This window comes from Coregonus clupeaformis, chromosome 21, assembly GCF_020615455.1.
Source record: "Coregonus clupeaformis isolate EN_2021a chromosome 21, ASM2061545v1, whole genome shotgun sequence".
NCBI classification, from domain to species: Eukaryota; Metazoa; Chordata; class Actinopteri; order Salmoniformes; family Salmonidae; genus Coregonus; species Coregonus clupeaformis.
In genome coordinates this window covers 3,725,191-3,869,369 of record NC_059212.1, presented here as the reverse complement: position 1 = coordinate 3,869,369, position 144,179 = coordinate 3,725,191, and the positions used below count along the sequence as shown (strand labels likewise).

At 44.6% G+C, this 144,179-nt stretch overlaps 5 protein-coding genes across 6 annotated transcripts in view; 3 read left to right on the top strand and 2 right to left on the bottom strand.

Annotated features, from left to right (window-relative positions):
* The window catches only part of ephx2 (epoxide hydrolase 2, cytoplasmic), a 35,335-nt gene extending 24,318 nt beyond the window's left edge, over nucleotides 1–11,017 (bottom strand). Inside the window, exons 1-7 of the mRNA XM_041847281.2 lie at nucleotides 10,520–11,017; nucleotides 5,482–5,560; nucleotides 4,394–4,553; nucleotides 3,999–4,189; nucleotides 2,843–2,965; nucleotides 2,584–2,655; nucleotides 260–355 (exon numbers count right to left, since the gene is read on the bottom strand). Coding sequence (XP_041703215.2) covers nucleotides 260–355; nucleotides 2,584–2,655; nucleotides 2,843–2,965; nucleotides 3,999–4,189; nucleotides 4,394–4,553; nucleotides 5,482–5,560; nucleotides 10,520–10,623 — 825 coding nt within the window. The 5' untranslated portion in view covers nucleotides 10,624–11,017. The remainder of the gene's footprint in view (nucleotides 1–259; nucleotides 356–2,583; nucleotides 2,656–2,842; nucleotides 2,966–3,998; nucleotides 4,190–4,393; nucleotides 4,554–5,481; nucleotides 5,561–10,519) is intronic.
* Nucleotides 11,018–46,210: 35,193 nt separating this feature from the next.
* Nucleotides 46,211–61,026, top strand: chrna2a (cholinergic receptor, nicotinic, alpha 2a (neuronal)). The gene is made up of 8 exons (XM_045206110.1): nucleotides 46,211–46,283; nucleotides 47,608–47,723; nucleotides 48,374–48,490; nucleotides 50,834–50,943; nucleotides 58,071–58,290; nucleotides 58,573–59,155; nucleotides 59,450–59,532; nucleotides 60,846–61,026. Exons 1-8 carry the CDS (start codon nucleotides 46,211–46,213, stop codon nucleotides 60,969–60,971), a joined length of 1,428 nt encoding a protein of 475 aa, XP_045062045.1. The 3' UTR covers nucleotides 60,972–61,026.
* Nucleotides 61,027–64,632: 3,606 nt separating this feature from the next.
* On the bottom strand, nucleotides 64,633–113,862 carry ptk2ba (protein tyrosine kinase 2 beta, a). Of its 2 annotated transcripts, XM_041847282.2 has the most exons (30): nucleotides 113,644–113,862; nucleotides 108,501–108,776; nucleotides 100,632–100,810; nucleotides 100,066–100,153; nucleotides 99,593–99,672; nucleotides 98,930–98,992; nucleotides 98,738–98,792; nucleotides 98,384–98,524; nucleotides 98,216–98,290; nucleotides 97,513–97,614; nucleotides 97,158–97,275; nucleotides 91,981–92,020; nucleotides 90,024–90,073; nucleotides 89,761–89,805; nucleotides 89,501–89,598; nucleotides 89,214–89,295; nucleotides 88,257–88,357; nucleotides 87,915–88,030; nucleotides 86,273–86,373; nucleotides 84,299–84,388; nucleotides 83,540–83,744; nucleotides 73,939–74,041; nucleotides 70,305–70,361; nucleotides 69,494–69,598; nucleotides 68,969–69,094; nucleotides 68,504–68,542; nucleotides 68,197–68,265; nucleotides 67,626–67,760; nucleotides 66,180–66,260; nucleotides 64,633–65,231 (listed from the first exon to the last, which is right to left on the bottom strand). In XM_041847282.2, the coding sequence occupies exons 2-30, from the start codon at nucleotides 108,696–108,698 to the stop codon at nucleotides 65,025–65,027; spliced, it is 2,949 nt and encodes a 982-aa protein (XP_041703216.1). In that variant the 5' UTR covers nucleotides 108,699–108,776; nucleotides 113,644–113,862; the 3' UTR covers nucleotides 64,633–65,024. The 2 variants fall into 2 exon arrangements, with proteins under 2 accessions (XP_041703216.1, XP_041703217.1); XM_041847283.2 differs by lacking the exon at nucleotides 69,494–69,598 and having other exon boundaries at nucleotides 113,644–113,861.
* Nucleotides 113,863–127,778: 13,916 nt separating this feature from the next.
* Nucleotides 127,779–135,478, top strand: LOC121538747 (vicilin-like seed storage protein At2g18540). The gene is made up of 2 exons (XM_041846905.2): nucleotides 127,779–128,272; nucleotides 135,132–135,478. Exons 1-2 carry the CDS (start codon nucleotides 127,889–127,891, stop codon nucleotides 135,267–135,269), a joined length of 522 nt encoding a protein of 173 aa, XP_041702839.2. The 5' UTR covers nucleotides 127,779–127,888; the 3' UTR covers nucleotides 135,270–135,478.
* A 6,628-nt stretch (nucleotides 135,479–142,106) lies between these two features.
* The window catches only part of LOC121539723 (solute carrier family 22 member 13), a 22,529-nt gene continuing 20,456 nt past the window's right edge, over nucleotides 142,107–144,179 (top strand). The window contains exon 1 of the mRNA XM_041848437.2: nucleotides 142,107–142,630. Coding sequence (XP_041704371.1) covers nucleotides 142,340–142,630 — 291 coding nt within the window. The 5' untranslated portion in view covers nucleotides 142,107–142,339. The remainder of the gene's footprint in view (nucleotides 142,631–144,179) is intronic.

The window sequence follows — 144,179 nt, the reverse complement described above, 5'->3', positions numbered from 1 at the left end:
TTGTCTATTTCCCTTTTGTTTATGATCTATTTAATTTGCTTTGGCAACGTAAACATATGTTTCCCATGCCAATAAAGCCCCTTAAATTGAAATTGAGAGAGAGAGAGAGAGAGAGAGAGAGAGAGAGAGAGAGAGAGAGAGAGAGAGAGAGAGAGAGAGAGAGAGAGAGAGAGAGAGAGAGAGAGAGAGAGAGAGAGAGAGAGAGAGAGAGAGAGAGACAGAGAGAGGGAGTGTGTGTGAGTAGTATGTGTGTGTTTACCTGATATCTCCAGGAATACCAGCTCTCAGGGAAGCCATGACACAGCATGACTGGAGGCCCCGCCCCCATCTCCACAAAGTGCAGCTTTACACCGGGCTAGAGACGGAGACGGAGACGGAGACGGAGACGGAGACGGAGACGGAGAGGAGAGGAGAGGAGAGGAGAGGAGAGGAGAGGAGAGGAGAGGAGAGGAGAGGAGAGGAGAGGAGAGGAGAGGAGAGAGAATTTACAAAAACAGAGCAAACTAGAATGCTATTTGGCCCTAAACAGAGAGTACACAGTGGCATAATACCTGACTACTGTGACTGACCCAAACTTAAGGAAAGCTTTGACTATGTACAGACTCAGTGAGCACAGCCTTGCTATTGAGAAAGGCCACCGAAGGCAGACCTGGCTCTCAAGAGAAGACAGACTATGTGCACACTGCCCACAAAATGAGGTGGAAACTGAGCTGCACTTCCTAACTTCCTGTCAAATGTACAGTGGGGAAAAAAAGTATTTAGTCAGCCACCAATTGTGCAAGTTCTCCCACTTAAAAAGATGAGAGAGGCCTGTAATTTTCATCATAGGTACACGTCAACTATGACAGACAAATTGAGAAAAGAAAATCCAGAAAATCACATTGTAGGATTTTTAATGAATTTATTTGCAAATTATGGTGGAAAATAAGTATTTGGTCACCTACAAACAAGCAAGATTTCTGGCTCTCACAGACCTGTAACTTCTTCTTTAAGAGGCTCCTCTGTCCTCCACTCGTTACCTGTATTAATGGCACCTGTTTGAACTTGTTATCAGTATAAAAGACACCTGTCCACAACCTCAAACAGTCACACTCCAAACTCCACTATAGCCAAGACCAAAGAGCTGTCAAAGGACACCAGAAACAAAATTGTAGACCTGCACCAGGCTGGGAAGACTGAATCTGCAATAGGTAAGCAGCTTGGTTTGAAGAAATCAACTGTGGGAGCAATTATTAGGAAATGGAAGACATACAAGACCACTGATAATCTCCCTCGATCTGGGGCTCCACGCAAGATCTCACCCCGTGGGGTCAAAATGATCACAAGAACGGTGAGCAAAAATCCCAGAACCACACGGGGGGACCTAGTGAATGACCTGCAGAGAGCTGGGACCAAAGTAACAAAGCCTACCATCAGTAACACACTACGCCGCCAGGGACTCAAATCCTGCAGTGCTAGACGTGTCCCCCTGCTTAAGCCAGTACATGTCCAGGCCCGTCTGAAGTTTGCTAGAGTGCATCCAGAAGAGGATTGGGAGAATGTCATATGGTCAGATGAAACCAAAATATAACTTTTTGGTAAAAACTCAACTCGTCGTGTTTGGAGGACAAAGAATGCTGAGTTGCATCCAAAGAACAACATACCTACTGTGAAGCATGGGAGTGAAAACATTATACTTTGGGGCTGTTTTTCTGCAAAGGGACCAGGACGACTGATCCGTGTAAAGGAAAGAATGAATGGGGCCATGTATCGTGAGATTTTGAGTGAAAACCTCCTTCCATCAGCAAGGGCATTGAAGATGAAACGTGGCTGGGTCTTTCAGCATGACAATGATCCCAAACACACCGCCCGGGCAATGAAGGAGTGGCTTCGTAAGAAGCATTTCAAGGTCCTGGAGTCTCCAGATCTCAACCCCATAGAAAATCTTTGGAGGGAGTTGAAAGTCCGTGTTGCCCAGCGACAGCCCCAAAACATCACTGCTCTAGAGGAGATCTGCATGGAGGAATGGGCCAAAATACCAGCAACAGTGTGTGAAAACCTTGTGAAGACTTACAGAAAACGTTTGACCTGTGTCATTGCCAACTAAGGGGTATATAACAAAGTATTGAGAAACTTTTGTTATTGACCAAATACTTATTTTCCACCATAATTTGCAAATAAATTCATTAAAAATCCTACAATGTGATTTTCTGGATTTTTTTTCCTCATTTTGTCTGTCATAGTTGACGTGTCCCTATGATGAAAATTACAGGCCTCTCTCATCTTTTTAAGTGGGAGAACTTGCACAATTGGTGGCTGACTAAATACTTTTTTTCCCCACTGTATGACCACATTAGAGACACATACTTCCCTCAGATTACACAGAGAGAGACAGAGAGACAGAGAGACAGAGAGAGAGAGAGAGAGACAAGAGAGAGAGAGAGAGAGAGAGAGAGAGAGAGAGAGAGAGAGAGAGGGAGAGAGAGAGAGGGTTGAACATGGTTGAACAAGCTTCAAAACCACTGTGTAATCATGTACACACTTTATTCTACATACAGCATTGTCTGCACTGTGTGTGTGTGTGTGTGGGGGGGGGGTTGTCACCTTGATGGTGACATATCCATGAGAAACTTCTTCTGGGTTGCAAGAGGCTGGGTAGCTTTCCCCTGTTACCACCTGGAACACACACATACTAAATCAAAACAGGAGATTGGAATACTGCAGCTAGCGATTGTATCGGCGAGTCGGTGACAATAAATATGGCAGCTGATTACTGCAAATCTGCAAAATAATTGTCACCTACTCAAAGACATTGTCACGGACAATAGAAGCTCCAACATGTTGGTGTGTGTGTGTGTGTTACCTGTACTCCAGTGAAGGTCTCTACTTGTTTCAGAGCTTCAGGCAGGTTCTTCACCAGAACAGCTGTCATACCTACTGCCTCTGCTGCTCCCACCCCCTCCTCATCATCAGCCAACCACAGAGCCTGAAGTATAGACTGACAGGTCAGTTGTCCACTTACAACAAGAGAGAAAATAGGAGAGGAGAGGAGAGGAGAGGAGAGGAGAGGAGAGGAGAGGAGAGGAGAGGAGAGGAGAGGAGAGGAGAGGAGAGGAGAGGAGAGAGAAGAGAGAAGAGAGAAGAGAGAAGAGAGAGAGAAGAGAGAAGAGAGAAGAGAGAAGAGAGAAGAGAGAAGAGAGAAGAGAGAGAGAGAAAGAGAGAAGAGAGAATAGAAATAGAAATAGAAATAGAGAACAGAGAACAGAGCATCAGAGGGAAGGGAGAGAGAGGAGGAGGAAGATAATGTTTCTAAGAACTACCAAAGAAGTCTGAACTATGACACATAACTTTCTGTTGTTAATTAAAATCAAATGTATTGGTCACATACACATGGTTAGCAGATGTTATTGCGAGTGTAGCGAAACGCTTGTGCTTCTAGTTCTGACAGCGCAGCAATATCTAGCAAGTAATAGCTAACAGTTCCACAACAAATACCTAATACACACAAATTGAAGTAAAGGAATGGAATAGGAATATATAAATATATGGATGAGCAATGTCATTGTCAGAGACAATAGCTGAGAGCGACTCTACACAGGAAGGTCAGATTTGGTTTCTAGGGCCGTGTGCAGACAGAGCTTTGTGAAGGGATGGGTGTGGGTGGTTTTAGGAATGTAACAACATCTACAACTTAGATGATTTCATGTTTTCCATGGAAGCTCCAAGCAGTGACTCCAAGACATTGATATCAGTTGTTGTTGCTAACATGATCAAAGATAATAAGATAATGTATGTGCACACATTTAATTTGACTCTTTAATAAAGTTATAATATGTGCTATGATCTGCAGAACAGCCTTTATAGACAGACAGGTCACCTCTACCTCATGTTCCTTCCATGGAAATTCTTGCATCACCTTGTATGACAAGTGACAAGTGATGACAAGTCAGATTGTGTGTGTGTGTGTGTGTGTCTGTGTGTGTGTGTGTGTGTGTGCATTCGTCCCAGTGTGTGTGAACCTGTTTAGGAGTTACTCCCAGCTGTGTGAGAGCGGAGGTGAACAGGTCGGTCTCTGGGACCCTGAGGCCGGTACGACAGGACTGTAGCACCACATCAAAATGGCCGCCCAGCAGAGAGAGGAGCCGGCCAGAGCTATCTCCACACCCACTGTCATCCACCCACTGGTTGGCCAACACACCTGTCAATAACCCTGACAGGAAACACAAGGAGGCACGATATGGAATGTGACCTTAGAATGTACAAGGTGGACTCTGTGTTTCAGATGTGTGTGTTTGTTTGTGTGTGTGTGTGTTACCTTGTCTGCAGTGTTTCAGATGTGTGTGTTTGTGTGTGTGTGTTACCTTTGTCTGCGGTGTTTCAGATGTGTGTGTGTGTGTGTGTGTGTGTGTGTTACCTTGTCTGCGGAGCGTTGCTACGGTCTGCAGAATGTGTGTGTTGATCGTGGCCGAGTCTCTGACTTCCTCCAACAGGCTCTTAACAGAGAACCCAGCAGGAAGACTGACCTTCTGGTCTGACGCTGCACTCACACACTCTGCATCAAGCTCTGGGATCATCTACACACACACACACACACACACACACACACAATCTGACTTGACATCACTTGTCACTTGTCATACAAGGTGATGCGATAATTTCCATGGAAGGAACATTTCAAATCAAATCAAATTTTATTGGCCACATGCGCCGAATACAACAGGTGCAGACATTACAGTGAAATGCTTACTTACAGCCCTTAACCAACAGTGCATTTATTTTTAATAAGTAAAATAAAACAACAACAAAAAAGTGTTGAGAAAAAAAGAGCAGAAGTAAAATAAAATAACAGTAGGGAGGCTATATATATACAGGGGGGTACCGGTGCAGAGTCAATGTGCCGGGGGGCACCGGCTAGTTGAGGTAGTTGAAGTAATATGTACATGTGGGTAGAGTTAAAGTGACTATGCATAAATAATTAACAGAGTAGCAGCAGCATAAAAAGATGGGGTGGGGGGGGCAGTGTAAATAGTCTGGGTAGCCATGATTAGCTGTTCAGGAGTCTTATGGCTTGGGGGTAGAAGCTGTTGAGAAGTCTTTTGGACCTAGACTTGGCACTCCGGTACCGCTTGCCGTGCGGTAGCAGAGAGAACAGTCTATAACTAGGGTGGCTGGAGTCTTTGACAATTTTGAGGGCCTTCCTCTGACACCGCCTGGTATAGAGGTCCTGGATGGCAGGAAGCCATCCAGGACCTCTATAGAAGGCACATTTCAATAGAAGGCACATTTCAATAGAAGGTACATTTCCGTGGATTATAATATAGGCTATATTATTTATGTTTGTACCAGTTCTAGGGGTCATTGAGGAAACAATTATCAAGATCTTGAACTTTTGGAGTTAACAGCTTGGTAACTGAGTTCTGACCACGTTAGTGGTTTGAACTTGACGTTATTTGTCTGTGTAAGCTACCTGTGTGTGTGTGTGTGTGTGTGTGTGTAACTAACCTGAGAGAGTGTGAGTTTACCCCTCTCTGCGCGTTGCATGGCGCTGTCCTCGTTTCTCACCAACTTCTCCAGAAAACCACTAAACCAGAACATAACCATACATTTACACACCAAGTATATTGCACGCACCACACATACAATCTGTCTGTCTGTCACTGGCATAGCACGGCATATGCTATGATTTTTTGGGGGGGAATTACAGGCAATTAGCTTTAAAACTGCAACATAAAAAGAATCAGCCTCATGACAAAATGTATAGAATAGCAGGAAATTAGCTCAAGGATTCTTGAAAGGCGGGACAATCCTTGTCCGGGAAAATATTAATTTTTGCAATTTTCTAAATACTATAAATATTGCCTGGAAATGCCCTTGTCCAGAGCAAAGGATCCCAATTTCAAACTCTCCAGAAAAGTGTTTAAAATATAACACAAACTGTCAATAAAGGATATTAATCGAAAAAATTATGGTATGTAGTTTCTCTCTGTGACTTTAAAGAATATTTATCTCAAAACTTTGATTCCTAAAAGATGTGTCCAGAGATGTGGTCAACTCTGTCAGATTTGTCTAAAATCCTAAATCAATCAGGAATGAGCAGGGTCAGCTATATCATAGGGACCCCTTCTTCATGTCCTCATTACATGTAGTGCAACAAGACCACTCATGATCTGTAAAGTTATCTACTTTTGGATAGATTTAAACAAACAATAATGGAATTCCCATGGTCACAACCATAAACTGTCAACTCAATCTGCCTGATTAAAAAATAATATGAATTTTGGTTCAAATATGTTACATTTAATTAGGTTTTTGAGTCATAAAACAACTGAGGAAAAACTCAATTGTTACTGTGTATACCACTCAACTCCGTAAAACATCAACTCCGTCAGATTAATTAGTGCTGAAAGAATGGTTGTGTTTTTTATTGGGGATTTTCAAAATAATAATTTTCCATATTTTACAAATGTATGTATTGAACCTCTGTCAGTGGTTTGTCAATGCTGTCATTGATGGCTTACGCCCTTAAAAACAATTTTTGGGGAAATATTCTGAAAACATATTGTAATCATTGTTCTGCAACATACTGTATGCTTAAACAATTGCAGTACAGTGTATTTGGAAAGTATTCAGACCCCTTGACTTTTTCCACATTTTGTTACACAGCCTTAATCTAAAATGGATTAAATTGTTAGTTTCTTTTCATCAAGCTACACACAATACCACATAATGACGAAGCAAAAACAGGTTTAGACATTTTTGCATATGTATTACAAATAAAAACAGGATATATTACATTTACATAAGTATTCAGACCCTTTACTCAGTACTTTGTTGAAACACCTTTGGCAGCGATTACAGCCTTGAGTCTTCTTGGGTATGACACTACAAGCTTGGCACACCTGTATTTGGGGAGTTTCTCCCATTCTTCTCTGCAGATCCTCTCAAGCTCTATCAGGTTGGTTGGGGAGCGTCGCTGCACAGCTATGTTTAGTTCTCTCCAGAGATGTTCGATCGGGTTCAAGTCCGGGCTTTGGCTGGGTAACACTCAAGGACATTCAGAGACTTGTACCGAAGCCACTCCTGCATTGTCTTGGCTGTGTGCTTAGGGTCATTGTCCTGTTGGAAGGTGAACCTTCGCCCCAATCTGAGGTCCTGAGCGCTCTGGAGCAGGTTTTCATCAAGGATCTCTCTGTACTTTGCTCCGTTCATCTTTCCCTCGATCCTGACTAGTCTCCCGGTCCCTGCCGCTGAAAAACATCCCCACAGCATGATGCTGCCACCACCATGCTTCACCATAGGGATGGTGCCAGGTTTCCTCCAGACGTGACGCTTGGCATTCAGGCCAAAGAGTTCAATTTTGGTTTCATCAGACCAGAGAATCTTGTTTCTCAGAGTCCTTTACGTGCCTTTTGGAAAACTCCAAGCGGGCTGTCATGTGCCTTTTACTGAGGAGTGGTTTCCATCTGGCCACTCTACCATAAATGCCCAGTTGGTGGAGTGCTGCAGAGATGGTTTTCCTTATGGAAGGTTCTCCCTTCTCCACAGAGGAACTCTAGAGCTCTGTCAGAGTGACCATCGTGTTCTTGGTCACCTCCCTGACCAAGGCCCTTCTCCCCCGATTGCTCAGTTTGGCTGGGTCGGCCAGCTCTAGGAAGAGTCTTGGTGGTTCCAAACTTCTTCCATTTAAGAATGATGGAGGCCACTGTGTTCTTGGGGACCTTCAATGCTGCCAAAAAAGATTGGTACCCTTCCCCAGATCTGTGCCTCGACACAATCCTGTCTCGGAGCTCTAGGACATTTCCTTCGACCTCATGGCTTGGTTTTTGCTCTGACATGCACTGTCAACTGTGGGACCTTATACAGACAGGTGTGTGCCTTTCCAAATCATGCCCAATCAATTGATTTTACCACAGGTGGACTCCAATCAAGTTGTAGAAACATCTCAAGGATGATAAATGGAAGCAGGATGCACCTGAGCTCAATTTGGAGTCTCATAGCAAAGGGTCTGAATACAAAGATTTCTAAAAACCAGTTTTTGCTTTGTCTTAGAGGGTATTGTGTGTAGAATGATGAGAAAAGTAATAATTTTATCAATTTAGAATAAGGCTGTAACGTAACAAAATTTGGAAAAAGTCAAGGGGTCTGAATACTTTCCGAATGCACTGTATTCACTGTTCTAGACCGAAGGGACAACATCTGCATTATAAATAATGTTGTTTTATGTTCTAAATCTAGAAAAAGGTGCCAAAATGCTAATGAAATTTGCCCTGGAGAATTTAATAGTGCTTCAAACACAAAAAAACTACTTGTTGATATGTATTAGAATATTTAGTACTATATTATATATATATATATATATATATATATATATATTTTAGTACTATATTATATAGTATTATTACAATATTTGAATAATCTAAATATTAGAATTAAACAATCAAGGCCTTTAAACAATAATAATTAATAAACTAATAATAATAATTAATTATTAATAATAATAATAGTTGGACAATAATTATTAATAATAAATCAAATGCCTTTTATGGTGTCTGACAGAGTTAACATAAATCCAGTTAGTTGCATTTTATGAAGACATTTCTTTGTGGGGGGGGGTGTGATATCATGGTGTGATAGCTGATACTTTGGTCTATCAAAATATATATATCACGATCGTCGGGAACAGAGGACCAAGGCGCAGCGTGGAATGCGAACATATTTATTCAATAATGATCACACGAACAAAACAACAAAACGATAACGTGACGTCCCTGGTTACATACACCAGCCAACACGGAACAAGAAACCACACCAAATGAATGCCTAACGGCTACCTAAGTATGGCTCCCAATCAGAGACAACGAGCTACAGCCGTCTCTGATTGGGAGCCACCCTGGCCAACATAGAATTACAAAACCTAGAAATTAACACCCTGGCTCAACATACGAGAGTCCCCAGAGCCAGGGCGTGACAGTACCCCCCAAAGGCGCGGACTCCGACCGCGCCAACCAAACACAACAGGGGAGGGACCGGGTGGGCACTCCGCCTCGGCGGCGGATCCGGCTCCGGGCATGACCCCCACTCCTTCTCTAACCCCCCAAAGTACCCCTGGTCCGGTCTGGCCCTGCTGACCGGAGCTGAACTGAACACTGGTGGAGCGGATTGCTCTAGCTCCGGCGTGACGCAGCTGACCCGTGCCGACCCAGGCACCGGTGGAACAGGCAAGGGCTGTGCCGTACTGACGACGCACACTACTGGCTTGGTGTGGGGAGCAGGAGCGGGCCGAGCCGGGCTGACGAAACGCACCACTGACTTGGTGCGGGGAGCAGGAACGGGCCGAGCCGGGCTGACGAAGCGCACCACTGACTTGGTGCGGGGAGCAGGAACGGGCCGAGCTGGGCTGACGAAACGCACCACTGACTCGGTACGAGGGACAGGAACAGGCCGGACCTTACTGGGGACACACACCACTGGCCCTACGCGGGGATCAGGAACGGGCCGGACCGGACTGGTAACACACCCCAGTACCTCTCGCCGTGCCTCTACACTTTCCTCCCCTTTTGTAACCAGTGGCCCCCGTAACCTGGCGGCCTCCTCTACTAACCGCTATATTGCGGCCTCCTGCTGCCCCGTCGTCCACGGCGTGAGCCCCCCCTAAAAATGTTCTGGGTGTCTCTCCTCCTCGTGGACCAGGCCTCCATAGTTCTCGCCCAACTCTCGCTCTTCTGCTTCCAAGTCCTCTCTGGCGTTGGCTCCTGGACAGGCTCCTTGGTCCAGTTATGGTGGTTTCTTCTGTCACGATCGTCAGGAACAGAGGACCAAGGCGCAGCGTGGAATGCGAACATATTTATTAAATAATGATCACACGAACAAAACGATAACGGGACGTCCCTGGTTACATACACCAACCAACACGGAACAAGAAACCACACCAAATGAATGCCTAACGGCTACCTAAGTATGGCTCCCAATCAGAGACAACGAGCTACAGCCGTCTCTGATTGGGAGCCACCCTGGCCAACATAGAATTACAAAACCTAGAAATTAACACCCTGGCTCAACATACGAGGGTCCCCAGAGCCAGGGCGTGACAATATACTTCAAATTGGGTTAAATTAAGACAAATATTTGTGGGGAAAAAAGTTGAGATTCTCCCATCTTTCAAGAATCCCTGAGCACTAAAACAGCCTCATGGCAAAATGTGTAAAATAGCATGAGATTAGCTCCAAAACTGCACATTTCTGTCTCTGCCCCATGGCAAAAAAAATCATTCAGCAAACGGTTTTTACATGGCCTGAAGGTAACAGAATATAGAGGATTTTTTAGAGCAATTTTGGAGGGAATCTTTTAAAAAATCCTCTATATACTGTTACCTTCAGGCCATGTAAAAACCGTTTGCTGAATGATTCGGAACAAGTAAAAAGGGGCTACAATAACGGGGCTATCCCATGCTTGTGTTATGTTCCAAGTATGCGCGTAAGGTTTTAGTGTCTGTCAGCACTCTGCACTCTCTCTCACCGCTGGAAAAAATATTGATTCCTACCTGGGGAGTTTGTGGGTCTCTTCGAATTTGAGGAAAGTTTCTGCGGGTCTGGGAGAAACCACGACCCCCCACAGATTGAACAAAACTGCCTTCTTGCTCTCCATTTCACCGATTTCTGTCCGGGGAGTCTTTACAGAGCACTGTGGAGTAGAGGGTGAAAGCGAAACTCTGACCTACTAAAAATATTTATGTAGATAGAAAGTGTTCAGCCTTTTCCTACCACTACACAACTCCTCCTCTAAACGAATGGATGCGTTGCAGATCGTCTTTATCGTAATCGTCTTTACTACAGTCGCACATGATAAACTGCTAAAATGTTTGTGTTTCCTGAGATATTGGCGTTATGAGGTCTAATAACTAGGGCAGCGCGACTGTAGTAGAAAGACTGCCTTGAACGCAACCAGTAAAACCTCCCTAAAACGCTTCCATAGAAATGTATCAATTCAAAACTGCGTAATCTCAGTGTTGCCAATTTAGCGACTTTTTCTGGTGTTATTGGAGACTCTGACGTGAAAGCATATATCATTCTTACTCTTCTCAACGAGCAGCGGGTGCTGCCGGGCCCCACCCCCGAGAAGCCCCCCCACCCCGACCCGCTGCCGTGGGCGGGACAGGCGGCCCAGTCCTCGCGCAGCAGTCCCTCCCAGCTGCAGTCAGAGTTCACCCCTCTGCGTCCAGACTGCAAATGAATCGCGCATGCGGGAAGCCGCAGTGTGGAGTACTTGGTACGAGAGACTTATAACTGGTTTTCAGTGTCTCCAAAGCGCAGGGAGGCCTACAAGGCCATATATGAGACCATCAACTGTGGGGAGAAACCTTTACAGATTACCAAGGTGTGTGCCACACGTTGGCTTTCCATCGAACCCGCGGTTTCACGCATTTTATATTTTAGCTCTTATCCAGAGCGATTTACAGTTAGTGCATACATTATTTTTTTTCATACCCCCTGTGGAAATCGAACCCACAACCCTGGCGTTGCAAACGCCATGCTCTCAACTGAGCTACATCCCTGCCGGCCATTCCCTCCCCTACGCTGGGCCAATTGCGCGCCGCCCCATGGGTCTCCCGGTCGCGGCCGGCTACGACAGAGCCTGGATTCGAACCAGGATCTCTAGTGGCACAGCTAGCACTGCGATGCAGTGCCTTAGACCACTGCGCCACTCGGGAGACTGGACCAGTGGGAGGAGCTTAGGCTGCATTTCGCAGTCACCAAGTCCAGTGAACACTGCTACATGGCTGAGGTTTTATACTCAAAACATATTGTATCTGACTTTTTTGAAGTCAGTCCTGGGTGAGGTACAGTTGGCCATCAAGGCTTTTGAGGGAGAGCAAGTAGATCCTCTTAAACTACTTGACAAATTGGTTAGCCTGATCAAGTCTGTGCACAGCAGGGTGCTGAATCCACTGGCAAATGTTAATGATCTCAAAGGGCCAATAGATGGATGCATCAGTCCCAAACCGTACCTTGATTACCTTTTTGAGTCAAAGGCAGCTGAGCTCCACCTTGCGCCTGAGGATGAAAACAATGTCCGAAAGCGGTGTGTAGCCTTCACCATCTCCCTCACTAATGAGTTGAGGGTGAGACTGCCGGACAACATCGAAGCATTGCAGTACATGTCAGTTTTCAATGTGGAGGAAACTCTAAAGCACAATAAGAGCCCTGGAGAAATAGAAAAAATAGCCAAGCTCCTTGGCTACTCCCCTGCAGAGATAGACAAGATTGTACAGCAATTGCGTGCCATCCATCTTAGTAAATGGAATGAGACAAAATAATAATAATAATATACCATTTAGCAGACGCTTTTATCCAAAGCGACTTACAGTCATGCGTGCATCCATTTTAGTGTATGCGTGGTCGCGGGGATCGAACCCACCACCCTGGCGTTACAAGCTCCGTGCTCTACCAGCTGAGCTACAGAGGACCACAAAAAGCACATTGGGCTTCTGGAGTGAGATTTGGAAGTTCACGGATGCAGCTGATATCAACCCGTTTCAAGAACTTGCCACGGCTGCTGTGTCTGTGTTGTCCTTGCCACACTCGAATGCTGAAGTCGAGAGAGTATTCAGCCAGATGAGTGTGGTAAAAAGCAAACGTAGAAATCGGATGTCCTTGCAGACCCTTAACTCCATCCTGTACATTCGACATGGACTGAAGCTGTCTGGTGAGGCTTGCTATGAGCACCAGCTGCCTGATAATGTTTTGCAGCTTTTGGCACATCAGCTGCCTACTCATTTAAGTCAGCTCCCTCAGTTGCTGAACCTGCCTTGACCAAAATGATGATGACCCACTCTTTCTGTGAGCCAGCACAGCCTGTGTGTGTGTGGAGGGGGTCTGGAAAAACAAAAACCAATTAACCTGAATTAGGGCCAGACTAGTTACCATCATTTTCTCACATTGCTATTGACAGTTTTTTTCTATTGTCTATTTTTGTTCCATTTAGATTGTTAATTGTATACAAAAAAAATATTTTAAATGGTTAAAAATTGTCATGTTTTACTGTGACTTGTTGTAGGCTAAGTGGACCATAAGGTTAAAAACCAAACCAAACTTAAGAAAACTAAACAAAAAAATTTAATAAATAAAAATTAAATAAAAAATAAAAATAAATAAAATAAAAAATAAAAACTATCTCCGCCAGAGTGTCTCTATTGGGTCCCTTTTGCTGGTCCCAAGCCCGGATAAAGGAGGAGGGTTGGAATTGTGACATAAAAAAACAAGAATCGACAGAAGAAAGTTCATTTGTAGTTCTAAACATATTTAGGGTGTTTTTACTCCCTTTTTGTCTCTCCTACAGCGTTATTCCTCTCTCCTACAGCGTTATTCCTCTCTACAACAGCGTTATTCCTCTCTCCTACAGCGTTATTCCTCTCTCCTACAGCGTTATTCCTCTCTCCTACAGCGTTATTCCTCTCTCCTACAGCGTTATTCCTCTCTACAACAGCGTTATTCCTCTCTCCTACAGCGTTATTCCTCTCTCCTACAGCGTTATTCCTCTCTCCTACAGCGTTATTCCTCTCTCCTACAGCGTTATTCCTCTCTCCTACAGCGTTATTCCTCTCTTCTACAGTGTTATTCCTCTCTCCTACAGCGTTATTCCTCTCTCCTACAGTGTTATTCCTCTCTACAACAGCGTTATTCCTCTCTCCTACAGCGTTATTCCTCTCTACAACAGCGTTATTCCTCTCTCCTACAGCGTTATTCCTCTCTCCTACAGCGTTATTCCTCTCTCCTACAGCGTTATTCCTCTCTCCTACAGCGTTATTCCTCTCTCCTACAGCGTTATTCCTCTCTCCTACAGCGTTATTCCTCTCTACAACAGCGTTATTCCTCTCTCCTACAGCGTTATTCCTCTCTCCTACAACGTTATTCCTCTCTCCTACAGCGTTATTCCTCTCTCCTACAGCGTTATTCCTCTCTACAACAGCGTTATTCCTCTCTACAACAGCGTTATTCCTCTCTCCTACAGCGTTATTCCTCTCTCCTACAGCGTTATTCCTCTCTACAACAGCGTTATTCCTCTCTCCTACAGCGTTATTCCTCTCTCCTACAGCGTTATTCCTCTCTCCTACAGCGTTATTCCTCTCTCCTACAGCATTATTCCTCTCTCCTACAGCGTTATTCCTCTCTACAACAGTGTTATTCCTCTCTCCTACAGCGTTATTCCTCTCTTCTACAGCGTTATTCCTCTCTCCTACAGCGCTATTCCTCTCTCCTACAGCGTTATTCCTCTCTCCTACAGCGTTATTCCTCTCTCCTACAGCGTCCATCACAATTACATGCACATGGCCAATTACGCAAATTAAGTGATGACGTCATTTAGCGACTTCTAGCGACAGCCAATAGCTACTTTTCTTACTGAGGAGTTGGCAACACTGAATCTCACACTCAAATCATCAGCTCGCTGTATGAGCGTCTATAGATGTGTTGAAACAGATTTATTCATGGTTTTTCTGCCGTTCTCTATGTTGATTAAAGAATAAATTAATAAATGACTGTCTCGGGCTTCGACCCCTGACTTCATATAAACACATAATACATGAAAGAATGCGTAGAATTACAGGAAATGAGCTTTAAAACAGCAACATTTTCTTTCCGCCAACAAGAGGGGTGTGAACAGTTTGGGGTTGCTGATAAATTACATTATCCATCCGGACCTTTGGCACCTGGGAAATGTGTGTGACCGGACCTTCTCAAATAGTACTTGATTAGCCCCTGCTCTGTGGGTTAATAAAGTATGTCTAGGTCAATGGCTATCGTAGGGGAAGAGGTCATGAAGGGAAAGATGAGGAGGATTGGTACAAGCTCTATACACACATGATTCGTTCAGGTATCTATCTGCCTCGCTGGGTGGCAATGTTGAAAGGACACACACACACATACCAGGGTTAGGGTCAATTCAGGAAGCACACCGAAATTCCAATTCTCTTCAAAACCTTCCAGTTAGGAACATTTGGAATTGGATTTTGGTTTACTTTCTGAATTGACTGTAATTTAAATATAATTGACACCAACCCTGACACTGACACACGCACATACACTTGGACTCGCTGACTATAACTTCACAGAGACACGAGCTGAAGCGTCAATCAGACAGAAACTTGTAATCTCCTCTGTTCCTCCGCGTCAACTGTAGTCTACCTCAGACTGGGCTGCGAGGGAGGGAGGGAGGGAGGGAGGACATAATGGAAGAGAGAGAGAGAAAGAAAGAAAAAGAGAGAGAGAGAGAGAGAGAGAGAGAGAGAGAGAGAGAGATAATAAAGATAATTAAATGAAATGATGATAATCTCTTCTGAACTTTTCTGTTTGGCACCTTTCCACGTGCAATCCCGCTAGCTTTTAATTGAAAGTTAAAAAGCAACGTGATCGTGATTCAACCAAGCGGTGGGCTTTGGGTTTGTGGAACGTTCAGCAATGGATTAATCCTATTTGACACAGAGTTTATAACTGTTGATAGCAATAGGCCTACTTGCTATGATGATTAATTATGCATTTCATTTGTAAAATAGTAATTTTGTTTTGTGTTTTGTGCACATGGACTTAAATAAATAGTGTTTTATAAGCCCATAAGTGCTGGCTACCAATTGGTTTATGACACTGAAATAAAATGAATTAAATAAATAAATAAAAAATCACAGAAGAGGCTCCTGCAGGAAAAAGTAGAACAGGGTTCCCCAAATGGAGGCCCGCTCCCCGAATTTGGCCCGCGGGTGATTTTATTTGTCTCCCCAAGTTTTGGAAATAAAAGTTTGGAAGTCTGTTCCAAAGTATTCCCATGCATTATAGAGCGATATACACTGCTCAAAAAATAAAGGGAACACTTAAACAACACAATGTAACTCCAAGTCAATCACACTTCTGTGAAATCAAACTGTCCACTTAGGAAGCAACACTGATTGACAATAAATTTCACATGCTGTTGTGCAAATGGAATAGACAACAGGTGGAAATTATAGGCAATTAGCAAGACACCCTCAATAAAGGACTGGTTCTGCAAGTGGTGACCACAGACCACTTCTCAGTTCCTATGCTTCCTGGCTGATGTTTTGGTCACTTTTGAATGCTGGCGGTGCTTTCACTCTAGTGGTAGCATGAGACGGAGTCTACAACCCACACACGTGGCTCAGGTAGTGCAGCTCATCCAGGATGGCACATCAATGCGAGCTGTGGCAAGAAGGTTTGCTGTGTCTGTCAGCGTAGTGTCCAGAGCATGGAGGCGCTACCAGGAGACAGGCCAGTACATCAGGAGACGTGGAGGAGGCCGTAGGAGGGCAACAACCCAGCAGCAGGACTGCTACCTCCGCCTTTGTGCAAGGAGGAGCAGGAGGAGCACTGCCAGAGCCCTGCAAAATGACCTCCAGCAGGCCACAAATGTGCATGTGTCTGCTCAAACAGTCAGAAACAGACTCCATGAGGGTGGTATGAGGGCCCGACGTCCACAGGTGGGGGGTTGTGCTTACAGCCCAACACCGTGCAGGACGTTTGGCATTTGCCAGAGAACACCAAGATTGGCAAATTCGCCACTGGCGCCCTGTGCTCTTCACAGATTAAAGCAGGTTCACACTGAGCACATGTGACAGACGTGGCAGTCTGGAGACGCCGTGGAGAACGTTCTGCTGCCTGCAACATCCTCCAACATGACCGGTTTGGCGGTGGGTCAGTCATGGTGTGGGGTGGCATTTCTTTGGGGGGCCGCACAGCCCTCCATGTGCTCGCCAGAGGTAGCCTGACTGCCATTAGGTACCGAGATGAGATCCTCAGACCCCTTGTGAGACCATATGCTGGTGCGGTTGGCCCTGGGTTCCTCCTAATGCAAGACAATGCTAGACCTCATGTGGCTGGAGTGTGTCAGCAGTTCCTGCAAGAGGAAGACATTGATGCTATGGACTGGCCCGCCCGTTCCCCAGACCTGAATCCAATTGAGCATATCTGGGACATCATGTCTCGCTCCATCCACCAACGCCACGTTGCACCACAGACTGTCCAGGAGTTGGTGGATGCTTTAGTCCAGGTCTGGGAGGAGATCCCTCAGGAGACCATCCGCCACCTCATCAGGAGCATGCCCAGGCGTTGTAGGGAGGTCATACAGGCACGTGGAGGCCAAACACACTACTGAGCCTCATTTTGACTTGTTTTAAGGACATAACATCAAAGTTGGATCAGCCTGTAGTGTGGTTTTCCACTTAAATTTTGAGGGTGACTCCAAATCCAGACCTCCATGGGTTGATAAATTTGATTTCAATTGATAATTTTTGTGTGATTTTGTTGTCAGCACATTCAACTATGTAAAGAAAAAAGTATTTAATAAGATTATTTCATTCATTCAGATCTAGGATATGTTGTTTATGTGTTCCCTTTATTTTTTTGAGCAGTGTATAAAGTGCCTTCGGAAAGGATTCAGACCCCTTGACTTCTTCCACATTTTATTAGGTTACAGCCTTATTCTAAAATTGATGAAATTGTTTTTTCCCCCTCATCAATCTACACACAATACCCCATAATGACAAAACAAAAACTGTTTTTTTGAAATGTTTATAAATTCTAAACTTCTTCCACTTAAGAATGATGGAGGCCACTGTGTTCTTGGGGACCTTCAATGCTGCAGAAATATTTTGGTACCCTTCCCCAGATCTGTGCCTCGACACAATCCTGTCTCGGAGCTCTACGGACAATTCTTTCGACCTCATGGCTTTGTTTTTGATCTGACATGCACTGTCAACTGTGGGACCTTATATAGACAGGTGTGTGCCTTTCCAAATCATGTCCAATCAATTGAATTTACCACAGGTGGACTCCAATCAAGTCGTAGAACCATCTCAATGATGATCAATGGAAACAGGATGCACCTGAGCTCAATTTCGAGTCTCATAGCAAAGGGTCTGAATACTTATGTAAATAAAGTATTTCAGTTTTTTTATTTTTAATAAATTAGCAAAATATTTGATAAATCTGTTTTCGCTTTGTCATTATGGGGTATCGTGTGTAGATTGCTGAGGATTTTTATTTATTTAATCCATTTTAGAATGAGGCTGTAACTTAACAAAATGTGGAAAAAGTCATGGGGTCTGCATACTTTCCGAAGGCACTGTATATACATTGAGTGTACAAAACATTAGGAACACCTGCCCTTTCCATGACAGACTGACCAGGTGAATCCAGGTGAAAGCTATGATCCCTTATTGATGTCACCTATTAAACCCACTTAAATCAGTGTAGATGAAGGGGAGGCGACAGGTTAAATAAGGATTTTTAAGCCTTGAGACAATTGAGACATGGATTGTGTATGTGTGCCATTCAGAGGGTAAATGGGCAAGACAAAATATTTAAGTGCCTTTGAACGGGGTATGGTAGTAGGTGCCATGCGCACCGGTTGAAGTATGTCAAGAACTGCAACGCTGCTGTGTTTTTCATGCTCAACAGTTTCCTGTGTGTATCAAGAATTGTCCACCACCCAAAAGACATCCAACTCGTCACAACTGTGGGAAACATTGGAGTCAACATGGGCCAGCCTTCCTGTGGAACCTTCCTTTCAACACCTTGTAGAGTCCATGCCCAGACGAATTGAGGCTGTTCTGAGGGCAAAAGGGGGTGCAACTCAATATTAGGAAGGTGTTCCTAATGTTTTGTACACTCAGTGTATATGATTGTATACAAATTTAACACAGGAGGCTGCTAAGGGGAGGACGGCTCATAATAATGGCTGGAACAAAGCTAATGGAATGTCATCAAACACACGTATTTGATACCATTCCACCTATTCCACTCCAGCCATTACCATGAGTCCGTCCTCCCCAATTAAAGTGTCACCAATCTCCTGTGAAATCTACGCAAGGTTTGAAATATTTATGTTATAGTCAAATATTATATCTGTTTGGGATTCTCGCGGTCAATTTGCAGTCAACAAATTATTTGTAATTATGTTCCGATCCACTCAAGAAACAGTCGGCCTGCAGCTGAATCTAGAATGATGATCTCTGAAGTAGGCTATCAGCCAACAATATTAATGGTTTGACACGTTTTACTTCAGTATTAGATGTTTGTCAAATTTCTACAGTTAAGTTTAGGCGTTAATTCCAAATGGTTTAGGTAAGTGTTGAAGGAAAACTCCAATCAAAAACGATATTTTGGTATTTGTTTCATTAGTCCACTTTCGAAACAGTGCCAAAATGTTTTGGATGTCAGCAATCAAGTTTTCAACATATTGGACTTTCGATAAGAAAATGTAATCGGTCACAAAAAATAAAAATAAACGAGTGCCTGGGATTGAACACATTAACCTCGAAACCGCAAGCCTAATAGTGCTCACCATTACTCCTAGTGGCCTGTTTTTAAAGCATCTCCCGACGTCCTGGGGACTTCGACGAACATTGCTTGGTTCTTACAATGAAAATGACTTTCTGACAAAATTAGAAACTTATAATGCCACTCGGAAATCTCTGACTACCAACTAGGGAACTCGAGCCTCTTTCTAGCGCTCCAACTTTCCAACCTGAAGATCACTGGCATCATGATTTGACCTCGTATTTTTCAGAGTTTTCCCAGTTGTCTTGAAAGCACCATAATATCTGAAAATGTAGCTAGACTCTTACCCGTATACATGGATGAACGCTTCTCCCTCTCTGTCATGGATGCCATGGTTGCCCTTAGCTAACCAACGAGGTTCAATGTTAGCCAGCTAGCTAACATTAGGCTATAACCATCATTATGCACACCTGGCAACCATCATTATGCACACCTGTGCCCCATTATTAGACACAACTGGACTTCATCACTACCCTGATTACTCCCCCTTTATTTAGCCCTCAGTTGTCATCAGTCCTTAGGTGTTATTGGTTTTCTCTGACGTTCAGTTCAGCTTCCCACGTTTGTTATTTTGCATCTATTCTGTATAAAACTCACATTCTGCACCTGCTTTCTGACTCCCGGCGTAGACGTTACAGAATAACACCTCACAATATGGAAGCAGTAGAAGATTCAACACTCTAGATCCAAACTGTTACAGACCTATATCCATCCTGCCCTGCCTTTCGAAAGTTTTTAAAAGCCAAGTTTACAAACAGATCACCGACCATTTCGAATCCCACCGTACCTTCTCCGCTATGCAATCCGGTTTCCGAGCTGGTCATGGGTGCACCTCAGCCACGCTCAAGGTCCTAAACGATATTATAACCGCAATCAATAATAGACAGTACTGTGCAGCCGTCTTCATCGACATGGCCAAGGCTTTCGACTCTGTCAACCACCGCATTCTTATTGGCAGACTAAATAGCCTTGGTTTCTCAAATGACTGCCTAGCCTGGTTCACCAACTACTTCTCAGATAGAGTTCAATGTGTCAAATCGGAGGGCCTGTTGTCTGGACCTATGGCAGTCTCTATGGGGGTGCCACAGGGTTCAATTCTTGGGCCGACTCTTTTCTCAGTGTATATCAATGATGTTGCTCTTGCTGCTGGTGACTCTCAGATCCACCTCTACGCAGACGACACCATTTTGTATACATCTGGCCCTTCATTGGACACTGTGTTAACAAACCTCCAAACGAGCTTCAATGCCATACAACACTCCTTCAGTAGCCTCCAACTGCTCTTAAACACTAGTAAAACTAAATGCATGCTCTTCAATCGAACGCTGCTGGCACCCGCCCACCCGACTAGAATCACTACTCTCGACGGGTCTGACCTAGAGTATGTGGACAACTACAAATACCTAGGTGTCTGGTTAGACTGTAAACTCTCCTTCCAGACTCACATCAAAGTTAAATCTAGAATCGGCTTCCTATTTCGCAAAAAGCCTCCTTCACTCATGCTGCCAAACATGCCCTCGTAAAACTGACTATCCTACCGATCCTTGACTTCGCGATGTCATTTACAAAATAGCCTCCAACACTCTACTCAGCAAATTGGATGTAGTCTCTCACAGTGCCATCCATTTTGTCACCAAAGCCCCATATACTACCCACCACTGTGACCTGTACGCTCTTGTTGGCTGGTCCTCACTACATATTCGTCGCCAAACCCACTGGCTCCAGGCCATCTATAAATCACTGCTAGGCAAATCCCCGCCTTATCTTAGCTCATTGGTCACCATAGCAACACCCACCCATAGTATGCGCTCCAGCAGGTATATCTCACTGGTCATCCCCAAAGCAAATACCTCCTTTGGCCACCATTCCTTCCAGTTCTCTGCTGCCAATGACTGGAACGAATTGCAAAAATCTCTGAAGCTGGAGACTCTTATCTCCCTCACTAACTTTAAGCATCAGTTGTCAGAGCACCTTACCGATCACTGCACCTGTACACAGCCCATCTGTAATTAGCCCACCCAACTACCTCATCCCCATATTGTTATTTATTTTGCTCATTTGCACCCCAGTATCTCTATTTGCACATCATCTCTTGCACATCTATCATTCCAGTGTTAATACTAATTGTAATTATTTTGCACTATAGCCTATTTATTGCCTTGCCTCCATAACTTGCTACATTTGCACAAACTGTATATATATTTTCTGTTGTATTTTCAACTTTATGTTTTGTTTTACCCCATATGTAACTCTGTGTTGTTGTTGTTTTTATCGCACTGCTTTGCTTTATCTTGGCCAGGTCGCAGTTGTAAATGAGAACTTGTTCTCAACTGGCTTACCTGGTTAAATTAAGGTGAAATAAAATAATAAATAATACCTCTTCCAGACGGTTAATGAACAAGGTAATCTACTCCATCAACACCACGACCAGGTCCTCCGCATTCTCCACCGCCTCGACACCACCAGTGAGGTTCTCCATACCCCTATCACAGGGCCTCCTACCACGGGTCTTCACAGTCAGCCAGCCCCCAGCCTACCCAGCCGTCCGCCCAGTTCAGCGATGCCCGACTGTCCCTTCCGTGGCTTCCTACTCCAGTGCTCCCTCTATTTCGCCTATCAGATGGGAGCCCCCACCACCGTCACCGGAGACAGCTGGGGCTCTGTCCCTATTGCGGCCAGGAGGGGCACAGGCTTCAGCGGTGTCCGGTGCGCCCTAACCCGGGGTCATCAAGAGCAGAGGGGCGGCCCCGTGACCTTCCGTCTCCCAGGGTAGCCATGAGTATTCCATTATCATCGTTTCCCGCCAAACCCTTTATGGTTCCTATTTCACTGGCTGGCTGTCCCTCAAGCGTTGTCTCTACAGCTCTAGTGGACTCCGGTGCAGCTGGGAACTTCATCGACCAGACCCTCGTCTCCTCCCTGAACATCACCTCATACCCGCTCTCCTCTCCTTTTCCTGTCCAAGCCCTAGATATGGGATCCGGCACAATTACGCAAATCACCACACCACTCACCCTCACCGTGGGACCCATGCAGCAGGAAAGTCTTCCCTTCCTCATCACCACCGCACCCGTACACAAGGTAATCCTCGGCCTCCCGTGGCTCCATCGTCACAACCCCACCATCTTATGGTCGAACATGAAAATCACCACCTGGGGACCAGGATGTTGGAGGACCTGCTTCCCCGTACGCTGTGGTTCCACACCGGTTGAGAGTCCTGTAAGTGCCCACCAATCGGTCCTCCCGTATCGTTGGCCCCGTGTTTTGGGACGTAGATGTAGACATCCGCCAGGCTCTGGAGAGGGAACTCGCTCCTGCCACCTGCCCTCCAGAACGCATCTACGTCCCCCACGGGGGGTGAGAGATTGGCTGTTGACCCTGGGCACATACACTACCAGTCAAAAGTTTGGACACACCTACTCATTCAAGGATTTGTCTTTATTTTTACAATTATTTACATTGTAGAATAATAGAAGACATCAAAACTATTAAATAACACATATGGAATCATGTGGTAACCAAAAAAGTGTTAAATAAATCAAAATATGTTATATTTGAGATTCTTCAAATAGCCACCCTTTGCCTTGATGACAGCTTTGCACACTCTTGGCATTCTCTCAACCAGCTTCATGAGGTAGTCACCTGGAATGTGTTTCATTTACATTTACAGTCATTTAGCAGACGCCCTTATCCAGAGCGACTTACAGTTAGTGAATACCTATTTTCCACCATAATTTGCAAATAAATTCATAAAAAAGTTCCCAGTTCCCAGAGACTGGACCAGTGGGAGGAGCTTAGGCTGCATTTCGCAGTCACCAAGTCCAGTGAACACTGCTACATGGCTGAGGTTTTATACTCAAAACATATTGTATCTGACTTTTTTGAAGTCAGTCCTGGGTGAGGTACAGTTGGCCATCAAGGCTTTTGAGGGAGAGCAAGTAGATCCTCTTAAACTACTTGACAAATTGGTTAGCCTGATCAAGTCTGTGCACAGCAGGGTGCTGAATCCACTGGCAAATGTTAATGATCTCAAAGGGCCAATAGATGGATGCATCAGTCCCAAACCGTACCTTGATTACCTTTTTTGAGTCAAAGGCAGCTGAGCTCCACCTTGCGCCTGAGGATGAAAACAATGTCCGAAAGCGGTGTGTAGCCTTCACCATCTCCCTCACTAATGAGTTGAGGGTGAGACTGCCGGACAACATCGAAGCATTGCAGTACATGTCAGTTTTCAATGTGGAGGAAACTCTAAAGCACAATAAGAGCCCTGGAGAAATAGAAAAAATAGCCAAGCTCCTTGGCTACTCCCCTGCAGAGATAGACAAGATTGTACAGCAATTGCGTGCCATCCATCTTAGTAAATGGAATGAGACAAAATAATAATAATAATATACCATTTAGCAGACGCTTTTATCCAAAGCGACTTACAGTCATGCGTGCATCCATTTTAGTGTATGCGTGGTCGCGGGATCGAACCCACCACCCTGGCGTTACAAGCTCCGTGCTCTACCAGCTGAGCTACAGAGGACCACAAAAGCACATTGGGCTTCTGGAGTGAGATTTGGAAGTTCACGGATGCAGCTGATATCAACCCGTTTCAAGAACTTGCCACGGCTGCTGTGTCTGTGTTGTCCTTGCCACACTCGAATGCTGAAGTCGAGAGAGTATTCAGCCAGATGAGTGTGGTAAAAAGCAAACGTAGAAATCGGATGTCCTTGCAGACCCTTAACTCCATCCTGTACATTCGACATGGACTGAAGCTGTCTGGTGAGGCTTGCTATGAGCACCAGCTGCCTGATAATGTTTTGCAGCTTTTTGGCACATCAGCTGCCTACTCATTTAAGTCAGCTCCCTCAGTTGCTGAACCTGCCTTGACCAAAATGATGATGACCCACTCTTTCTGTGAGCCAGCACAGCCTGTGTGTGTGTGGAGGGGGGTCTGGAAAAACAAAAACCAATTAACCTGAATTAGGGCCAGACTAGTTACCATCATTTTCTCACATTGCTATTGACAGTTTTTTCTATTGTCTATTTTTGTTCCATTTAGATTGTTAATTGTATACAAAAAAAATATTTTAAATGGTTAAAAATTGTCATGTTTTACTGTGACTTGTTGTAGGCTAAGTGGACCATAAGGTTAAAAACCAAACCAAACTTAAGAAAACTAAACAAAAAAAATTTAATAAATAAAAATTAAATAAAAAATAAAAATAAATAAAATAAAAAATAAAAACTATCTCCGCCAGAGTGTCTCTATTGGGTCCCTTTTGCTGGTCCCAAGCCCGGATAAAGGAGGAGGGTTGGAATTGTGACATAAAAAAAACAAGAATCGACAGAAGAAAGTTCATTTGTAGTTCTAAACATATTTAGGGTGTTTTTTACTCCCTTTTTGTCTCTCCTACAGCGTTATTCCTCTCTCCTACAGCGTTATTCCTCTCTACAACAGCGTTATTCCTCTCTCCTACAGCGTTATTCCTCTCTCCTACAGCGTTATTCCTCTCTCCTACAGCGTTATTCCTCTCTCCTACAGCGTTATTCCTCTCTACAACAGCGTTATTCCTCTCTCCTACAGCGTTATTCCTCTCTCCTACAGCGTTATTCCTCTCTCCTACAGCGTTATTCCTCTCTCCTACAGCGTTATTCCTCTCTCCTACAGCGTTATTCCTCTCTTCTACAGTGTTATTCCTCTCTCCTACAGCGTTATTCCTCTCTCCTACAGTGTTATTCCTCTCTACAACAGCGTTATTCCTCTCTCCTACAGCGTTATTCCTCTCTACAACAGCGTTATTCCTCTCTCCTACAGCGTTATTCCTCTCTCCTACAGCGTTATTCCTCTCTCCTACAGCGTTATTCCTCTCTCCTACAGCGTTATTCCTCTCTCCTACAGCGTTATTCCTCTCTCCTACAGCGTTATTCCTCTCTACAACAGCGTTATTCCTCTCTCCTACAGCGTTATTCCTCTCTCCTACAACGTTATTCCTCTCTCCTACAGCGTTATTCCTCTCTCCTACAGCGTTATTCCTCTCTACAACAGCGTTATTCCTCTCTCCTACAGCGTTATTCCTCTCTCCTACAGCGTTATTCCTCTCTCCTACAGCGTTATTCCTCTCTACAACAGCGTTATTCCTCTCTCCTACAGCGTTATTCCTCTCTCCTACAGCGTTATTCCTCTCTCCTACAGCGTTATTCCTCTCTCCTACAGCATTATTCCTCTCTCCTACAGCGTTATTCCTCTCTACAACAGTGTTATTCCTCTCTCCTACAGCGTTATTCCTCTCTTCTACAGCGTTATTCCTCTCTCCTACAGCGCTATTCCTCTCTCCTACAGCGTTATTCCTCTCTCCTACAGCGTTATTCCTCTCTCCTACAGCGTCCATCACAATTACATGCACATGGCCAATTACGCAAATTAAGTGATGACGTCATTTAGCGACTTCTAGCGACAGCCAATAGCTACTTTTCTTACTGAGGAGTTGGCAACACTGAATCTCACACTCAAATCATCAGCTCGCTGTATGAGCGTCTATAGATGTGTTGAAACAGATTTATTCATGGTTTTTCTGCCGTTCTCTATGTTGATTAAAGAATAAATTAATAAATGACTGTCTCGGGCTTCGACCCCTGACTTCATATAAACACATAATACATGAAAGAATGCGTAGAATTACAGGAAATGAGCTTTAAAACAGCAACATTTTCTTTCCGCCAACAAGAGGGGTGTGAACAGTTTGGGGTTGCTGATAAATTACATTATCCATCCGGACCTTTGGCACCTGGGAAATGTGTGTGACCGGACCTTCTCAAATAGTACTTGATTAGCCCCTGCTCTGTGGGTTAATAAAGTATGTCTAGGTCAATGGCTATCGTAGGGGAAGAGGTCATGAAGGGAAAGATGAGGAGGATTGGTACAAGCTCTATACACACATGATTCGTTCAGGTATCTATCTGCCTCGCTGGGTGGCAATGTTGAAAGGACACACACACACATACCAGGGTTAGGGTCAATTCAGGAAGCACACCGAAATTCCAATTCTCTTCAAAACCTTCCAGTTAGGAACATTTGGAATTGGATTTTGGTTTACTTTCTGAATTGACTGTAATTTAAATATAATTGACACCAACCCTGACACTGACACACACGCACATACACTTGGACTCGCTGACTATAACTTCACAGAGACACGAGCTGAAGCGTCAATCAGACAGAAACTTGTAATCTCCTCTGTTCCTCCGCGTCAACTGTAGTCTACCTCAGACTGGGCTGCGAGGGAGGGAGGGAGGGAGGGAGGACATAATGGAAGAGAGAGAGAGAAAGAAAGAAAGAGAGAGAGAGAGAGAGAGAGAGAGAGAGAGAGAGAGATAATAAAGATAATTAAATGAAATGATGATAATCTCTTCTGAACTTTTCTGTTTGGCACCTTTCCACGTGCAATCCCGCTAGCTTTTAATTGAAAGTTAAAAAGCAACGTGATCGTGATTCAACCAAGCGGTGGGCTTTGGGTTTGTGGAACGTTCAGCAATGGATTAATCCTATTTGACACAGAGTTTATAACTGTTGATAGCAATAGGCCTACTTGCTATGATGATTAATTATGCATTTCATTTGTAAAATAGTAATTTTGTTTTGTGTTTTGTGCACATGGACTTAAATAAATAGTGTTTTATAAGCCCATAAGTGCTGGCTACCAATTGGTTTATGACACTGAAATAAAATGAATTAAATAAATAAATAAAAAATCACAGAAGAGGCTCCTGCAGGAAAAAGTAGAACAGGGTTCCCCAAATGGAGGCCCGCTCCCCGAATTTGGCCCGCGGGTGATTTTATTTGTCTCCCCAAGTTTTGGAAATAAAAGTTTGGAAGTCTGTTCCAAAGTATTCCCATGCATTATAGAGCGATATACACTGCTCAAAAAAATAAAGGGAACACTTAAACAACACAATGTAACTCCAAGTCAATCACACTTCTGTGAAATCAAACTGTCCACTTAGGAAGCAACACTGATTGACAATAAATTTCACATGCTGTTGTGCAAATGGAATAGACAACAGGTGGAAATTATAGGCAATTAGCAAGACACCCTCAATAAAGGACTGGTTCTGCAAGTGGTGACCACAGACCACTTCTCAGTTCCTATGCTTCCTGGCTGATGTTTTGGTCACTTTTGAATGCTGGCGGTGCTTTCACTCTAGTGGTAGCATGAGACGGAGTCTACAACCCACACACGTGGCTCAGGTAGTGCAGCTCATCCAGGATGGCACATCAATGCGAGCTGTGGCAAGAAGGTTTGCTGTGTCTGTCAGCGTAGTGTCCAGAGCATGGAGGCGCTACCAGGAGACAGGCCAGTACATCAGGAGACGTGGAGGAGGCCGTAGGAGGGCAACAACCCAGCAGCAGGACTGCTACCTCCGCCTTTGTGCAAGGAGGAGCAGGAGGAGCACTGCCAGAGCCCTGCAAAATGACCTCCAGCAGGCCACAAATGTGCATGTGTCTGCTCAAACAGTCAGAAACAGACTCCATGAGGGTGGTATGAGGGCCCGACGTCCACAGGTGGGGGTTGTGCTTACAGCCCAACACCGTGCAGGACGTTTGGCATTTGCCAGAGAACACCAAGATTGGCAAATTCGCCACTGGCGCCCTGTGCTCTTCACAGATTAAAGCAGGTTCACACTGAGCACATGTGACAGACGTGGCAGTCTGGAGACGCCGTGGAGAACGTTCTGCTGCCTGCAACATCCTCCAACATGACCGGTTTGGCGGTGGGTCAGTCATGGTGTGGGGTGGCATTTCTTTGGGGGCCGCACAGCCCTCCATGTGCTCGCCAGAGGTAGCCTGACTGCCATTAGGTACCGAGATGAGATCCTCAGACCCCTTGTGAGACCATATGCTGGTGCGGTTGGCCCTGGGTTCCTCCTAATGCAAGACAATGCTAGACCTCATGTGGCTGGAGTGTGTCAGCAGTTCCTGCAAGAGGAAGACATTGATGCTATGGACTGGCCCGCCCGTTCCCCAGACCTGAATCCAATTGAGCATATCTGGGACATCATGTCTCGCTCCATCCACCAACGCCACGTTGCACCACAGACTGTCCAGGAGTTGGTGGATGCTTTAGTCCAGGTCTGGGAGGAGATCCCTCAGGAGACCATCCGCCACCTCATCAGGAGCATGCCCAGGCGTTGTAGGGAGGTCATACAGGCACGTGGAGGCCAAACACACTACTGAGCCTCATTTTGACTTGTTTTAAGGACATAACATCAAAGTTGGATCAGCCTGTAGTGTGGTTTTCCACTTAAATTTTGAGGGTGACTCCAAATCCAGACCTCCATGGGTTGATAAATTTGATTTCAATTGATAATTTTTGTGTGATTTTGTTGTCAGCACATTCAACTATGTAAAGAAAAAAGTATTTAATAAGATTATTTCATTCATTCAGATCTAGGATATGTTGTTTATGTGTTCCCTTTATTTTTTTGAGCAGTGTATAAAGTGCCTTCGGAAAGGATTCAGACCCCTTGACTTCTTCCACATTTTATTAGGTTACAGCCTTATTCTAAAATTGATGAAATTGTTTTTTCCCCCCTCATCAATCTACACACAATACCCCATAATGACAAAACAAAAACTGTTTTTTTGAAATGTTTATAAATTCTAAACTTCTTCCACTTAAGAATGATGGAGGCCACTGTGTTCTTGGGGACCTTCAATGCTGCAGAAATATTTTGGTACCCTTCCCCAGATCTGTGCCTCGACACAATCCTGTCTCGGAGCTCTACGGACAATTCTTTCGACCTCATGGCTTTGTTTTTGATCTGACATGCACTGTCAACTGTGGGACCTTATATAGACAGGTGTGTGCCTTTCCAAATCATGTCCAATCAATTGAATTTACCACAGGTGGACTCCAATCAAGTCGTAGAACCATCTCAATGATGATCAATGGAAACAGGATGCACCTGAGCTCAATTTCGAGTCTCATAGCAAAGGGTCTGAATACTTATGTAAATAAAGTATTTCAGTTTTTTTATTTTTAATAAATTAGCAAAATATTTGATAAATCTGTTTTCGCTTTGTCATTATGGGGTATCGTGTGTAGATTGCTGAGGATTTTTATTTATTTAATCCATTTTAGAATGAGGCTGTAACTTAACAAAATGTGGAAAAAGTCATGGGGTCTGCATACTTTCCGAAGGCACTGTATATACATTGAGTGTACAAAACATTAGGAACACCTGCCCTTTCCATGACAGACTGACCAGGTGAATCCAGGTGAAAGCTATGATCCCTTATTGATGTCACCTATTAAACCCACTTAAATCAGTGTAGATGAAGGGGGAGCGACAGGTTAAATAAGGATTTTTAAGCCTTGAGACAATTGAGACATGGATTGTGTATGTGTGCCATTCAGAGGGTAAATGGGCAAGACAAAATATTTAAGTGCCTTTGAACGGGGTATGGTAGTAGGTGCCATGCGCACCGGTTGAAGTATGTCAAGAACTGCAACGCTGCTGTGTTTTTCATGCTCAACAGTTTCCTGTGTGTATCAAGAATTGTCCACCACCCAAAAGACATCCAACTCGTCACAACTGTGGGAAACATTGGAGTCAACATGGGCCAGCCTTCCTGTGGAACCTTCCTTTCAACACCTTGTAGAGTCCATGCCCAGACGAATTGAGGCTGTTCTGAGGGCAAAAGGGGGTGCAACTCAATATTAGGAAGGTGTTCCTAATGTTTTGTACACTCAGTGTATATGATTGTATACAAATTTAACACAGGAGGCTGCTAAGGGGAGGACGGCTCATAATAATGGCTGGAACAAAGCTAATGGAATGTCATCAAACACACGTATTTGATACCATTCCACCTATTCCACTCCAGCCATTACCATGAGTCCGTCCTCCCCAATTAAAGTGTCACCAATCTCCTGTGAAATCTACGCAAGGTTTGAAATATTTATGTTATAGTCAAATATTATATCTGTTTGGGATTCTCGCGGTCAATTTGCAGTCAACAAATTATTTGTAATTATGTTCCGATCCACTCAAGAAACAGTCGGCCTGCAGCTGAATCTAGAATGATGATCTCTGAAGTAGGCTATCAGCCAACAATATTAATGGTTTGACACGTTTTACTTCAGTATTAGATGTTTGTCAAATTTCTACAGTTAAGTTTAGGCGTTAATTCCAAATGGTTTAGGTAAGTGTTGAAGGAAAACTCCAATCAAAAACGATATTTTGGTATTTGTTTCATTAGTCCACTTTCGAAACAGTGCCAAAATGTTTTGGATGTCAGCAATCAAGTTTTCAACATATTGGACTTTCGATAAGAAAATGTAATCGGTCACAAAAAATAAAAATAAACGAGTGCCTGGGATTGAACACATTAACCTCGAAACCGCAAGCCTAATAGTGCTCACCATTACTCCTAGTGGCCTGTTTTTAAAGCATCTCCCGACGTCCTGGGGACTTCGACGAACATTGCTTGGTTCTTACAATGAAAATGACTTTCTGACAAAATTAGAAACTTATAATGCCACTCGGAAATCTCTGACTACCAACTAGGGAACTCGAGCCTCTTTCTAGCGCTCCAACTTTCCAACCTGAAGATCACTGGCATCATGATTTGACCTCGTATTTTTCAGAGTTTTCCCAGTTGTCTTGAAAGCACCATAATATCTGAAAATGTAGCTAGACTCTTACCCGTATACATGGATGAACGCTTCTCCCTCTCTGTCATGGATGCCATGGTTGCCCTTAGCTAACCAACGAGGTTCAATGTTAGCCAGCTAGCTAACATTAGGCTATAACCATCATTATGCACACCTGGCAACCATCATTATGCACACCTGTGCCCCATTATTAGACACAACTGGACTTCATCACTACCCTGATTACTCCCCCTTTATTTAGCCCTCAGTTGTCATCAGTCCTTAGGTGTTATTGGTTTTCTCTGACGTTCAGTTCAGCTTCCCACGTTTGTTATTTTGCATCTATTCTGTATAAAACTCACATTCTGCACCTGCTTTCTGACTCCCGGCGTAGACGTTACAGAATAACACCTCACAATATGGAAGCAGTAGAAGATTCAACACTCTAGATCCAAACTGTTACAGACCTATATCCATCCTGCCCTGCCTTTCGAAAGTTTTTAAAAGCCAAGTTTACAAACAGATCACCGACCATTTCGAATCCCACCGTACCTTCTCCGCTATGCAATCCGGTTTCGAGCTGGTCATGGGTGCACCTCAGCCACGCTCAAGGTCCTAAACGATATTATAACCGCAATCAATAATAGACAGTACTGTGCAGCCGTCTTCATCGACATGGCCAAGGCTTTCGACTCTGTCAACCACCGCATTCTTATTGGCAGACTAAATAGCCTTGGTTTCTCAAATGACTGCCTAGCCTGGTTCACCAACTACTTCTCAGATAGAGTTCAATGTGTCAAATCGGAGGGCCTGTTGTCTGGACCTATGGCAGTCTCTATGGGGGTGCCACAGGGTTCAATTCTTGGGCCGACTCTTTTCTCAGTGTATATCAATGATGTTGCTCTTGCTGCTGGTGACTCTCAGATCCACCTCTACGCAGACGACACCATTTTGTATACATCTGGCCCTTCATTGGACACTGTGTTAACAAACCTCCAAACGAGCTTCAATGCCATACAACACTCCTTCAGTAGCCTCCAACTGCTCTTAAACACTAGTAAAACTAAATGCATGCTCTTCAATCGAACGCTGCTGGCACCCGCCCACCCGACTAGAATCACTACTCTCGACGGGTCTGACCTAGAGTATGTGGACAACTACAAATACCTAGGTGTCTGGTTAGACTGTAAACTCTCCTTCCAGACTCACATCAAAGTTAAATCTAGAATCGGCTTCCTATTTCGCAAAAAAGCCTCCTTCACTCATGCTGCCAAACATGCCCTCGTAAAACTGACTATCCTACCGATCCTTGACTTCGGCGATGTCATTTACAAAATAGCCTCCAACACTCTACTCAGCAAATTGGATGTAGTCTCTCACAGTGCCATCCATTTTGTCACCAAAGCCCCATATACTACCCACCACTGTGACCTGTACGCTCTTGTTGGCTGGTCCTCACTACATATTCGTCGCCAAACCCACTGGCTCCAGGCCATCTATAAATCACTGCTAGGCAAATCCCCGCCTTATCTTAGCTCATTGGTCACCATAGCAACACCCACCCATAGTATGCGCTCCAGCAGGTATATCTCATTGGTCATCCCCAAAGCAAATACCTCCTTTGGCCACCATTCCTTCCAGTTCTCTGCTGCCAATGACTGGAACGAATTGCAAAAATCTCTGAAGCTGGAGACTCTTATCTCCCTCACTAACTTTAAGCATCAGTTGTCAGAGCACCTTACCGATCACTGCACCTGTACACAGCCCATCTGTAATTAGCCCACCCAACTACCTCATCCCCATATTGTTATTTATTTTGCTCATTTGCACCCCAGTATCTCTATTTGCACATCATCTCTTGCACATCTATCATTCCAGTGTTAATACTAATTGTAATTATTTTGCACTATAGCCTATTTATTGCCTTGCCTCCATAACTTGCTACATTTGCACAAACTGTATATATATTTTCTGTTGTATTTTCAACTTTATGTTTTGTTTTACCCCATATGTAACTCTGTGTTGTTGTTGTTTTTATCGCACTGCTTTGCTTTATCTTGGCCAGGTCGCAGTTGTAAATGAGAACTTGTTCTCAACTGGCTTACCTGGTTAAATTAAGGTGAAATAAAATAATAAATAATACCTCTTCCAGACGGTTAATGAACAAGGTAATCTACTCCATCAACACCACGACCAGGTCCTCCGCATTCTCCACCGCCTCGACACCACCAGCGAGGTTCTCCATACCCCTATCACAGGGCCTCCTACCACGGGTCTTCACAGTCAGCCAGCCCCCCAGCCTACCCAGCCGTCCGCCCAGTTCAGCGATGCCCGACTGTCCCTTCCGTGGCTTCCTACTCCAGTGCTCCCTCTATTTCGCCTATCAGATGGGAGCCCCCACCACCGTCACCGGAGACAGCTGGGGCTCTGTCCCTATTGCGGCCAGGAGGGGCACAGGCTTCAGCGGTGTCCGGTGCGCCCTAACCCGGGGTCATCAAGAGCAGAGGGGCGGCCCCGTGACCTTCCGTCTCCCAGGGTAGCCATGAGTATTCCATTATCATCGTTTCCCGCCAAACCCTTTATGGTTCCTATTTCACTGGCTGGCTGTCCCTCAAGCGTTGTCTCTACAGCTCTAGTGGACTCCGGTGCAGCTGGGAACTTCATCGACCAGACCCTCGTCTCCTCCCTGAACATCACCTCATACCCGCTCTCCTCTCCTTTTCCTGTCCAAGCCCTAGATATGGGATCCGGCACAATTACGCAAATCACCACACCACTCACCCTCACCGTGGGACCCATGCAGCAGGAAAGTCTTCCCTTCCTCATCACCACCGCACCCGTACACAAGGTAATCCTCGGCCTCCCGTGGCTCCATCGTCACAACCCCACCATCTTATGGTCGAACATGAAAATCACCACCTGGGGACCAGGATGTTGGAGGACCTGCTTCCCCGTACGCTGTGGTTCCACACCGGTTGAGAGTCCTGTAAGTGCCCACCAATCGGTCCTCCCGTATCGTTGGCCCCGTGTTTTGGGACGTAGATGTAGACATCCGCCAGGCTCTGGAGAGGGAACTCGCTCCTGCCACCTGCCCTCCAGAACGCATCTACGTCCCCCACGGGGGGTGAGAGATTGGCTGTTGACTCTGGGCACATACACTACCAGTCAAAAGTTTGGACACACCTACTCATTCAAGGATTTGTCTTTATTTTTACAATTATTTACATTGTAGAATAATAGAAGACATCAAAACTATTAAATAACACATATGGAATCATGTGGTAACCAAAAAAGTGTTAAATAAATCAAAATATGTTATATTTGAGATTCTTCAAATAGCCACCCTTTGCCTTGATGACAGCTTTGCACACTCTTGGCATTCTCTCAACCAGCTTCATGAGGTAGTCACCTGGAATGTGTTTCATTTACATTTACAGTCATTTAGCAGACGCCCTTATCCAGAGCGACTTACAGTTAGTGAATACATATTTTTTATACTGGCCCCCCGTGGGAAACGAACCCACAACCCTGGCGTTGCAAACGCCATGCTCTATCAACTGAGCTACATCCCTGCCGGCCATTCCCTCCCCTACCCTGGACGACACTGGGCCAATTGTGCGCCGCCCATGAGTCTCCCGGTCGCGGCCGGCTGCGACAGAGCCTGGATTCGAACCAGAATCTCTAGTGGCACAGTTAGCACTGCGATGCAGTGCCTTAGACCACTGCGCCACTCAGGAGTATTTCAATTAACAGGTGTGCCTTGTTAAAAGTTAATTTGTGGAATTTCTTTCCTTCTTAATGTGTTTGAGCCAATCAGTTGTGTTGTGACAAGGTAGTAGGGGTATACAGAAGATGGCCCTATTTGGTAAAAGACCAAGTCCATATTATGGCAAGAACAGTGTGTGCAAACCTTTGACAGGTACTGTACATCCCTCACCGTTGGACACCCAGGTATCACCCGCACCATCCAATCCCTCTCCGAGAAGTACTGGTGGCCCACCTTGGTGCAGGACATCGCCCACTATGTCAACTCATGCTCCATACAGTGGGGAAAAAAAGTATTTAGTCAGCCACCAATTGTGCAAGTTCTCCCACTTAAAAAGATGAGAGAGGCCTGTAATTATCATCATAGGTACACGTCAACTATGACAGACAAAATGAGAAAAAAAATTCCAGAAAATCACATTGTAGGATTTTTTATGAATTTATTTGCAAATTTTGGTGGAAAATAAGTATTTGGTCAATAACAAAAGTTTCTCAATACTTTGTTATATACCCTTTGTTGGCAATGACACAGGTCAAACGTTTTCTGTAAGTCTTCACACACTGTTGCTGGTATTTTGGCCCATTCCTCCATGCAGATCTCTTCTAGAGCAGTGATGTTTTGGGGCTGTCGCTGGGCAACACAGACTTTCAACTCCCTCCAAAGATTTTCTATGGGGATGAGATCTGGAGATGGCTAGGCCACTCCAGGACCTTGAAATTCTTCTTACGAAGCCACTCCTTCGTTGCCCGGGCGGTGTGTTTGGGATCATTGTCATGCTGAAAGACCCAGCCACGTTTCATCTTCAATGCCCTTGCTGATGGAAGGAGGTTTTCACTCAAAATCTCATGATACATGGCCCCATTCATTCTTTCCTTTACACGGATCAGTCGTCCTGGTCCCTTTGCAAAAAAACAGCCCCAAAGCATGATGTTTCCACCCCCATGCTTCACAGTAGGTATGGTGTTCTTTGGATGCAACTCAGCATTCTTTGTCCTCCAAACACGACGAGTTGAGTTTTTACCAAAAAGTTATATTTTGGTTTCATCTGACCATATGACATTCTCCCAATCCTCTTCTGGATCATCCAAATGCACTCTAGCAAACTTCAGACGGGCCTGGACATGTACTGGCTTAAGCAGGGGGGACACGTCTTGCACTGCAGGATTTGAGTCCCTGGCGGCGTAGTGTGTTACTGATGGTAGGCTTTGTTACTTTGGTCCCAGCTCTCTGCAGGTCATTCACTAGGTCCCCCTGTGTGGTTCTGGGATTTTTGCTCACCATTCTTGTGATCATTTTGACCCCACGGGGTGAGATCTTGCATAGAGCCCCAGATCGAGGGAGATTATCAGTGGTCTTGTATGTCTTCCATTTCCTAATAATTGCTCCCACAGTTGATTTCTTCAAACCAAGCTGCTTACCTATTTCAGATTCAGTCTTCCCAGCCTGGTGCAGGTCTACAATTTTGTTTCTGGTGTCCTTTGACAGCTCTTTGGTCTTGGCCATAGTGGAGTTTGGAGTGTGACTGTTTGAGGTTGTGGACAGGTGTCTTTTATACTGATAACAAGTTCAAACAGGTGCCATTAATACAGGTAACGAGTGGAGGACAGAGGAGCCTCTTAAAGAAGAAGTTACAGGTCTGTGAGAGCCAGAAATCTTGCTTGTTTGTAGGTGACCAAATACCTATTTTCCACCATAATTTGCAAATAAATTCATAAAAAATCCTACAATGTGATTTTCAGGATTTTCTTTTCTCAATTTGTCTGTCATAGTTGACGTGTACCTATGATGAAAATTACAGGCCTCTCTCATCTTTTTAAGTGGGAGAACTTGCACAATTGGTGGCTGACTAAATACTTTTTTTCCCCACTGTATGTACCCAATCCAAATCTCCCCGGCACGCTCCAGCAGGGAAACTCCTTCCCCTGCCTTTGCCTCTGCGGCCTTGGTCACATCTGTCCATAGATTTTGTTACTGATCTTCCCCTATCTGATGGTTTCACCACTGTTATGGTTGTTGACAGATTCTCTAAATCCTGCCAATTTATCCCCCTCTCTGGTCTCCCTACCGCTCTCCAGGTCACTGAGGCACTGTTCCAGCAGGTCTTCTGACACCATGTCACACGTTACAGATAGCTGTTTCTTCCCCATCACTGTCATCAGAAGACTCTACAATGTCTGGTTCAATTAAAATGTTTTTACCTAAATCAGGGATTTCCTCATCGTCTGATTCATTTTCATAGTCAGAGAGAGTCAGCATGGCACGATCGTCCTCCAGAAAGTAGTCCATCACAACTTTTTCCCACTGATCTTTATCGATAGCGCATGTTAAATTCAGCTGTGAGCAGTAGAAACACTTTTGCAGTTCTTCATGATCAGTGGCGATTTTAGCATGTAAATCTTGGTGGGGCAAAAAAATTAATATGTTTTAGATTCATGCCAGCAAAGCCACTACACTACACAACACAACACAACACTAAACAATACATTAATTGGACTATAACGGTGACAAACTGTGCCCACAAAGTGTTAGAGCCTACATAAAGCTGTCCTAACAGCAGAGTCCCAACAGCAGAGTCCCAACACCTTACCACTGTTACACCTGGCTATCAGCGGAGCCTTGTCTGGCAGCGAAAACAGTTCATTCAGCCTAATTTACTGCCTTTAAAAAAAACATAGCTGATGTGGCTGACTTGCTTAAACAAATGTGGTTTCTACTGACAATTGAGATGTACAAACTATGGCATAAGGGGACGACGAGAGGATAAGAGGCAATCCGTAATTTCGATTAAGACATTAATGAGCGAGCTAGGATGGACGTAGTCAATAACTATTTGTTCAGCACTTTTGAAATGTACAGCGACAGAATTCAGAACATGGGCCATTCTTGCAGTATTCTCCCTGTACACCAAGTCAGAATCATAGGATAAATAAAGGGGGCATATAAGCAGACAATGAAAGCTCTTACAATATTCGATGATGACATTTCTCTAAAACAGGCTATAGGCTACATGTGCACCACCAAGTCAGAACAGTAGGCTAAGTTATGAGGGGAAAAGGGACCAAATTATTAGGGTGAGGCATATGGGCTACTAACAGCTTACTACACAACATACACTTAGTATTACTTTATTAGCTACAGTATACATATCTCCCTGGCATATTACATAATTTATGCAGCAGCATACAATACATTTTTGGACTCACCTTGTGCTGTGCTCACTTGAACAGGAAGGTGGCGCGGCGGTCCTTCGTGGGCAAATTTTGTCATCAAACTTTGACATCAAAGTCTGGCATTCTCCTGGATTTATGGTGCTTTCAAGACAACTGGGAACTAGGAAAAAAACAAGGTTGAATCATGACGTTGGTGATCTTCAGGTCGGAGCTCTAGAAAGAGGCCTGAGTTCCTGACTTGGAATTCCGAGTTGGATCACCGTTCAAAACTATTTTTCGCCAGTCGGAGCTTGTTTTTTTCTGAGTTCCCAGTTGTCTTGAACTCACTGAAGTCTGAGATTTCCCAGTTCTGAGTTCCCAGTTGTCTTGAACTCACTGAAGTCTGAGATTTCCCAGTTCCGAGTTTCCAGTTGTTTTGAAAGCGGCAGAAGTCATGCTGGATTGACAACACGGCCAATGTTGAATATTTATCCTTTTAAGGTTGGAAAAGAGACCCTTAAACCCAGACTTGGGACCACACACCCACTCCACTGAATAGCAGGCTAGTGATTGCTTTGCAATGCTTGCAGTTAGCCACTGATTCCTACCAAACCACTCATTGTTGAATTTGCGATTTCCAAATTGTTGTGTAATGTTTATGCCCAATGGCCGATGAGCACCGATACGTTTTATCCATAATTTCTCTTCATAATTTCTCTTCATATGACAAGGATTTAAAAAGTATTTGACAGTAGATTGTCGACTTGATTCATGATGATGACTGCTAGTTAAGATTTTGAAAGTATGATGTGAAATGATCAGTCCAATCAAAGCTACTGTAGATATAACGTGATTTGAGGTAATTTTACCTGTGGCCAATGATCTTGAGCCTTCTTGGATGGGCACTTCCAATGTAACTCTACGGCAGCACCCAAGGGGCTTGAATTTTTGAGCTCTCCCTGTAGCTTTTGCAGTCGTGTAGTGTCCCCATGAGTGACAGAACACTGAGCCAATCACGGTGCAACTAGAGAATATTACCAACCCCTACGCTCTGCCCCACCTGCCCTGAATGACGGGTAGCCACTGTTTATGATATATTTTAAAAAAAAAGCAGCAGTAGAAAGGATTATCTACAAATACTGAGCAGCTCATGTTATATAGACAGAAGCATGCTACATGGCAGACCAATCCGAACTCATCTGTCGGCATGTCCAGCCCATCCATTATCTCAGCCAATCATGGCTAGTGGAAAGGTTCCTGTCTTTTTCAGGGGCTGAACCAACTAGGCTCGTAAATTAAATGTTTTATTCATATTTACAGATGGCATACAAGTTTGTTATTAAGGCACGTGATTAAGGCACATGAAAGTTCACATGTTCCAGAAGGCATTTCTTCCATTTCTTCCATTTCTGTTTACGTTCAAATGCCTCTCCTGTGAAGTAGTGACGTGCGACATATGCCTAGCTTCCTGAAACGGGTCACAACTAGTGGGAACACTAATTCTATGCTTTACAGATGTAGACTGACGGTAACTCCAGATTGGATTAGATTCAGGCCGGTGACGCCGTTATGGTTTGTTGCTCCTGTATTAGTCAGACTCAGACATGAGTTAGCTATCACCATAGCTTAATCCGTCATTTAGACAATACAGAATACACTTGTATGAGCTACGAACTAACTTGCAAATCCGTCTTCTAGGCTAACGTTAGCAAGCTAGCTAGCTAATGTTAGCTAGCTTGTAGCTGGCTAGCCTGCCTGCTACAGGCTAGCTAACATTAGTCACATAACCAGCAGTATCTGGACAATACACAATAAATAATGATAATAATACTTGCATGACCTACGTCCTAACTAAGTTGTAATGAGGTAGCTAACTAGCTCGTTAGCTAGCTAGATACGCTAATATTAGCTAAAATGTTAGCTAGCCTGCCTCACTTTATGAAAAGATAGCTACCTACATAACCAGCAATAACGTTATCTAACGTTGTTAGCTAAGTTATACCAGAGATGTCATTATATTCTCTGGTTATACTCACCACCACCGGTTGTTGCACACAAAGCTAACATTAGTGGTGCAGACTTGGGGACCGACGACCTCCAAGCACCTATTCCGCATACTAGTGTCATTCGGCAGTGCACACAAACCATAGAACTGTTATGTGGGCAGCTTGTCTCTCCCTTTTCTGTTTCCCTTCCTCCTTGTTTTGTCCCCTCTTTTTCTGTTGTATCTGTATGTGTGTTTGTCCCCTTTATGTGGGTGTGTCTGGAGTGGATCAGGGGGCGTGCTCAGGATCTGCCTCTCCTGTGCAGCTGCGGGTTGTTTCCAGTGATTCCTGCCTCACGCAGCTGCATCCTATTCTCTCATCAACCTGCACTACTTATTCCTGGGCATGGCTCTCCACCGGCGCCAGATCGTTGTTCTTACCAGAGCGGTAACTTGGCTCACCAGTAAAGTTATTTTGTCTTTGTCTTCAGCCTGGCTCTCCACTCTCCTTAACCTGTCGTTTGTTTTGTCTTTAGTTTCGGACATATCTCCCAACCTGCCTGCCTTCCTGCCTGTCGGTCTGCCTGCCTGCCTGCCTGCCTGCCTGCCTGCCTCAGCCTCTCCTTCCTCCGGAGCCGACTAGCCCACTCTGTTCCTTTACTTCAGTTGTTTTTGGACTAAGACAATTTTAACTTGGATTAAATATTTTTGTTTCTTCCACTCCCTTTGTCGTGTTGTTTCTCTGAGTGCTGGGTTGAACCATAGCCTAACAGAACGATCTGGCCATGGACCCAACAGAGAAACAGCACGGGGCAAACAAAGACAGCTTCCAACAAGCTATCCAGGCTCAAGGAACGTTGCTAGGACAGCATGACCAGTTGATTCGGACTCTTGTGGAAGATAATCATCAACTGCTGAACCAGGTGACTCAGTTAACTACACACGTCTCTAAATTGTCTGTTATCAGTTCTCCATCTCTCTCTGACCCCCAGTTTGATGCACCCCAAGTTGTTTCCTCGGACACTAGGCAGGCTTCGTTCCGTCGGGAACCCCCTGTCACGTCGCCTGAACCGTTCAATGGAGAATTGGACAAGTGCCGGGGATTTTTGCTTCAGTGTGACTTGATTTTTTCGGCAGAGACCACTGTCGTTTTCTACTGATTCATCTAAGGTACATTATGTTCTGGGGCTGTTAAGAGGGAAAGCTCTGGTTTGGGCTGAGGCTGTGTGCTCAGATCAAACTTTGACTGGATTGACTTTTGCTGATTTCTCTGCTAAATTGAAGACTGTTTTTGACCATCCTGACCATGTGGGTAATTCCTCCAAGATACTTTTTAATTTGAGGCAGGGTTCTAACAGTGTGGCAGAGTACTCTATTGAGTTCTGGACGTTGGCAGCGGACTCCAAGTGGAACAATGTGGCACTTCAAGGAGCATTTCTAAACGGTTTGAATGAAGCCATTAAGGATGAACTGGCTGCTCGTGATGAGCCACATGATTTACATTCTCTCGTTTCCCTGTCCATCAAGCTAGACAATCGGTTGCGGGAGAGGCGTCGGGAGAGAGGCGATCGGCCACATCTAGGAGGACGAGTTCCCCAGCCTTCAACCACTCGAGTCTCGCCTCTCCGGAGTCGGCAGCTTCTTGTTCCTGATTCCATCCCGAGCACAGAGGAGGAACCTATGCAAGTGGGTCGAGCTCGACTACCTCCAGCAGAGCGGCAACGGCGCCTCCAGGCGGGTGAGTGCCTGTACTGTGGAGACGCCACACACATTCTGGCTACATGCCCTAAGCGGCCAAAAGACAAGGCTCGCTCGTAACGGTGGGTCTACTTGCGAGCCCAGAGTTAGATCCTGAACCCATCATTCCCCGATTACAAGTACCTGTAACCTTACGTTTCCAGAGTCATTCCCTGCCACTCTCAGCTCTCATAGACTCAGGTGCAGAAGATAACTTTATTAGCCACCAGTTCGTTACACAAGCTCGTATCCCCATGGAGCCACTACCTACCCCCATTCGGGTCACAGCCCTTGATGGGCGCCTCCTCGCGGAGATAACTCATCAAACCACCCCCGTTCCCCTAGTGATTTCTGGCAATCATTGTGAAAGCATTCAGCTAAGAGTTATGTCTGGCTCAGCCACCTCCCTAATCCTTGGCTTCCCCTGGTTGGCTCTTCACAACCCACAAATTGATTGGACACGTCACACCATTCTCAGTTGGAGCACTAACTGCCATTCCGAGTGCCTGAGGTCAGCGGTTCCCCCACTAAGTGTAACCCAACTCCTCCCTCAGCTCCTCTTGATCTGTCATCTGTCCCCAAAGAATACCATGACTTAGCGGAGGTTTTCAGTAAGGACAAGGCTCTGTCTCTACCACCACATAGGCCTTATGATTGCCCTATTGAACTGCTTCCTGGTGCTCCCTTGCCCTCTAGTCGGTTATACAATCTGTCCCGACCGGAAAGAGAGGCAATGGAGCAGTACATTGGTGATTCTCTGGTCTCGGGCATAATCCGTCCCTCGTCGTCTCCTTTGGGTGCAGGTTTCTTTTTCGTGGAAAAGAAGGACAAGTCGTTACGCCCCTGTATCGATTTCAGGGGTTTAAACAACATAACTGTTAAAAACAAGTATCCCCTTCCACTCATCAACTCAGCTTTTGAACCTCTGCATGGCGCCACAGTGTTTTCCAAGCTCGACCTCAGGAATGCTTATCACCTTGTCCGAATCCGAAAGGGAGATGAGTGGAAAACCGCTTTCAACACTCCACTGGGACATTTTGAGTATTTGGTCATGCCCTTTGGGCTTTCAAATGCCCCTGCGGTTTTCCAAGCCATGGTGAACGATGTTCTTAGGGATTTTTGAACCGTTTTGTCTTTGTATACCTGGATGATATTCTTGTTTTTTCCAAGTCACCCGAGGAGCATGAGTCACACGTCCGTCAAGTCCTTCAACGGCTCTTGGAGAACAAGCTGTACGTCAAAGCAGAGAAGTGTGAGTTCCACAAACAGTCTACATCGTTCCTTGGATTCATAATTGAGAGCGGGCAGGTGAAGGCGGACCCCGAGAAGATCCGGGCAGTGACGGAATGGCCCACACCCACCACCCGTAAGCAACTTCAACGATTTTTGGGCTTTGCTAACTTCTACCGTAGATTCATTAAGGGTTTTAGTAGAGTGGTGGCACCCCTTACAAGACTCACATCTCCTAAAGTCCCTTTTCGGTGGTCCCCTGAGGCGGAGCAGGCGGTAGGGGTTTTGAAGGAACTGTTTTCCACCTCCCCGTGTTGATACACCCCAATACCTCTCTGCAGTTTGTTGTGGAGGTGGACGCGTCGGACTCAGGTGTGGGAGCAGTCCTCTCCCAGCGCTCCCCCACTGACCAAAAGCTTCACCCCTGTGCTTTTTTCTCCAAGAAATTGTCACCCACAGAACGGAATTACGACGTTGGAAACCGGGAACTGCTGGCGGTCAAGCTTGCACTGGAAGAATGGCGGCACTGGCTGGATGGAGCTGAACTGCCGTTTGTGGTCTGGACTGACCACAAAAACTTGGCTTACATCCAAGCCACTAAGAGACTCAACTCACGCCAAGCCAGATGGGCCCTGTTTTTTAGTAGGTTTAACTTTATTCTTACATACAGACCGGGGTCAAGAAATGTTAAACCAGATGCTTTGTCCCGCCAGTTTGCTGACCCTTCGGAGACCAGCGAGCCTGAGGCAGTCCTGCCTTCCTCATGCGTCGTGGCGGCTGTTCAGTGGGAGATCGAGTCTCTTGTGAAGACTGCACTTGCCACGGACCCGGGACCGGGTGATGGACCTCCCAACCTACTCTTTGTTCCCGAGACGGTCCGGTCTCAGGTGTTGCAGTGGATTCACACCTCCCGTTTTGCTGGTCACCCTGGGATGAGACGCACGTTGACGCTGCTTAGGAGACATTTTTGGTGGCCTTCAATGGAAACTGACGTTCGGGCTTTTGTGGCAGCCTGTTCAACCTGTGCTCGGGGCAAAGCCTCCCATCAGTCCCCGTCGGGGCTGCTGCTACCCCTCCCAGTTCCCAGCCGTCCCTGGTCCCACATTGCCATGGATTTTGTCACCGGCCTACCCAAGTCTGAAGGTAATGATACTATACTTACCATTGTGGACAGATTCTCTAAATCTGTCCACTATATAGCATTACCAAAATTACCGTCTGCCAGTGAGACAGCGGACCTCCTAGTCCAACATGTATTCCGTCCCCATGGAATACCTGTGGACATCGTATCTGATAGAGGCCCACAGTTTACTTCCCGTGTTTGGAAGGTTTTCTGTTCTGCTTTGGGTGCTTCCGTTAGTCTGTCCTCAGGGTTTCATCCCCAGACCAACGGTCAAACAGAAAGAGCCAACCAAAACCTCGAAGCAACCCTTCGTTGTGTGGCTGCTCAACATCCATCATCCTGGGCCAAACATCTGCCCTGGATAGAGTACGCCCACAACTCCCTCACCGCCTCTGCCACCGGTCTTTCACCCTTCGAGGTTACCATGGGTTATCAACCCCCTCTGTTTCCTGCTCAGGAGAAGGAATTGGCTGTTCCTTCGGTTCAGGAGAACCTCCGCCGCTGCCAGAGAGTGTGGAGCGACGCTCGGGAAGCATTGCTTCGGACCACCGACAGGAACAAGACAACAGCGGATAGGAGCAGGACTCCCGCACCTGTGTTTCATCCTGGTCAAGAGGTTTGGCTGTCATCTAAGAACGTACCTCTTCGTACCAAATCACGCAAGCTGTCTCCTCGGTACCTGGGTCCGTTTGTGGTGGAGTCCATCATTAACCCCGCTGCGGTTCGTTTGAAGTTGCCTTCAGCCATGAAGATACACCCTACTTTCCACGTCTCCCAACTGAAACCTGTGTCCTCCAGCCTTTTGTGTACGCCGGCTGATCCACCTCCACCTGTTCGCCTCATTGACGACCATCCGGCCTACACCGTCAGTAGGCTCCTGGACTCTCGGAGGCGGGGTAGGGGTCTCCAATACCTAGTCGATTGGGAAGGTTATGGACCAGAGGAGAGGTCTTGGGTCCCTAAGCGTTTTGTGTTGGATCCTCAGCTGATCACGGACTTCCATCACGACAACCCTGACAGGCCTGGTGGGTCGCCAGGTGGCGACCATTGAGGGGGGGTACTGTTATGTGGGCAGCTTGTCTCTCCCTTTTCTGTTTCCCTTCCTCCTTGTTTTGTCCCCTCTTTTCTGTTGTATCTGTATGTGTGTTTGTCCCCTTTATGTGGGTGTGTCTGGAGTGGATCAGGGGCGTGCTCAGGATCTGCCTCTCCTGTGCAGCTGCGGGTTGTTTCCAGTGATTCCTGCCTACGCAGCTGCATCCTATTCTCTCATCAACCTGCACTACTTATTCCTGGGCATGGCTCTCCACCGGCGCCAGATCGTTGTTCTTACCAGAGCGGTAACTTGGCTCACCAGTAAAGTTATTTTGTCTTTGTCTTCAGCCTGGCTCTCCACTCTCCTTAACCTGTCGTTTGTTTTGTCTTTAGTTTCGGACATATCTCCCAACCTGCCTGCCTTCCTGCCTGTCGGTCTGCCTGCCTGCCTGCCTGCCTGCCTGCCTGCCTCAGCCTCTCCTTCCTCCGGAGCCGACTAGCCCACTCTGTTCCTTTACTTCAGTTGTTTTTGGACTAAGACAATTTTAACTTGGATTAAATATTTTTGTTTCTTCCACTCCCTTTGTCGTGTTGTTTCTCTGAGTGCTGGGTTGAACCATAGCCTAACAAGAACTTTGGCTGTGGAGGCATGGTCAATCCGTATAGGGCCTGTGATCCTTTGTACTCATTGTGGGCCATCAAACAACAGAGCCCTATTCAATGAAGGGAAGCGATGTGGGCGTGGCAAAACGGGTGATTTGTTGACATAACATACCCTGCCTTAATTTACTCATTGTGAATCACTGAGGTTCCAAACTCCGTTTTAGATGAGACTGACTTTATGACCAAAATTAGACTTTGTAGTCAATTTTGACAATATAATAACTTTTTCTAACTCATATTGATGCCACATAGGACGTTTTCAAAGGGATTAGTTGCTTACTAGTGGCAGTTGCTTAAACCATTTGGAATGAATGGCTAAATGTCGAAATTGTATGTTTAGCCCCCTTGGACAAACGTTGAATACTGAAGTCAAACCGTGAGATCTTGTTGAGGAGACAGCACGGAAGACAGTGTGGTTAGTTCCATCGTTCTCAGTATCTCGGGATTTAGAGAGTGGTGGGCTGGACTAGAGATCGCGAAGGGACAAGGGAATTAGCACTGTTTGACGCGACTTTTCCGTTCACTTGGAACCTTTATATATATATATATTTGTAAAAAAAGGAATATGGAAGGAAACAGCGGATACCTCTTATTCACGCGCACCGCAGTGGTTTACGGTTTAATCCTCATCAACCCGGGTAAGTTATACAGAGTAAAATGTATCGGTAGCCTCAGGCGCCTCGCTTGTTCAGTGTCTGTGCCCACTGGCGTAGCCAACCTGTAGGCCAACCGGTAGGCTTACATACCTGGGTAAATACAAGTGAGAAAGTGAAGCTTTTTATTCGGCAAAAAAAAAAAGCATTACGCACATCCAAACTGTACCCAGTATAGCCTATATGTTGTTAAACTGAATTATGGCTTTTTTGGACTTATCCAATAGCCATTGACAATCAAAGCTCATCAAATTATTTTATTTTCATGGATAGTCCGTTTTGAGTATTGTCTATAGATCCTAAAGACTATTTTTCTGTAGGTGGCAGGTTTAGTTACTCAACGTCGTTACTGATTATGTGAGACAACGTAGCTCCCAGTTAGCCGACTGACGTGATGTATATTGAATTAATGGTCCAAGGCCAATCATAACTGATAAAGCCTGATGAAGTTCAACAGCGGAATGGCCCAGCAGGACACTTTACACTCAAATCTACCTCTCTATCCCCCACCTCTCTGTCTCTCTGTCTGTGTCTCTCTCTCTAAGGGGCTTTATTGGCACGGGAAATGTGTTTACATTGCCAAAGCAAGTGAAATAAACAATAAACAAAAGTGAGAAGACACAAAACAACATCAACAAACAATTATTAGAATTTAACAGTAAACATTGCACTCAAAAAGGTTTTAAAAAGATAGACATTTAAAGTGTTATATTATCAGCTATGTATATTGTTTTAGCAATGTGCAAATAGTTGTAATATGAATAGTAGGGGAAGATAAATAAACAGATAAATATTGGTGGTATTTACAATGTTGTTTGTGCTCCACTGTTTGCCCTTTTCTCATGGCAACGGGCCACAAATCTTGCTGCTGTGATGGCACAGCCTAACAGATATGGGAGTTTATCAATGTTGGATTTTTTTTTTTAATTCTTTGTAGGTCTGTGTAATCTGTGGGAAATAAATATTTCTAATGTGGTCATACATTTGGCAGGAGGTTAGGAAGTGCAGCTCCGTTTCCACCTCATTTTGTGGGCAGTGGGCACATAGCCTGTCTTCTCTCGAGAGCGAGGTCTGCCTATGGTGGCCTCTCTCAATGGTGTCTAGATGCTGCAGACTGTTCTAGTGCCCTCGCCAATTCATTGTTATATACATTGAAAAGGGTGGGGCTTAGCTGCATCTTTCTCTCTCTCACCTCTATATATCTGGTAATGATTGTCTCAGCCATGGTTTTTGAAGTGTTAGGGGTCTCAATTTCACTCCTGTTCCTGGTCCCTGTGTGCGTGTGACTGTGTCTGTGTGTGTGGTGGAGAGAAGACATCCCCTGGGAGTGTGGGCGTGAAGGGCAGGTTTAGGGGTACGTCGCTCCAGGCGTGGCCAGAAAAGAGTGTTACCGCTCAGGCGTGGAGGCACCAGGTGCCAATGGAGGTAGCAGAGAGAGGCCGCATCACGGCTCAGCGGCAGAAAAGACACATACACAAACACGCAGCCGATGCTACTCTGATCTGCAGGTGCTTGGGGCGACTGTCAGTGGCGCAGATCCCTCTGGAACCCATTAGAGAAGCTATGACCTCACAGACACACACACACACACACACACACACACACACACACACACACACACACCAAGCCTTACCTTGACAGCATTGGGGTATTCTGATGGGGGCAGTGTGTTGACATCATTCTTCAGTTGCACCACCTCTGTTGCACCATGTAAACAAACACTGTATAGCCTCAAAACATGGTTTAAACTATCCTTTTGATATCATTGGACAGTCAGTCCTTGCATCCATAGTTTTGTCTATGAATTTGAGAGTGGTTCCATTTCTCCAGCCCCATCCCTCTGCTTTTTTTTTAACCAACATTGTGGCTGGGATGCGCTTTGTTACTGTTTCAACTGCTGATTGGCCCTTTAAGATTCCATCATTTTAGAGTGGTGCATATCTTTCCCATTCATTTGGGACTGAGATATAGCTGGACCTACATAACAGTGTGTGTGTGTGTGTGTGTGTGTGTGTGTGTGTGGGGGGGGTTCTTTCTCAGCGTTAAGCGATGACTGGACTCATGCCCATGCGGAGGACAAGTTGTTCAAGAGGCTGTTCATTGGCTATAACAAGTGGTCCCGCCCCGTACGAAACATCACCGACGTCGTCATCGTCAAGTTTGGTCTGTCCATCGCACAGCTCATAGACGTGGTAAGACAACTTGCACATTCATGTTTTATACACATAATCAATCACTCCAATCAATCCATCAATCAATCAAATCTGTATCCATCCTCAGGATGAGAAGAACCAGATGATGACCACCAACGTGTGGCTGAAACAGGTTAGGACACTTGTTCTATTCTATTAGTGGCTGAAACAGGTTAGAACGGTTCTATTTTATTGATGGCTGAAACAAGTTAGAACACTGTTCTATTCTAGTAGTTGCTGAAACAGGTTAGAACACTGTTCTATTCTATTAGTGGCTGAAACAAGTTAGAACACTGTTCTATTCTATTAGTGGCTGAAACATGTTAGAACACTGTTCTATTCTATTGGTGGCTGAAACAGGTTAGAACACTGTTCTATTCTATTGGTGGCTGAAACAGGTTAGAACACTGTTCTATTATATTAGTGGCTGAAACAGGTTAGAACACTGTTCTATTCTATTAGTGGCTGAAACAGGTTAGAACACTGTTCTATTCTATTAGTGGCTGAAACAGGTTAGAACACTGTTCTATTCTATTAGTGGCTGAAACAGGTTAGAACACTGTGCTATTCTATTGGTGGCTGAAACAAGTTAGAACACTGTTCTATTCTATTAGTGGCTGAAACAGGTTAGAACACTGTTCTATTCTATTGGTGGCTGAAACAGGTTAGAACACTGTTCTATTCTATTGGTGTCTGAAACAGGTTAGAACACTGTTCTATTCTATTAGTGGCTGAAACAGGTTAGAACACTGTTCTATTCTATTAGTGGCTGAAACAGGTTAGAACACTGTTCTATTCTATTAGTGGCTGAAACAGGTTAGAACACTGTTCTATTCTATTAGTGGCTGAAACAGGTTAGAACACTGTTCTATTCTATTAGTGGCTGAAACAGGTTAGAACACTGTTCTATTCTATTAGTGGCTGAAACAGGTTAGAACACTGTTCTATTCTATTGGTGGCTGAAACAGGTTAGAACACTGTTCTATTCTATTAGTGGCTGAAACAGGTTAGAACACTGTTCTATTCTATTAGTGGCTGAAACAGGTTAGAACACTGTTCTATTCTATTGGTGGCTGAAACAGGTTAGAACACTGTTCTATTCTATTAGTGGCTGAAACAGGTTAGAACACTGTTCTATTCTATTGGTGGCTGAAACAGGTTAGAACACTGTTCTATTCTATTGGTGGCTGAAACAGGTTAGAACACTGTTCTATTCTATTGGTGGCTGAAACAGGATAGAACACTGTTCTATTCTATTAGTGGCTGAAACAGGTTAGAACACTGTTCTATTCTATTGGTGGCTGAAACAAGTTAGAACACTGTTCTATTCTGTTAGTGGCTTAAACAGGTTAGAACACTGTTCTATTCTATTGGTGGCTGAAACAGGTTAGAACACTGTTCTATTCTATTAGTGGCTGAAACAGGTTAGAACACTGTTCTATTCTATTAGTGGCTGAAACAGGTTAGAACACTGTTCTATTCTATTAGTGGCTGAAACAGGTTAGAACACTGTTCTATTCTATTAGTGGCTGAAACAGGTTAGAACACTGTTCTATTCTATTAGTGGCTGAAACAGGTTAGAACACTGTTCTATTCTATTAGTGGCTGAAACAGGTTAGAACACTGTTCTATTGTATTGGTGGCTGAAACAGGTTAGAACACTTGTTCTATTCTATTGGTGGCTGAAACAGGTTAGAACACTTGTTCTATTCTATTAGTGGCTGAAACAGGTTAGAACACTGTTCTATTCTATTAGTGGCTGAAACAGACAAGATTAGACTTACATTCTATTATCTCTCTTAGGGTTGCAAAATTCCAGTACATTTCCAAAAATTCCCTGGTTTTCCAGAAATCCTGGTTGGAGTCACGAGGGAATCAGCAGGACATTCGGGAACATCTAACCAGGATTTCTGGAAAACCAGGGAATTTTTGGAAATGTACTGGAATTTTGCAACCCCACATTGTCTCTACTTTCCTCAGTGTCTATGGCTGCATTTACACAGGCAGCCCAATTATTGGTCAAAATGTGGCTGCCTGTGTAAACGCAGCCAATGACATTCAGAACGCATGGAGAAAGCTCCTGAGATTATGGAAACTTTTAAGGATTCTTGTGGTTAACCCCTCCACGTAGTCCCGTGTAGCTCAGTTGGTAGAGCATGGCGTTTGCAACGCCAGGGTTGTGCGTTTGATTCCCATGGGGGGCCAGTATGAAAATGTATGCACTCACTAACTGTAAGTCGCTCTGGATAAGAGCGTCTGCTAAATGACTAAAATGAAAATGTAAAATGAGTGGAGTGACTTTAATCGTATCGTGTGTGTGTGTGTGTGTGTGTGTGTGTGTAGGAGTGGAGTGACTATAAGCTGCGGTGGCGTCCGTCTGACTACGACAACGTAACGTCCATTAGAGTACCCTCTGAACTCATCTGGTTGCCTGACATCGTCCTCTATAACAAGTCAGTAACACACACACACACACACTCACGCTCAATGATGTGAAGTGATCAATAAGTTGTGTAGGAGGATTCTGTGGTTCTATAGTTGTGTAGGAAGAGGGAGTAATCTGTGGTTCTATAAACAGTATCAATCACATGTATTTATTTATAAAGCCCTTTTTACATCAGCAGATGTGACAAAGTGCTTTTACAGAAACCCAGCCTAAAACCCCAAACCGCAAGCAATGCAGATGTAGAAGCACGGTGGCTAGGAAAAACTCCCTAGAAAGGAAAGGAATTTAGGAAGAAACCTAGAGAGGAACCAGGCTCTGAGGGGTGGCCAGTCCTCTTCTGGCTGTACTGGGTAGAGAGGAACCAGGCTCTGAGGGGTGGCCAGTCCTCTTCTGGCTGTACTGGGTAGAGAGGAACCAGGCTCTGAGGGGTGGCCAGTCCTCTTCTGGCTGTGTCGGGTGGAGTGGCCATTAAGGCCAGATTGTACTTCAAGATGTTCAAACGTTCATAGATGACCAGCAGGGTCAAATAATAATCACAGTGGTTGTAGAGGGCGCAACAGGTCAGTACCTCAAGAGTAAATGACAGTTGGCTTTTCATAGCCAATAGAGAGGTATACTTTCTGGGTGATTTAAATATTGACTGGCTTTCATCAGGCTGCCCTCTCAAGAGAAAGCTTCAAACTGTAACCAGTGGCTGCAACCTGGTTCAGGTTATCAATCAACCTACCAGGGTAGTTACAAACAGTACAGGAATGAAATCATCAACATGTATTGATCATATCTTTACTAGTGCTGCAGAAATTAGTTTGAAAGCAGTATCCAAATCCATCGGATGTAGTGATCACAATATAGTAGCCATATCTAGGGAAAACCAAAGTTCCAAAGGCTGGGCCTAATATAGTGTATAAGAGGTCATACAATACGTTTTGTAGTGATTCCTATGTTGTTGATGTGAACAATATTTGTTGGTCCGTGGTGTGTAATGACGAGCAACCAGATGCTGCACTTGACACATTAATGAAATTGATTATCCCAGTTACTAATAAGCATGCACCCATTAAGAAAATGACTGTAAACACTGTTAAATCCCCGTGGATTGATGAGGAATTAAAAAATGGTATGGTTGAGAGGGATGAGGCAAAAGAGATGGCAAATAGGTCTGGCTGCACAACCGATTGGCAAACGTACTGCAAATGTGACTAAACTGAATAAAAAGAAGAAAATAAACTACACTCTGAAACAAAGATAAATGACATAAAGAATGATAGTTAAAAGCTTTGGAGCGCGTTAAATGAAATTTTGGGCAAAAACACAAACTCTGCTCAATCGTTTATTGAATCAGATTGCTCATTCATCACAAAACCCACTGATATTGCAAACTACTTTAATGATTTTTTCATTGGCAAGATTAGCAAATTTAGGCATGACATGCCAGCAACAAACACTGACACTACACATCTAAGTATATCTGACCAAATTATGAAAGACAAACATTGTAATTTTGAATTCCGTAAAGTAAGTGTGAAAGAGGTGAAAAAAAGTATTAATGAAAGATCAACAATGACAAGCCACAGGGGTCTGACAACTTGGATGGAAAATTAGTGAGGATAATAGCTGACAATATTGCCACTCCTATTTGCCATATCTTCAATTTAAGCCTACTAGAAAGTGTGTGTCCTCAGGCCTGGAGGGAAGCAAAAGTCATTCCGCTACCTAAGAATAGTAAAGTCTCCTTAACTGGCTCAAATAGCCGACCAATCAGCCTGTTACCAACCCTAAGTAAACTTTTGGAAGAAATGTGTTTGACCAGATAAAATGCTATTTTACAGTAAACAAATTGACAACAGACTTTCAGCACGCTTATAGGGAAGGATATTCAACAAGCACAGCACTGACACAAATGACTGATGATTGGCTGAGAGAAATTGATGATTAAAATATTGTGGGGGCTGTTTTGTTAGACTTCAGTGCGGCTTTTGACATTATCGATCATAGCCTGTTGCTGGGAAAACGTATGTGTTATGGCTTTACACCCCCTGCTATATTGTTGATAAAGAGTTACCTGTCTAACAGAACACAGAGGGTGTTCTTTAATGGAAGCCTCTCCATCAAAATCCAGGTAGAATCAGGAATTCCCCAGGGCAGCTGTCTAGACCCCTTTCTTTTTTCAATCTTTACTAACGACATGCCTTTGAGTAAAGCCAGTGTGTCTATGTACGTGGAAGACTCAACACTATACATGTCAGCTACCACAGCAACTGAAATGACTGCAACATTTAACAAAGAGCTGCAGTTAGTTTCAGAATGGGTGGCAAGGAATAAGAGTCCTAAATATTTCAAAAACTGAAAGCATTGTATTTGGGACGAATCATTCACTAAACCCTAAATCTCAACTAAATCTTGTAATGAATAATGTGGAAATTGAGGAGTTGAGGAGACTAAATTGCTTGGAGTCACCCTGGATTGTAAACTGTCATGGTCAAAACATATTGATGCAATGGTAGCTAAGATGGGGAGAAGTCTGTCCATAATAAAGCGCTGCTCTGCATTCTTAACAGCACTATCAACAAGGCAGGTCCTACAGGCCCTAGTTTTGTCACACCTGGACTACTGTTCAGTCGTGTGGTCAGGTGCCACAAAGAGGGACTTAGGAAATTTGCAATTGGCTCAGAACAGTGCAGCACGGCTGGCCCTCAGATGTACACAGAGAGCTATCATGTCTCTCCTGGTTCAAAGTGGAGGAGAGATTGACTTCATCACTACTTGTATTTGTGAGCGGTATTGACATGTTGAATGAACCGAGCTGTCTGTTTGAACTACATTTACATTACATTTTAGTCATTTAGCAGACGCTCTTATCCAGAGCGACTTACAGGAGCAATTAGGGTTAAGTGCCTTGCTCAAGGGCACATTTACGTCATTTAGCAGACGCTCTTAAACAGAGCGACTCACAAATTGGTGCATTCACCCTATAGGCAGTGGGATAACCACTTTACAATTTTTTTTTTGGGGGGTAGAAGGATTACTTTATCCTATCCCAGGTATTCCTTAAAGAGGTGGGGTTTCAAATGTCTCCGGAAGGTGGTGAGTGACTCCGCTGTCCTGGCGTCGTGAGGGAGCTTGTTCCACCATTGGGGTGCCAGAGCAGCGAACAGTTTTGACTGGGCTGAGCGGGAACTATGCTTCCGCAGAGGAAGGGAGCCAGCAGGCCAAAGGTGGATGAACGCAATGCCCTCGTTTGGGTGTAGGGACTGATCAAAGCCCGAAGGTACAGAGGTGCCGTTCCCCTCACTGCTCCATAGGCAAGCACCATGGTCTTGTAGCGGATGCGAGCTTCAACTGGAAGCCAGTGGAGTGTGTGGAGGAGGGGGGTGACGTGAGAAAACTTGGGAAGGTTGAACACCAGACGGGCTGCGGCATTCTGGATGAGTTGTAGGGGTTTAATGGCACAGGCAGGGAGGCCAGCCAACAGCGAGTTGCAGTAGTCCAGACGGGAGATGACAAGTGCCTGGATTAGGACCTGTGCCGCTTCCTGTGTAAGGCAGGGTCGTACTCTCCGAATGTTGTAGAGCATGAACCTGCAGGAGCGGGTCACCGCCTTGATGTTAGCGGAGAACGACAGGGTGTTGTCCAGGGTCACGCCAAGGCTCTTCGCACTCTGGGAGGAGGACACAACGGAGTTGTCAACCGTGATGGCGAGATCATGGAACGGGCAGTCCTTCCCGGGAGGAAGAGCAGCTCCGTCTTGCCAGGGTTCAGCTTTAGGTGGTGATCCGTCATCCATACTGATATGTCTGCCAGACATGCAGAGATGCGATTCGCCACCTGGTTATCAGAAGGGGGAAAGGAGAAGATTAGTTGTGTATCGTCAGCGTAGCAATGATAGGAGAGGCCATGTGAGGATATGACAGAGCCAAGTGACTTGGTGTATAGGGAGAAAAGGAGAGGGCCTAGAACTGAGCCCTGGGGGACACCAGTGGTGAGAGCACGTGGTGCGGAGACAGCTTCTCGCCACGCCACTTGGTAGGAGCGACCGGTCAGGTAGGGACGCAATCCAGGAGTGAGCCGCGCCGGAGATGCCCAGCTCGGAGAGGGTGGAGAGGAGGATCTGATGGTTCACAGTATCAAAGGCAGCAGACAGGTCTAGAAGGACAAGAGCAGAGGAGAGAGAGTTAGCTTTAGCAGTGCGGAGAGCCTCCGTGACACAGAGAAGAGCAGTCTCAGTTGAATGACCAGTCCTGAAACCTGACTGGTTTGGATCAAGAAGGTCATTCTGAGAGAGATAGCAAGAGAGTTGGCTAAAGACGGCACGCTCAATAGTTTTGGAAAGAAAAGAAAGAAGGGATACTGGTCTGTAGTTGTTGACATCAGTGGGATCGAGTGTTGGTTTCTTGAGAAGGGGAGCAACTCTCGCTCTCTTGAAGACGGAAGGGACATGGCCAGCGGTCAAGGATGAGTTGATCAGCGAGGTGAGGTAGGGGAGAAGGTCACCGGAGATGGTCTGGAGAAGAGAGGAGGGGATGGGGTCAAGCGGGCAGGTTGTTGGGCGGCCTGCAGTCACAAGTCGCAGGATTTTATCTGGAGAGAGAGGGGAGAAAGAAGTCAAAGCATAGGGTAGGGCAGTGTGAGTAGGACCAGCAGTGTCATTAGACTTAACAAACGAGGATCGGATGTCGTCAACCTTCTTTTCAAAGTGGTTGACGAAGTCATCCACAGAGAGAGAGGAGGGGGGGGAGGATTCAGCAGTGAGGGAAAATGTGGCAAATAGCTTCCTAGGGTTAGAGGCAGATGCTTGGAATTTAGAGTGGTAGAAAGTGGCCTTAGCAGCAGAAACAGATGAAGAAAATGTAGAGAGGAGGGAGTGAAAAGATGCCAGGTCGGCAGGGAGTTTAGTTTTCTTCCATTTCCGCTCCGCTGCCCGGAGCTCTGTTCTGTGAGCTCGCAATGAGTCATCAAGCCACGGAGCTGGAGGGGAGGACCGAGCCGGCCGGGAGGATAGGGGACACAGAGAGTCAAAGGATGCAGAAAGGGAGGAGAGGAGGGTTGAGGAGGCAGAATCAGGAGATTGGAGGGAGAAGGATTGAGCAGAGGGAAGAGATGATAGGATGGAAGAGGAGAGAGTAGTGGGAGAGAGAGAGCGAAGGTTGCGGCGGCGCATTACCATCTGTGTAGGGGCAGAGTGAGTAGTGTGGGAGGAGAGCGAGAGAGAAAAGGAAACAAAGTAGTGGTCGGAGACATGGAGGGGAGTTGCAGTGAGATTAGTAGAAGAGCAGCATCTAGTAAAGATGAGGTCAAGCGTATTGCCTGCCTTGTGAGTAGGGGGACGGTGAGAGGGTGAGGTCAAAAGAGGAGAGGAGTGGAAAGAAGGAGGCAGAGAGAAATGAGTCAAATGTGGACATAGGGAGGTTGAAATCCCCCAAAACTGTGAGGGGTGAGCCATCCTCAGGAAAGGAACTTATCAAGGCGTCAAGCTCATTGATGAACTCTCCAAGGGAACCTGGAGGGCGATAGATGACAAGGATATTAAGCTTAAATGGGCTAGTGACTGTGACAGCATGGAATTCAAATGAGGAGATAGACAGATGGGTTAGGGGAAAAATTGAGAATGTCCACTTGGGAGAGATGAGGATTCCTGTGCCACCACCCCTCTGACCAGATGCTCTCGGGGTATGCGAGAACACATGGTCAGACGAGGAGAGAGCAGTAGGAGTACTACTGGCACACAGCTCGGACACCCCATGCATACCCCACAAGACATGCCACCAGAGGTCTCTTCACAGTCCCCAAGTCCAGAACAGACTATGGGAGGTGCACAGTACTACATAGAGCCATGACTACATGGAACTATATTCCACATCAGGTAACTGATGCAAGCAGTAAAATCAGATTTTAAAAAACATATACAAATACACCTTATGGAACAGCGGGGACTGTGAAGCAACACAAACATAGACACATGCATACAAACACACACGATAACATACGCACTATACACACATGTACACATGGATGATTTGTTGTAGATATGTGGGAGTGGAGTAGGGGCCTGAGGGCACACACTTAATATGTTGTGAAATCTGTTATGAATGTATTGTAATGTTTTTCAAATGTATAACTGCCTTCATTTTGCTGCCTTGGCAGCAGCTAATGGGGATCCATAATAAATACAAATCTGTGGTTCTATAGTTGTGGTTCTATAAACAGTAATGTGGTTCTATAGTTGTGGTTTTATAAAGCAGTAATCTGTGGTTTTAATAGTTGTGGTTCTATAAACTAATCTGTGGTTCTATAAAGCAGTAATCTGTGGTTCTATAGTTGTGGTTCTATAAACTAATCTGTGGTTCTATAGTTGTGGTTCTATAAACGTAATCTGTGGTTCTATAGTTGTGGTTCTATAAACAGTAATCTGTGGTTCTATAGTTGTGATTCCATAAAACAGTAATCTATGCTTTTATAGTTGTGGTTCTATAAAGAAGTACTCTGTGGTTCTATAGTTGTGGTTCTACAAACAGTAATTTGTGGTTCTATAAAGCAGTAATCTGTGGTTCTATAGTTGTGGTTCTAAAAAACACTTTCTCACCACCAGTGGTTCTAAAAAACACTTTCTCACCACCAAACAAGGCTGTCTTGCATCAGACAGTCGTATCCCCCCCCCGGCAGAAGAACACATCACACAGAATTCATCATCAACATTCACATATCATTCCAACGCTCCTTAAACGAGCATCGCCTAGGGTTCCTTTGCTCACGTTTGATTTCTAGAATAATGAAGCAACTTGTTTTAGTCTTGTATTTAGAGTCTATTGTGAATGTTTTAGAATAAGGCAGGAAGTGGTATTAAGACTAGACACACCTGGTCTAAAGAGTCTTCCTCCCCCTCTTTCTATCATCTTCTTCTCCCTCCCTCCCTCTCTCCCACCCTCTCTCCCTCCCTCTCTCCTGCCCGCCCTCTCTCCCGCCCTCCATCTCTCTCTCCCTCTCTCCCGCCCGCCCTCTCTCCCGCCCTCCCTCTCTCCCTCCCTCCCTCTCTCTCTCCCGCCCGCCCTCTCTCCCGCCCTCCCTCTCTCCCTCCCTCCCTCTCTCTCTCCCGCCCTCCCTCTCTCCCGCGCTCTCTCCCTCTCTCTCTCTCCCCAGTGCGGATGGTGAGTTTGCGGTGACCCACATGACCAAGGCTCATCTGTTCCATAGTGGTGATGTGTGCTGGGTTCCCCCGGCCATCTATAAGTCCTCCTGCTCTATAGACGTCACCTTCTTCCCCTTCGATCAGCAGAACTGTAAGATGAAGTTTGGCTCCTGGACCTACGACAGAGCTAAAATAGATCTGGAGCCTATAGGGGATACTGTTGATCTGAAAGTAGGTGCTGCACACACACACACACACACACACACACAGATTTACACACACACACAGATTTACACACACACATGCAGAGACACACACAGATTTACACACACACAGATTTACACACACACACGCAGAGACACACACAGATTTACACACACACATGCAGAGAAACACACACAGATTTACACACACACACATGCAGAGAGACACACACAGATTTACACTGACGCAGCTAGAGAGACACAAACACACCCCCCCCTAGCCCTTGCTGTGTCTCTGTTTCTGCTCCAGGACTACTGGGAGAGTGGCGAATGGGCTATAGTGAACGCAGTGGGAACCTACAACACTAAGAAGTATGACTGTTGCCATGAGATCTACCCTGATATAACCTACTACTTCATGATCAGACGCCTGCCTCTATTCTACACTGTCAATCTCATTATCCCTTGCCTCCTCATCTCCTGTCTCACTGTCCTGGTGTTCTATCTGCCTTCTGACTGCGGAGAGAAGATCACCCTGTGTATTTCTGTCTTACTCTCTCTCACCGTCTTCCTCCTGCTCATCACTGAGATTATCCCGTCCACCTCCCTGGTGATTCCTCTCATCGGGGAGTATCTCCTCTTCACCATGATCTTCGTCACTCTGTCCATTGTTATAACGGTGTTTGTCCTGAACGTCCACCATCGTTGCTCTGCTACTCACACGATGCCTCGCTGGGTTCGGACACTCTTCCTGTCTGCCATTCCCCGGTGGCTCTGCATGAAACGACCCCCGCCTGACCTCAGGAGGAGGGGCCTAGCCGACAAACTCCACCCCGTTGGAACCTTCAGAACGCCTGGTCCCTCCCACTCTTCGTCGTATTCCACAGCCCACAGCTGGCTCATGCGGGAGTCCGATGTTGATCTCCATGGTGACGAGGATGTGATTCGCCATGGTTACTCGGATACGGAGATGGACTCGGGGTTAGGGGGGAGGTTGAGGTTAGGGGTGGGGCTGAGCCTTCCCCCCTCCTTTTCCTTCCCCCCTCCCTCTCCCCGCCTGCCCGGCTACACCCCCCTCGTCCCCCAGACTCACACCACCCAGCGGCCCCCCAAGCTGAGTCTGACCCCAGACTGGGACTTCACTCCCCCAGGTCCTGATGTTGGTATGGCCCCAGCCCCAGCCCCAGCCCTGTCCCCTGCAGTGTTACGAGCCCTGGAGGGGGTGACCTACATCGCTGAACACCTCAGAGCCGAGGACCAAGACATCTCTGTGAGACCCCTACTGCACCACACAGGGAACTACAACACCCTACTGCAATCAATCAAATTAAATTAAACTTTATTTGTAGAGCACATTTATTAAAGAGGATTCATTTCAAAGTGCTTAACAAATAAAATAATACAATGAGACAAATTAACCTAGTAAAACAATAAAATAAAAGTGGACATGAGACTAATGCATTCAAAAAAATAAGATAAATAGTATGGCTAAAACCACCCTAAGTAAAAGCACAGCTAAAAAGGTCCTAAGATATTTATTTAAAATGTCAACAGTTTCTAAGGCCCTCAGATCTTCCGCCGGGCTGTTCCACAGCCAGTTCACACCAGATCCACTTCAGTATTCGACATTTGTCCAGGTCATCAGGAGATGTCTGCAATACCGTCCACTAGGGGCAACGTGAGCACCTACTACCCATCTAGAAGGCTCCCGGCTTGCTAGGGTGCTGTGGATGGGGATAGAGGAGGGGCTTAAACCCAGTGCTAGGCACTCATTGAACCGCGATCCTCAGAGCCATAGCTCGTGGTTTAAGTGCTTGGTACTCATTTCTTTTCTGTTTTAACCCTATCCCAAACCTTAACCCTTACCTTAACCAGTCGGACTTAATGCCTAAACTTGAGTTTTGAAGTTTATGGACAAACGTTGAATACTGAAGTGAGACTGTGAGATCTTGTTGGTGCCAGGACCATAGTGACTGAAGGCCGACTCACCAACACAATGAAAAGACCAGAAGATCTGAGGGACTGACCACACAGAGAACTACAACTCCTTACTACACCATACAGAGAACTACAACTCCCTACTGTACCACACAGAGAACTACAACTCCTTACTACACCATACAGAGAACTACAACTCCCTACTGTACCACACAGAGAACTACAACTCCTTACTACACCATACTGAGAACTACAACTTCCTACAGACCAACAACAAGAGTTAGGGTACATAGAGAGCAAAATGTAGAATCTGCATCACACGGAGAACTACAACTCCCTACTGCACCACACAGGGAACTATCACTACCTACTGCACCACACAGGAAACTACAACTCCCTACTGTACCACACAGAGAACTACAACTTCCTACTGTACCACACAGAACTACAACTCCCAACTGTACCACACAGAGAACTACAACTCCCTACTGTACCACAGAACTACAACTCCCTACTGACCAACAACACACGAGTTAGGGGAGATGGAGCGCGAGGGAGAGAACTAAGTAGAATCTGTCTCTGGATTTGTGTTTTGTGGTCTTTTTTTACAATGTTAACCTGTGTGTGGTTTGTGTGTGTGTCCAGGTGAAGGAGGACTGGAAGTACGTTGCTATGGTGATCGATCGTATCTTCCTGTGGATGTTCATCATCGTGTGTCTCCTGGGAACCATCGGATTGTTCTTACCACCCTGGCTGGCCGGCATGATCTAGAACCCTGTGTGTGTGTGTGTGTGCATGTAATAAGAATAATTTGGTGGGTGCTTATATTTGTCCTATTTCACACAGTGTGTTTTTTGCATATCCCAACTCTCCCTGAGACACTCTCGGAGAGTGGGGTCATGGCCAGGGTCCAAGGGTGTGTGTGGGGGTGTACCTTAGGGCTCATCCTTCTACTATGGCTCTCCGGAATGATCTAGAAGAGTTCTAGAGCTGTTCCCTACTCCAGACATTCTACAACTTTTCCCTGCTCCAGACATTCTAGAACTTTTCCCTGCTCCAGATATTCTAGAACTGTTCCCTGCTCCAGACATTCTACAACTGTTCCCTGCTCCAGACATTCTAGAACTGTTCCCTGCTCCAGACATTCTACAACTGTTCCCTGCTCCAGATATTCTACAACTGTTCCCTGCTCCAGACATTCTAGAACTGTTCCCTGCTCCAGACATTCTAGAACTGTTCCCTGCTCCAGATATTCTAGAACTGTTCCCTGCTCCAGACATTCTAGAACTGTTCCCTGCTCCAGATATTCTAGAACTGTTCCCTGCTCCAGACATTCTACAACTGTTCCCTGCTCCAGACATTCTACAACTGTTCCCTGCTCCAGATATTCTAGAACTGTTCCCTGCTCCAGACATTCTAGAACTGTTCCCTGCTCCAGATATTCTAGAACTGTTCTCTGCTCCAGATATTCCTTCTATGTTCTACAATCTACTGTCAACGTTATGAGGAGGGAGGGGGAGAGGAGGAGGGAGGGGGGAGAGGGGAGGGAGGAGGAGGGAGAGAGGGGGATGAGGGGGAGGGAGAGAGGTGGAGGGGGAGGGAGGGAGAGAGGAGGGGAGGGAGTGGGAGAGAGGAGGAGGGGGGAGGGAGAGAGGAGGAGGGGGAGGGGGAGAGGAGGAGGGGGGAGGGAGAGAGGAGGAGGGGGGAGGGAAAGGGGGGAGGAAAGCTTTGACTATGTACAGACTCAGTGAGCATAGCCTTGCTATGAAACTCCCTTATCTACTGGGTGAAATACCACAGTGTGCAATCACAGCAGCAAGATTTGTGACTTGTTGCCACAAGAAAAGGGCAACCAGTGAAGAACAAACACCATTGTAAATATAACCTATATTTATGTTTATTTATTTTCCCATTTGTACTTGAACTATTTGCACATTGTTACAACACTGTATATATAAATAAGATGACATTTGAAATTTCTTTATTCTTTTGGATCTTCTGAGTGTAATGTTTACTGTTAATATTTCACTTTTGTTTACTATCTATTTCACTTGCTTTGGCAATGTTAACATGTTTCCCATGCCAGTAAAGCCCTTAAATTGAATTGAATTGAATTGAGAGAGGGAGGGAGAGAGACGGAGGGGGAGAGACGGGAGGGGGAGAGACGGGAGGGGGAAGAGACGGAGGGGAGAGGGGTGAGAGAGGGAGGGGGGGAAAGAGGGAGAGCTGGAGGGATGCTTGCACAAATCCTATGTTTTTAAATGCATGGGGGGGAAGTGAACGAGTGCACAATTCTGGGTAAAGGGTAGAGAATGGGAAGGCAGCAGAGTATTTCTGTGCTGGTTGGTCTGTTAGACTCTTGCAACAATACTTCCTCTCCTGTGTGAGTAGTTGTGTAGATCAGGGTCAGATCAGAGGTCAGGTGTGTCCTTCCTCCTAAAGAGTTCACTTCTTCACTTCCGTTCACTGTTTCTAAAGGAAATGACTGGTATAAGAAACTCCTCCCACTAGACGGTATCTCCAATCCAATGAGTGAATGAGTGCACACTTTAGGAGAAAGGGGATATTATTGGGCCCCCTCTGCTGGTGACAACTGGAAAGGGAGGCTTTTGTGGTGTGTGTGTGGTGTGTGTGTGTGTGTGTGTGTGTGTGTGTGTGTGTGTGTGTGTGTGTGTGTGTGTGTGTGTGTGTGTGTGTGTGTGTGCATTGTTTTCCTACATGATCAGGACCCCATTGTCCTCACATTCCACCTTAATGTCCTGAAAAGGTAGGAAAACAAGAACTGTTTTGAAAAGTCAGGTCCTGAATTTGTTCAAGAGCTATTTAAAGCTTAAAGGTTAGTGAAAATAGGATTTTTAATGGTCAAACATTTTTACACTTTTTACAAATTTCATGAAAACAAAAAGGTGAGTGCGTGTGTTAGACCCCTCTGATTTCTGGGTTCACATTTACAGCATTTTAGTCATTTAGCAGACTCTCTTATCCAGAGCGACTTACAGTCAATGCATTCGCGTTAAGATGGCTGGGTGGGACAACCACATATCACAGGCATAGTCAGTACACTTTCCCTCAAAGTAACTATCAGAGTTGGATCACAATTTATTTTAATTTTTATTATTTACGGGGGGATACTCTTTGAAGAGGTAGGGTTTCAGATGGTTTCAGGAGATGGGCAGGGACACAGCTGTCCTAGCTTCAGGGGGAAGCTGTTTCCACCATTGGGATGCCAGAAAAGAGAAGAGCTTTGACTGGGCTGAGCGGGAGCTGACCTCCCGTAGGGGTGGGAGGGCCATGAGACAGGAGGTGGTTTATCTAAGGCCAGGGCATCTGCTTAGAGCAGGGGTGTCAAACTCATTTTAGCTCAGGGGCCACATGGAGGAAAATCTATTCCCAAGTGGACCGGACCGGAAAAATCATGGTATATATAACTTAAAAACAACAACTTCAGATTGTTTTCTTTGTTTTAATACGATCAACATACAACATAAAGCTGGAGCCTGAGGACAGTGTGTCCAAAATAGTACAAGCACAACATCACTATTAATCATAAAACACGTCAAGTTTATTTGAAAATTCTAAAGAAAAAGAACACACAAACACACAATGCCTCAGTGATTAACAGAACTGTTTCACAGATCACAGAACTATATCAGGGTGTCATTTCTCAGGCAGAAATGTAGATACAAATAATGAAATCCTGTTCCCCAAACAAGTGCAAGAACCACAGAGTCAAGAATAGGTTAAATATACAAATAAAATAAAATCAATTAAAAACAATAGCACATCAACATTTGATATTTGCAAAAGCCTGCCGCTTTTCAGGGCACACAATCTCCGCTGCCTTCATCATGCATGTTTTTACAAATTCACCCTCACTAAATGGTTTTGAAGCCACTGCGATTTCATTAGCAATGAGGTAGCTAGCTTTCACTGCAGCGTCACTGATGTCTCGGCTGTGAGTAAACACAGACTGCTGTTTCTTCAGACCCGCCAACAGTTCATTCACCTTCTCTCATCTCCGCTGTCCTTGAAAGTTGTCATATTTGTCGGCATGAAGACTCACATAGTGGCGACAAAGGTTATATTCTTTCAGCATAAATAGGATGACCATTTTTCTTGGAACACTCTGCGTCCACTTTTCTCTTTTTTGACAGAGACATATTGGGCCAATGAGGGTGCCAAAGCACATAATGTTAAAAGTAGAAGCCGTAATAAATATCGCGGGCAAAACAAAGTAACTCATTGGCTGCACGTGCTTGACCTACTTGCTCTGCCCCGGTATAAACAGTTTGCTTGCTTAACACAATTGCTATTGCGCCATCCAGTGGACGCAATTGGAACAGCAGTTTATTTTATTGAAAAATTGCAGCGCATTTTTATACTTTACAAAATTATTATTAAATTATTATTTTTATTTTTTATTTTTTTTTAATCATCTCGCGGGCCAGATTAAACCCGTTTGCGGGCCTGATCCGGCCCGCGGGCCGGACGTTTGACACCCCTGGCTTAGAGGAACAGGAAGTCTCTCAGCAGTGAGACTCAGCTTCTCTCTCTGACACAGCCTTTGATTACCATTACAAAACACTTTATTTACCATCTCTATGTCTCTCCGTAACAAACCTGTCAAATAAAACACAGTAAAAAAGCCCATACAGTAAAATACAGAACACATTCAAATAGGGTCGTCTCATAGTGCGAAATGTCTTAAATGAAAATAAAAATCAACATCTGTACAGCGTTGTTCTATAAGGCACAGTATATGAAGCGTGTGTGTGTTTAAGCATGTGTGTGTGTTTAAGCATGTGTGTGTGTGCGGCGTGTGTGTTAAAGCTTGGCCAGGTTAGCTTTAATCCTAGCCTGGTCCACGGCGTCTAGAAGGTTCTTGGAGTCCAGGGCCAAGTTGTGGGCGGCTCCCAACATCTGCCTCTGACACTCACCCTTCAGTGATGTCACAGAGTTCTGCTGGACCAATCTCATTTTAGCGATTAGCTCCCCCAGATCCTTATTCAGTAGCCTCTCAGTTCCCTCGATCTGGAGGAGGGGGGAGAAAAGGGTGGAGGAGAGAAGAGGGGGGAGGAGAGAAGGGGTGGGGGGAAGAGAGGAGTGGGGAGGAGGAGAAGAGAGGGGGTTGAGGGGGAAGAAGAGAGGGGGTGAGGGGGAGAAGAGAGGGGGTGAGGGGCGAGAAGAGAGGTTGGGAGGGGGGAGGAGAGCGGGGGGTGGGGAGGAGAGAGAGCGGGGGAGAGAGGGGGGAGGAGAGAGGGGGGTGGGGGGTTGGGGGTTGGGGGTGAGGAGAGAAGGGGGGTGGGGAGGAGAGAGAGCGGGGAGAGAGGGGGGAGGAGAGAGGGGGTGGGGGGTTGGGGGTGAGGAGAGAAGGGGGGTGAGGGGTGAGGAGAGAGGGGGGTGAGGAGAAGAGAGGGGGGTGAGGGGGGGGGAGGAGAAGAGAGGGGGTGAGGGGTGAGGAGAGAGGGGGGTGAGGGGTGAGAAGAGAGGGGGTGAGGGGGTGAGGAGAGATGGGTGTGGGTGAGGAGAGATGGGGGTGAGGAGAGAGAGGGGGTGAGGGGTGAGGAGAAGAGAGGGGGGGGGTGAGGGGTGAGGAGAAGAGAGGGGGGTGAGGGGTGAGGAGAAGAGAGGGGGTGAGGGGGGAGGAGAAGAGAGGGGGGTGAGGGGGGAGGAGAGGAAGAATCTTAATTACATTTCCTTGATTTCTTGTATCCTCTCTCCTCGCCTCCTCAAAACCAATTGAATTAGAAGTCCCTCCCCTCTGAGTAATGAGATTCTCCTGGAGAAAGAGAGCATGAGGCCATGATTGTTTTGGTTGGGGTCAATGTTACATGTAAATTCTATTTCAGTTTCTGTCAATTCAGAAAGTAAACCAAATTCCAATTCCAGTTTGAATGGAATTGACCCCTACCCTGGGGCATAGAAAGTGATCTGGGAGTAGAGTGATTTGGTATTCAGGGAGAGAGAGCCATACGGTACCTCTGTTCTGGCAGAGCTGTGTAGTAATGGTAGAACATCATCAACACTACGGATCAGACTCCGAAGAGTTAACCCCACGGCCTGACAGAGATCGAGAGAGAGCGGGAGAGGGAGAGAGAGGGAGAGATATATAGAGAGAGTGGGAGAGGGAGACAGAGTGGGAGAGGGAGAGATATATAGAGAGAGTGGGAGAGGGAGACAGAGTGGGAGAGGGAGAGATATATAGAGAGAACGGGAGAGATATATAGAGAGAACGGGAGAGATATATAGAGAGAGCAGGAGAGATATATAGAGAGAACGGGAGAGATATATAGAGAGAGCAGGAGAGATATATAGAGAGAACGGGAGAGATATATAGAGAGAGCAGGAGAGATATATAGAGAGAACGGGAGAGATATATAGAGAGAGCGGGAGAGATATATAGAGAGAGCGGGAGAGATATATAGAGAGAACGGAAGAGATATATAGAGAGAGCGGGAGAGATATATAGAGAGAGCGGGAGAGATATATAGAGAGAACGGAAGAGATATATAGAGAGAGCGGGAGAGGGAGACAGAGTGGGAGAGGGAGAGATATATAGAGAGAACGGGAGAGATATATAGAGAGAGCGGGAGAGGGAGACAGAGTGGGAGAGGGAGAGATATATAGAGAGAGCAGGAGAGATATATAGAGAGAACGGGAGAGATATATAGAGAGAGCAGGAGAGATATATAGAGAGAACGGGAGAGATATATAGAGAGAGCAGGGAGAGATATATAGAGAGAACGGGAGAGATATATAGAGAGAGCGGGAGAGGGAGACAGAGTGGGAGAGGGAGAGATATATAGAGAGAGCAGGAGATATGTATAGAGAGAACGGGAGAGATATATAGAGAGAGCAGGAGAGATATATAGAGAGAACGGGAGAGATATATAGAGAGAGTGGGAGAGATATATAGAGAGAGCAGGAGAGATATATAGAGAGAGCAGGAGAGATATATAGAGAGAGCGGGAGAGATATATAGAGAGAACGGGAGAGATATATAGAGAGAGCAGGAGAGATATATAGAGAGAACGGGAGAGATATATAGAGAGAGCAGGAGAGATATATAGAGAGAGCGGGAGAGATATATAGAGAGAACGGGAGAGATATATAGAGAGAGCAGGAGAGGGAGAGATATATAGAGAGAGCGGGAGAGATGTATAGAGAGAGCAGGAGAGATAGAGAGAGAGGGAGAGATATGTAGAGAGAGCGGGAGAGGGAGACAGAGTGGGAAAGGGAGAGAGAGGGAGAGATATATAGAGAGAGTGGGAGAGGGAGAGATATATAGAGAGAGCGGGAGGGAGAGTGAGAGAAATAGAGAAAGAGGGAGGAGAGAGAGAGAGAGAGATTCAAAATACAAAAAACAACTTCAGAGGGATTGGAACTGAAGACAATGTGCAAACACACACATACACCAAGCCTTACCTTGACAGCATTGGGGTATTCTGAGGGGGGCAGTGTGTTGACATCATTCTTCAGTTGCACCACCTCTCTTACCATCGCCATGACACCCACATACACCTGGTCATCTGACCTGTCCAGCTCTGCTGTGGCTGCAGGCTGGTCAACACACACACACACACACACACACACCTGTCAATCAACTCTGTCCAACCAATCAGCTGCAGGTAAGGTATCTATTTAAGCAATAAGGCCTGAGGGGGTGTGATATATGGCCAATATACCACGGCTATGGGCTGTTCTTCCCCACGACGCAACGCGGAGTGCCTGGACACAGCCCTTAGCCGTGGTATATTGGCCATATACCACAAACCCCCGAGGTGCCTTACTGCTATTATAAACTGGTTACCAACATAATTAGAGCAGTAAAAATAAACGTTTTGTCATACCCGTGGTATACCACGGCTGTCAGCCAATCAGCATTCAGGGCTCGAACCACCCAGTTTATAATAGAGTTTATAACATGGAACTGAAACATTTCAAACCAGTTTAAAAGAGAAGGACAGCTTTATAAAAGGCTGCTTGTTGTTGTTACCTGTGGAGCTGAGGCCTTTGGTGGTTTCTCTGGTGCAGGTGTGGACTGGTCTGCTGGCTCCTCCTCATGCTGTAGACGACAACAGGAAACAGGTCGGGATTCAATCCGATTGCGGATTTGGACAATGAGTCATTTAAAAGGTAACTTCCGATTGAGCCGACATAATGCAATGTTTACTGTGAATGTGGTCTCTGCAAATGCGAGAACATTGCCTTTAAAACTTGCATTGCCGACAAAGTGCGATCGGATTGAATCCTGGCCTAAACAATACAACTACTACTACTACTACTAATACCTAACAACATACCGTAGCTGTTTTGAACTCCTGTTGAACCTGCCCAGGATCCTGCAAGGACATGTACATTTGAAATAAATTAGAAACTGGGAAGTGCTGACCGTGCGTACATTCAGGAATTAGAATGTTACAAATGTAGGATCTTAATTTGATCACTATCATTGCTGAGAATTTTCCTGCCCTGCAGATGAGCTTCATGATTTACATAAATAAAATGAAAACCCTCACTAACACATGGTAATAATAACAGTATATCACTTTTCATGTAGCCTGCTTTTGTCCAGCTAATAGACTAACCACCGATCAAGAAACATTATGGACTAAACGTTCAAATCCTGTTGCTGCAGGATTATTTTGCTGCGACAATACTGGTCAAATGAAGATCATATATCTGTATCTGTCTGAATACAAAAAGTGTGTGTGTCTGTGTCTGTGTCTGCTGTCTGTCTGTCTGTCTGTCTGTCTGTGTATTCTTACCAGGTGTTTCTCCTCCTGCTCCAGCCACCGGCTGTCTGTCAGCATGTCCTGTCTTTGTCTACGGAGAGTATCCTCCACCCTCTCGCTCTGCCACAAACACCTCGCATCCTCCACCCCGCATGGCTCCTACACACACACACACACACACACACACACACACACACACACACACACACACACACACACACTCCTGTTTGATGCAATGTTGTAATGGTTGAAACCATAATCTGTCTATAGGCCTTGAGCACAGCTAGATCCCCATACTGCCTCTGCACAGGCAGCTCAACTAACCACAATGCATTTCAACAGGAAGCAGCGGAGAGGTTTTCGGTCATCACTATCTGGCCGAGTTGCAAAGTCAGAAACCCCTCCTAGTTCTACAATATGTCTTCTTAAAATCTGATTTGAATCCTAGCCTTATATTAAGACCAAAAAAGCTCATTTGGTTTTCATAAATTTGTACGTTATAGCCAATTTTGACTTTGCAGCTTGGCCATGTAGTGGAACCGTGGTTATGGGTCTTACCCCAACGCTGCATCGTCGTGGAGACAGGGGATAGGCTGTGCTGACGTCACAGGCCCTGGGGGGGCTAGCAAGGACAGGAGAGCTGGCACACAGAGACCCAGGCAGCTAAAACACACACACACACACACAGCCACACACAGCCACACACACACACACACAAAAGCGCTGAGCCACAACTACTTTAAAAAGTCACATGCTTGCGGCAGGATATGCTGCGCACACACACACACACACACACACACACACACACACACACACACACACACACTGTCTGGAACTAACAAACACACTGTCTGGAACTAACAAACACACTGTCTAGTACCATAGCCACACAGTATACTGTATATGTATGCCCTGGACAGGGCTACAAGACAGGGCTACAAGACAGGGCTACAGGACAGGGCTACAAGACAGGGCTACAGGACAGGGCTACAGGACAGGGCTACAGGACAGGGCTACAGGACAGGGCTACAGGCCAGGGCTACAGGCCAGGGCTACAAGACAGGGCTACAGGACAGGGCTACAGGACAGGGCTAGAGGCCAGTGTTACAGGGCTACAGGCCAGGGCTACAGGACAGGGTTACAAGACAGTGTTACAGGCCAGTGTTACAGTGCTACAGGCCAGGGCTACAAGACAGTGCTACAAGACAGTGCTAAAGGACAGTGCTACAGGACAGGGTGACAGGCCAGTGCTACAAGACAGTGCTACAGGACAGTGCTACAGGACAGTGCTACAAGACAGTGCTACAAGACAGTGCTACAGGACAGTGCAGAGCAGGTCTTACTCCACTGTCACAAACTGTTGAGGTACCTGTATCCTCATGCCAGGCCTTAGCGTGTTGCTCTGGAAACTAGGTTTCCTCGACGGCTACGAGAGAGAGAGAGAAGGAGAGGAGACGGAGAGAGAGAGAGGAGAGGAGAAGGAGAGGGAGAGGGAGAGGGAGAGGGAGAGGGAGAGGGAGAGGGAGAGGGAGAGGAGAGGGAGAGAGAAGGAGAGGAGAAGGAGAGTGAGAGAGAAGGAGAGGAGAAGGAGAGTGAGAGAGAAGGAGAGGAGAAGGAGAGTGAGAGAGAGAGAAGGAGAGGAGAAGGAGAGTGAGAGAGAGAGAGAAGGAGAGGAGAAGGAGAGTGAGAGAGAGAGAGAAGGAGAGGAGAAGGAGAGTGAGAGAGAGAGAGAGAGGAGAGGAGAAGGAGAGCGAGAGGGAGAGGGAGAGGGAGAGGGAGTGAGAGAGAGAGAGAGGAGAGGAGAAGGAGAGGAGAAGGAGAGTGAGAGAGAGAGAAGGAGAGGAGAAGGAGAGTGAGAGAGAGAGAGAAGGAGAGGAGAAGGAGAGTGAGAGAGAGAGAGAGAGGAGAGGAGAAGGAGAGCGAGAGGGAGAGGGAGAGGGAGAGGGAGTGAGAGAGAGAGGAGAGGAGAAGGAGAGGAGAAGGAGAGTGAGAGAGAGAGAGAGAGAGAGAGGAGAGGAGAAGGAGAGGAGAAGGAGAGCGAGAGAGAAGGAGAGGAGAGGGAGAGGGAGAGAGAGAGAGGGAGAGAGAGAGAGAAGGAGAGGAGAAGGAGAGTGAGAGTTAGGCTGTGTGACACGCTATAAAGTATAATGAGACACATCCCTATATCTACAGTGCCTTGCAAAAGTATTCATCCCCCTTGGCGTTTTTCCTATTTTGTTGCATTACAACCTGTAATCTAAATTGATTTTTATTTGGATTTCATGTAATGGACATACACAATATAGTCAAAATTGGTGAAGTGAACTTGTTTCAAAAAATTCTAAAAACTAAATAACGGAAAAGTGGTGTGTGCATATGTATTCACCCCTTTGCTATGAATCCCCTAAATAAGATCTGGTGCAACCAATTACCTTCAGAAGTCACATAATTAGTTAAATAAAGTTCACCCGTGTGCAATCTAAGTGTCACATGATCTGTCACATGATCTCAGTATATATACACACACCTGTTCTGAAAGGCCCCAGAGTCTGCAACACCACTAAGCAAGGGGCACCACCAAGCAAGCGGCACCATGAAGACCAAGGAGCTCTCCAAACAGGTCAGGGACAAAGTTGTGGAGAAGTACAGATCAGGGTTGGGTTATTAAAAAATATCCGAAACTTTTAACATCCCACGGAGCACCATTAAATCCATTATAAAAAATGGAAAGAATATGGCACCACAACAAACCTGCCAAGAGAGGGCCGCCCACCAAAACTCACGGACCAGGCAAGGAGGACATTAATCAGGGAGGCAACAAAGAGACCAAAGATAACCCTGAAGGAGCTGCAAAGCTCCACAGTGGAGATTGGAGTATCTGTCCATAGGACCACTTTAAGCCGTACACTCCACATTGCTGGACTTTACGGAAGAGTGGCCAGAAAAAAAGGAGGAGGGTGTAAAATAGAGTACAGTGTTGTAGAGCATCGAAGGACCATGAATGTAATAAGAAACCTTAGGTGCTGGCTTAAGGCCGGAATGTCTGGTCAGAACAAGGATGAGGCAGACGCTCAGGTTAAGGGGAGGTTAATGGAAGAAGATGTCCACATCCACACACATCAAACACACATCTGACCACTCATGGTTCAGATAACTGAGAATGATGTTCAGTGACAACTGACATTCACTATGTGCTTCTGAAAGGAAAGCGGAGAAAGAAAATCTAGGCTATAGCACTGCTATAACATGAATGCCATGACTGTATGAGCTAGCACAGGTAAGTATATAACAGCAAAGGCTATACACTACAGCAGACATAAGGCCTAGTCACATGGCAATAGACTACATTTACTTTTAAGTCATTTAGCAGACGCTCTTATCCAGAGCGACTTACAAATTGGACTACACAACCTATTAGACTTAGGCAACAAAGAGACCAAAGATAACCCTGAAGGAGCTGCAAAGCTCCACAGTGGAGATTGGAGTATCTATCCATAGGACCACTTTAAGACGTACACTCCACAGAGCTGGGCTTTACGGAAGAGTGGCCAGAAAAAAAGCCATTGCTTAAAGAAAAAAATAAGCAAACACGTTTGGTGTTCGCCAAGAGGCATGTGGGAGACTCCCCAAACATATGGAAGAAAGTACTCTGGTCAGATGAGACTAAAATTGAGCTTTTTGGCCATCAAGGAAAACGTAATGTCTGGCGCAAACCCAACACCTCTCATCACCCCGAGAACACCATCCCATAGTGCATAGTGGTGGCAGCATCATTGAAGGAATAATGGATGGAGCTAAATACAGGAAAATTCTTGAGGGAAACCTGTTTCAGTCTTCCAGAGATTTGAGACTGGGACGGAGGTTCACCTTCCAGCAGGACAATGACAATACTGCTAAAGCAACACTTGAGTGGTTTAAGGGGAAACATTTAAATGTCTTGGAATGGCCTAGTCAAAGCCCAGACCTCAATGCAATTGAGAATCTGTAGTATGACTTAAAGATTGCTGTACACCAGCGGAACCCATCCAACTTGAAGGAGCTGGAGCAGTTTTGCCTTGAAGAATGGGCAAAAATCCCAGTGGCTAGATCTGCCATGCTTATAGAGACATACCCCAAGAGACTTGCAGCTGTAATTGCTGCAAAAGGTGGCTCTACAAAGTATTGACTGAATAGTTATGCACGCTCAAGTTCTGTTTTGTTGTCTTATTTCTTGTTTGTTTCACAATAAAAAATCTATTTTGTATCTTCAAAGTGGTAGGCATGTTGTGTAAATCAAATGATACAACCCCCCCCAAAATCCATTTTAATTCCAGGTTGTAAGGCAACAAAATAGGAAAAATGCCAAGGGGGGTGAATACTTTCGCAAGCCACTGTATACCATCTGTGTGCGTGTGTGTGTGTGTGGTGAGTGTGTGCTTTCTACCAGTGTGCGAATGTGTGTGTGTGTGCGTCATGCACCCTTATCTGAGGGGGCACATAGTACGTGACGATGGCTGGGGGGTGGTTGGAGAATTTTTGCATTTTACAAACACGTGAAACAGCTTTTTCCTGCAATCTAGATACATAATCATTTTGCTTGATTCTATGTCAAAAATGTCGATTTTTCTTCATATCTAAGCATAGCTCTTGAGCTATCTGTATCCTCCTGAATGGTGGTTATTTATTTTAAGAAACTAAAGATGCTTCTCTGCATCTCTGCTAAAATCTGGGTAAAAGGAATGTGAGTCTTTTTCAGTACGTTTAGTGATTGCTTGCTTCTCTAAAGTCTACCAACCATGCCAGCAGGCATGCCAGCTAAGATAGTTAGACAAGCTAGCTACTTGAACTTGATAGATAGCCTGAAATGGCTTCTTGGTAGCTAGTTATGAGGTTGGGAGATTGGGAAGCTATCTGGGCTAAAGCCAGCTTTATAAATTGCTAGGTGGCTAGTAGTATTATAGAGGAAAAAGGGGGGGGGGATTACAGGACAAATCTGAGGGGGCACGTGGCCCGGTGACCCCTATGGCATTGTGTGTTGTTAGTACCTTGGGTGGGGGCTCAGTGGTCGTGGAGTCGTATGGCGTCATGGCTCGAGCTCTGTGTCTCTTCCTCTCTCCCTCCTGCTCCTTCTCCATCCTATAAATATCACTACACACACACACACACACACACACACACACACACTTTAAAGTATTTTATGTTTACTCACATGTCATGGATTTGTTGCAAGATTGTGTGCGCGTGCAGTGCGGGCTACAGTTGAATTCGGAAGTTTACATACACTGGTTGGAGTCATTCAAACTCGTTTTTCAACCACTCCACAAATTTCTTGTTAACAAACTATAGGTTTGGCAAGTCGGTTAGGTATTTGAAAAGGAAATCATCTCCCAAATATCACTATTTCAAAAAACAAGCCATAGAAAGTTGGTTGCAATTTCAATTTAATCCTCCAGAAAATGACAGAACAAATATTGCAACAAATATTGTGGTTAAACTCAAATATACAAATTGATAAAAAAACGTTCTTTTTTGAGAAAGAAATAAATAAAAAATGTATAATCTTCGTAAATTATATTAAATCGGTAGGAATGGTGGAGTTATGTCGCACATGCAGCTAACAAAAACATATGGAAATGTCTGCTCTACCCAAAATTACAACAAAATAATTGCAGCATTACCGCAAAAATGGAAGAGGAAAGTGGAAGGAGGAAAAAGTAAGGAACTTGTCTGTCGGCCTTGCATTAAAGAACATAATTGGTTAAAGAAAATTGTGATAAATAACAAAGTTTACCAGTTTCATTTAAGGACCAAAGGATTGACAGCCGTCCCATATAGATTGCAAAATAGTTGGGAAGAGATTTTTGACATACCGATTCCATGGCATAGTGTTTATGAACTGATTCGCAAAACGACGCCGGATTCAAAACTTATAATTTTTCAATTTAAATTATTATATACAATTCTTGCTACCAATAGAATTGTATTTATATGGGGGATACAGACCTCTACATGCTTTGTAAGTAGGAAAACCTGCAAAATCGGCAGTGTATCAAATACTTGTTCTCCCCACTGTATATATAAACATACATACAGTGGGGGAAAAAAAGTATTTAGTCAGCCACCAATTGTGCAAGTCCTCCCACTTAAAAAGATGAGAGAGGCCTGTAATTTTCATCATAGGTACACGTCAACTATGACAGACAAATTGAGGAAAAAAAATCCAGAAAATCACATTGTAGGATTTTTTATGAATTTATTTGCAAATTATGGTGGAAAATAAGTATTTGGTCACCTACAAACAAGCAAGATTTCTGGCTCTCACAGACCTGTAACTTCTTCTTTAAGAGGCTCCTCTGTCCTCCACTCGTTACCTGTATTAATGGCACCTGTTTGAACTTGTTATCAGTATAAAAGACACCTGTCCACAACCTCAAACTGTCACACTCCAAACTCCACTATGGCCAAGACCAAAGAGCTGTCAAAGGACACCAGAAACAAAATTGTAGACCTGCACCAGGCTGGGAAGACTGAATCTGCAATAGGTAAGCAGCTTGGTTTGAAGAAATCAACTGTGGGAACAATTATTAGGAAATGGAAGACATACAAGACCACTGATAATCTCCCTCGATCTGGGGCTCCACGCAAGATCTCACCCCGTGGGATCAAAATGATCACAAGAACGGTGAGCAAAAAATCCCAGAACCACACAGGGGGACCTAGTGAATGACCTGCAGAGAGCTGGGACCAAAGTAACAAAGCCTACCATCAGTAACACACTACGCCGCCAGGGACTCAAATCCTGCAGTGCCAGACGTGTCCCCCTGCTTAAGCCAGTACATGTCCAGGCCCGTCTGAAGTTTGCTAGAGTGCATTTGGATGATCCAGAATAGGATTGGGAGAATGTCATATGGTCAGATTAAACCAAAATATAACTTTTTGGTAAAAACTCAACTCGTCGTGTTTGGAGGACAAAGAATGCTGAGTTGCATCCAAAGAACTCCATACCTACTGTGAAGCATGGGGGTGGAAACATCATGCTTTGGGGCTGTATTTCTGCAAAGGGATCAGGACGACTGATCCGTGTAAAGGAAAGAATGAATGGGGCCATGTATCGTGAGATTTTGAGTGAAAACCTCCTTCCATCAGCAAGGGCATTGAAGATGAAACGTGGCTGGTTCTTTCAGCATGACAATGATCCCAAACACACCGCCCGGGCAACGAAGGAGTGGCTTCGTAAGAAGCATTTCAAGGTCCTGGAGTGGCCTAGCCAGTCTCCAGATCTCAACCCCATAGAAAATCTTTGGAGGGAGTTGAAAGTCCGTGTTGCCCAGCGACAGCCCCAAAACATCACTGCTCTAGAGGAGATCTGCATGGAGGAATGGGCCAAAATACCAGCAACAGTGTGTGAAAACCTTGTGAAGACATACAGAAAACGTTTGACCTGTGTCATTGCCAACAAAGGGTATATAACAAAGTATTGAGAAACTTTTGTTATTGACCAAATACTTATTTTCCACCATAATTTGCAAATAAATTCATTAAAAAATCCTACAATGTGATTTTCTGGATTTTCTTTTCTCATTTTGTCTGTCATAGTTGACGTGTACCTATGATGAAAATTACAGGCCTCTCATCTTTTTAAGTGGGAGAACTTGCACAATTGGTGGCTGACTAGAATGGAGAGGAAAGAAATCCTGACTAGAACCAAGAAATTTGATCATATTACTCCAGTGCTAGCTTCCCTACACTGGCTTCCTGTTAAGGCAAGGGCTGATTTCAAGGTTTTACTGTTAACCTATAAAGCGTTACATGGGCTTGCTCCTACCTATCTTTCCGAGTTGGTCCTGCCGTACATACCAATACGTACGCTACGGTCACAAGACGCAGGCCTCCTAATTGTCCCTAGAATTTCTAAGCAAACAGCGGGAGGCAGGGCTTTCTCCTATAGATCTCCATTTTTATGGAACAGTCTGCCTACCCATGTGAGAGACGCAGACTCGGTCTCAACCTTTAAGTCTTTACTGAAGACTTATCTCTTCAGTAGGTCATATGATTGAGTGTAGTCTGGCCCAGGAGTGTGAAGGTGAACGGAAAGGCTGGAGCAACGAACAGCCCTTGCTGTCTCTGCCGGGCCGGTTCCCCTCTCCACTGGGGTTCTCTGCCTCTAACCCTGTTGCAGGGGCTGAGTCACTGGCTTGCTGGTGCTCTTTCATGCCGTCCCTGGGAGGGGTGCGTCACTTGAGTGGGTTGAGTTACTGACGTGATCTTCCTGTCTGGGTTGGCGCCCCCTGGTTTGTGCTGTGGTGGAGACCTCTGTGGGCTATACTCGGCCTTGTCTCAGGATTGTAAGTTGGTGGTTGGGGATATCCCTCTAGTGGTGCGGGGGGCTGTGCTTTGGCGGAGTGGGTGGGGTTATATCCTTCCTGTTTGGCCCTGTCCGGGGTTTCTTCGGATGGGGCCACAGTGTCTCCGGACCGCTCCTGTCTCAGCCTCCAGTATTTATGCTGCAGTAGTTTATGTGTCGGGGGGCTGGGGGTTAGTTGGTTATACCTGGAGTACTTCTCCTGTCTTATCCAGTGTCCTGTGTGAATTTAAGTATGCTCTCTCTAATTCTCTCGTTCTCTCTTTCTCTCTGAGAACCTGAGCCCTAGGACCATACGTCAGGACTACCGGGCATGATGACACCTTGCTGTCCCCAGTCCGCCTGGCCTTGCTGCTATTCCAGTTTCAACTGTTCTGCCTGCGGCTACGAAACCCCTACCTGTCCCAGACCTGCTGTTTTCAACTCTAAATGATCGGCTATGAAAAGCCAACTGAGAGACCTGAGCCCTAGGACCATACGTCGGGACTACCGGCCGTGGTGACTCCTTGCTGTCCCCAGTCCGCCTGGCCTTGCTGCTATTCCAGTTTAAACTGTTCTGCCTGCGGTTATGGAACCCCTACCTGTCCCAGACCTGCTGTTTTAAACTCTAATGATCGGCTATGAAAAGCCAACTGAGATTTATTCCTGATTATTATTTGACCATGCTTGTCACTAATGAACATTTTTGAACATCTTGGCATGGTTCTGTTATAACCTCCACCCGGCACAGCCAGAAGAGGACTGGCCACCCCTCATAGCCTGGTTCCTCTCTAGGTTTCTTCCTAGGTTTTGCCTTTCTAGGGAGTTTTTCCTAGCCACCGTGCTTCTACACCTGCATTACTAGCTGTTTGGGGTTTTAGGCTGGGTTTCTGTACAGCACTTCGAGATATTAGCTGATGTAAGAAGGGCTATATAAAATAAAATTGATTGATTGATTGATTGACTAAATACTTTGGGGAGAACAAGTATTTGATACACTGCCGATTTTACAGGTTTTCCTACTTACAAAGCATGTAGAGGTCTGTAATTTTTATCATAGGTACACTTCAACTGTGAGAGACGGACTATAAAACAAAATTCCAGAAAATCACATTGTATGATTTTTAGGTAATTAATTTGCATTTTATTGCATGACATAAGAATTTGATCACCTACCAACCAGTAAGAATTCCGGCTCTCACAGACCTGTTAGTTGTTCTTTAAGAAGCCCTCCTGTTCTCCACTCATTACCTGTATTAACTGCACCTGTTTGAATTCGTTACCTGTATAAAAGACACCTGTCCACACACTCAATCAAACAGACTCCAACCTCTCCACAATGGCCAAGACCAGAGAGCTGTGTAAGGACATCAGGGATAAAATTGTAGACCTGCACAAGGCTGGGATGGGCTACAGGACAATAGGCAAGCAGCTTGGTGAGAAGGCAACAACTGTTGGCGCAATTATTAGAAAATGGAAGAAGTTCAAGATGACGGTCAATCACCCTCGGTCTGGGGCTCCATGCAAGATCTCACCTCGTGGGGCATCAATGATCATGAGGAAGGTGAGGGATCAGCCCAGAACTACACGGCAGGACCTGGTCAATGACCTGAAGAGAGCTGGAACCACAGTCTCAAAGAAAACCATTAGTAACACACTACGCCGTCATGGATTAAAATCCTGCAGCGCACGCAAGGTCCCCCTGCTCAAGCCATTGCATGTCCAGGCCTGTCTGAAGTTTGCCAATGACCATCTGGATGATCCAGAGGAGGAATGGGAGAAGGTCATGTGGTCTGATAAGACAAAAATAGAGCTTTTTGGTCTAAACTCCACTCGCCGTGTTTGGAGGAAGAAGAAGGATGAGTACAACCCCAAGAACACCATCCCAACCGTGAAGCATGGAGGTGGAAACATCATTCTTTGGGGATGCTTTTCTGCAAAGGGGACAGGACGACTGCACCGTATTGAGGGGAGGATGGATGGGGCCATGTATCGCGAGATCTTGGCCAAAAACCTCCTTCCCTTGAAGATGGGTCGTGGCTGGGTCTTCCAGCATGACAACGACCCGAAACACACAGCCAGGGCAACTAAGGAGTGGCTCCGTAAGAAGCATATCAAGGTCCTGGATTTGCCTAGCCAGTCTCCAGACCTGAACCCAATAGAATATCTTTGGAGGGAGCTGAAAGTCCGTATTGCCCAGCGACAGCCCCGGAATGATCTCTGTAATTGCAAACAAAGGTTTCTATACCAAATATTAAGTTCTGCTTTTCTGATGTATCAAATACTTATGTCATGCAATAGATTCCGTCTCTCACAGTTGAAGTGTACCTATGATAAAAAAATTACAGACCTCTACATGCTTTGTAAGTAGGAAAACCTGCAAAATCGGCAGTGTATCAAATACTTGTTCTCCCCACTGTATATACGCGGAGAAAAAAAAACAACCAAAAAACCATGGGGGATTGGAAGTGATGCAGACAATTACTTTGATGGAAGTTACAATCTATCTGCAATAATAGGCTCTATGCACGCATCACTTCCGCATTGGCTTAAGGATGATTGGGCATTTCCTGTTACCGGAAAAAAAACATTAGACAGTGACAGTAGACCGTTATGATGGCAGAGATGAAGTTTACAAGGTGTTTGCTGGAGTTGCCTAAAGTATCTGTTAATGATATACGGAGGGTCGTCCGGACATCCAGTACGACACCACATAGCAAACTGGATAAAGGCTTCAAATTTTACGTTTCTTCTTTTCTTTGCAACTTTGAAGGTAATATGCTAACGCTAGCTAGCCTGAGCTAGAAGCCTTGCTTTGGTGTTTTAAGTCATTACATTTACATTTTCGTCATTTAGCAGACGCTCTTATCCAGAGCGACTTACAAATTGGTGCATTCACCTTATGATAGCCAGTGGGACAACCACTTTACAATAGTATTTTTTTTGTTTTTTTGGGGTGGGGTAAGGGGGGATAGAAGGATTACTTTATCCTATCCCAGGTATTCCTTAAAGAGGTGGAGTTTCCGGAAGGTGGTGAGTGACTCCGCTGTCCTGGCGTCGTGAGGGAGCTTGTTCCACCATTGGGGTGCCAGAGCAGCAAACTGGGCTGAGCGGGAACTGTGCTTCTGCAGAGGTAGGGGAGCCAGCAGGCCAGAGGTGGATGAACGTAGTGCCCTCGTTTGGGTGTAGGGACTGATCAGAGCCTGATCAGATTCCGTCCTGCTTCAGGTTAATCATGCTTTAAATAAAAGTTTAATCATGTGTATATACCTCTCACTTCATGTGTTTGTACTTTTATGAAAGTATCAGGTAAAAACAGGGCTACAAATGAGATCTCTGTGAGAGCCCACTGCTACCGCTCAATGAAGAAACTAAAGCCACCACACCAGCTGAGAGTAGGACTAGATTAAGTGACACGTTCAAAGTTCTGTTGAACTTGTTCAAGGTTCCGTTCAACACGTGTTTTACTCGTTTAATGTTACCACATCTTTTAATTGCCATTGCTAAGAGAACACTTTAGAACTTTAGTGGTTTTCACGATAGCTGAACAGTGGTAGCCTAATACAGACCAGGGTAGCTGACTGGGAATTGCCATGCTTTGTTGTTGGGTCTGTTGTAAACAAATTGGAGTTTGGTTTGAAATGTAAACAATAATGAGATTACTACATTTTCCTGACAGTAACATATTCCACTCAGCTATTCTTCAAACTGCTGATGTTCCACTCAAAACTGTCCTGTCATCTTTACTTCTTTCTTTATAAACATATGGCCCAAGTGCTTTTGTACTTGATGTTTCTACTTTTCAAGAGGAATTAGGAGCAAAACCTTCACTCTACTGTTGTTATTGGTACTAGGCTACAATGTTGCACCACTCACCTACTGCTCTGCCAATACTGTTTGAAGGCACAAGACAACAGGTAAGTGGTGGGAGACAGTATAGCCAAGTGGTGCAAGACAGTAGGAAAGTGATGCAGAAAGCACAAAAGTGACACGAGACAGTAGATAAGTTGCTTACACCAGTAAAAAGTAGAAAGAACAAGTTCTGCTCCTACTCCTGCTGCTGTAGACCCTCGTCTTTCAAAACCCATTAAATTATGCTTCTGTGTATTTCAGATGACATTGCGTGATTCACAGCCAGTTGTGCTTGTTAAAAGCTACTGTTCCTGTGTGTCCTGGGTGTGGGATATGCAATCATTTGGTTGCATTACTATATCAGACTGCCCATTACTCTGAATGTGGCATGTCTGTCGTCCCTCATGTACTTTCGTGCACTGAAACAGAGCAGAAGTGGCATAAACCACGAACAATGGTTTGTATCATTTCAATACCAGACAGTTGTGTCACATGCATACTAGCATCTCTCCTAAAACCATCTCATAAATAAATAGCAGCAGTGATGGCTGGAAGAGCTGTCATCCCGTTTTTGAAAGGACACTTTTGTACGTTTACACGTCATCGTGTTATAAGTCAAGACGAAGTATTACAAGTAAAAACATTAACATAAACATTAAGATAAACAACAACAACGACGAAAATTAACCGTTTCGGATGTTTTTGACGACAAGCATTCAATGCTAGCATACGGTAGCACAGCATTCTACGGAACTTTACATCCATCCTGAGATTTAACCGGAAATACGTCATGCTCTCGCCGGTGCATATCGCCTATTAAAGCTGATCTACCCCCTAAAAATAAAAAGAGGAAAAAATTAAAAAAGGAAAATTGAAAAAATAAAAATAAAGTCGGTTACTTGTGCATGACACAAGTAATTTTTCCAACAATTGTTTACAGACTGATTATTTCACTTAGAATTCACTGTATCACAATTCCAGTGGGGTCAGAAGTTTACATACACTAAGTTGACTGTGCCTTTAAACAGCTTGGAAAATTCCAGAAAATGATGTCATGGCTTTAGAAGCTTCTGACATCATTTGAGTCAATTGGAGGTGTACCCGTGGATGTATTTCAAGGCCTACCTTCAAACTCAGTGCCTCTTTGCTTGACATCATGGGAAAATCAAAAGAAATCAGCCAAGACCTCCACAAGTCTGGTTGATCCTTGGGAGCAATTTCCAAACACCTGAAGGTACCACGTTCATCTGTACAAACAATAGTACACAAGTATAAACACCATGGGACCACGCAGCCGTCATATCGCTCAGGAAGGAAACGCGATCTGTCTCCTAGAGATGAACGTACTTTGGTGCGAAAAGTGCAAATCAATCCCAGAACAACAGCAAAAGGACCTTGTGAAGATGCTGGAGGAAACAGGTATAAAAGTATCTACATCTACAGTAAAACGAGTCCTATATCAACATAACCTGAAAGGCCGCTCAGCAAGGAAGAAGCCACTGCTCCAAAACCGCCATAAAAAAGCCAGACTACAGTTTGCAACTGCACATGGGGACAAATATCGTACTTTTTGGAGAAATGTCTTCTGGTCTGATGTAACAAAAATAGAACTGTTTGGCCATAATGACCATTGTTATGTTTTGAGGAAAAAGGGGGACGCTTGCAAGCCAAAGAACACCATCCCAACCGTGAAGCACGGGGGTGGCAGCATCATACTGTGGGGGTGCTTTGCTGCAGGAGGGACTTGTGCACTTCACAAAATAGATGGCATGATGAGGAAGGAAAATTATGTGGATATATTGAAGCAACATCTCAAGACATCAGTCAGGAAGTTAAAGCTTGGTCACAAATGGATCTTCCAAATGGGCAATGACCCCAAGCACACTTCCAAAATTGTGGCAAAATGGCTTAAGACTTAAGGACAACAAAGTAAAGGTATTGGAGTTGCCATCACAAAGCCCTGACCTCAATCCTATAGAACATTTGTGGGCAGAACTGAAAAGGCGTGTGTGAGCATGGAGGCCTACAAACCTGACTCAGTTACACCAGCTCAGTCAGGAGGAATGGGCCAAAATTCACCCAACTTATTGCGGGAAGCTTGTGGAAGGCTACCCGAAACGTTTGACCCAAGTTAAACAATTTAAAGGCAATGCTACCAAATACTAATTGAGTGTATGTAAACTTCTGACCCACTGGGAATGTGATGAAATAAATAAAAGCTGAAATAAATAATTCTCTCTACTATTATTCTGACATTTCACATTCTTAAAATAAAATGGAGATCCTAACTGACCTAAGACAGGAGATTTTTACTAGGATTAAATGTCAGGAATTGTGAAAAACTGAGTTTAAATGTATTTGGCTAAGGTGTATGTAAACTTCCGACTTCAACTGTATGTGTGTGTGTGTGTGTGTGTGTGTGTGTGTGTGTGTGTGTGTGTGTGTGTATGTACCTGAGCTTGCAGACCAGCTGTGTGAAGGAGGGTCGTGTGTGTGGTTCGTAACTCCAGGTGTGTGAGAGGAGTGTGTAGAGGGTAGGTGGACAGGAGGGGGGTTTGGGCAGACGGACACCACCCTCTAGTTGGTTGATCACCTCCCCATTCTCCAACCAGAAGAACGGCTGTTGGCCGAGAGACATCACCTCCCACACACACACACCTGCAACACACACCACCATATTTCAAACACACACACACACACACCTCGTTATTACAAACACACACACACCTGCAACACACACCACCATATTTCAAACACACACACACACACACACCTCGTTATTACAAACACACACACACCTGCAACACACACCACCATATTTCAAACACACACACACCTCGTTATTACAAACACACACACACACCTGCAACACACACACACACCTGCAACACACACCACCATATTACAAACACACACACACACCACGATATTACAAACACACACACACACACACACACACACACCACGATATTACAAACACACACACACACACCACAATATTACAAACACACACACACACACACACACCTCGTTATTACAAACACACACACACCTGCAACACACACACCTGCAACACACACCACGATATTACCAACACACACACACCACAATATTACAAACACACACACACCTCGTTATTACGAACACACACGCGTGCATACACCACAATATTACAAACAAACAAACAAACAAACCAGTGAGGGGTGACTCACCGAACATCCAGACATCACTAGCTGTTGTGAAGCGTCTGAAGTTGATGGATTCTGGGGCCATCCATTTGATAGGTAATCTGCTAACAGACGCTTCAGAGAAACACACAGTTTTTGTTAGGCATCTGAATGCAGCTTTGGACGTGTTTGTGTGTGTGTGTATTTGTATGTATTTGTTTGTGTATGTGTGTGCACTGGTGTATATACAGTACCAGTCAAAAGTTTGGACACACCTACTCATTCCAGGGTTTTTCTTTATTTTTACTATTTTCTACATTGTAGAATAATAGTGAAGACATCAAAACTATGAAATAACACATATGGAATCATGTAGTAACCCAAAAAAGTGTTAAACAAATCAAAATATATTTTATATATTTGAGATTCTTCAAATAGCCACCCTTTGCCTTGATGATAGCTTTGCACACTCTTGGCATTTTCTCAACCAGCTTCACTTGGAATGCTTTTCCAACAGTCTTGAAGGAGTTCCCACATATGCTGAGCACTTGTTGGCTGCTTTTCCTTGATTTTGCTGTCCGACTCATCCCAAACCATCTCAATTAGGTTGAGGTCGGGGGATTGTGGAAGCCAGGTCATCTGATGCAGCACTCCATCACTCTCCTTCTTGGTAAAACAGCCCTGGAGGTGTGTTGGGTCATTGACCTGTTGAAAAACAAATGATAGTCCCACTAAGCCCAAACCAGATGGGATGGCGTATCGCTGCAGAATGCTGTGGTAGCCATGCCGGTTAAGTGTGCCTTGAATTCTAAATAAATCAAAGACAGTGTCACCAGCAAAGCACCCCCACACCATAACACCTCCTCCTCCATGCTTTACGGTGGGAAATATACATGCGGAGATCATCCGTTCAACCACACCGCGTCTCACAATGACACGGCGGTTGGAACCAAAAATCTCAAATTTGGATTCATCAGACCAAAAGACAGATTTCCACCGGTCTAATGTCCATTGCTCGTGTTTCTTGGCCCAAGCAGGTCTCTTCTTCTTATTGGTGTCCTTTAGTAGTGGTTTCTTTGAGGCAATTCGACCATGAAGGCCTGATTCACGCAGTCTCCTCTGAACAGTTGATGTTGAGATGTGTCTGTTACTTGAACTCTGTGAAGCATTTATTTGGGCTGCAATCTGAGGTGCAGTTAACTCTAATGAACTTATCCTCTGCAGCAGAGGTAACTCTGGGTCTTCCATTCCTGTGGCGGTCCTCATGAGAGCCAGTTTCATCATAGCGCTTGATAGTTTTTGCGACTTCAAAGTTCTTGAAATGTTCCGTATAGACTGACCTTCATGTCTTAAAGTAATGATGGACTGTCATTTCTCTTTGCTTATTTGAGCTGTTCTTGCCATAATATGGACTTGGTCTTTTACCAAATAGGGCTATCTTCTGTATACCAGCCCTCCCTTGTCACAACACAACTGATTGGCTCAAACGCATTAAGAAGGAAAGAAATTCCACAAATTAACTTTTAAGAAGGCACACCTGTTAATTGAAATGCATTCCAGGTCACTATCTCATGAAGCTAGTTGAGAGAATGCCAATAGTGTGTGAAGCTGTCGTCAAGGCAAAGGGTGGCTATTTGAAGAATCTCAAATATAAAATACACTTTTTTGGTTACTACATGATTCCATATGTGTTATTTCATAGTTTTGATGTCTTCACTATTATTCTACAATGTAGAAAATAGTAAAAATAAAGAAAAACCCTTGAATGAGTAGGTGTGTCCAAACTTTAGACTGGTACTGTATGTAAATAAGGTATATCTGTTTTTTAACTTTTTGTAAAATTGCCCCCCCCCAAAAAAAAAGTTTTCGCTTTGTCATTATGGAGTTATTATGGGTATTGTGTGTAGCTTGATGAGGAATTGTTTTTATTTTATCCATTTTAGAATAAAGCTGTAACGTAAACAAAATGTGTAAAAAGTCAAGGGGTCCGAATACTTTCCGAATGCACTGTGTTCATACCTTTATAGTAGTCTTCTTCTTCTACGTATCGTGACAGCCCAAAGTCTCCCAGTTTGACACAGTCTGCAGACGCCACCAACACGTTCCTCACAGCTATGTCTCTAACCAATCACAATAGAGAGATTGAACTATAATAACCCATCACAATAGAGAAACTAAACAATATCAAAAAAGGTCCAATACAGCCGTTATCATTTCTGGTAACAATTAAAGCGTCAATCAGCAGTAGAAAACAATAACAAAGCGTTTTCCCCGCCCCTGTTTCGGTAAAAAGCTGAGGGATGGGGCTGGAGAAATGGAACCACTCTCAAATTTATAGACATAACTATGGATGCAAGGACTGACTGTCCATGATATCAAAAGGATAGTTTAAACCATGTTTTGAGGCTATACAGTGTTTGTTTACATTTACTTTGTTTACAAGTAAAACAAGCTTCTATTTTGGGTTCTGATGGGGTACGACAGTTGAACTAAGCTCATGAGGCATTTATAAGTTATATTCGTCAAGAATCAATATGTACATTTCATTAATTTATAAGTCCAAAAATGGATGTAGCAACTGCTGATTGCCCCTTTAAGTACCTTGTTTCCAATCAAAAAATAAATTTACAACAAAAAAGCTTCTTAGCAAAAAGAACTTTCTCAAGCAAGAATGTAGCTGGGACTGTCTGGGAGTGGTCTGAGTGGGGAGGGGAAAACTGAAAACTAGCTGTTATTGGCAGAGAGGTTTGGAACTCTCTTTCTTATTGGTCTATTAATTAATTTACCACCTGGTGATGTCACCAGGCAGCCAAAACTCCATCCCACCAAAACAGGCTGTTATTTCAGGCAGTATTTTCTAACAGCTCTTACACTAAAAGGGCGTTATCATCATTTTCACTATTTCACAGTATTATTCCAACCTTGTAATGTGGAAATATATATAAAAACACAGGAAAAATCACATTTTTGGCTGCACTGGGCCTTTAACCAATCACAAGACAGGGATTAAACCATATTAACCAAGGTTAACCAATAACATTTACATTTACATTATTTAGCAGACGCTCTTATCCAGAGCGACTTACAGTTAGCGACCACATTATTCTTTTTTTTTTTTTTTTTTTTCATACTGGCCCCCCGTGGGAACAAAATAAGAGAGAAACGCAGTCAGAGAGGAATCATTCAGCCAATGACGAAGCAGACTGAGGGCTGACTGCAGAAGTGATATGATGCCATGGGGCTGATGAAACAGGCTTCCTCTCTGGGTTAAAGGAGAAATCAGCAGTTCAAACAACAACAAAGCAGACACCCTGGCAGTGTTTTGGTACACAGCTGAGGGATGGGGTTGAAGGAATTCATAGAAAAGCTGTTCAATAGAACCAAAAAAATACAGTTTTAATGTTTCAAGGCTTTACAGTTGTTTAAAAGACAATGGAGTAAAAACAGCTTATTTCTTGGGATCTGATGTGGTACAGCAGTTGAACTAAGCTCATGATGCATTTAGAAGTTATATTCAAATGGTCAATGTTTTTTAATTAATTTAAAAGTCCATAAAATGTAGATTGCCCCCTTTAAAACTACTTCCTCTATACAACATGGCCTTCAGATGTGAAAAGCCAGGGAAGCAGGGATGTGAATGTAGAGGTTTTGTGTGGGTTACCTGTGTACCATGTTGAGCCCCTCCAGGTAAGCCAGGGCTTTACAGATCTGTAGACTATATAGGACCAGAGTCACACTGGTCAGAGACCTCTGCTGCTCCACAAGGTAGGTCCCCAACTACACACACACACACACACACACACACACACACACACACACACACACAGACAGACAGAGAGAGAGAGGTGGGTTATCTCTATACATTGTCCTGCTCTACTCCTTGATATTATATGTATATTCTGGGCCAGTGTTTGACTTCATATTTATGAGGCAGACTGGTGACATCACACAAAACCTTTGACCCCCTCGTGCCGTGAACTTTCACTTCTCTCTGAACCCTCACCTCTCCGTGCTCGTACAGCTCCATGACGATCCACACAGGGTCCACCTCAATGACCCCGATCAGACGTACAATGTGAGGATGATCTAGAGTCTTCATCAACACTGGAGAGAGAGAGAGAGAGAGAGAGAGAGAGAGACAGAGACAGAGACAGAGACAGAGACAGAGACAGAGACATTTGAGTGGCAGCTAGCAAGATGCATACACAGGGTTCTTTTCTGGATCAAAATGGGGCTTAGGTGGTGGGTGTGGCGGGGGCGTGACTGGACATTTTAGAGAACCTCCTGTTAGCCGCAGTGACAAAATGTTGGTGTTTTAAAGCGAATTTCCTGCTATTCTACACATCTTGCCATGGGACTGAGAGAAAATGTAAAGTTTTAATTTTTAAGCAAATTTCCTGCAATTCTACTTATGCTATCGGAGTGACTCAAACATTATAACAAAATCAATACTATGACAAAAATACTCCTGAATGCATCATTTTTGGAATTTTAGATACTCCCTGACTGTCTAGCTTTTATTTAGGTGATTGTTAGTTCTCAAAGATGATCTTATTAAAAATATATATGTCCATTATCTTTTCTATATACTTTATATCTGGTTTTAGTCGTTTAAGTTTACACTGAAAAGTTTTTCCATCCCACATAAAACATTTTAAATAACTGTTTTACTGTTTGGACATAGGCAGCCCCAAAAAACACTTAGGCGGCCCGCCCAATACTTTTCTATGTAGAGAAAACCCTGCACACAGCAGAGCGAGAGAGAGAGTAATAACGTGGTGCATCTGCAGATAATGTGACGTAGTACGACATTTTCGAGGACCACTTTTGGTTCGTGAGTGCTGCTTTCAGAACTACTGGCTAAAAAGTATACAAAAGTACCGGAAAATCTCTTAAAATCTTCATAATGCAAAATTAGGCAGTATTGAAACGACAAATGCCGCAAAGCTACAGTACTCACCAGCTTCACTCATAAACTTCTCCTTTACGTCAGCAGAACAGTCTTTACAAGTCTTCACTGCTACACGTACACGCTCCCCTGTCTACGTTACGGAGAACAATCCAATTTAGAAGAATTGAGATGCAGAGAGGGGAATTGATTTTAGAGATGGAAGGGGAAGACAGAGACAGAGGGGAAGTTATGTCAGAGGCAGAGGGGAAGTGATGTCAGACACAGAAGGGAAGTGATGTCAGACACAGAAGGGAAGTGATGTCAGACACAGAGGGGAAGTGATATCATAAACTTGCCGGGCTTTTGTAGACCCCATCATGCACCTCTCCGAAGAAGCCCTCCCCCAGGATACGCCCCAGGACAATATCATCTCTGGAGAGGCTGTACCTGCTTCCTGATACACACACACACACACACCACACACACACTGATTGGCACATTTCAAATTTGTGAACAGGTGGGATAAATAAAAGAACTACTATTCCATCTCACTGAATCACTGCTCCTCTCTACAGAGGCGCAAAATGGCCACCCTCTGTCAGATGATGTCACTTACCAGAGTCTGGCTTTTCCTCAGGGATCTCAGCGTAGATGTCTGAACCTACAGAACACACAGTTAGATTAGGACTAGGATTAGCATTAGGATTCAGACTAGCACCAGAGAATGTCTCTAGAGCAGTGTTTCCTAATCCTGGAATCCTAAAGATTTTTTTCACATTTCCGTTTTTTGCTCTGTGCACCCCTTTGGGTCCACTGGACCAGGATTAAGAACCACAGCTATAGAGAGAGGATAGGGTTCATTCTTCCAGCAACACTCACCTACACCTTGTCTGTTGTTTACACTCTTCCTGGGGACATCTTTCCTCCCTCTGTCACAGATTAATTGATTGATTTAATGCATTTGTAAATTCAATGTAGCAGGCTGCTCCAGCCATGGAGACATTTACATACATAAATGACTGGAGGACAAAAGCTAAGTGTGAAGGCTTATTTCCACTGCGGTCCTCTTAGAAACCCCCACATTAAGTGAATGTGTTTTAACCCACAGTGACTGATATAGCAGTTACAGGAACAGTCTGGTGTGAAAACAACATTTAACTAAACACGCTCACAGCTAACCACATGCTAACAGACACCACAGCTAACCACATGCTAACAGACACCATTGCACTGACTAACACAGCTAACCACATGCTAACAGACACCATTCCACTGACTAACATAGCTAACCACATGCTAACAGACACCATTGCACTGACTAACACAGCTAACCACATGCTAACAGACACCATTGCACTGACTAACATAGCTAACCACATGCTAACAGACACCATTGCACTGACTAACACAGCTAACCACATGCTAACAGACACCATTGCACTGACTAACATAGCTAACCACATGCTAACAGACACCATTGCACTGACTAACACAGCTAACCACATGCTAACAGACACCATTCCACTGACTAACACAGCTAACCACATGCTAACAGACACCATTCCACTGACTAACATAGCTAACCACATGCTAACAGACACCATTGCACTGACTAACACAGCTAACCACATGCTAACAGACACCATTGCACTGACTAACACAGCTAACCACATGCTAACAGACACCATTGCACTGACTAACATAGCTAACCACATGCTAACAGACACCATTGCACTGACTAACACAGCTAACCACATGCTAACAGACACCATTGCACTGACTAACACAGCTAACCACATGCTAACAGACACCATTGCACTGACTAACATAGCTAACCACATGCTAACAGACACCATTCCACTGACTAACACAGCTAACCACATATGAACATACAATATATCCTACTGAACCCACACAGAGACAGATACAAAGACAGAGAGAGAGAGAGAGGGAGAGAGAGAAACAGAGACAGATACAAAGACAGAAAGAGAAAGAGAGAGAGGGGGAGAGAGAGAGAAACAGAGAGCGATACAGAGACAGATACAAAGACAGAGAGAGAGAGAGAGAGGGAGAGAGAGAAAGATAGACAAAGACACAAAGACAAAGAGAGAGAGAGAAAGACAGACCTGGCTCTCAAGAGAAGACAGGCTATGTGCACACTGTCCACAAAATGAGGTGGAAACTGAGCTGCACTTCCTAACCTCCTGCCAAATGTATGACCATATTAGAGACACATATTTCCCTCAGATTACACAGACCCACAAAGAATTCAAAAACAAACCCAATTTTGATAAACTCCCTTATCTACTGGGTGAAATACCACAGTGTGCCATCACAGCAGCAAGATTTGTGACCTGTTGCCACAAGAAAAGGGCAACCAGTGAAGAACAAACACCATTGTAAATACAACCCCTTATGTTTATTTATTTTCCCATTTGTACTTTAACTATTTTCACATCGTTACAACACTGTATATAGACATAATATGACATGAAATGTCTTTATTCTTTTGGAACTTCGGAGTGTAATGTTTACTGTTAATATTTATTGTTTATTTCACTTTTGTTTACTATCTACTTCACTTGCTTTGGCAATGTTAACACACGTTTCCCATGCCAATAAAGCCCTTAAATTGAATTGAGAGAGACACACACAGAGAGAGAGAGAGAGAGAGAGAGAGAGAGAGAGAGAGAGAGAGACACACACACAGAGAGAGACAGAGAGAGACAGAGAGAGAGAGAGAGAGAGAGAGAGAGAGAGAGACAGAGAGACAGAGAGACAGACAGACAGAGAGAGAGCAAAGGAGAGAGACAGAAAGAACAGACAGTGACCTCACCCTATAGGGATGGCAGGCAGGGCGATACTGGAGTCTCTCTCTGTGGGTTGAATCATATAAGACTGTTGGAGAGTAACTTTAAATATTTAGTTAGAGATGCTAACATTGCTAGGCTAAAAGACTTTACCTTCATTACGTAAGCCTGATGCTAGGCTAATGTTAGCGGTACCTTTGTTAGCTTCAAATGAAAATCAAATCAAATGTTATTTGTCACATGCGCCGAATACAACAGGTACCTTACAGTGAAATGCTTACAAGCCATTAACCAACAATGCAGTTAAAAAAAAATAAAAAATCATTAAAGAGCAGTAGTAAAATAAAAGAACAGTAGGGAGGCTATATACAGGGGGTACCGGTACAGAGTCAATGTGCGGGGGCACCGGTTAGTCGAGGTAATTGAGGTAATATGTACATGTGTGTAGAGTTAAAGTGACTATGCATAAATACTTAACAGAGTAGCAGCAGCGTAAAAAGGATGGGGTGGGGGGGGCAGTGCAAATAGTCCGGGTAGCCATGATTAGCTGTTCAGGAGTCTTATGGCTTGGGGGTAGAAGCTGTTAAGAAGCCTTTTGGACCTAGACTTGGCGCTCCGGTACCGCTTGCCGTGCAGTAGCAGAGAGAACAGTCTATGACTAGGGTGGATGGAGTCTTTGACCATTTTTAGGGCCTTCCTCTGACACTGCCTGGTATAGAGGTCCTGGGTGGCAGGAAGCTTGGCCCCAGTGATGTACTGGGCCGTACGCACTGCCCTCTGTAGTGCCTTGCAGTCGGGAGGCCGAGCAGTTGCCATACCAGGCGGTGATGCAACCAGTCAGGATGCTCTTGATGGTGCAGCTGTATAACTTTTTGAGGATCTGAGGACCCATGCCAAATCTTTTCAGTCTCCTGTGGGGGAATAGGCTTTGTCGTGCCCTCTTCACAACTGTTTTGTTGTGTTTGGACCATAATAGTTTGTTGGTGATGTGGACACCAAGGAACTTGAAGCTCTCAACCTGTTCCACTACAGCCCCGTCGATGAGAATGGGGACGTGCTCGGTCCTCTTTTTTTCCCTGCAGTCCACAATCATCTCCTTTGTCTTGATCACGTTGAGGGAGAGGTTGTTATCCTGGCACCACACATCCAGGTGTCTGACCTCCTCCCTATAGGCTGTCTCCTTGTTGTCGGTGATCAGGCCTACCACTGTTGTGTCGTCTGCAAACTTAATGGTGTTGGAGTCGTGTCTGGCCATGCAGTCATGGGTGAACAGGGAGTACAGGAGGGGACTGAGCATGCACCCCTGAGAGGTCCCTGTGTTGAAGATCAGCGTGGCAGATGTGTTGTTACCAACCCTTACCACCTGGGGGGCGGCCCGTCAGGAAGTCCAGGATCCAGTTGCAGAGGGAGGTGTTTAGTCCCAGGGTCCTTAGCTTAGTGATGGTGTTGAACGCTGAGCTGTAGTCAATGAATAGCATTCTCACGTAGGTGTTCCTCTTGTCCATGTGGGAAAGGGCAGTGTGGAGTGCAATAGAGATTGCATAATCTGTGGATCTGTTCGGGCGGTATGCAAATTGGAGTGGGTCTAGGGTTTCTGGGATAATGGTGTTGATGTGAGCCATGACCAGCCTTTCAAAGCACTTCGTGGCTACAGACGTGAGCGCTACGGGTCGGCAGTCATTTAGGCAGGTTATCTTAGTGTTCTTGGGCACAGGGACTATGGTGGCCTGCTTGAAACATGTTGGTATTACAGACTCAGTCAGGGACATGTTGAAAATGTCAGTGAAGACACTTGCCAGTTGGTCAGCGCATGCTCGGAGTACACGTTCTGGTAATCCGTCTGGCCCTGCGGCCTTGTGAATGTTGACTTGCTTAAAAGTCTTACTCACATCGGCTACGGAGAGATGTGATCACAGTCATCCGGAACAGCTGATGCTCTCATGCATGCTTCAGTGTTGCTTGCCTCGAAGTGAGCAGAGAAGTGGTTTAGCTTGTCTGGTAGGCTTGTGTCACTGGGCAGCTCGCAGCTGTGCTTCCCTTTGTAGTCTGTAATAGTTTGCAAGCCCTGCCACATCTGACGAGTGTCGGTGCCGGTGTAGTACGATTCAATCTTAGTCCTGTATTGACTCTTTGCCTGTTTGATGGTTCGTCGGAGGGCATAGCAGGATATCTTATAAGTGTCCGGATTAGAGTCCCGCTCCTTGAAAGTGGCAGCTCTACCCTTTAGCTCAGTGCGGATGTTGCCTGTAATCCATGGCTTCTGGTTGGGGTATGTACGTACGGTCACTGTGGGGATGACGTCATTGATGCACTTATTGATGAAGCCAGTGACTGATGTGGTGTACTCCTCAATGCCATCGGAAGAATCCCGGAATATATTCCAGTCTGTGCTAGCAAAACAGTCCTGTAGCTTAGCATCCGCGTCATCTGACCACTTCCTTATTAACCGAGTCACTGGTGCTTCATGCTTTAGTTTTTGCTCATAAGCAGGAATCAGGAGGATAGAATTATGGTCAGATTTGCCAAATGGAGGGCGAGGGAGAGCTTTGTACGCATCTCTGTGTGTGAGCTAATGGTGGTCTAGAGTTTTTTTTCCTCTGGTTTCACATTTAACATGCTGGTAGAAATAAGGTAGAACAGATTTAAGTTTCCCTGCATTAAAGTCCCCGACCATTAGGAGCGCCGCCTCTGGATGAGCGTTTTCCTGTTTGCTTATGGCCTTATACAGATCATTGAGTAAAGTCTTAGTGCCAGCATCGGTTTGTGATATTAAATAGACAGATACGAAAAATATAGATGAAAACGCTCTTGGTAAATAGTGTGGTCTACAGCTTATCATGAGATACTCTACCTCAGGCGAGCAAAACCTGTAGTCTTCCTTAATTATTCACCCCCCTTGGCATTTTTCCTATTTTGTTGCCTTACAACCTGGAATTAAAATTGATTTTTTGGGGGTTTGTATCATTTGATTTACACGACATGCCTACCACTTTGAAGATACAAAATATTATTTGTTTTGTGAAACAAACAAGAAATAAGACAACAAAACAGAAAACTTGAGCGTCCATAACTATTCACCACCCCAAAGTCAATACTTTGTAGAGTCACTTTTTGCAGCAATTACAGCTGCAAGTCTCTTGGGGTATGTCTCTATAAGCTTGGCACATCTAGCCATTCGGATTTTTGCCCATTCTTCAAGGCAAAACCGCTCCAGCTCCTTCAAGTTGGATGGGTTCCGCTGGTGTACAGCAATCTTTAAGTCATACCACAGATTCTCATTTGGATTGAGGTCTGGACTTTGACTAGGCCATTCCAAGACATTTAAATGTTTTTCCTTAAACCACTCGAGTGTTGCTTTAGCAGTATGCTTAGGGTCATTGTCCTGCTGGAAGGTGAACCCCCGTCCCAGTCTCAAATCTCTGGAAGACTGAAACAGGTTTCCCTCAAGAATTTCCCTATATTTAGCGTCATCCATCATTCCTTCAATTCTGACCAGTTTCCCAGTCCCTGTCGATGAAAAACATCCCCACAGCATGATGCTGCCACCACTATGCACTATGGGATGGTGTTCTAGGGGGTGATGAGAGGTGTTGGGTTTGTGCCAGACATTGCGTTTTCCTTGATGGCCAAAAAGCTCAATTTTAGTACCTTCTCCATATGTTTGGGGAGTCTCCCACATGGCTTTTGACGAACACCAAACGTGTTTGCTTATTTTTTATTTAAGCAATGGCTTTTTTCTGGCCACTCTTCCGTAAAGCCCAGCTCTGTGGAGTGTACGGCTTAAAAATTAATTTTAATTAATTTTTAATTTAATTTAATTTAATTTTAATTTAATTTTAAAGTGGTCCTATGGACAGATACTCCAATCTCCGCTTTGCAGCTCCTTCAGAGTTATCTTTGGTCTCTTTGTTGCCTATCTGATTAATGCCCTCCTTGCCTGGTCCATGAGTTTTGGTGGGCGGCCCTCTCTTGGCAGGTTTGTTGTGGTGTCATATTCTTTCCATTTTTTAATAATGGATTTAATGGTGCTCCGTGGGATGTTGTCGGTGGGCCCCGCGTAGCTCAGTTGGTAGAGCATGGCTCTTGCAACGCCAAGGTTGTGGGTTCGTTTTCCACGGGGGGCCAGGGGGGCCAGTATGAAAATGTATGCTCTCACTAACTGTAAGTCGCTCTGGATAAGAGCGTCTGCTAAATGACTAAAATGTAAAATGTAAATGTTCAAAGTTTCGTATATTTTTTTATAACCCAACCCTGATCTGTACTTCTCCACAACTTTGTCCCTGACCTGTTTGGAGAGCTCCTTGGTCTTCATGGTGCTGCTTGCTTGGTTGTGCCCCTTGCTTAGTGGTGTTGCAGACTCTGGGGCCTTTCAGAACAGGTGTCTTTATACTGAGATCATGTGCCAGATCATGTGACACTTAGATTGCACACAGGTGGACTTTATTTAACTAATTATGTGACTTCTGAAGGTAACTGGTTGCACCAGATCTTATTTAGGGGCTTCATAGCAAAGGGGTGAATACATATGCACGCACCACTTTTCCGTTATTTATTTTGTATAATTGTTTGAAACAAGTAATTTTTTTCATTTCACTTTACCAATTTGGACTATTTTGTGTATGTCCATTATATGAAATCCAAATAAAAATCAATTTAAATTACAGGTTGTAATGCAACAAAATAGGAGAAACGCCAAGTGGGATGAACACTTTTGCAAGGCACTGTACGCTACATCGGCAGGTCAGCTCTGATGATGAGGGAGGTGTGTGTGTGTCCGTGTGTCTCTGTGTGTGTGTGTCTATATGTGTGTGGGGGGTACCTTTGTTAGCTCTGACGATGAGGGAGGTGTGTGTGGGGGGTACCTTTGTTAGCTCTGATGATGAGGGAGGTGTGTGTGGGGGGTACCTTTGTTAGCTCTGATGATGAGGGAGGTGTGTGTGGGGGGTACCTTTGTTAGCTCTGATGATGAGGGAGGTGTGTGTGGGGGGTACCTTTGTTAGCTCTGATGATGAGGGAGGTGTGTGTGTGTCCGTGTGTCTCTGTGTGTGTGTGTCTATGTGTGTGTGTGGGGGGGTACCTTTGTTAGCTCTGATGATGAGGGAGGTGTGTGTGGGGGGTACCTTTGTTAGCTCTGACGATGAGGGAGGTGTGTGGGGGGTACCTTTGTTAGCTCTGACGATGAGGGAGGTGTGTGGGGGGGTACCTTTGTTAGCTCTGACGATGAGGGAGGTCTCGGAGGAGGTTTCCAGTCGACAGTAGCCGTCTATTAGGTCAGCCATGTTTTCTGCTGTAGCCAGACAGGCTGTGGTCACTGACAGAGGCTGGGGAGGGCACAGGTTAGTGTGTTTGTGTGTCGTGTTGGTGTGTGTCAGTGTGTGTGTGTGTGGTGTGTGTGTCGGTGTGTATGTGTGTGTGTTGTGTCGGTGTGTGGGTGTGTGTGTGTGTGTGTGTGTCGTTATGTGTGGTGTGTGTGTGTGTGTCGGGTCGGTGTGTGTGTGTCGGTGTCGTGTCGTGTGTGTGTGTGTTGTGTCGTGTGTGTATGTCGTGTCGGTGTTTACCTGCTTGGCTCCCTGTATGTCAACTGTTAGCAGCGCGTGGCCATCGTTCTGCTGAGAGCATCTGATACTGCGGACCTGAGAGAAACTGGCCAGGCAGACAGGCTACACACACACACAGGGACACAGGGACACACACACAGGGACACACACACACAGGGACACACACACACACAGGGACACACACACAGGGACACACACACACAGGGACACACACACACACAGGGACACACACACACAGGGACACACACACACAGGGACACACACACACATACATACATACATTTACTTTTAAACAGTTTGTGTGTTTGGTTAGAGTGCAGGGTGATTGTGGTTTGACCCTGAATGGTCTGATTCTTGGAAATGTGAAGAATGCAAGGAGTAACAACTAACAATAATGAGTGTGAATGCTGTGTGTGGATAGGTGCGGGATGGGACATTCCAAGCGGGTTCTTCGACTGTCCCCATTGGAGAACCCTTTTTGGTTCCAGGTAGAACCCTCTGTGGAAAGGGTTCTTCATGGAACCCAAAAGGGTTCTACCTGAAACCAAAAGGGTTCTATATGGAACCAAAAATGGTTCTTCAAAAGGGTTCTCCTATGGAGACAGCTGAAGAAACCGTTTAGGTTCTAGATAGCACCTTTTTTTCCTAAGAGTGTATAGGTCTATGGATAGGGCAGATATGTTGATCGCCAACTAGAACTCACCACAGAGTTTTTATCTGCACGCTGGCGGATCCCCTCAGGGCCAATGACCAGGTCCACCGCTAGACTCCAGCCTTGCTGGAGAGAGACAGGGGGACAGGGGTTTGAGTGAAGGATAGGATTCAGGGTGTGTACTGTATGTCTGTGTGCATGTGTGTGTGTGTGACTCACCACAAACTGACAGGTGTAACTCTCCTGTATGTAGTCATAGCAGTCTGCTAGCGTGGTAAAGAACTTGACAACACACTGCTCCTCCTTTAGACATGAGTACCTCTGGAACGTCTGCTGGATCATCTTACGCAGAGCCTTCGACTGGGGATCAATACATATAAACATCAATACATCACTTATCAACACATGGTCAATACATATAAAACATCAATACATCTCTTATCAACACATGGTCAATACATCACTAATACCTCTGGAATAGTTGCTGGACCAACTAGTTATCAATATAACACTTTTATAAAGTCAATAAATCAATCAATAATTCAATCAATTCAGATAAGAGGTGAGAGGTACCTTCATGTTGTCAGTCAGCTCCCTGGGGAAGAACAGATCCAACCCTACATCCTTCCTGTACACACACACACACACACACACACGCAAAAACAGACACACCTTCCATTAATTACACACACACACATAAACAATCAATGAGCCCCACCACACCCGATGACAGAACCATAACAAACCTTCCCAGACAGTACTTACTCTAACAGTTCATAGTTGGACTTTTTCTCCAGTCCATTGGGGTTCATGTCTTTATAGAACCTCCTGTAGGGAGAAACACACGCATGTGAGTATTGGGTGGATTGAATGGAAGGTTTTGTGTGTGTGTGTGTGTGTGTGTGTGTGTATGTGTGTGTTATTTAGGGTTAGAGGTTTAGGGTAAGGGTTAGGTTTAGGGGTTAGGTTAAGAAAAATAGTATTTTGAATGGGAATTAATTGTTCAGTCCCCACAAGGATAGTAAAACAAATGTGTCTGTGTGTGTGTGTGTGTGTGTGTGTGTGTGTGTGTCTGTGTGTGTGTGTGTGTCTGTGTGTGTGTGTCTGTGTGTGTGTGTGTGTGTGTGTGTGTGTGTTTCTCTGTGTGTGTGTGTGTGTGTGTCTGTGTGTGTGTGTGTGTGTGTGTGTGTGTGTGTCTGTGTGTGTGTGTGTGTGTGTCTGTGTGTGTGTGTGTGTGTGTGTCTGTGTGTGTGTGTGTGTGTGTGTGTGTGTGTGTGTCTGTGTGTGTGTGTGTGTGTGTGTGTGTGTTTCTGTGTGTCTGTGTCTGTGTGTGTGTGTGTGTTTCTGTGTGTGTGTGTGTGTGTGTGTGTGTGTGTGTGTGTGTGTGTGTGTGTGTGTGTGTGTATGTGTGTATAGGAGGGTTGTTACCTGATCTCCAGACAACCTAACTGCAGGGCCATCCCATCACTCACTTTACTGGCACAGTGCTGCATGTAGTCACTTCTCACCTGACAAGGGGTTTACAAAAAGACACTTTAAGGATCATAACTGGACAACTTTCCTGCTTACAAGTAAAACACCACAGACAGACAGACAGACAGACAGAGTCAGGCAGTCAAAGACAGACAGAGAGACAGTCAGTCAGTCAGTCAGGCAGTCAGACAGACAGACAGACAGTCAGACAGACAGACAGACAGTCAGTCAGTCAGGCAGTCAGACAGACAGACAGACAGACAGACAGTCAGTCAGGCAGTCAGACAGACAGAGAGACAGTCAGTCAGTCAGACAGACAGACAGGCAGTCAGAGAGGCAGTCAGTCAGTCAGGCAGACAGACAGGCAGTCAGAGAGGCAGTCAGTCAGTCAGACAGTCAGACAGGTAGTCAGAAACATGGTCACCAACCTGTTGGTAGAAGTAGAGCAGTGTGGTTCTGTCCTCTTTAAACTTCTCTATGAAGTCGGCAGGGATGTACCTAATACGCAGGTCATATCTGAACACACACAGGGGTCAGAGGTTAAGGTCTAGAGGTCAGGAGCAGGAGGCCGTCACTATCTGGACAAATTACAAAGTCGTAAGCCACGCCTAGTTCTAAAATGTCTGTTCTTAAAATCAGATTAACTACTAACCTTATTCCTAACCCTAACCCTAACCTTAACTACTAACCTTATTCCTAACCCTAACTAATAACCTTATTCCTAACCCTAACCTTAACTAATAACCTTATTCCTAACCCTAAACCTAACCTTAACTAATAACCTTGTTCCTAACCTTAACCTTAACTACTAACCGTATTCCTAATCTTATATTAAGACCAAAAAAGCACATTTTAGTTTTCATATAGTTTTACAATATAGGCAGTTTTGACTTTGCTTGGCCATGTAGTGGGAACCGGAGCGAGAGGTCATGTGCTAGAGGTCAGAGGTCAGGGGTCAGGGCCTAGAGGTCAGGGGTCAGAGGTCAAGAGTTACCTCCACTCTGCCTCCAGATGCTGTTGTTCGTAGCGTAGCTGCAGCTCCGACACAGTGAGGTCGGGGTGCAGCCAGTGGACCTCAGCTGACTTCAGGTGTTTCAGCAGCAGGCCGTAGCAGAGGGAGTGTTGTATGTCTGGACCCACACACCCACTGGACAACACAGCTGATATTATATCCTGGAACGGTTAAGGTATTATAGTACACTATATGGTAGTGGAAGAGGCCCTAGCAGAGGGAGTGTTGTATGTCTGGACACACACACCCACTGGACAACACCGTAATATATAAACAACAATATTATAGTAGAAATATATTATAGTAGAAATATGAATAATACTACCATAGTAATATAAGTACGCCAAAACTATAGTATAATAATAGTATATATACTGTATATGCAGTACTGACCCATAGAGTTCAGTCCTCTCTACAGCTAACTAGTAGTTTAGATGTTAAGTCCCCTACACTCTTAGAATAAAAAAGGTGCCATCTAGAACCTAAAAGGGTTCTTTGGCTGTCCCCTTAGGATATCCATTTGAAGAACCTTTATTGGTTCCAGATAGAACTGTTTTGGTTCCAGGTAAAACCATTTTGGGTTCCGTGTAGAAACCTTTCCACACAGGGTTCTACATGGAACCCAAAATGGTTCTCCTATGGGTACAGCCTGAAGAACAATTTTTTTCTAATAGTGTATATGGGGGACTTTGAGCGGTTCTGAACCGGTTCGACTGACATTTTGGTGTACAAAGCGCTGTGTGAACGCCGTAGGGTCCCATGCCTTATAGTGCCAGAAAGCCCCGTCTGTCTGCTCTCTGCTTCCACTCTCTCAGTGGAACTGACTTGAAGTGTCAGGTTTCAGACAATACATTTGTATAGGGAGTGATGTGTCACATTTTCTGGCCTATCCAGACAAACAATCGATTTGCCCTCATTCTGAGCGACAGAGCCCAGCCTGGGAGACGGCATATGAAAGGTGACAGTCTATATAATATGGGCTCTCTGCAAATCCAACAGTTGTGTTGTCATCTCGCTGTGATATTCTTCACATGGATTTAGAGCTCTGAACATGAAAAAACACAAAACCATTTCATAGAATTGAAACAAGACCACTTTCTCTTGGTCACAGAGAGACGAAATCACTTGGTGCTTAAAGCTGAAGTTGTACTGCACACATTTGAATGGTGTCTCTGTGCCGCTAAGTGGACGTTTAGGAGAAAATTCTCTATCGTTGGTTATATGAAATGGTGCCACTAAGTATGATCACTGAACAAAAATAGAACCGCAACATGTAAAAGTGTTGGTCCCATGTTTCATGAGCTGAAATAAAAGATCCCAGACATTTTCCATATGCACAAAAGGCTTATTTCTCTCAAATGTTGTGCACAAATTTGTTTACATCCCTGTTAGTGAGCATTTCTCCTTTGCCAAGATAATCCATCCACCTGACAGGTGTGGCATATCAAGAAACTGATTAAACAACATGGTCATTACACAGGTGCACCTTGTGCTGGGGACAATAAAAGGCCACTAAAATGTGCAGTTTTGTCACACAACACAATGCTACAGATGTCTCAAGTTTTGAGGGAGTGTGCAATTGGCATGCTGACTGCAGGAATGTCCACCAGAGCTGTTGCCAGAGAATTGAATGTTAATTTCTCGACCATAAGCCGCCTCCAACATCGTTTTAGAGAAGTTGGCAGTATGTCTAACTGGCCTCACAACCGCAGACCACATGTATGGCATCGTGTGGACGAGCGGCTAGCTGATGTCAACGTTGTGAACAGAGTGCTCCATGGTGGCGGTGGGGTTATGGTATGGGCATGCATAAGCTACAGACAACGAACACAATTGCATTTTATTGACGGCAATTTGAATGCACAGAGATACAGTGACGAGATCCTGAGGCGCATTGTCTTGCCATTCATCCACCACCATCACCTCATGTTTCAGCATGATAATGCACGGCCCCATGTCGCAAGGATCTGTACACAATTCCTGGAAGCTGAAAATGTCCCAGTTCCTCGATGGCCTGCATACTCACCAGACATGTCACCCACTGAGCACGTTTGGGATGCTCTGGAATCGACGTGTACGACAGCGTGTTCTACTTCCCGCCAATATCCAGCAGCTTCACACAGCCATTGAAGAGGAGTGGGACATTCAACAGGCCACAATCAACGGCCTGATCAACTCTATGCGAAGGAGATGTGTCGCGCTGCATGAGGCAAATGGTGGTCACACCAGGTACTGACTGGTTTTCTGATCCACGCCCCTACCTTTTTTTAAAGGTGTCTGTGACCAACCGATGCATAACTGTATTCCCTGTCATGTGAAATCCATAGATAAGGGCCTAATTCATTTATTTCAATTGACTGATTTCCTTATATGAACTGCAACTCAGTAAAATCTTTGAAAGTGTTGCATGTTGCACTTTAAGCTCAACCTCGATAAGACAGTGCTGCTCTTCCTCCCGGGAAAGGCCTGCCCGCTCCAAGATCTCTCCATCACAGTTGATAACTCCACGGTGTCCCCCTCCCAGAGTGCAAAGAACCTTGGCATGGCCCTGGACAACAAACACCCTGTCGTTCTCTGCAAACATCAAACAGTGACTCACTCCTGCAAGTTCATGCTCTACAACAGGGGTGTCAAACGTCCGGCCCGCGGGCCGGATCAGGCCCGCAAACGGGTTTAATCCGGCCCGCGAGATGATTTTGAAAAAATAAAAATAATAATAATAATAATAATTTTGTAAAGTATAAAAATGCGCTGCAATTTTTCAATAAAATAAACTGCTGTTCCAATTGCGTCCACTGGATGGCGCAATAGCAATTGTGTTAAGCAAGCAAACTGTTTATACCGGGGCAGAGCAAGTAGGTCAAGCACGTGCAGCCAATGAGCTACTTTGTTTTGCCCACGATATTTATTACGGCTTCTACTTTTAACATTATGTGCTTTGGCACCCTCATTGCCCCAATATGTCTCTGTCAAAAAGAGAAAAGTGGGACGCAGAGTGTTCCAAGAAAAATGGTCATCCTATTTATGCTGAAAGAATATAACCTTCAGTCGCCACTATGTGAGTCTTCATGCCGACAAATATGACAACTTTCAAGGACAGCGGAGATGAGAGAAGGTGAATGAACTGTTGGCGGGTCTGAAGAAACAGCAGTCTGTGTTTACTCACAGCCGAGACATCAGTGACGCTGCAGTGAAAGCTAGCTACCTCATTGCTAATGAAATCGCAGTGGCTTCAAAACCATTTAGTGAGGGTGAATTTGTAAAAACATGCATGATGAAGGCAGCGGAGATTGTGTGCCCTGAAAAGCGGCAGGCTTTTGCAAATATCAGCCTGACAAGAAACACAGTTGCAGACAGGATTTCCGATCTTTCAGTGGATTTGGACAGCCAGTTGAAGCAAAAAGTAAAGTCATTTATTGCGTTTTCGGTTGCAATTGATGAAAGCACGGACATTACAGATGTTGCACAACTGGCCATTTTCATCCGCGGAGTTGATGACACATTGACCGTCACCGAGGAGTTCGTGGAGTTGGTGCCGATGACAGATACAATGACAGCAGCTGATATTTTTACCGCACTCGTCGGGCGCGCTGGACAGGGTCGGAGTGGACTGGTCCCGCGCTGTCAGCCTGGCTACAGATGGTGCGCCCTCAATGATCGGGAAAAAAGCAGGCGTTGTGACAAAGTTCAGAGAGAAAGTGCAATCTGCAAATGGAGGACGTGATTTTTGACTTTTCACTGTATTTTGCACCAGGAGGCTTTGTGTTGCAAGTCATTAAAGATGGATAACGTCATGAAGGTGGTCATCCAAACTGTTAATTTCATCCGATCCAGAAGCCTGAATCACCGTCAGTTTTTACAGCTTTCTCAGAGAGAAAGACCACATCTATGGCCTGCCATACCACACTGAGGTAAAATGGTTAAGCCGAGGTGCTGTGCTGAGGCGTTTCTTTGATTTACGAGAAGAAATTGAACAGTTCATGGAAGAAAAGGGCAAACCAGTGTTAGAATTTCATTCCGCAGAATGGATGCAGGACCTTGCATTTATGGTGGATGTTACAGAGCACCTGAATAACTTGAACAAACAGCTGCAAGGGCGCAACAAAGTTGTCACGCAGTATTATGACAGCATACGTTCTTTCAAGTTGAAGCTGTCATTGTGGGAGACGCAACTTGCCGGTGGTGATGCAGCTCACTTCCCCTGTCTGAAAAATGTGTGCGCGACCCAACATGTGGCAGACATGAAGCGGTTCAAAGATCAAATAACGGGACTGTTACGGGAGTTTGAGCAACGCTTTCAGATTTATGTTTATATGTTTTTATGTTGATGTGCTATTGTTTTTAATTGTTTTTATTTTATTTGTATATTTAACCTATTCTTGACTCTGTGGTTCTTGCACTTGTTTGGGGAACAGGATTTCATTATTTTTATCTACATTTCTGCCTGAGAAATGACACCCTGATATAGTTCTGTGATATACTTCTGTGAATCACTGAGGCATTGTGTGTTTGTGTGTTCTTTGTCCTCAGAACTTTCAAATAACTTGAGGTGTTTTATGATTAATAGTGATGTTGTGCTTTTGGACACTGTCCTCAGGCTCCAGCTTTATGTTTATATGTTTTTATGTTGATGTGCTATTGTTTTTAATTGATTTTATTGTATTTGTATATTTAACCTATTCTTGACTCTGTGGTTCTTGCACTTGTTTGGGGAACAGGATTTCATTATTTTTATCTACATTTCTGCCTGAGAAATGACACCCTGATATAGTTATGTGATCTGTGAAACAGTTCTGTTAATCACTGAGGCATTGTGTGTTTGTGTGTTCTTTTTCTTTAGAATTTTCAAATAAACTTGACGTGTTTTATGATTAATAGTGATGTTGTGCTTGTACTATTTTGGACACACTGTCCTCAGGCTCCAGCTTTATGTTGTATGTTGATCGTATTAAAACAAAGAAAACAATCTGAAGTTGTTGTTTTTAAGTTATATATACCATGATTTTTCCAGTCCGGCCCACTTGGGAATAGATTTTCCTCCATGTGGCCCCTGAGCTAAAATGAGTTTGACACCCCTGCTCTACAACATCCGTAGAGTACGACCCTACCTCACACTGGAAGCAGCGGAGGTCCTAATCCAGGCACTTTTCCTCTCCCATCTGGACTACAGCAACTCACTGTTGGCTGGGATCCCTGCTTGTATCCATCAAACCCCCATCAAACCTATCCAGAACGCTGCAGCCTGCCAGGTGTTCAACCTTCCCAAGTTCTCCCATGTCACCCCGTTCCTCCGCACACTCCACTGGCTTCCAGTCAAAGCTCACATCCACTACAAGACCATGGTACTTGCCTACGGAGCAGCAAGAGGAACTGCCCCTCCCTACCTTCATGCTCTGCTACACCCCAACCTGAGTACTCCGTTCTGCCACCTCTGGTCTCTTGGCCCTCCCACCCCTACGGGAGGGCAGTTCCCGCTCGGCCCAGTCCAAGCTCTTCTCTGTTCTGGCACCCCAATGGTGGAAACAGCTTCCCCCTGAAGCTAGGACAGCTGAATCCCAGCCCATCTTCTGAAAACATCTGAAACCCTACCTCTTCAAAGAGTATCTTAAATAATCCCCCCAACAACAACACTTGCACTTGACTCCCAACATTTCTAGCTCTGACTTTGCTGATACAGTGGGGGAAAAAAGTATTTAGTCAGCCACCAATTGTGCAAGTTCTACCACTTAAAAAGATGAGAGAGGCCTGTAATTTTCATCATAGGTACACGTCAACTATGACAGACAAATTGAGAAAAAAAATCCTGAAAATCACATTGTAGGATTTTTTATTAATTTATTTATAATTTATGGTGGAAAATAAGTATTTGGTCACCTACAAACAAGCAAGATTTCTGGCTCTCACAGACCTGTAACTTCTTCTTTAAGAGGCTCCTCTGTCCTCCACTCATTACCTGTATTAATGGCACCTGTTTGAACTTGTTATCAGTAAAAAAGACACCTGTCCACAACCTCAAACAGTCACACTCCAAACTCCACTATGGCCAAGACCAAAGAGCTGTCAAAGGACACCAGAAACAAAATTGTAGACCTGCACCAGGCTGGGAAGACTGAATCTGCAATAGGTAAGCAGCTTGGTTTGAAGAAATCAACTGTGGGAGCAATTATTAGGAAATGGAAGACATACAAGACCACTGATAATCTCCCTCGATCTGGGGCTCCACGCAAGATCTCACCCCGTGGGGTCAAAATGATCACAAGAATGGTGAGCAAAAATCCCAGAACCACACGGGGGGACCTAGTGAATGAGCTGCAGAGGGCTGGGACCAAAGTAACAAAGCCTACCATCAGTAACACACTACGCCGCCAGGGACTCAAATCCTGCAGTGCAAGACGTGTCCCCCTGCTTAAGCCAGTACATGTCCAGGCCCGTCTGAAGTTTGCTAAAGTGCATTTGGATGATCCAGAAGAGGACTGGGAGAATGTCATATGGTCAGATGAAACCAAAATAGAACTTTTTGGTAAAAACTCAACTCGTCGTGTTTGGAGGACAAAGAATGCTGAGTTGCATCCAAAGAACACCATACCTACTGTGAAGCATGGGGGTGGAAACATCATGCTTTGGGGCTGTTTTTCTGCAAAGGGACCAGGACGACTGATCCGTGTAAAGGAAAGAATGAATGGGGCCATGTTTCGTGAGATTTTGAGTGAAAACCTCCTTCCATCAGCAAGGGCATTGAAGATGAAACGTGGCTGGGTCTTTCAGCATGACAGTGATCCCAAACACACCGCCCGGGCAACGAAGGAGTGGCTTCGTAAGAAGCATTTCAAGGTCCTGGAGTGGCCTAGCCAGTCTCCAGATCTCAACCCCATAGAAAATCTTTGGAGGGAGTTGAAAGTCCATGTTGCCCAGCGACAGCCCCAAAACATCACTGCTCTAGAGGAGATCTGCATGGAGGAATGGGCCAAAATACCAGCAACAGTGTGTGAAAACCTTGTGAAGACTTACAGAAAACGTTTGACCTGTGTCATTGCCAACAAAGGGTATATAACAAAGTATTGAGAAACTTTTGTTATTGACCAAATACTTATTTTCCACCATAATTTGCAAATAAATTCATAAAAAATCCTACAATGTGATTTTCTGGATTTTTTTTTCTCATTTTGTGTGTCATAGTTGACGTGAACCTATGATGAAAATTACAGGCCTCTCTCATCTTTTTAAGTGGGAGAACTTGCACAATTGGTGGCTGACTAAATACTTTTTTTCCCCACTGTAACTACTTTATTGAGAAAAAAATTTACCTACTATGCCTGTGATATGTGGTTGTCTCACCTAGCTATTTTAAGATGAATGCACTCACTAACTGTAAGTCGCTCTGGATAAGAGCATTTGATAAATGACTAAAATGTAAGTTATCGTTCCACATTATGTATTGATTATTACGTGTTTTACTGTTCTATTATTTCTCTAATGTTCCTTCTCTTGTTGGAAAGGGCCCCGGAAGTAAACATTACACTGTTAGTCTACACCTGTTGTTTACCAAGCATGTGATGAATAACATTTGATTTGATTCCGACAATCAAAAGGTTTGATGATGAATCAGGTGTGTAAAGCCAAAACTAAAACGTGTACCCTTTGGGTAACAAACATTGCTTTATATTAATACTACAGTCCCTCCTGTAGCTCAGTTGGTAGAGCGTGGCGCTTGCAACGCCAGGGTTGTGGGTTCGATTCCCACGGGGGGGGGGCAGTATGAAAATGTATGCACTCACTAACTGTAAGTCGCTCTGGATAAGAGCGTCTGCTAAAATGTAAATATGATAATAAGAGTACAGTGATGTCACTAACCCGTACAGTCATGCCGTCATGACAACGGACTAGTTTAAAGTTTTTCCCCAGGTTAGCGCTGTTGCTGGTGAAACACACTTTGATGATCTTTGTCGGACCGCTGTCCCCAGCAACCGTCGTCTGGGATGTGTCCGAGGACTCCGATTGGCGAGAGGGCGCCACACCCCTCCAAGACAACGTGCTGCTGTCACCTGACATCACTGCACACCCTGTCACCACGACACACACACACACACACACACACACTCACATGTACACACACTCACAGCATCGCCACTTCACAACAGGAGAAGGGGAGAGAGGAGGGCGAGAGAGAGGTCAACACGTTAGACTGGGAGAAACATCTAAGAATGTGTGTGTGTGTGTGTTGTGGTAATGTCATCCCTGGAGCTTGCCACCTAGTTCTCCAATGTGTGTGTGTGTGTGTGTGCGTCACACAAGCTGAGCGTGTACACACAGGTGGGGATGTAGCAACACTTCCTGTGTGTGTGTGTAGGCACAAGAGGTGTGGGCTACTAAGGCACTCCTTGGTAAACACTAGAAACCACATCCTTGCCAACTACAGGCTTCACTCAACACATGAACAGGAAGACACTCCACACACTCACTAGCATGGGTTGAGACAGGACCTAGACAGGACCTCGAGTCACTATGGAATCATATATGCCATTTAGCACACGCTCGTATACAAAGAAACTTACAGTCAAGCACACATTTTACGTTCGGGTGGTCCCGGGAAATCGAACCCACTCTCCTGGCATTGCAAACGCCATGCTCTACCAACTGAACTACAGAGGACCTCCTCATAAGCATCCAGCTGTTTTAGAAGCTCTCATTTCAGTCTGCTGGATAAAACATGGTCAGTCAGACCTAACAGACAGTCAGCGGTGATGAAACACATTAAAACAGGAAATCGAGGAGGAAGTGAGAGAGACAGAACAGACGGAACCCTGTCTGCACTGTGGTACACTACCAACCATCACTACCACCACTGTAAAGGGAAGGGGGAGGAGAGCAGAGGAGAGGGTTGTGTTAACCTCCATTCTGGGGACGTAGGGAAAGAGACGGAGATATCGTGGACGTAGGTCGGGGTGCCTTGTAAGGATCCGACGGCGAGCGAGTAAACTGCCTCTTCCATCAATCCTATTAGCCAATGTTCAATCATTTGAGAATAAATTGGATGACCTAAGATTACGGTTATCCTACCAACGGGACATTAAAAACTGTAATATCTTATGTTTCACCGAGTCGTGGCTTAACGACGACATGGACAACATACAGCTAGCGGGCTATACGCTACATCGGCAGGATAGAACGGCTGACTCCGGTAAGACAAGGGGTGGCGGTCTGTGTATATTTGTAAACAACAGCTGGTGCACAAAATCAAATACTAAGGAACTCTCGAGGTTTTGCTCGCCTGAGGTAGAGTAGCTTATGATAAGCTGTAGACCACACTATTTACCCATTTTTCATAGCTGTCTATTTACCACCACAAACCAATGCTGGAATTAAGATTGCACTGAATGAGCTGTATAAGGACATTAGTGAACAGGAAAACGCTCAACCAGAGGTAGCGCTCCTAGTGGCCGGGGACTTTAATGCAGGGAAACTTAAATCCGTTCTACCTAATTTCTACCAGCAAGTTAAATGTGCAACCAGAGGAAAAAAAACTCTAGACCACCTTTACTCCACACACAGAGACGCGTACAAAGCTCTCCCTCGCCCTCCATTTGGCAAATCTGACCATAACTGATTCCTGCTTATAAGCAAAAACTAAAGCAGGAAGCACCAGTGACTTGGTTAATAAAAAAGTGGTCAGATGACGCAGATGCTAAGCTACAGGACTGTTTTGCTAGCACAGACTGGAACATGTTCTGGGATTCTTCAGATAGCATTGAGGAGTACACCACATCAGTCACTGGCTTCATCAATAAGTGCATCAATGACGTCATCCCCACAGTGACCGTACGTACATACCCCAACCAGAAGCCATGGATTACAGGCAACATCCACACTGAGCTAAAGGGTAGGGCTGCCACTTTCAAGGAGCGGGACTCTAATCCGGACACTTATAAGATATCCTGCTATGCCCTCCGACGAACCATCAAACAGGCAAAGCGTCAATACAGGACTAAGATTGAATCGTACTACACCGGCACCGACACTCGTCAGATGTGGCAGGGCTTGCAAACTATTACAGACTACAAAGGGAAGCACAGCTGCGAGCTGCCCAGTGACACGAGCCTACCAGACGATCTAAATTACTTCTCTGCTCACTTCGAGGCAAGCAACACTGAAGCATGCATGAGAGCATCAGCTGTTCCGGATGACTGTGATCATGCTCTCCGTAGCCGATGTGAGTAAGACTTTTAAGCAAGTCAACATTCACAAGGCCGCAGGGCCAGACGGATTACCAGAACGTGTACTCCGAGCATGCGCTGACCAACTGGCAAGTGTCTTCACTGACATTTTCAACATGTCCCTGACTGAGTCTGTAATACCAACATGTTTCAAGCAGGCCACCATAGTCCCTGTGCCCAAGAACACTAAGATAACCTGCCTAAATGACTACCGACCCCAAAGCCATGAAGTGCTTTGAAAGGCTGGTCATGGCTCACATCAACACCATTATCCCAGAAACCCTAGACCCACTCCAATTTGCATACCGCCCCAACAGATCCACAGATTATGCAATCTCTATTGCACTCCACACTGCCCTTTCCCACATGGACAAGAGGAACACCTACGTGAGAATGCTATTCATTGACTACAGCTCAGCGTTCAACACCATCACTAAGCTAAGGACCCTGGGACTAAACGCCTCCCTCTGCAACTGGATCCTGGACTTCCTGACGGGCCGCCCCCCAGGTGGTAAGGGTTGGTAACAACACATCTGCCACGCTGATCTTCAACACAGGGACCTCTCAGGGGTGCATGCTCAGTCCCCTCCTGTACTCCCTGTTCACCCATGACTGCATGGCCAGACACGACTCCAACACCATTAAGTTTGCAGACGACACAACAGTGGTAGGCCTGATCACCGACAACAAGGAGACAGCCTATAGGGAGGAGGTCAGACACCTGGATGTGTGGTGCCAGGATAACAACCTCTCCCTCAACGTGATCAAGACAAAGGAGATGATTGTGGACTGCAGGGGAAAAAAAGAGGACTGAGCACGTCCCCATTCTCATCGACGGGGCTGTAGTGGAACAGGTTGAGAGCTTCAAGTTCCTTGGTGTCCACATCACCAACAAACTATTATGGTCCAAACACACCAAAACAGTTGTGAAGAGGGCACGACAAAGCCTATTCCCCCACAGGAGACTGAAAAGATTTGGCATGGGTCCTCAGATCCTCAAAAAGTTATACAGCTGCACCATCAAGAGCATCCTGACTGGTTGCATCACCGCCTGGTATGGCAACTGCTTGGCCTCCGACCGCAAGGCACTACAGAGGGTAGTGCGTACGGCCCAGTACATCACTGGGGCCAAGCTTCCTGCCATCCAGGACCTCTATACCAGGCGGTGTCAGAGGAAGGCCCTCAAAATTGTCAAAGACTCCAGCCACCCTAGTCATAGACTGTTCTCTCTGCTACCGCACGGCAAGCGGTACCGGAGTGCCAAGTCTAGGTCCAAAAGACTTCTCAACAGCTTCTACCCCCAAGCCATAAGACTCCTGAACAGCTAATCATGGCTACCCGGACTATTTGCACTGCCCCCCCACCCCCACCCCATCTTTTTACGCTGCTGCTAATTATGTACATATCTACCCACATGTACATATTACTTCAACTACCTCAACTAGCCGGTGCCCCCGCACATTGACTCTGCACCGGTACCCCCCTACAACACTTTTTTGTTGTTGTTTTATTTTACTTTTTTATTTAAAATAAATGCACTGTTGGTTAAGGGCTGTAAGTAAGCATTTCACTGTAATGTCTGCACCTGTTGTATTCGGCGCATGTGGCCAATACAATTTGATTTGATTTGATTACTACTAAAACACATAAATTACTATCTCCTAAACCAGCGGTTCTCAAACCTTTTCACTCAGGCCCCCCTTCCAGCATTGGGGAACATCCCGCGCCCCGCCACATCTATTTCTATAGGCACAAGCACTGTTCATGACACAAACTGTTCACACCCCTCTTGTTGGCGGAGATAAAATGTTGCAGGTTTAAAGCTTATTTCCTGCAATTCTACCCATTTTGTCATGGGGTGAAGAGAATTGTGCAGTTTTAAAGCACATTTTCTTGCAATTATATACATGTCTAATGTGTATTCATGTGATATACATTTACATTACATTTTAGCAGACGCTCTTATCCAGAGCGACTTACAGTTAGTGAATACATTTTATATACTGGCCACCCGTGGGAATTGAACCCACAACCCTGGCGTTGCAAACGCCATGCTCTATCAACTGAGCTACATCCCTGCCGGCCATTCCCTCCCCTACCCTGGACGACGCTGGGCCAATTGTGAGCCGCCCATGAGTCTCCCGGTCGCGGCCGGCTGCGACAGAGCCTGGATTCGAACCAGGATCTCTAGTGGCACAGTTAGCACTGCGATGCAGTGCCTTAGACCACTGCGCCACTCAGGAGGTATATTTGAGTGACTCAAACATTACAACAAAATATATGTATCTATCTATAAAAAAAAACGTATGCTGACATGGGCTAGTTGATCTGGACATTTCTGATAAGTTATAAATAGCATTGAATGACATGACAAGAGGAACTGATGACGCAACTACCCAATTTCGAAATGGCACCTTGTGCATTCTGCTATTACAACTTTCAAGAGTAAGTTGAAAACCGGACTGAGTTTATTTTTTTTGAGGTGTCTAATAACCATCTATCTACCATGTTAACCCTTTAGCCTGCTATAATACACCATAAACTGAATAAACATAAGACGGACGAACATGAAAGGGTTGGTTTTAACTTAATGCAGGACATAAAAAGTAAAAGTGACAATCCAACATCCCGACTATATCTATAAATCTAAATCTACAGGCAAACATTTTGAAAAATCGAAATAATTTACAGATGAAAAGCTACATTGTAGCCAGAGCCATCTATTAAGAACATATCAAGACTGTACTGTGACCGTGCGCAATTTCATGACTTAATTCACCCACCTGCTCAATGCCCGCGCTGTATCTAAAGTTCTGCCATGCATGCACCCGTTTTTGTGGTGACGAGGGAGAGATAATACACAGCCTACAGGCCTTTCTCTCTGTACTGTTTGTATGTGTGTGTTTGTGACAATTACAGCCGGTAGTGAAGAAGGCTTCTGACACTTCTAAGCCACACCCAGGCGTTGTTACTTCCTGATTTCGGAAAATATGACGACAGCACGCGCACATTGTATTAAAACATTAATTTTTCAATTGGGTATGACGGGGAGGGGGGCAGGAGGGCATCAAAATAGTCGCGGGTAGAGGAATTCTCTTTCACTAGTCAGTGCTGCTCCGGAGAGGACAAGAAGTAACTTAAATGTACTAGTAAACGTGTTTTACATTAGACACACGAGGGCGCTATTTACTCATTTTTCAACTGTCGCATGTGCCCATATCATAATAATTGGTAATAGTGAGAGGTTAGCGTGTATTGGGGGTATGATCTTTGACCCTCTGTAACTTTTGCCCTCATCATTATTCACGATTCAGTCAGGATTATCCGTAATCATGGTAGCGTCCACATTAATGTAGAAGTGTTTAGAAACATATTATATTCTTATATTCTTATTTACAATAAAAGTGACAATGCACAAAACATTATTTACCATTCATTTCTATTGGGCAGAAAATATTCTGAAACAGTCATTATTGCTCATATTTATCAAGGATGTTAATAATTTCGGACCCCACTGTATGTTGTGCCATCAAAAGTGTTAAAGTGACGGCATATAGGTTTTTTTTCCAATGTCCTCGTATGGATGGTGTTTTTTACGTGCTGGACTTTAGAAACAGATCCCATCATATCCATATGGGATCTAGTTTCCTCTAGGTACAGATCTAGGATCAGTTTCCAATCCTAACCCCAGATCAGCGTCTAGGGTCAACCTCACCCTACACCTGGGACTGAGCTTGAGCTGCACCTGCCTGCCGCTGTCCGCCAGTGACCGCCAGTGGTATAAAGTAATATAATAATAATAATAATAATAATAATATAATATATAATATAATATAATATATAATATGCCATTTAGCAGACGCTTTTATCCAAAGCGACGTACAGTCATGTGTGCATACATTTTTTACATATGGGTGGTCCCGGGGATCGAACCCACTACCCTGGCGTTACAAGCGCCGTGCTCTACCAATTGAGCATGGCGCTTTAAGTAAAAATACTTTAAAGTACTACCTAAGTAGTTTCTCGGGGTATCTGTACTTTACTTTACTAATGTATATTTTTGACAACTTGTACTTTTACGTCACTACATTCCTATAGAAAATAATGTAGTTTTTACTCTATACATTTTCCCTGACACCCAAAAGTACTCTTAACATTTTGAATGCTTAGCAAGACAGGAAAATGGTCCAATTCACACACTTATAAAGAGAACATCCCTGGTCATCTCTACTGCCTCTGATCTGGCGGACTCACTAAATACAAATGCTTTGTTTGTATATGATGTCTGAGTGTTGGAGTGTGCCCCTGGCTATCCGTAAATAAAAAAAACAAGAGAATGGTGCCGTCTGGTTTGCTTAATATAAGGAATTTGAATTACATTTTACTTTTGATACTTAAGTATAAAGAGCATTCGGAAAGAATTCAGACCCCTTGACTTTTTCCAAATGTTGTTACGTTTCAGCCTTATTCTAAAATGTATTAAATAGTTTTTTCCCTTCATCAATCTACACACAATACCCCATAATGACAAAGCAAAAACAGGTTTTTAAATTTTAGCAAATGTATAAAAAAAAAATGGAAATGTCACATGTACATAAGTATTCAGACCCTTTACTCAGTACTTTGTTGAAGCACCTTTGGCAGTGATTACAGCCTCGAGTCTTCTTGGGTATGACGCTACAAGCTTGGCACACCTGTATTTGGGGAGTTTCTCCGATTCCTCTCTGCAGATCCTCTCAAGCTCTGTCAGGTTGGTTGGGGAGCTTCGCTGCACAGCTATTTTCAGGTCTCTCCAGAGATGTTAGATCGGATTCAAGTCCGGGCTCTGGCTGGGTAACACTCAAGGACATTCAGAGACTTGTCCAGAAGCCACTCCTGTGTTGTCTTGGCTGTGTGCATAGGGTCGTTGTCCTGTTGGAAGGTGAACCTTCGCCCCAGTCTGAGGTCCGGAGCACTCTGGAGCAGGTTTTCATCAAGGATCTCTCTGTACTTTGCTCCGTTCATCTTTCCCTCAATCCTGACTAGTCTCCCAGTCCCTGCCGCTGAAAAACATCCCCACAGCATGATGCTGTCACCACTATACTTCACCATAGGGATGGTGCGAGGTTTCCTCCAGACGTGACGCTTGGCATTCAGGCCAAAGAGTTCAATCCTGGTTTCATCAGACCAGAGAATCTTGTTTCTCATGGTCTGAGAGTCCTTTAGGTGCAATTTGGCAAACTCCAAGCGGGCTGTCTTGAGCCTTTTACTGAGGAGTGGCTTCCATCTGGCCACTCTACCATAAAGGCCTGATTGGTGGAGTGCTGCAGAGATGGTTGCCCTTCTGGAAGATTCTCCAATCTCCATAGAGGAACTCTGGAGCTCTGTCAGAGTGACCATTGGGTTCTTGGTCAACTCCCTGACCAAGGCCCTTCTCCCCCGATTGCTCAGTTTGGCCGGGCGACCAGCTCTAGTTAGAGTCTTGGTGGTTCCAAACTTCTTCCATTTAAGAATGATGGAGGCCACTGTGTTCTTGGAGACCTTCAATGATGCAGACATTTTTTGGTACCCATTCCCAGATCTGTGCCTTCGACCTCATGGCTTGGTTTTTGCTCTGACATGCACTGTCAACTGTGGGACCTTATATAGAGGTGTGTGCCTTTCCAAATCATGTCCAATCAATTGAATTTACCACAGGTGGACTCCAATAAAGTTGTAGAAACATCTCAAGGATGATCAATGGAAACAGGATGCACCTGAGCTCAATTTAGAGTCTCATAGCAAAGGGTCTGAATACTTATTTAAATAAGGTATTTCTGTTTCTAAAAACCTGTTTTCACTTTGTCATTATGGGGCATTGTGTGTAGATTGATGAGGAAAAAATAAATATTTAATCAATTTTAGAATAAGGCTATAACGTAACAAAATGTGGAAAAAGTAAAAGGGGTCTGTATACTTTCCGAATGCACTGTATTTGAGCAATTACATTTACTTTTGATACTTAAGTATATTTAAAACCAAACACTTTTGACACTTTTACTCAAGTAGTATTTTACTGGGTGACTTTCACTTTTACTTGAGTCATTTTCTATTAAGGTATCTTTACTTTTACTCAAGTATAACAATTGCGTACTTTTTCCCACCACTGGTGAGCGCCCCCTGGCGATACACATCTGTCTCTGCCCACCTTGTAGTGTGTTTGTGGAGGGATGGACCGCGACAGAACACAATACACATCTAGTAGCTACTAGGGCTACAGTAGCCGAACCTAAACACAACAACCAGAGTTATCGGGTCAAACTGAAGGTCAAAGGTCCCATGGCGTTCTACTTTTTCACTTCCTACAACTGGATTCTCAACAACTTGCAGCAGTTGAGTAGGGCTGTCTGTCGTTGCAGCCTGGTCTCTACTTGACATTTACAATGTTACGTGTCGTCTATGAGACCAGGCTGCAGCTGTAGGTTAGGGGTCACCTCCTCCTTGCTGCATTTACAGCGAAACCAGCATTGTCTCACACACACACACACACACACACACACACACACACACACACACACACACACACCGTCCCCTCTGCACACACACACACACACACACACACACACACACACACACACACACACACACACACACACACACACCGTCCTCTCTGCACACACACACACACACACACCGTCCCCTCTGCACACACACACACACACACTGTCCCCTCTGCACACACATCTGCTAAGGTGTGGATTTGCATGCATCAAAAGTCCCAATGCAAAGTTACACCTCACTTTTCTATTTTTCGAGTTGTTTCATAAAACCGATCATAATTCCGAAGAATGCAGAAGTCATGCCAGAAAATGTTTTTTTTTCAGGGTGTGACGTAATATGGAGACAAGCCCGCCTATTCCCTATAATGTAAACTCCAACAGAAATAACTTCAAATGTACAACTTCAAATTGAACCAAATCGTTTGCACTCATGACTACTGCTTTCAATTTACATGCAAATACTTGATGAATTTATTGTTACAAATCAGCTTGCAAGGTCATGCAGTGCTAACGTTAGCTTTACTAGCCTGCTTATGTTAGCCCTATCGGCTAACGTAACGTTAGCACTGCATGAGTCAGCCAGTTACAACCAAGTTATTAAGTCTTTGACCACACTGTGTTGTTACTTTGGTGAGTAAAAACTCATGCTTTCACACACACACACACACACACACACACACACACACACACACACACACACACACACACACACACACACACACACACACACACACAACACACACACACACAAATACACACACACACACACACACACACACAAACACACACACACACATACTTTTGATCGTTTTGTTTCCAATTGGCCCTATATCCATTACAGGTGGGGGTTCTTGATCAGCTAATTAGCATAAAAATACAAATAAAAATGAATCCGTTAGTTTAAGCTAGAGATATATAGATATATTTTGCGTTGGATATGTCTCAATCCACCGCATCCGCCGATGTCGCACTTTCGCATCTGCGTTGGAAAGGTGACAGAGCTAGAGCCTGTGTTCGTCAGACCACGACATCGTCTGCAGCGTCTGAACGGTTTGGCCTACATACTATTATAACCCCTCTGTGGAAAGATGAGACTCTCACGAATATGTACTGTACATGTCGGTTGTTTTGCTCTAGGACGCCTCACAAGACTCGTCTAAAGGTCCCCCGGTACCAGTTGAAAAAAATCAATGGAAGTACATATGGAGACTGTTTAATGCCCAAAATATAGGGTTAAATACAAGTAAAAAAATAAAATACACGAATCCTGATCTTTCTTATATCTCTCAGATATAGGAGAGACACTTCAGAACAAACTTCCTTTTGATTTTTTGGGGGGGACTATCTGTTGTTCCATGTAGTTAATATTCTATTTCAAAGTGTTTGTATGGGCCAAAAGCAGCAAAGCCCCCCCCCAAAAAATGTATCATCTCTGGCTTAGACTGTGATGGGTTAAAGTTCAACAGATACTCTCTCAACTACTCAAGGTCATGTGACAGGATGTTATATACTTGCTGCCAGTGAGAATCTGTGTTTGTTTGGTATGATATGGGCTAGTGTGTGAAAAAGTCTGCATGTGAATGTCAATGTCAAATACTTATGTACCTAGGGCCCTATAAAATCTGTTTTATTTTTCGCCTGATTCCATTTAGTTTTTCCCCAAATTCCGTTTTCTCCATTTTGTTTTTCCAGGTTTCCATTTCCCCCATTTTCTTTCGGTTTTCGTTTTTAAAATCACACTTTTTTTATTTGAAAAACAACAAAATTGGATGTTCTATGTCCACAATAATGCTTCAACCACACCAGGATACCTCTTTTGAAGTCTGGGAAAAATCTAAGAAATTTAGATTTTTGGTTTTAGATTCTTTAATTCAACTGCACACCAGCCAGAGACCGTTGTTTGGTTAGCGATGTATCTGTAGAGCTCCTGATTACAGAGTTTACAAAACAAATTGCCACCGGATTGATGCAAATAATCATGATATAATTCTGCCAGGGAGGCCTAGGCTACTTTGTAGTTAACATTTAATTGAGAAGGATTTCAGGAAAGCATTTCTATCTACCAGAAGACGGTTGTCATCACATTAGCATAATCGCTAACGGCTACATAAAGTGGTAGACAAACGCGCGCACACAGACAGGGGCATTGCTGTGCTGTTGCCTCTTCAGAAAGCTGAAGGAAAATACCAATCACTGATGCATTTTGATTCATGCATCATGTCTTATGATAATGTTGGGCAAATTAATGTATTTTCTAATTAGTTCAATACATTTAGTTGATTTCCTACTAAGTTCCATACATTTAGTTGATTTCCTACTAAGTTCCATACATTTAGTTGATTTCCTACTAAGTTCCATACATTTAGTTGATTTCCTACTAAGTTCCATACATTTAGTTGATTTCCTACTAAGTTCCATACATTTAGTTGATTTCCTACTAAGTTCCATACATTTAGTTGATTTCCTACTAAGTCCATGTTCTCAGTAATGTGATTTTTATAGGTCCTCTTACACACAAATCCCTATATAATACTCATACCCAGAAATGAGGTCTTCTTAAAGGTGTGTGTGTGTTAACCCTCTCTCTCCTTTGTTATAGGTCTGACAGTGACAGTAGGTGGCCTATGAGAACAACATACTGCGACAGACAATCCTCCCACACACACACACACACACACACACACAGCTGACGGAGGAGCACCAACCCCAATACTAGATGAAGATAACCTCGTTGCTACAGGGCAAATGTACCAAACCATATCTCAGGGAGTGTGTGTGAATGTGTGTGAGTGTGTATGAGCAGTAGTTCTGTGTTGTGAGCGAGGGCTACAGGCATGATGTCTAAGCAGCATCATCCTATCATGGACCCTGAGGGACCCTGAGGGACCCTGAGGGAACCTGAGGGACCCTGAGGGAACCCCCCCCATGTACCCCTGGCCCTCTCCCCCACTCCAAGGACAGGGACAGGAAGGGAGACAGGGACAGGGACAGCGAGGGGACTGCTATCTCCACAGCCCCCGTCATAGAACCACAGTCCCACACAGCAGCACACACATCTCCTACACATACAGACCAACACACAAAGCCCCTATACGTACATACAAACCCACGCAGACCAACAACCAAGACCCTGTTTTTACACAGAGCCTGCTCCCACACACAGCCCCTGGTACCATGGTCCCAGCCCGTACCCTCTCCCTAACCCCAGCCCTCACCTTCTTCCTAACCTCAGCCCTCACCTTCTCCCTAACCCCAGCCCTCACACACACTCACACACACTCACCACACACGTACACGTACACAAACGTACATACCATACAGAATGGTGTCTGTCGAGAGTGTGGTCAATTTCTCTCTCACAAGCGATACACTTTCTTTCTTTCTCTCTCTCTCCATTTCTATCCTCTCCCTCTCTCCAGCGGAGTGACTGTTGATGATGTCATGTCCCAGTGTGTGTCCCGGGGGGGGGTGGGACTAACTCAGAGTACGCACTGCACAGCCTATCACAGAGCAGAGACTTCCTGGTCAGAGTTTACATATACATCACATCGATCAATCAGATGTTGTTTGTCTCAGAGGGAAAATCAGCCAAGGTCACACAGAAAAGACAGAATGAATAAACACTACTCACACTGCGTCTGAAATGGCACCCTATTCCCTATAAAGTGCACTACAGAGCCCTATTGCCATGGTTAAAATTAGGGCATAGGGGTTAAAAGTAGGGCATAGGGGTTAAAAGTAGTGCATTAAAAGTAGGGCATAGGGGTTAAAAGTAGTGCATTAAAAGTAGTGCATAGGGGTTAAAAGTAGTGCATTAAAAGTAGTGCATAGGGGTTAAAAGTAGTGCATTAAAAGTAGTGCATAGGGGTTAAAAGTAGTGCATAGGGGTTAAAAGTAGTGCATTAAAAGTAGTGCATAGGGGTTAAAAGTAGTGCATAGGGGTTAAAAGTAGTGCATTAAAAGTAGTGCATAGTGGTTAAAAGTAGTGCATAGGGGTTAAAAGTAGTGCATAGGGGTTAAAAGTAGTGCATTAAAAGTAGTGCATAGTGGTTAAAAGTAGTGCATAGGGGTTAAAAGTAGTGCATAGGGGTTAAAAGTAGTGCATTAAAAGTAGTGCATAGGGGTTAAAAGTAGTGCATAGGGGTTAAAAGTAGTGCATTAAAAGTAGTGCATAGGGGTTAAAAGTAGTGCATAGGGGTTAAAAGTAGTGCATAGGGGTTAAAAGTAGGGCATAGGGGTTAAAAGTAGTGCATAGGGGTTAAAAGTAGTGCATTAAAAGTAGTGCATAGGGGTTAAAAATAGTGCATTAAAAGTAGTGCATAGGGGTTAAAAATAGTGCATTAAAAGTAGGGCATAGGGGTTAAAAGTAGTGCATAGGGGTTAAAAGTAGTGCATTAAAAGTAGTGCATAGTGGTTAAAAGTAGTGCATAGATGTTAAAAGTAGTGCATTAAAAGTAGTGCATAGGGGTTAAAAGTAGTGCATTAAAAGTAGTGCATTAAAAGTAGTGCATAGGGGTTAAAAGTAGTGCATAGGGGTTAAAAGTAGTGCATTAAAAGTAGTGCATTAAAAGTAGTGCATAGGGGTTAAAAGTAGTGCACTATATAGGGGGCCCTTTCGGACGCACACTCTGTCTTAAGATTTCCCTAATTTCCTCGTCCTGTCTCCACCTCTAGGGATATCTGCCTGCCTCTCTCTCTCTCTCTCTCTCTCTCTCTCTCTCTCTCTCTCTCTCTCTCTCTCTCTCTCTCTCTCTCTCTCTCTCTCTCTCTCTCTCTCTCTCTCTCTCTCTCTCTCTCTCTCTCTCTCTCTCTCTCTCTCTCTCTCTCTCTCTCTCTCACTAACTACTGTCACTCTATAGTAGGGGTGTCAAACGTCCGGCCCGCGGGCCGGATCAGGCCCGCGGGCCGAATCAGGCCCGCAAACGGGTTTAATCCGGCCCGCGAGATTATTAAAAAAAAATTAATAATAATAATAATAATAATTTTGTAAAGTATAAAAATGCGCTGCAAATTTTCAATAAAATAAACTGCTGTTCCAATTGCGTCCACTGGATGGCGCAATAGCAATTGTGTTAAGCAAGCAAACTGTTTATACCGGGGCAGAGCAAGTAGGTCAAGCACGTGCAGCCAATGAGCTACTTTGTTTTGCCCGCGATATTTATTACGGCTTCTACTTTTAACATTATGTGCTTTGGCACCCTCATTGCCCCAATATGTCTCTGTCAAAAAAGAGAAAAGTGGACGCAGAGTGCAGAGTGTTCCAAGAAAAATGGTCATCCTCCTATTTATTCACGGAATTGAATGGGAAAGCTGTATGTTTGGTGTGTTCAGAGCATGTTGCAGTGCTGAAAGAATATAACCTTTGTCGCCACTATGTGAGTCTTCATGCCGACAAATATGACAACTTTCAAGGACAGCGGAGATGAGAGAAGGTGAATGAACTGTTGGCGGGTCTGAAGAAACAGCAGTCTGTGTTTACTCACAGCCGAGACATCAGTGACGCTGCAGTGAAAGCTAGCTACCTCATTGCTAATGAAATCGCAGTGGCTTCAAAACCATTTAGTGAGGGTGAATTTGTAAAAACATGCATGATGAAGGCAGCGGAGATTGTGTGCCCTGAAAAGCGGCAGGCTTTTGCAAATATCAGCCTGACAAGAAACACAGTTGCAGACAGGATTTCCAATCTTTCAGTGGATTTGGACAGCCAGTTGAAGCAAAAAGTAAAGTCATTTATTGCGTTTTCGGTTGCAATTGATGAAAGCACGGACATTACAGATGTTGCACAACTGGCCATTTTCATCCGCGGAGTTGATGACACATTGACCGTCACCGAGGAGTTCGTGGAGTTGGTGCCGATGACAGATACAACGACAGCAGCTGATATTTTTACCGCACTTCGTCAGCGCGCTGGACAGGGTCGGAGTGGACTGGTCCCGCGCTGTCAGCCTGGCTACAGATGGTGCGCCCTCAATGATCGGGAAAAAAGCAGGCGTTGTGACAAAGTTCAGAGAGAAAGTGCAATCTGCAAATGGAGGACGTGATTTTTTGACTTTTCACTGTATTTTGCACGAGGAGGCTTTGTGTTGCCAGTCATTAAAGATGGATAACGTCATGAAGGTGGTCATCCAAACTGTTAATTTCATCCGATCCAGAAGCCTGAATCACTGTCAGTTTGACAGCCTTCTCAGAGAGAAAGACCACATCTATGGCCTGCCATACCACACTGAGGTAAAATGGTTAAGCCGAGGTGCTGTGCTGAGGCGTTTCTTTGATTTACGAGAAGAAATTGAACAGTTCATGGAAGAAAAGGGCAAACCAGTGTTAGAATTTCATTCCGCAGAATGGATGCAGGACCTTGCATTTATGGTGGATGTTACAGAGCACCTGAATAACTTGAACAAACAGCTGCAAGGGCGCAACAAAGTTGTCACGCAGTATTATGACAGCATACGTTCTTTCAAGTTGAAGCTGTCATTGTGGGAGACGCAACTTGCAGGTGGTGATGCAGCTCACTTCCCCTGTCTGAAAAATGTGTGCGCGACCCAACATGTGGCAGACATGAAGCGGTTCAAAGATCAAATAACGGGACTGTTACGGGAGTTTGAGCAACGCTTTCAGATTTATGTTTATATGTTTTTATGTTGATGTGCTATTGTTTTTAATTGATTTTATTTTATTTGTATATTTAACCTATTCTTGACTCTGTGGTTCTTGCACTTGTTTGGGGAACAGGATTTCATTCTTTTTATCTACATTTCTGCCTGAGAAATGACACCCTGATATAGTTCTGTGATCTGTGATATACTTCTGTGAATCACTGAGGCATTGTGTGTTTGTGTGTTCTTTGTCCTCAGAACTTTCAAATAACTTGAGGTGTTTTATGATTAATAGTGATGTTGTGCTTTTGGACACTGTCCTCAGGCTCCAGCTTTATGTTTATATGTTTTTATGTTGATGTGCTATTGTTTTTAATTGATTTTATTTTATTTGTATATTTAACCTATTCTTGACTCTGTGGTTCTTGCACTTGTTTGGGGAACAGGATTTCATTATTTTTATCTACATTTCTGCCTGAGAAATGACACCCTGATATAGTTCTGTGATCTGTGAAACAGTTCTGTTAATCACTGAGGCATTGTGTGTTTGTGTGTTCTTTTTCTTTAGAATTTTCAAATAAACTTGACGTGTTTTATGATTAATAGTGATGTTGTGCTTGTACTATTTTGGACACACTGTCCTCAGGCTCCAGCTTTATGTTGTATGTTGATCGTATTAAAACAAAGAAGCAATCTGAAGTTGTTGTTTTTAAGTTATATATACCATGATTTTTCCGGTCCGGCCCACTTGGGAATAGATTTTCCTCCATGTGGCCCCTGAGCTAAAATGAGTTTGACACCCCTGCTCTATAGCTTTAGGATTCCACAGGGATGGACTTAAACACATGTGTGTGTATGTGTGTGTGTGTGTGTGTGTGTGTGTGTGTGTGTGTGTGTGTGTGTGTGTGTGTGTGTGTGTGTGTGTGTGTGTGTGTGTGTGTGTGTGTGTGTGTGTGTGTGTGTGTGTGTGTGTGTGTGTGTCTGTATGTGTGTGTGTGTGTGTGTGTGTGTGTCTGTGTGTGTGTGTCTGTGTGTGTGTGTGTGTGTGTGTGTCTCTCTCTCTGTGTGTGTGTGTGTGTGTCTCTGTGTGTGTGTGTGTGTGTCTCTGTGTGTGTGTGTGTGTGTGTCTCTCTCTGTGTGTGTGTGTGTCTCTCTGTGTGTGTGTGTGTGTGTGTGTGTGTGTGTGTGTGTGTGTGTGTGTGTGTGTGTGTGTGTGTGTGTGTGTAGGTGGGGACTAAGTCAGTGTCTCAGTGTGTGGAATATTACTACACCTGGAAGAAGAGGCTTCGTCTGAATGTAAGGACCCCAGTCGGGCTGGCCAGACCACAGCCTGAGGGAAATGGAAGGACAACCCGTCTCTCTCTTACATTGAACATAACGCTTATGTAATATGTTAGCAAATGTAAAGTAACGTTCACAAACAGTCAGCCTTGTTGAATGCATCAGGTCTCTTGTTTTTCACGAATGACGTCATACAGTTGTTAGTCTATCCAGGGCTTTCACATAGCAGTAGTCATACAGTTGTTAGTCAGCGGTGGCTACAATGACGGACAGGCGAGTGTCTGTGGAGAGAGAGAGAGAGTCTATCTATCTATCTATCTATCTATCTATCTATCTATCTATCTATCTATCTATCTATCTATCTATCTATCTATCTATCTATCTATCTATCTATCTATCTATCTATCTATCTATCTATCTATCTATCTATCTATCTATCTTATCTACTGTATAGTCTGACTGTCTGTACTATGTTCAGGGTTCTCATCTCTTCTCCTCTCTTCCAGGGGGTTCTCTAAAGTGTCGTAACACCCACATGAAGACCACCGCCAGCAGGTGGCACTGCACTGCCCTAAACCCTGAACCAGGACTGACCCTAAGCCCTACACCAGGACTGACCCTAAGCCCTACACCAGGACTGACCCTAAGCCCTACACCAGGACTGACCCTAAGCCCTACACCAGGACTGACCCTAAGCCCTACACCAGGACTGACCCTAAGCCCTACACCAGGACAGACCCTAAACCCTGAACCAGGACTGACCCTAAACCCTACACCAGGACAGACCCTAAACCCTGAACCAGGACAGATCCTAAACCCTACACCAGGACAGACCCTAAACCCTGAACCAGGACTGACCCTAAGCCCTACACCAGGACTGACCCTAAGCCCTACACCAGGACAGACCCTAAACCCTGAACCAGGACTGACCCTAAACCCTACACCAGGACAGACGCTAAACCCTGAACCAGGACAGACCCTAAACCCTACACCAGGACAGACCCTAAACCCTGAACCAGGACAGACCCTAAACCCTGAACCAGGACAGACCCTAAACCCTGAACCGGGACTGATCCTAAACCCTACACCAGGACTGTCCCTAAACCCTACCAGGACTGACCCTAAACCCTGAACCAGGACTGACCCTATAGAGTATAACCAGAACTGATCCTATAGAGTATAACCAGAACTGCAATTTGTAAGTCGCTCTGGATAAGAGCGTCTGCTAAATGATGTAAATGTGAATGTAAATGTAACTGACCCTAGATAGTATAACCAGCAGGACTAGCCCTCTACTGCCCTCTACAGTCTAACTTATCACCCAGAGGAGCTGCACGTCACAATGAGTTTATATCAGTTTATATCAGTTTATATATGAGTTATATGAGTCACTGAGTTGGAGGATTCCATGGCTGACCACAGGCAGCCCAATTCTGATCTGTTGCCCAGTTATTAAATGCTGATCAGCCTGTGTAGTTTCATTAACGTTCCATATAGTATTTCACATCATCACTGAGCCCTGATACAGTAGGTTACTGGTTATCTGACTGTTAGTTCCCATGGTACCCATTACACCTGGTTGTGTTTATTAGTGCCTCAGTATAATGTTTTGTATTTAATTGCTGTCTACAGTTGTTAATAATGTAATTAACTAGTCTGTGACTTTGGTACCCTGGCTTGGTTAACTGACTCCTTCTCTTATTAAAGCGAAGGTTTCTATGGTTATTTGTAAAGTGCTCCACATACAGGTTACTGCCTAAATAAAGGAAACACTTGAGGAAATGAGGGATATAAAGTGTATTGAAAGCATTAAGCAATTAACATCCCATCATGCTTCAGGGTCATGTATATAAATGCCCAGTTGCCCATTATTTTGGGTACCATGGCTAAAAGAAGAGATCTCAGTGACTTTGAAAGAGGAGTTTCAAATGAGCATAGGGGGTTTAAAGTGTGTGTGTGTGTGTGTGTGTGTGTGTGTGTGTGTGTGTGTGTGTGTGTGTGTGTGTGTGTGTGTGTGTGTGTGTGTGTGTGTGTCTCAGTCACCAGATCTCAACCCAATTGAACACTTATGGGAAAAATCTGGAGAGGCGCCTGAGACAGCGTTTTCCACCACCATCAACAAAACACCAAATGATGGAATTTCTTATGGAAGAATGGTGTCACATCCCTCCAATAGAGTTCCAGACACTGGTAGAATATATGACAAGGCGCATTGAAGCTGTTCTGGCTCGTAGTGGTGGTCCAACGCCCTATTAAAGACACTATGTTGATGTCTCCATTATTTTGGCATTTACCTGCAGGCTATATTTACTGTAGATTCAGAGACAGGCAGACAGACAGTGAAGTTCTTACAACTTTTCCCCCAACCTGTAGTTAAACATGTTGTTGTTAGGCTACTGCCATAACTACCTTACTTATAACCCAATATGAAAGTTTAAAAAATAAAATAAAAATTAAGCTGATATAGACAGCCAAGAGCTGGCTACAGGCAGTCCTATCTTTATCAGTTAGCTGGCCGAGTAGTGGGTCGCTATGCGCTACGGTTCCAAAGGTTCCGCTTACAACATTCCACCTGCTGCATGCGCAGCCAATAGACCGGAACGCGTCCTGGTGAGTTGGACTGCAGGAAGAACATGTCGCTACGGAAACGTAAAAACAAAAGGCCGTCGTCTAAGTCTGCATCAGAAGACCTGACAAGAATAATCGAACATGTAGAGTTTCAGTCGGACAATGAGGAGAGGGGGAGAGAGAGGGGGAGGGGGAAAAAAGAGGGGAGGCCGCGGGAGACAGATCCCGGGACAAGAGGCACTCCGGTGAGTGAGGGTGAGCGCGAAAGCCCGGTAAAACAGAACGGTCCTACTCAGAAGACATCCAAAGAAGTTCACATCGTCTTCCTCCCCGACAGATACCAAACTCTCATAGAGGAGGTGGAGGACAGCGAGGGAAGAGAGGAGGAGGATAGGAAGAAGGAGGAGGAGGAGAAGAGGAAGAAGGAGAAACACAAGAAATACAGAAAGGTAGACTATAATGTTAGGCGAACTAAAAACTATTTAAAGTCTCCTCTGTAAAATAGTGTAATATTCTAACATTTTGCTTTGGATAGTTGTTCCTAGTTATGTAACCCTAGAGATACCTTATTCGCTTTATTCTTGAACTCTATGTTGCTTTGCTGTGTCACTCTGAACAAGTTAACCATTCACAAACGGACTGAGTACGGTGAACTTTGGGTTAGTTCAACTCTGTCAGCACTATTTACAGGATCAGATGGGTTAGTCAGGGGCGGACTTTGTGATTTGGAGGCCCCAGGCAGAGGCCAGTCAGAGGCTGGGATTTATAGTAAAGACTTAATCAAACTGTAAAAAATATATTCAATTTTAATGTGCCATGAACACATCCAGTCATGATGTTTTCATCTGATTGTCAAACAAATCACTTCAAAAAGGAGGTTACCTTCGCATGTTCATCCAAAAATAATTCCAGCATCCGAACAGTGCACTGAGCACCTGCCAACTTTCCTTTCGCAAGTGGCTGAAACTGTATCACCGGAGAAAGCATCCTAGCGAGCGAAACTGCGCTCCTCTGTCTTACTATATGTAGCCCTGGTATCTGATGATGTCTGACCAGATCAGATGGGTTAGTTCAACTCTGTCAGCTCTATTTACAGGATCAGATGGGTTAGTTCAACTCTGTCAGCTCTATTTACAGGATCAGATGGGTTAGTTCAACTCTGTCAGCTCTATTTACAGGATCAGATGGGTTAGTTCAACTCTGTCAGCTCTATTTACAGGATCAGATGGGTTAGTTCAACTCTGTCAGCTAGCTCTATTTACAGGATCAGATGGGTTAGTTCAACTCTGTCAGCTCTATTTACAGGATCAGATGAGTTAGTTCAACTCTGTCAGCTCTATTTACAGGATCAGATGGGTTAGTTCAACTCTGTCAGCTCTATTTACAGGATCAGATGGGTTAGTTCAACTCTGTCAGCTCTATTTACAGGATCAGATGAGTTAGTTCAACTCTGTCAGCTCTATTTACAGGATCAGATGGGTTAGTTCAACTCTGTCAGCTAGCTCTATTTACAGGATCAGATGGGTTAGTTCAACTCTGTCAGCTAGCTCTATTTACAGGATCAGATGGGTTAGTTCAACTCTGTCAGCTCTATTTACAGGATCAGATGGGTTAGTTCAACTCTGTCAGCTCTATTTACAGGATCAGATGAGTTAGTTCAACTCTGTCAGCTCTATTTACAGGATCAGATGAGTTAGTTCAACTCTGTCAGCTCTATTTACAGGATCAGATGAGTTAGTTCAACTCTGTCAGCTCTATTTACAGGATCAGATGGGTTAGTTCAACTCTGTCAGCTCTATTTACAGGATCAGATGGGTTAGTTCAACTCTGTCAGCTCTATTTACAGGATCAGATGGGTTAGTTCAACTCTGTCAGCTCTATTTACAGGATCAGATGGGTTAGTTCAACTCTGTCAGCTCTATTTACAGGATCAGATGAGTTAGTTCAACTCTGTCAGCTCTATTTACAGGATCAGATGGGTTAGTTCAACTCTGTCAGCTCTATTTACAGGATCAGATGGGTTAGTTCAACTCTGTCAGCTCTATTTACAGGATCAGATGGGTTAGTTCAACTCTGTCAGCTCTATTTACAGGATCAGATGGGTTAGTTCAACTCTGTCAGCTCTATTTACAGGATCAGATGGGTTAGTTCAACTCTGTCAGCTCTATTTACAGGATCAGATGGGTTAGTTCAACTCTGTCAGCTCTATTTACAGGATCAGATGGGTTAGTTCAACTCTGTCAGCTCTATTTACAGGATCAGATGGGTTAGTTCAACTCTGTCAGCTCTATTTACAGGATCAGATGGGTTAGTTCAACTCTGTCAGCTCTATTTACAGGATCAGATGGGTTAGTTCAACTCTGTCAGCTCTATTTACAGGATCAGATGGGTTAGTTCAACTCTGTCAGCTCTATTTACAGGATCAGATGGGTTAGTTCAACTCTGTCAGCTCTATTTACAGGATCAGATGGGTTAGTTCAACTCTGTCAGCTCTATTTACAGGATCAGATGGGTTAGTTCAACTCTGTCAGCTCTATTTACAGGATCAGATGGGTTAGTTCAACTCTGTCAGCTCTATTTACAGGATCAGATGGGTTAGTTCAACTCTGTCAGCTCTATTTACAGGATCAGATGGGTTAGTTCAACTCTGTCAGCTCTATTTACAGGATCAGATGGGTTAGTTCAACTCTGTCAGCTCTATTTACAGGATCAGATGGGTTAGTTCAACTCTGTCAGCTCTATTTACAGGATCAGATGGGTTAGTTCAACTCTGTCAGCTCTATTTACAGGATCAGATGGGTTAGTTCAACTCTGTCAGCTCTATTTACAGGATCAGATGGGTTAGTTCAACTCTGTCAGCTCTATTTACAGGATCAGATGGGTTAGTTCAACTCTGTCAGCTCTATTTACAGGATCAGATGGGTTAGTTCAACTCTGTCAGCTCTATTTACAGGATCAGATGGGTTAGTTCAACTCTGTCAGCTCTATTTACAGGATCAGATGGGTTAGTTCAACTCTGTCAGCTCTATTTACAGGATCAGATGGGTTAGTTCAACTCTGTCAGCTCTATTTACAGGATCAGATGGGTTAGTTCAACTCTGTCAGCTCTATTTACAGGATCAGATGGGTTAGTTCAACTCTGTCAGCTCTATTTACAGGATCAGATGGGTTAGTTCAACTCTGTCAGCTCTATTTACAGGATCAGATGGGTTAGTTCAACTCTGTCAGCTCTATTTACAGGATCAGATGGGTTAGTTCAACTCTGTCAGCTCTATTTACAGGATCAGATGGGTTAGTTCAACTCTGTCAGCTCTATTTACAGGATCAGATGGGTTAGTTCAACTCTGTCAGCTCTATTTACAGGATCAGATGGGTTAGTTCAACTCTGTCAGCTCTATTTACAGGATCAGATGGGTTAGTTCAACTCTGTCAGCTCTATTTACAGGATCAGATGGGTTAGTTCAACTCTGTCAGCTCTATTTACAGGATCAGATGGGTTAGTTCAACTCTGTCAGCTCTATTTACAGGATCAGATGGGTTAGTTCAACTCTGTCAGCTCTATTTACAGGATCAGATGGGTTAGTTCAACTCTGTCAGCTCTATTTACAGGATCAGATGGGTTAGTTCAACTCTGTCAGCTCTATTTACAGGATCAGATGGGTTAGTTCAACTCTGTCAGCTCTATTTACAGGATCAGATGGGTTAGTTCAACTCTGTCAGCTCTATTTACAGGATCAGATGGGTTAGTTCAACTCTGTCAGCTCTATTTACAGGATCAGATGGGTTAGTTCAACTCTGTCAGCTCTATTTACAGGATCAGATGGGTTAGTTCAACTCTGTCAGCTCTATTTACAGGATCAGATGGGTTAGTTCAACTCTGTCAGCTCTATTTACAGGATCAGATGGGTTAGTTCAACTCTGTCAGCTCTATTTACAGGATCAGATGGGTTAGTTCAACTCTGTCAGCTCTATTTACAGGATCAGATGGGTTAGTTCAACTCTGTCAGCTCTATTTACAGGATCAGATGGGTTAGTTCAACTCTGTCGCAGCTCTATTTACAGGATCAGATGGGTTAGTTCAACTCTGTCAGCTCTATTTACAGGATCAGATGGGTTAGTTCAACTCTGTCAGCTCTATTTACAGGATCAGATGGGTTAGTTCAACTCTGTCAGCTCTATTTACAGGATCAGATGGGTTAGTTCAACTCTGTCAGCTCTATTTACAGGATCAGATGGGTTAGTTCAACTCTGTCAGCTCTATTTACAGGATCAGATGGGTTAGTTCAACTCTGTCAGCTCTATTTACAGGATCAGATGGGTTAGTTCAACTCTGTCAGCTCTATTTACAGGATCAGATGGGTTAGTTCAACTCTGTCAGCTCTATTTACAGGATCAGATGGGTTAGTTCAACTCTGTCAGCTCTATTTACAGGATCAGATGGGTTAGTTCAACTCTGTCTAGCTCTATTTACAGGATCAGATGGGTTAGTTCAACTCTGTCAGCTCTATTTACAGGATCAGATGGGTTAGTTCAACTCTGTCAGCTCTATTTACAGGATCAGATGGGTTAGTTCAACTCTGTCAGCTAGCTCTATTTACAGGATCAGATGGGTTAGTTCAACTCTGTCAGCTCTATTTACAGGATCAGATGGGTTAGTTCAACTCTGTCAGCTCTATTTACAGGATCAGATGGGTTAGTTCAACTCTGTCAGCTCTATTTACAGGATCAGATGGGTTAGTTCAACTCTGTCAGCTCTATTTACAGGATCAGATGGGTTAGTTCAACTCTGTCAGCTCTATTTACAGGATCAGATGGGTTAGTTCAACTCTGTCAGCTCTATTTACAGGATCAGATGGGTTAGTTCAACTCTGTCAGCTCTATTTACAGGATCAGATGGGTTAGTTCAACTCTGTCAGCTCTATTTACAGGATCAGATGGGTTAGTTCAACTCTGTCAGCTCTATTTACAGGATCAGATGGGTTAGTTCAACTCTGTCAGCTAGCTCTATTTACAGGATCAGATGGGTTAGTTCAACTCTGTCAGCTCTATTTACAGGATCAGATGAGTTAGTTCAACTCTGTCAGCTCTATTTACAGGATCAGATGGGTTAGTTCAACTCTGTCAGCTCTATTTACAGGATCAGATGGGTTAGTTCAACTCTGTCAGCTCTATTTACAGGATCAGGTGGGTTAGTTCAACTCTGTCAGCTCTATTTACAGGATCAGATGGGTTAGTTCAACTCTGTCAGCTCTATTTACAGGATCAGATGGGTTAGTTCAACTCTGTCAGCTCTATTTACAGGATCAGATGGGTTAGTTCAACTCTGTCAGCTCTATTTACAGGATCAGATGGGTTAGTTCAACTCTGTCAGCTCTATTTACAGGATCAGATGGGTTAGTTCAACTCTGTCAGCTCTATTTACAGGATCAGATGGGTTAGTTCAACTATGTCAGCTAGCTCTATTTACAGGATCAGATGGGTTAGTTCAACTCTGTCAGCTCTATTTACAGGATCAGATGGGTTAGTTCAACTATGTCAGCTAGCTCTATTTACAGGATCAGATGGGTTAGTTCAACTCTGTCAGCTAGCTCTATTTACAGGATCAGATGGGTTAGTTCAACTCTGTCAGCTAGCTCTATTTACAGGATCAGATGGGTTAGTTCAACTCTGTAAGCTCTATTTACAGGATCAGATGGGTTAGTTCAACTCTGTCAGCTAGCTCTATTTACAGGATCAGGTGAGTTAGTTCAACTCTGTCAGCTAGCTCTATTTACAGGATCAGATGGGTTAGTTCAACTCTGTCAGCTAGCTCTATTTACAGGATCAGATGGGTTAGTTCAACTCTGTCAGCTCTATTTACAAGATCAGATGGGTTAGTTCAACTCTGTCAGCTAGCTCTATTTACAGGATCAGGTGAGTTAGTTCAACTCTGTCAGCTAGCTCTATTTACAGGATCAGGTGAGTTAGTTCAACTCTGTCAGCTCTATTTACCGGATCAGATGGGTTAGTTCAACTCTGTCAGCTAGCTCTATTTACAGGATCAGATGGGTTAGTTCAACTCTGTCAGCTAGCTCTATTTACAGGATCAGATGGGTTAGTTCAACTCTGTCAGCTAGCTCTATTTACAGGATCAGGTGAGTTAGTTCAACTCTGTCAGCTAGCTCTATTTACAGGATCAGGTGAGTTAGTTCAACTCTGTCAGCTAGCTCTATTTACAGGATCAGATGGGTTAGTTCAACTCTGTCAGCTCTATTTACAGGATCAGATGGGTTAGTTCAACTCTGTCAGCTAGCTCTATTTACAGGATCAGATGGGTTAGTTCAACTCTGTCAGCTAGCTCTATTTACAGGATCAGATGGGTTAGTTCAACTCTGTCAGCTAGCTCTATTTACAGGGGGTTTAGGGGTTAAGGAGGGATGGTTAGGGGTTGGGGGGTAGGGGTTAATGGGGGTGGTTAGGGTTTAAGGGGGTGGTTGTTAGGGTTTAAGGGGTGGTTGTTAGGGTTTAAGGGGTGGTTATTAGGGTTTAAGGGGTGGTTGTTAGGGTTTAAGGGGTGGTTGTTAGGGTTTAAGGGGTGGTTGTTAGGATTTAAGGGGTGGTTGTTAGGGTTTAAGGGGTGGTTGTTAGGGTTTAAGGGGGTGGTTGTTAGGGTTTAAGGGGTGGTTGTTAGGGTTTAAGGGGGTGGTTGTTAGGGTTTAAGGGGTGGTTGTTAGGGTTTAAGGGGTGGTTGTTAGGGTTTAAGGGGGTGGTTGTTAGGGTTTAAGGGGTGGTTGTTAGGGTTTAAGGGGTGGTTATTAGGGTTTAAGGGGTGGTTGTTAGGGTTTAAGGGGGTGGTTGTTAGGGTTTAAGGGGGTGGTTGTTAGGGTTTAAGGGGTGGTTGTTAGGATTTAAGGGGTGGTTGTTAGGGTTTAAGGGGTGGTTGTTAGTGTTTAAGGGGGTGGTTGTTAGGGTTTAAGGGGTGGTTGTTAGGGTTTAAGGGGTGGTTGTTAGGGTTTAAGGGGTGGTTGTTAGGGTTTAAGGGGGTGGTTGTTAGGGGTGCTGAGAGCAGAGCAGTAAATCTCTCACAGCCCTAAGCTCTTACATATGACACGAATTAACTGCTGCAACACACACACTCACGTACACATTTTGTAAATTTTACATTTTAGTCATTTTAGCAGACACTCTTATCCAGAGCGACTTACAGTTAGTGTCATATGTACACCACACCACACACACCACACACACTGCGTGTTTTTGTGTGCGTGTGGCCCGTGCGATTGCTTGTGCCTGACCCTGTGTCTGTGTCCCATTGGTCCTGTCTGGTAGAACGTGAGGAAGGCTCTGCGGTTCGGCTGGCGATGTCTGGTTGCCGGGTTACAGAGCTTAGCGAGCGGCTATGCTACGCCCCTTTCGGCTGCAGCCACGTTGGTGATCGACGTCCACAGAACTAACCGCCAGGCATAATGAGAAGGAGGAGGACTAATATCTGGGACTACAGAACACACACAGTCTCAACTGCATTTTATGTAATTATTTCAGACTCCTTAACCGTTACCTAATACAGTATGTGATTCTAGTGGTTAAACCAGGTTGTTAGTTACACTACCGGTCAAAAGTTTTAGAACACCTACTCATTCAAGTTTTATTTTTATTTTTACTATTTACTACATTGTAGAATAATAGTGAAGACATCAAAACTATGAAATAACACATGTGGAACCATGTAGTAACCAAAAAGGTGTTAAACAAATCAAAATATATTTTATATTTGAGATTCTTCAAATAGCCCTCCTTTGCCTTGATGACAGCTTTGCACACTCTTGGCATTCTGTCAACCAGCTTCACCTGGAATGCTTTTCCAACAGTCTTGAAGGAGTTCCCACATATGCTGAACACTTGTTGGCTGCTTTTCCTTCACTCTGCGGTACGACTCATCCCAAACCCTCTCAATTTAGTTGTGGTTGGGGGATTGTGAAAGCCAGGTCATCTGATGCAGCACTCCATCACTCTCCTTCTTGGTAAAATAGCCCTTACACAGCCTGGAGGTGTGTTGGGTCATTGTCCTGTTGAAAAACAAATAATAGTCCCACTAAGCCCAAACCAGATGGGATGGCGTATCGCTGCAGAATGCTGTGGTAGCCATGTTAGTTAAGTGTGCCTACAATTCTAAATACATTTCACTCAGTGTCACCAGCAAAGCAACTCCACACCATAACACCTCCTCCTCCATGCTTTACGGTGGGAAATACACATGCAGAGATCATCCGTTCACCCACACCGCGTCTCACAAAGACACGGCGGTTGGAACCCAAAATCTCAAATTTAGACTCATCAGACCAAAGGACAAATTTCCACCAGTCTAATGTTCATTGCACGTGTTTCTTGACCCAAGCTAGTCTCTTCTTTTTATTGGTGTCCTTTAGTAGTGGTCTTTTACCAAATAGGGCTATCTTCTGTATATCCCCCCCCACACACCTTGTTACAACACAACTGATTGGCTCAAACGCATTAAGAAGGAAAGAAATTCCACAAATTAACTTTTAACAAGGCACACCTGTTAATTGAAATGTATTCCAGGTGACTACCTCATGAAGCTGGTTGAGAGACTGCCAAGAGTATGCAAAGCTGTCATCAAGGCAAAGGGTGGCTATTTGAAGAATCTCAAATATAATACATATTTTGAGTTGTTTAACACTTTTTTGGTTACTACGTGATTCCATATGTGTTATTTCATAATTTTGATGTCTTCACTATTATCCCTACAATGTAGAAAATAGTAAAAATAAAGAAAAACCCTTGAATGAGTAGGTGTTCTGAAACTTTTGACCGGTAGTGTATATGTTCCCTTCTCCTGTTTAGTTTTACTCTGATAACATTATCCTGTTAAGTTTCTCTGCTAACATTGTCATATTTTAATATGATTTGAAATGGTCATGTTGAATGTTTTGTTTTGATGTTTATTGGTCTGAAAAGTTAATAAAGAGAGTGATGAGGAAGAGAAAAAGTACAGTAAAATATAAAGAGCGCAAGAGGGATAGAAATGGATATAGAATTCGAAAGAGGAAAAAGTCAGACGGGTGAAGATTTGAGAGAGGATGGAGAGAGAGTTGATAGGCACTTTATGAAGGCCTTTCTCCAAAGCAAAGTAAGCTATTCTACAGTATGCACCATACAATACTATGCACTTAACTGGTTTACCTGCTAGATTGAGAAAGGATTGTGACCAGGGAAATGAACAAAAATCCCTGTCCAGGTTCTACCATTCCCACTGTCGTACTCACCAGGGGTGTATTCAGCAGGACAGGTTCTACCATTCCCACTGTCGTACTCACCAGGGGTGTATTCAGCAGGACAGTTTCTACCATTCCCACTGTCGTACTCACCAGGGGTGTATTCAGCAGGACAGGTTCTACCATTCCCACTGTCGTACTCACCAGGGGTGTATTCAGCAGGACAGTTTCTACCATTCCCACTGTCGTACTCACCAGGGGTGTATTCAGCAGGACAGTTTCTACCATTCCCACTGTGGTACTAACCAGGGGTGTATTCAGCAGGATGCAACGTTTTGAAACGCTCAGATAGAAATATTCTATGTAGAACTAACATGCCTCTCAGATAGGGAGGGCTGTAACGTAGACGCTGGGAGTCAGGAAGCAGATGCAGATGGAAAGTTATATATATATATATATATATATACAGTGGGAGAACAAGTATTTGATACACTGCCGATTTTGCAGGTTTTCCTACTTACAAAGCATGTAGAGGTCTGTAATTTTTATCATAGGTACACTTCAACTGTGAGAGACAGAATCTAAAACAAAAATCCAGAAAATCACATTGTATGATTTTTAAGTAATTAATTTGCATTTTATTGCATGACATAAGTATTTGATCACCTACCAACCAGTAAGAATTCCGGCTCTCACAGACCTGTTCGTTTTTCTTTAAGAAGCCCTCCTGTTCTCCACTCATTACCTGTATTAACTGCACCTGTTTGAACTCGTTACCTGTATAAAAGACACCTGTCCACACACTCAATAAAACAGACTCCAACCTCTCCACAATGGCCAAGACCAGAGAGCTGTGTAAGGACATCAGGGATAAAATTGTAGACCTGCAAAAGGCTGGGATGGGCTACAGGACAATAGGCAAGCAGCTTGGTGAGAAGGCAACAACTGTTGGCGCAATTATTAGAAAATGGAAGAAGTTCAAGATGACGGTCAATCACCCTCGGTCTGGGGCTCCATGCAAGATCTCACCTTGTGGGGCATCAATGATAATGAGGAAGGTGAGGGATCAGCCCAGAACTACATGGCAGGACCTGGTCAATGACCTGAAGAGAGCTGGGACCACAGTCTCAAAGAAAACCATTAGTAACACACTACGCCGTCATGGATTAAAATCCTGCAGCGCACGCAAGGTCCCCCTGCTCAAGCCAGCGCATGTCCAGGCCCGTCTGAAGTTTGCCAATGACCATCTGGATGATCCAGAGGAGGAATGGGAGAAGGTCATGTGGTCTGATGAGACAAAAATAGAGCTTTTTGGTTTAAACTCCACTCGCCGTGTTTGGAGAAAGAAGAAGGATGAGTACAACCCCAAGAACACCATCCCAACCATGAGGCATGGAGGTGGAAACATCATTCTTTGGGGATGCTTTTCTGCAAAGGGGACAGGACGACTGCACCATATTGAGGGGAGGATGGATGGGGCCATGTATCGCGAGATCTTGGCCAACAACCTCCTTCCCTCAGTAAGAGCATTGAAGATGGGTCGTGGCTGGGTCTTCCAGCATGACAACGACCCGAAACACACAGTCAGGGCAACTAAGGAGTGGCTCCGTAAGAAGCATCTCAAGGTCCTGGAGTGGCCTAGCCAGTCTCCAGACCTGAACCCAATAGAAAATCTTTGGAGGGAGCTGAAAGTCCGTATTGTCCTGCGACAGCTCCGAAACCTGAAGGATCTGGAGAAGGTATGTATGGAGGAGTGGGCCAAAATCCCTGCTGCAGTATGTGCAAACCTGGTCAAGACCTACAGGAAACGTATGATCTTTGTAATTGCAAACAAAGGTTTCTGTACCAAATATTAAGTTCTGCTTTTCTGATGTATCAAATACTTTTGTCATGCAATAAAATGCAAATTAATTACTTAAAAATCATACAATGTGATTTTCTGGATTTTTGTTTTAGATTCCGTCTCTCACAGTTAAAGTGTACCTATGATAAAAAATTACAGACCTCTACATGCTTTGTAAGTAGGAAAACCTGCAAAATCGGCAGTGTATCAAATATTTGTTCTCCTCACTGTATATATATGGGGAGTAAATCAGGAAGGTGATAGAGTCCAGGTGTGCCTGATGAGGCTCAGGTGTGCGTCATGATGCTATAGGGTGAACGCACCAATTTGTGAGTCGCTCTGGATAAGAGTGTCTGCTAAATGACGTAAATGTGCCCTTGAGCAAGGCACTTTACCCTAATTGCTCCTGTAAGTCGCTCTGGATAAGAGCGTCTGCTAAATGACTAAAATGTAAATGTAAATGATGGGTAGCCAGGGCCCGTGGTTAGTAAACCGGCGACGGACGGTGCGCTGGAGCCTCACTCCAAACTTCCTCTTCGTGCCGGAACCATTCGTCCACCACAAAGGGCTTCGGTCTGGCTCGGAGTCCACGGAGCCAGGGCTGGCTGATAACCCAGGACACACTGGAAGGGAGTCAGCCCGATGGAGGAGTGCCGTAATGAATTCTGGGCGTATTCCGCCCTGGGAAGTAATCGGGCCCACTCCCCCTGCCGGTCCTGGCAGTGACTCCACAGGAACCTCCCCAGCTCCTGGTTCATCCTCTCCACCTGCCCATTGGACTGAGGCCGGTACTCGGAAGTGAGGCTGACCGTGACCCCCAGTTTCTCCATGAAAGCCCTCCATACCCGTGACGTGAATTGGGGGCCAAGGTCGGACACAATGTCCTCCGGAAGGCCATAGTGCCGGAAGACCTGCTGGAACAGTGCAAGGAGCCCACTATACGGGAGGATGGAATATGATGCTGGAGGGCGCTTACCGGACTCTCAACTGACATGGACCCACAAGGTGAAGGGAAGCAGGTCTTCCGGCATCCTGGTGCCCAGGCGGTGATCTTCATCCTCGACCAGGAGATGGTGGGGTTATGATGTTGGAGCCACGGGAGGCTGAGGATGACTTAGTGTGTGACGATGAGGAAGGGAAGACTCTCCTGGTGCGTCAGTCCCACGGTAAGGGTGAGTGGTGCTGTGAGTGATATTCTCGGATCCCAGTGGTTGACCATCAAGCGCTTGAACCAGAAATGGAGAGGAGAGCAGGTATGAAGGGATGTTCAGGGGAGGAGGCAAGGGCCTGGTCAATAAAATTCCCCGCGGCACCAGAGTCCACTAGAGCAGTAGATACCACAGATGAGGGACAGCCTGCTAGTGAAATGGGTACTAGAAAGGGTTTGGCGGAAAGTGATGATGGTGGAATGCTCATCCAGGAGACGGATAATCACGGAACCGTCCCTCTGCTCTTGTGGACCCTGGGTTGGGACATATCGGACACCACTGAAGCTGGTGCCCCTCCTGTCCGCAATAGGGACAGAGCCCCAGCTGTCTACGACGGTGTCGCTCAGCCACGGGAAGGCGCATGGCCCCTACCTCCATAGGTTCAGGCTCTGTTTCAGAATGGTCAACGAAGGAGGGAGGGAGGGGATGGTGATGCCGACGCTCCCGAAGAACCTTTAAATAAAGGTTAAACTCCAGGCCTGTCACATTATGGTGTAAAACACAGGGCTTAAGAATAAGGAATCACGTCAGCTTCTATTCATGGCATTTCTATCCACAACGTTTTACAACTTTTGGCTACTGAACATGACTCAGGCCTGTATTCAGAGAGATTCTCAACATTAAAGGTGCACTATGCAGAAATCGCTCCGCCATTTCCTTGTTGCTAAACTTTAAATAGTTAGCCTAATTTCAGTTTGTGACAAAACAAGCAAGTATAGTGTAGATAATCATTCTACCGTCTAAACCGCAGTGAAATATATTTTCCATAACCGAAAATATTGTATTTTCAGCTTTTTGAAGCTGGTGTACAAAACCGATAGTGAAAGACACAAAAATGAAACGTAAGAACGTGAAGCGTCAAGCATAGAAATAGCGCACATAGAACAGATCTACCGCTTCTTAGACTTGCTTTCAATGAGAATGACAGATCTATAACTCCCATTTCAATGTGAATTTGGTCGGGTCGCCCATACAGTTACATATTGCAACTTTAAAGATTGAAATGCAATAAATAAAGCTGAGACGACACCCTATTCTACCTAACAGACAAGGATATCTGTTCTAAACAGGAACTTCTATGATATCATGTGCGGTCCTATAGTGAATCAACTACCGTAGGGTAATAGTGTCGTAAACTAGGCGTTTGAAAATTGTGAGAGGCAACCTGGATGTCTAGAGAGACTAGTAAGGTACAACAGTCTGCCACAGGAGGGGGCTAGAGATCTATAAGGTGCATGTGAAATCTCGTCTTGGGGTCCTGCAGTGTGTCGACAGTAGCGTGGAATGAAGAAGGCACATGTGCAGCTGTAACTCTGAAACATGTACACTGTTGCTGTATCAGTGTGGAAAATACATATCAACGTCATTTCAAACCATGTTGAAGGCCTTCTTGGCATTTTCAACCTATTCCATCACTGTGTGTGTGTGTGTGTGTGTGTGTGTGTGTGTGTGTGTGTGTGTGTGTGTGTGTGTGTGTGTGTGTGTGTGTGTGTGTGTGTGTGGATGTGTTTAACTATACTTGTGGAGAATAGAATAGTGAACGAACAAACATTTGACCAACTGGGGACATTTTGTTAGTCCCCACAAGATCAAATGCTATTTCTAGGGGGTTTAGGGTTAAGGTAGAATTAGTGTTAGGGTTCGGGGTCAGGGAAAATACGATTTTGGTTATAAATTGTGGGTCCCCACAAGGTTAGTTAAACAATACTGTGTGTGTGTGTGTGTGTGTGTGTGTATGTGAATGAATTAACTTTGTTTTGTACAGGCATAAGAACAAACATACAGATAATAAATCATCAGTGAATACTGTAAATGGTGTATTGTGTTTTATAGTCCCTCCTTATTTAGGAAACTGATGCTGCTAATTGGTATTCATGTATTGCATGCCCCATTACTCTCTCACAGAGGGGTTCTGAGCCTTTGACCTGACAGCAGTAGTTTGTGTGTGTGTGTGTGTGTGTGTGTGTGTATGAGAGCGAGAAAGAGTGCGAGAGAGAGAATAGGAAGGAGAGAAAAGAGAGTGAGGGGGGGTCTAATGCAGTATTCACCCCTGACCACTTTGTCACGACGTATAATGATTAGACTTTGCTGTTACATTACTTCTTCCGCTGAGAAGACTCTTGACGGGAGTTCCACAAGTTTTCGGATGTAGCTATCCCTTCTGGTGAGAGAGAGAGGCGGTAAGCAGAGAGAGAGAGAGAGAGAGAGAGAGAGAGACAGAGAGAGAGAGAGAAAGTGAAAGAGAAGAGTCCCATGGCTCCATTGCAGCTCGCTGTGTACTTGCGGCTCGCTCTCATATTCTTCTTCACGGCGTTTCTCTTCTTCCTCGATGTCTTCACTGCCAGCAGAGCAGCCTCCTCGTGCACTAACGTCCCCAGTCAGTTACCGACCAGGAGTCGAACCGGAGGAGATGAAGTCTCTTCTAGTGCGCGCAAACAGGACCACACTACGTGGGAGGTGCGCGAGATGAACCGGTCACTTATATCGGTATTGTTACCGACACAGGATGAGATCACGTGGGGGAACGACATGGAGAGAGAGAATGTGAGTAAACATGGAATGAAATACAGTAATTACAGTTTCAACCTAATTGGCAGTTATTGTAATTGTCTAAATCAGTGTAAACAGCAACAAGCTGCATGAACAGATTCCCTTTTATGTAGAAATGTAGCCTACAAACCGGTTTGAACAGATTCCTTTTTATGTTCCTACAAACCGGTTTCACTGACCAAGATGAACCCAGCTTTAGTTTATTACACTTCAGTAGGCTAAATCAGGGTCACACAGAGTGTGTGTGACCCTGAGTGTGTGTGTGTGTGTGTGTGTGTGTGTGTGTGTGTGTGGGGGGGTAAATATTACATTAAAAGTTTATTACAAATTAAATGAACACCCCCACCTCTGTGTCATGGTTGATTGTTTTCCCTCCAGGTGGCTGTACTGGTGGATACAATTTGTATTTGTATTTATTAAGGATCCAGCAACATTAAGGCAGTTATATACAATTTAAAATATTACATGACATTACATTTCATAACACTTTACACAATACATTTAGTGTGTTCCCTCAGGCCACTACTCCACTATCACATTGAAGAAAAAATACAACATCCACGTGTGTGTAGAGTGCGTGTCTTATCAAGTGTATGTGTGTCTGTGCCTGTGTGTGTGTCTCTTCACAGTCACCGCTGTTCCATAAGGTGTATTTTTATCTGTCCACTACCACATATCTACAACACAAAATCCATGTGTACGTGTGTGTATAGTGCGTATGTTATCGTGTGTGTGTGTATGCATGTGTCTGTGCCTATGTGTTGCTTCACAGTCCCCGCTGTTCCATAAGATGTATCTTTATCTGTTTTTAAATCTAATTTTACTGCTTGCATCAGTTACCTGATGTGGAATAGAGTTCCATGTATCTATGGCTCTATGTAGTACTGTGCGCCACCCATAGTCTGTTCTGGACTTGGGGACTGTGAAGAGACCTCTGGTGGCATGTCTTGTGGGGAATGCATGGGTGTCCGAGCTGTGTGTTAGTAGTTTAAACAGACACCTCGGTGCATTCAGCATGTCAACAGTTCTTACAAAAACAAGTAGTGATGAAGTCAATCTCTCCTCCACTTTGAGCCATGAGAGATTTACATGCATATTATTCATGTTAGCTCTCCGTGTACATTTAAGGGTCAGCCGTGCTGCCCTGTTCTGAGTCAATTGTAATGTTCAGAGGGCCCTCTTTGTGGCACCTGACAACACGACTGAACAGTAGTCCAGATGCGACAAAACTAGAGCCTGTATGACCTGCCTTGTCGATATTGTTGTTAAAAAGGCAGAGCAACGCTTTATTATGAACAGATTTCTCCCATTCTTAGCTACTGTCGTATCAAAATGTTTTGACCATGACAGTTTACAACCCAGGGTTACTCCAAGCAGTTTAGTCTCCTCAACTTGCTCAATTTCCACATTATTTACTAAAATATTTAGTTGAGGTTTAGGGTTTAGTGAATGATTTGTCCCAAATACAATGCGTTTAGTTTTTGAAATATTTAGGACTAATTTATTCCTTGCCACCCATTCTGAAGCTAACTGCAGCTCTTTG

What these genes read in the sequence shown, in the direction of transcription:
- chrna2a (XM_045206110.1), top strand. Translation starts at nt 46,211, where the DNA reads ATGGAAGGAAACAGCGGATACCTCTTATTCACGCGCACCGCAGTGGTT. An exon ending in GGCACCAGGTGCCAATGGAG is followed by an intron (nt 47,724 to 48,373) that starts GTAGCAGAGAGA and finishes GCCCATGCGGAG; the next exon opens with GACAAGTTGTTCAAGAGGCT. An exon ending in GACATCGTCCTCTATAACAA is followed by an intron (nt 50,944 to 58,070) that starts GTCAGTAACACA and finishes CTCTCTCCCCAG; the next exon opens with TGCGGATGGTGAGTTTGCGG.
- ptk2ba (XM_041847282.2), bottom strand. Translation starts at nt 108,698, where the DNA reads ATGTCAGGTGACAGCAGCACGTTGTCTTGGAGGGGTGTGGCGCCCTCT. An exon ending in CATCTGGAGGCAGAGTGGAG is followed by an intron (nt 100,154 to 100,631) that starts GTAACTCTTGAC and finishes GTGTGTGTTCAG; the next exon opens with ATATGACCTGCGTATTAGGT. An exon ending in TCCAACTATGAACTGTTAGA is followed by an intron (nt 98,793 to 98,929) that starts GTAAGTACTGTC and finishes GTGTGTGTACAG; the next exon opens with GAAGGATGTAGGGTTGGATC.
- LOC121538747 (XM_041846905.2), top strand. Translation starts at nt 127,889, where the DNA reads ATGTCGCTACGGAAACGTAAAAACAAAAGGCCGTCGTCTAAGTCTGCA. An exon ending in AACACAAGAAATACAGAAAG is followed by an intron (nt 128,273 to 135,131) that starts GTAGACTATAAT and finishes CCTGTCTGGTAG; the next exon opens with AACGTGAGGAAGGCTCTGCG.